At 37.0% G+C, this 103,800-nt stretch overlaps 18 protein-coding genes, 3 long non-coding RNA genes and 1 pseudogene across 35 annotated transcripts; 11 read left to right on the top strand and 11 right to left on the bottom strand.

Moving 5' to 3' along the window:
* Window positions 1-1,514: 1,514 nt before the first annotated feature.
* On the bottom strand, window positions 1,515-4,934 carry LOC106373873 (ankyrin repeat-containing protein BDA1). Its single transcript, XM_048765417.1, has 2 exons — window positions 3,573-4,934; window positions 1,515-3,035 (listed from the first exon to the last, which is right to left on the bottom strand). The coding sequence occupies exons 1-2, from the start codon at window positions 4,221-4,223 to the stop codon at window positions 2,280-2,282; spliced, it is 1,407 nt and encodes a 468-aa protein (XP_048621374.1). The 5' UTR covers window positions 4,224-4,934; the 3' UTR covers window positions 1,515-2,279.
* Window positions 4,935-7,784: 2,850 nt separating this feature from the next.
* Window positions 7,785-10,198, bottom strand: LOC106377004 (protein AGENET DOMAIN (AGD)-CONTAINING P1). 2 transcript variants are annotated; one of them, XM_013817147.3, is made up of 4 exons: window positions 9,553-10,198; window positions 8,633-9,112; window positions 8,113-8,568; window positions 7,785-7,956 (listed from the first exon to the last, which is right to left on the bottom strand). In XM_013817147.3, exons 1-4 carry the CDS (start codon window positions 10,093-10,095, stop codon window positions 7,951-7,953), a joined length of 1,485 nt encoding a protein of 494 aa, XP_013672601.2. In that variant the 5' UTR covers window positions 10,096-10,198; the 3' UTR covers window positions 7,785-7,950. The 2 variants fall into 2 exon arrangements, with proteins under 2 accessions (XP_013672601.2, XP_048621373.1); XM_048765416.1 differs by having other exon boundaries at window positions 8,633-9,114; window positions 9,576-10,197.
* A 704-nt stretch (window positions 10,199-10,902) lies between these two features.
* LOC106374914 (Golgi apparatus membrane protein-like protein ECHIDNA) lies at window positions 10,903-12,367 on the bottom strand. The gene is made up of 6 exons (XM_013814837.3): window positions 12,216-12,367; window positions 11,990-12,046; window positions 11,699-11,902; window positions 11,554-11,613; window positions 11,312-11,438; window positions 10,903-11,199 (listed from the first exon to the last, which is right to left on the bottom strand). Exons 1-6 carry the CDS (start codon window positions 12,228-12,230, stop codon window positions 11,111-11,113), a joined length of 552 nt encoding a protein of 183 aa, XP_013670291.2. The 5' UTR covers window positions 12,231-12,367; the 3' UTR covers window positions 10,903-11,110.
* A 157-nt stretch (window positions 12,368-12,524) lies between these two features.
* On the top strand, window positions 12,525-15,458 carry LOC106377003 (annotated as a pseudogene).
* A 6,459-nt stretch (window positions 15,459-21,917) lies between these two features.
* LOC106377002 (galactinol synthase 3) lies at window positions 21,918-23,673 on the top strand. Its single transcript, XM_013817146.3, has 4 exons — window positions 21,918-22,284; window positions 22,473-22,796; window positions 22,978-23,129; window positions 23,226-23,673. Exons 1-4 carry the CDS (start codon window positions 21,979-21,981, stop codon window positions 23,458-23,460), a joined length of 1,017 nt encoding a protein of 338 aa, XP_013672600.2. The 5' UTR covers window positions 21,918-21,978; the 3' UTR covers window positions 23,461-23,673.
* Window positions 23,674-23,987: 314 nt separating this feature from the next.
* BNAC08G50000D lies at window positions 23,988-24,506 on the top strand. The gene is made up of 2 exons (XM_013813988.2): window positions 23,988-24,275; window positions 24,342-24,506. Exons 1-2 carry the CDS (start codon window positions 23,988-23,990, stop codon window positions 24,504-24,506), a joined length of 453 nt encoding a protein of 150 aa, XP_013669442.2.
* Window positions 24,507-24,960: 454 nt separating this feature from the next.
* Window positions 24,961-29,004, bottom strand: LOC125591344 (WAT1-related protein At1g09380-like). 2 transcript variants are annotated; one of them, XM_048765414.1, is made up of 7 exons: window positions 28,690-29,004; window positions 26,598-26,660; window positions 26,373-26,489; window positions 26,044-26,296; window positions 25,602-25,760; window positions 25,384-25,535; window positions 24,961-25,302 (listed from the first exon to the last, which is right to left on the bottom strand). In XM_048765414.1, exons 1-7 carry the CDS (start codon window positions 28,869-28,871, stop codon window positions 25,134-25,136), a joined length of 1,095 nt encoding a protein of 364 aa, XP_048621371.1. In that variant the 5' UTR covers window positions 28,872-29,004; the 3' UTR covers window positions 24,961-25,133. The 2 variants fall into 2 exon arrangements, with proteins under 2 accessions (XP_048621371.1, XP_048621372.1); XM_048765415.1 differs by lacking the exon at window positions 26,598-26,660 and having other exon boundaries at window positions 28,690-29,003.
* Window positions 29,005-37,490: 8,486 nt separating this feature from the next.
* On the bottom strand, window positions 37,491-38,775 carry LOC125591342. Its single transcript, XR_007327298.1, has 5 exons — window positions 38,673-38,775; window positions 38,522-38,586; window positions 38,397-38,453; window positions 38,226-38,287; window positions 37,491-38,133 (listed from the first exon to the last, which is right to left on the bottom strand). It is a non-coding gene; the product is annotated as an uncharacterized LOC125591342 (long non-coding RNA).
* A 93-nt stretch (window positions 38,776-38,868) lies between these two features.
* Window positions 38,869-40,132, bottom strand: LOC125591343. The gene is made up of 3 exons (XR_007327299.1): window positions 39,911-40,132; window positions 39,080-39,743; window positions 38,869-38,942 (listed from the first exon to the last, which is right to left on the bottom strand). It is a non-coding gene; the product is annotated as an uncharacterized LOC125591343 (long non-coding RNA).
* A 2,248-nt stretch (window positions 40,133-42,380) lies between these two features.
* Window positions 42,381-44,062, bottom strand: LOC106450808. 2 transcript variants are annotated; one of them, XR_007327297.1, is made up of 6 exons: window positions 43,378-44,062; window positions 43,103-43,288; window positions 42,909-43,004; window positions 42,755-42,835; window positions 42,617-42,670; window positions 42,381-42,544 (listed from the first exon to the last, which is right to left on the bottom strand). It is a non-coding gene; the product is annotated as an uncharacterized LOC106450808 (long non-coding RNA). The 2 variants fall into 2 exon arrangements; XR_007327296.1 differs by lacking the exons at window positions 43,103-43,288; window positions 43,378-44,062 and having other exon boundaries at window positions 42,909-43,077.
* A 6,716-nt stretch (window positions 44,063-50,778) lies between these two features.
* On the top strand, window positions 50,779-53,335 carry LOC111209098 (phenylacetaldehyde reductase). The gene is made up of 5 exons (XM_048765413.1): window positions 50,779-50,960; window positions 52,034-52,203; window positions 52,305-52,496; window positions 52,589-52,938; window positions 53,020-53,335. The coding sequence occupies exons 1-5, from the start codon at window positions 50,843-50,845 to the stop codon at window positions 53,156-53,158; spliced, it is 969 nt and encodes a 322-aa protein (XP_048621370.1). The 5' UTR covers window positions 50,779-50,842; the 3' UTR covers window positions 53,159-53,335.
* A 264-nt stretch (window positions 53,336-53,599) lies between these two features.
* On the bottom strand, window positions 53,600-54,400 carry BNAANNG25860D. The gene has a single exon (XM_013860773.3). The coding sequence runs from the start codon at window positions 54,348-54,350 to the stop codon at window positions 53,676-53,678; it is 675 nt and encodes a 224-aa protein (XP_013716227.3). The 5' UTR covers window positions 54,351-54,400; the 3' UTR covers window positions 53,600-53,675.
* A 3,717-nt stretch (window positions 54,401-58,117) lies between these two features.
* Window positions 58,118-61,225, top strand: LOC106419805 (transcription factor PIF3). Its single transcript, XM_013860639.3, has 7 exons — window positions 58,118-58,419; window positions 58,699-58,808; window positions 58,876-59,653; window positions 59,736-59,843; window positions 60,311-60,376; window positions 60,483-60,548; window positions 60,613-61,225. Exons 2-7 carry the CDS (start codon window positions 58,750-58,752, stop codon window positions 61,009-61,011), a joined length of 1,476 nt encoding a protein of 491 aa, XP_013716093.3. The 5' UTR covers window positions 58,118-58,419; window positions 58,699-58,749; the 3' UTR covers window positions 61,012-61,225.
* Window positions 61,226-65,425: 4,200 nt separating this feature from the next.
* LOC106417934 (transcription factor MYB61-like) lies at window positions 65,426-67,068 on the top strand. Of its 4 annotated transcripts, XM_022707985.2 has the most exons (5): window positions 65,428-65,766; window positions 65,861-65,990; window positions 66,128-66,341; window positions 66,429-66,595; window positions 66,664-67,068. In XM_022707985.2, coding segments are annotated over exons 1-5 (645 nt in total). In that variant the 5' UTR covers window positions 65,428-65,633; the 3' UTR covers window positions 66,665-67,068. The 4 variants fall into 4 exon arrangements, with proteins under 4 accessions (XP_022563704.2, XP_022563706.2, XP_013714099.2 ...); XM_022707983.2 differs by having other exon boundaries at window positions 65,426-65,766; window positions 66,429-67,068; XM_022707984.2 differs by having other exon boundaries at window positions 65,430-65,766; window positions 66,128-66,595; window positions 66,664-66,805.
* A 2,196-nt stretch (window positions 67,069-69,264) lies between these two features.
* LOC106417704 (germin-like protein subfamily 2 member 1) lies at window positions 69,265-70,373 on the top strand. Its single transcript, XM_013858476.3, has 2 exons — window positions 69,265-69,502; window positions 69,565-70,373. Exons 1-2 carry the CDS (start codon window positions 69,397-69,399, stop codon window positions 70,107-70,109), a joined length of 651 nt encoding a protein of 216 aa, XP_013713930.1. The 5' UTR covers window positions 69,265-69,396; the 3' UTR covers window positions 70,110-70,373.
* Window positions 70,374-71,028: 655 nt separating this feature from the next.
* LOC106417700 (phytochrome A) lies at window positions 71,029-76,333 on the bottom strand. Of its 8 annotated transcripts, XM_048765410.1 has the most exons (7): window positions 75,999-76,331; window positions 75,787-75,875; window positions 75,638-75,697; window positions 75,427-75,527; window positions 73,172-75,237; window positions 71,554-72,667; window positions 71,029-71,475 (listed from the first exon to the last, which is right to left on the bottom strand). In XM_048765410.1, the coding sequence occupies exons 5-7, from the start codon at window positions 75,225-75,227 to the stop codon at window positions 71,274-71,276; spliced, it is 3,372 nt and encodes a 1,123-aa protein (XP_048621367.1). In that variant the 5' UTR covers window positions 75,228-75,237; window positions 75,427-75,527; window positions 75,638-75,697; window positions 75,787-75,875; window positions 75,999-76,331; the 3' UTR covers window positions 71,029-71,273. The 8 variants fall into 8 exon arrangements, with proteins under 8 accessions (XP_048621367.1, XP_013713926.1, XP_022563810.1 ...); XM_013858472.3 differs by having other exon boundaries at window positions 75,787-76,331; XM_022708089.2 differs by having other exon boundaries at window positions 75,427-75,697.
* Window positions 76,334-77,236: 903 nt separating this feature from the next.
* LOC106417705 (60S ribosomal protein L21-1-like) lies at window positions 77,237-78,127 on the top strand. The gene is made up of 2 exons (XM_013858478.2): window positions 77,237-77,524; window positions 77,759-78,127. The coding sequence occupies exons 1-2, from the start codon at window positions 77,288-77,290 to the stop codon at window positions 78,014-78,016; spliced, it is 495 nt and encodes a 164-aa protein (XP_013713932.1). The 5' UTR covers window positions 77,237-77,287; the 3' UTR covers window positions 78,017-78,127.
* A 233-nt stretch (window positions 78,128-78,360) lies between these two features.
* LOC106417703 (probable serine/threonine-protein kinase At1g09600) lies at window positions 78,361-82,046 on the top strand. The gene is made up of 7 exons (XM_013858475.3): window positions 78,361-79,155; window positions 79,297-79,581; window positions 80,059-80,604; window positions 80,689-80,789; window positions 80,884-80,971; window positions 81,238-81,621; window positions 81,721-82,046. The coding sequence occupies exons 1-7, from the start codon at window positions 78,661-78,663 to the stop codon at window positions 81,898-81,900; spliced, it is 2,079 nt and encodes a 692-aa protein (XP_013713929.1). The 5' UTR covers window positions 78,361-78,660; the 3' UTR covers window positions 81,901-82,046.
* A 674-nt stretch (window positions 82,047-82,720) lies between these two features.
* Window positions 82,721-86,659, bottom strand: LOC106417702 (leucine--tRNA ligase, cytoplasmic). Its single transcript, XM_013858474.3, has 3 exons — window positions 86,500-86,659; window positions 83,085-86,348; window positions 82,721-82,928 (listed from the first exon to the last, which is right to left on the bottom strand). Exons 2-3 carry the CDS (start codon window positions 86,333-86,335, stop codon window positions 82,925-82,927), a joined length of 3,255 nt encoding a protein of 1,084 aa, XP_013713928.1. The 5' UTR covers window positions 86,336-86,348; window positions 86,500-86,659; the 3' UTR covers window positions 82,721-82,924.
* A 141-nt stretch (window positions 86,660-86,800) lies between these two features.
* LOC106418372 (probable elongation factor 1-gamma 1) lies at window positions 86,801-89,452 on the top strand. Its single transcript, XM_013859063.3, has 8 exons — window positions 86,801-86,916; window positions 87,025-87,072; window positions 87,481-87,630; window positions 87,716-87,776; window positions 87,879-87,931; window positions 88,042-88,143; window positions 88,250-88,742; window positions 88,873-89,452. The coding sequence occupies exons 2-8, from the start codon at window positions 87,064-87,066 to the stop codon at window positions 89,250-89,252; spliced, it is 1,248 nt and encodes a 415-aa protein (XP_013714517.1). The 5' UTR covers window positions 86,801-86,916; window positions 87,025-87,063; the 3' UTR covers window positions 89,253-89,452.
* Window positions 89,453-89,477: 25 nt separating this feature from the next.
* Window positions 89,478-90,759, top strand: BNAC08G42620D. Of its 2 annotated transcripts, XM_013858430.3 has the most exons (3): window positions 89,478-89,599; window positions 89,836-89,940; window positions 90,355-90,759. In XM_013858430.3, exons 2-3 carry the CDS (start codon window positions 89,862-89,864, stop codon window positions 90,591-90,593), a joined length of 318 nt encoding a protein of 105 aa, XP_013713884.1. In that variant the 5' UTR covers window positions 89,478-89,599; window positions 89,836-89,861; the 3' UTR covers window positions 90,594-90,759. The 2 variants fall into 2 exon arrangements, with proteins under 2 accessions (XP_013713884.1, XP_048621369.1); XM_048765412.1 differs by lacking the exon at window positions 89,478-89,599 and having other exon boundaries at window positions 89,792-89,940.
* Window positions 90,760-94,929: 4,170 nt separating this feature from the next.
* On the bottom strand, window positions 94,930-98,457 carry LOC125591341 (60S ribosomal protein L21-1-like). The gene is made up of 2 exons (XM_048765407.1): window positions 95,607-98,457; window positions 94,930-95,403 (listed from the first exon to the last, which is right to left on the bottom strand). The coding sequence occupies exons 1-2, from the start codon at window positions 95,784-95,786 to the stop codon at window positions 95,146-95,148; spliced, it is 438 nt and encodes a 145-aa protein (XP_048621364.1). The 5' UTR covers window positions 95,787-98,457; the 3' UTR covers window positions 94,930-95,145.
* Window positions 98,458-103,800: the final 5,343 nt, after the last annotated feature.

The raw sequence follows: 103,800 nt of genomic DNA, 5'->3' as shown, positions 1-103,800 counted from the left end.
TATGATCTAGAAAAATTAACCTAGCATGCAGCAAGGCCACACAGCCACAATTCAGATTCGATTTCAAAATAATCTAGATTAGGTTATTAGGGTTTCAGTTTAAACAAGTCAAACAATCTCAATTCATTCAGATTTCAAGTTTAAGCAATCTTAATAATAGTTCTAGGTGATCAAATCAATCAATCAATGTTCAATTTCAAACAATAAAATCGATTTTCAAAATTAGGGTTTTAGGGTTTCGATTTGATTAACAAGCAATTATAATTTCATGGTGATCAAATTCAATCTCAATCTCAATCATTCAATCAGTTTAATCAATCAATAGTTTTCGAATTAGGGTTTTAGGATTTTCGAAAATTTGATCTTAGATCAAAGGGATTTGATTTGAGATTCAAAACCATTAAGGCTTTGATTTTAATTGATCAATAGATCAATCTCGTTTTAGGTTTGGGGATCGAACTTATAGAGTTTCGATTTACTTTTAGGGTTTGATCTATTGTCCTATGGCTTTATCTTAGAGATTAAGTTTTAGGGTTTTATTCTTTACAAATAATCCAAATTCGATTCTTCTGTTCTTAGAATTCGGATTACCTTTAGATTAGTTGATTGTAGAAACCGGACCACCAAGAGAATGAACCTCGAGCTTAGACACGATCGGGACGCGAGCTGTCTGATGCTGAGAACGCGCACCAACCGCTATCGGGAACGTTCATAGGCTTCTATCGGGAACGCGCGTCTACGAGCTGGAGCTGAGATCGTCGAACGCGAGCTGGCTGATCGTCGAACGCGAGCGGTTGCAGTCGGGATCGCGAGCGGCTCTGATGCAAATGGGGCACTTGCAGTCTGGAACGCGAGCTGTCCTTGATGCAGGATGGAGCTGAGTTCGTCTAGGATCAGGAACGCCTTAGGGCTGGAGCTTATCAGGTGGACGCGAGCTGGAACGGAGTCGCGAACGGATTAGGGTTAGAAGGATGTGTCGGCTAGGGTTAGGGTTTTTTAGGGTTTGTCGATTTTGGTTTTGGCTCAGGGTGTTTTTAATAGAGTTTCGTGCTGATAACGTGTTGTAAAACTTAGGATTTAGAATCTGCAAGTTCTGTATTCATTAATCATAAAGTGTTCCCTTTATATAGAGAATTACAAGATAGATAAAAGGAAAAACATAATATGGAAAGTGTACAAATACAAAGAAAATGAAATAAGGTTTACTTTTCTCCTAAAGCTATGTAAGCTGCCTCTCTCTCTCTCTTTCCATGTCGTGACCGCCTCTTTCTCTCTAGAGTTGGGCCGACTCTCTGTCTTGGTATTGGGCCGGTTATGGACATTCATCGATTCATAACATTGTACATCCTTTTTTGAAAATAAAACTATTAAATTAATTAAAAAAAAAGAACGTTTTTACAAAGAGGGTTGTTTTGGTGCCGAGTGTTTGATACTAACATAATAATTTATTTAAAAGAGTGATGATACTATCGTGCAGTTAACCATGCCTCCAGCCTTCATCATAAGTTTGCACACACATACCTCGGACTGATGATAGACGATTGCGAACCTGTCTGTCTACCATTTGGATGATTTTTGCTGGGCGATTCACCATGTTTCGGTTGATTGCTTTTTCACCATATGACATACATTGTTACATGAGATACCGTTACGTATCTCTTTTTTTTTTGAAAAAATACCGTTACGTATCTCATTATGAATAACTGAGTTCTGTCCCGAGCCTGTTCCAGAAGGAGTTGCATAATATGATTTCATTGACTCATATACTGTGTAGAGAGCAAATTCTGTGTTAGCCCCTTCCAGACTTCCTCTGAGTAATGGTCATTGTAATTTGTACATGTTTTCAATACTCAACCTTGAAAACTATATCCTCTAGTCTATCTGCCACTTTTGTGTACGTTCTCTAAATATTAATCAATTTTCTAGAAGCAAAACAAGACTCAGCAAGCAACAAATAATCAAGGAAAAAAAGATCAGCAAAATGAAATGAACGAAAGAGTATGAAATAAACAGCGTTTAATTTCAGCTGAGAAACTAGTTATTAGAACGAACTAGTTGACAATTTAAATTCATAACACTAGCTAGCTTGAAAAACACATAATAGTTTATTTCTGTTACAAGTGTCCCATTACAGTCTCCATACAATTAAAGGATCCATATAGCAAGAACTTTCAAACTCTTCTTTGGTTCTCTCTTTGGCTCCACACATCATAGTCCCACATTGAAAGATAACTAATATTCCTCGTGCATGGTATCATGTTTTCAACGTATTCTAATGATCATAGCGACAACTCATGAGATGAGCTGAAGCAGCTCGCCGGGAAGTCTACTAGTCTCCGGCCACGTTTGTCAACAATGAATGCCATGAAAACACTAAACAGCATGATTGTGACAATCGATGGGAATGCATAGACGAAGGCGATCAATGGGATATACCCTATATAGCTGTTAGGATACGGGAATATAGTGCCGTATGATGCTAACAAAGCGAGACCTAAACACGCCGTTGAACAATAGATTAACTTCCACATGGGAAGTCCAATTGTGAGGATCATGATCACGTATAGGGATGATAAGAAGGCAAACCCGTTGAAGCCATTAAAAATTAAGGCATTGGAGAAAGACATAGTCATTTGCCCAGCTTTGTGATAGAAGTAGTGATGATCCATGCCGTCCTCCTGCCAAAATCCGCCTGGAGGACTAAAACCAGCCTGGAATGAAGTTGTTATTATAAGTATAACCACCACATATATTGCATCACGGCGATGGCTACTGGTTAGAGGTCTGGCTCTAGATATGCTTAAATTGCTCAGCCCTAAGAAATTGTTCCGTTTCTCGAGAAACGTTAGATCTTTGCTCAAATATTCTGCAAGAGTTATTGTGGAACAACTAAATAGCCTTTCTTTGGCAGTATGGAGAATTGTTCTTGCTTCAGGGAAACAAGGAGGCTGGTGAGCTTCGAATATGTCCATCGCCGTTTTGCCATTCAAATTCTTGGCTGCTATTTTAACGCTTTTACGTAGCAACGCCATGACCTACAAAAATCCAGCAGGATGTTACGTAGAATCTCACACCTAAAATATATACTTGCTCCGTTTCAATATACATGATGTTTTATAGAAGTTTTGTTGTTTCATAATATATGAAGTTTGCACAAATCTATGTAACTTTAACTTTATCAAAAACTGTATAACCAATTAAATTTTTATTTATAATTAAATAAACTAATTTTATATTATAATTTAGTGAGATTTTTGATAAACAATAGTTTTTCTTAATACTTGTACATTGGAATAAAACATCAAGTAATAAGAAACAGAGGGAGTATAATTTTATGCAAAATCATAATACAAAAAAGTTGTAATATATATATATATATATATTTATTTATTTAAAAATATGTATTCAGAATTTTAAATTAATATTAATTTAAAGGGTTTAAAAAATATGGGACGTAAATAAAATATACAAGGTCACAGAAACCGATTAAGAAGCAGATCAAAAGCCAGCAATGGTTTAAACACAAATAATTAAGGGAAAAAATATTAAAATAAGAGAGACATTTTTTTTACCTCAGTCTGATTGATAGCTGCAGCAATATGGAAGACTGTGTTACCGTCTTCATCCTTCCAATCCAAGATTTCCACCCTATTCGCTCTCTTGATCCATCCAAACAGAACCTTGAACGCCATAAACTGGTGGTTCTTTACCGCAATATGCACAGCTGTCTCACGCTTTATTGTTAAATCTTCTATTGAAGAGGGACAAGCCATCAAGATCTCACTAAGCAATTCTGCATCACCTATTCTAGCCACATGGTGCAAAGGGGTAATCCTCCCTCTTCCCATGATTCTAACTAAGCTGCTGTCGATTGCTATAAACCCTCTAACCATTCTCACGTGGTTGTTTTGCAGGGCTAAATGGATTGGGCTGAAGCCTGACACGTTTAGCTTCAATGCAAGCGAGGGCTTAAGAGTCACTAGTTCCATCGCAAAATGGGTTTTCCCGTTTTCAGCTGCCACGTGTAGTGGCGTCTCACAGAAAGGCACTTCATCAAAGTGGTCTAGAATGTTTTGCTCTTCAGCTATCAGTTTATACAATTCTTCGATGTCTCCATCTCGAGCCGCCTTCTTCAATTTCTCAAAGACACTTTCATCTCGGGTTCTCCTACTTGAACTCTCACAGATATCTGATACTCTGTTGACATCCACAACAATCGACATCACTAACAGCCAAGCTTCTTCTTCTGCCTCCACAGTTTTTATTTGTTTGTTTGTTTGTTTGTTTTTGTTTTCGTGTTCCTGCCACACATGCTTAAGTGCAAGTCTTTAACCAACAACCTTGCCTATGGAAAATATTTAATCAACTACCCTTGCCTATGAAAGCCCACTCATGTTCCACATGGAGGACATTGATAATGTGGGCAAAAAAGTCCTTATGACCCATCTCTTTCTGCTTACTGGTAACTAGATCGATTCAATACGGCTTTTATAAATGAGTGATCGAGTTTTCGAAAATTGAAGTTTAGTTAGGTTCCACATCAGAATGGTAGAAGAATCCATTTCAAGTTCCTAACATATACAAATCTACCCCAACAGAGAGTGGGATATACAGCTTAAGTTTTCATACCTGGTACGTACTGCAATGATAAAAAAAATGAAAATGTAGACATTTAACACCAAGAGAGGTAACTAAGGATTCAACAGGGAAAGTGGCAATGATACAAATGTAGAACATATTACAGTTGAAAATTCTATTAACATGCCCTTTGGTAAAGTGCTTGACAAAAAAAGCATAACAACAAAAAAAAGCCCGAATTATTCTGAAGAACATGCGAATCTGTACTACTTAATTACTCGCTGATGGGAGAGATGAGATGAGCTGCTTAGTTAGAGGCTGTTCTAGCTTACTAGAGAGTACCTAACCTATGTCCATTCGACGTTTGTGTCTCTTCAAGCACTGATTATTACCGTGAGATGAAAGCATTAGTACATTTAAATTAGAAATCCAAAAATATGTTTGAAGATGTGTTTTTCCATCTTAAAAGTTGCAATGATTTTTAAGTGGTAGTTAAAATATCTAAGAGTATGTATTTTTTTATTAATGTGTCCTTTCATGCAAGAAATTACATATATTTTAAAGTTATTATTTTCATCTAAATATATGTCTTTTTGTTCTAAAAATTCATATATTTGTAAAAGGTTATCAAAAATGTCTAAAGATGTCACTATTCATTTTAAAAGTTTCATAGGTTTTCAATGAGTTTTTTTCATTTGTTTTCCTAGATATTTTATATACACATTTTTAAGAATCTTAAAAATATTAGGATAACTCTGTTTTTGGATATTTAATTATTTTTATAATATCATATATCAACAAAATTAATTATATGGGTTCTAAATTATATTTATGGTCTATAATATCATGTGTTGGTGCATTTTGTCCCATTCAGTTTTTGGATAAAATATTAAGGCCTATTTAGACAATCTTATTTATTAATAGATAGTTATTAACAAAATGTAAACTAAGAACAAATAACTTTTATATGCACTTTTTCATTTATTCATAAGTTTGATATATGTGTGTTTTTTATTAACTAAAACTCTATTACACTTAAATGAGGAAATATTGTTAGAGATTTGAGGTAAATTTTTAAACTATTTAAGTGAAATGTGTCTGAACGAACAATTGAAAGTCCTACTTAGTTTAGTAAATGGTTAGATTTAAATGTATATGTTTATTTTAATTAGTTTCAAAAAGTTAAATTGTAGTCCAAATATAATAATAACTTACCTAATCTAATAGAATTTTTTTTGTATTGACGTATTTGTATTTTATTTATTATCTGAAACTACAAAACAATTATACATTCTTAATATTATATAATATATGATTGTGACCCAGATTTTTTTTTGAATGTAATATAAAAATAGAAACTATAAAATATGAAATAATTATTTTTATAAAAAGACTTTTCACGGGATATCGCGCGGGTTTCTTACCTAGTTTGTGTAAAAATAAAATCAATTAATTAATAGTGTAATTTATATTATAAATATTTATATACTTAATTAAATATTATTTTGTGAATTTCGGTTAAATTATTTTAATTAATGTCATTCTATTTCATAAAATCAGTGCGGTTTTATAATTTGGGTTGCCTAAAAATATGATGTCAAACGGTCTAACTAAAATAAATAAATATTTGGTGACAGCGTGGCATACCTCTTCGTTACATGGAAGGATTCATCCAAGTATGTAATAACACAATGTGCTAATCTTGTTAATGGATAAAATCAGTGCTGTTTTATAAGATTTTTTCTTGGGTTCACCCCCTAGGGTGAACCAATAGAAAGTTGTCATTTTAGATCTAGTATCTTTTAATTAAGGAAACAAAATAACTTGCCAAATTATATTATGTTTTAAAATAAAAAATAAAAAATTAAATAAATAAAAATAACAATAGTTCTAAAAAAAGATTATTTAAAAAAAAATATTTATTTTTGAGATTTAGAATTTAGTGTTTAAGATTTATAACTTAGAATTTATCCAAATGTTTAGTGTTTTTCGAAGGGTTTAGGGTTTACGTAAGGGTTTAGGGTTTACCCAAGGGTTTAGGGTTTACCCAAGGGTTTAAGGTTTTCCCAAGGTTTTTGGGTTTAGGATTAGAGTTTAGGGTTTAGTGTTTTGTTGACAACATGTTTAGTGTTTTTCCAAGGGGTTTAGGGGTTTACCCAAGGATTTGGGGTTTAGGATTTGAGTTTAGGGTTTAGTATTAGAGTTTAGGGTTTAGTGTTTTGTAGATAACATTATTTTTTTTTAATTCGTTTTTATATATTATTTTTATTTATTTTTAAATTTTATTTTGAAAAAATAATATAATTTGTTAAGTTATTTGGTTTCCTTAATTAAAAGATACTAGATTTAAAATGACAATTTTCTATTGGTTGGTGAACCTAAAGGTTCACCCTAGGAGGTGAACCCAAGAATAACTCGTTTTATAATTTGAGTTGCCTAAAAATATGATGTCAAACGGTCTAACTAAACTAAATAAATATTTGGTGACAGCGTGGCATACCTCTTCCTTGCATGGAAGGATTCATCCAAGTATGTAATAACTCAATGTGCTGATCTTGTTAATGGATTGAATGTTACTACATCTCTTCCCGAGGAGACAGCTGTTTGATGCTGTTCATGTGCTGTTTTAAGCAGTTACAAGGTCTCGTAATGATGGTATAAGGTGTTTATTCTGATGATCCTCAAGCTCAGCTAGAAGCAATACTCGGTTTAGAAAGTTGTTATCTACAGACTATAGGTATGTATATACATTTTCCCTTTCAGACGGATATACTTGTGTAAGAGACATCTGATGGTGTTAATGATTTGTGAGCAGAGCGCAGTCCTCCAATAGATGAAGTGATCAAATCCGGTGTTATCCCTCGTTTTGTGGAGTTTCTTGGAAAGAAAGACCATCCACAACTGCAGGTATATGTCTTGTGCTTCCTAAATTTTAGATTGGTCCCTTATGAATGGATTGCACCTTGAAGACACAAGAATTGCTTGGTGGCTCACTTTAAAAGTTTGTTTGCAGTTTTGACTGTTTGAGCCTGCATTTTGCTGAGTCAGGAACGTCAGGTCATACTCGGGTTGTTATTGAACAGTGGGCGGAGCCTACCTTCGTTGAGCTTCTTTTCTCTGCTATTGAACAGTGGGCGGGTTGTTATTATCAACATGGTTCAAATATAAAATTTGTAGCATAATGAGCAGCAAAACTCATGGGAAAGTTAATAAAATATCAACTCTTTTTATCTTTTGGTCAATCATCATAAACGCAACTGTATACAGTAGAAGGGGAACATCAAGGCTAAGCTACCAGATTCAAATGCCTCCAAATTAACAGAACTTGAGATCCCCAGAATCCTGACATGTTCTCCAGCTCAATTACACCGTTTAAGTCTGAAAATCAAAAGTTAATGGGACCAAACCTCATCAGTAAAAGCGTGATAATAAATGAGAATTACAGGTCAACAACCAGTAACCAATGCTGAAAAACTAGTATCGAAGTTATATATGAGATCAAACGAGTTGATAAATCTAGAGCTAGAAGCACACCTTTGAAGATGCTATCCACTTGCCATCAATCCATTCCTGATGTGGCCTTAGCCGAGAAACATGAAACTTGAGCACCTCGTCTGTTTTCGGGAAATGAACCAAGTAGTTCGACTTTGCAAGAACCTTTTTAACCACCCCGAACCACCATCCATCATTATACAATGCATCAACTTCGTCAAGCTTCTCGAACGGATTAACCATGACCGTCTCTTGTGGCCGAGGCCTTATCTGAAAAACATTAACCTCTTCTCTCAATGGCTCTTTCCCATCTTCCGCTTTCAACTTCTCGTATTCCACTAGCCATTTGTCCGTTCCTCTGTATTCAATAACCTTTGCGAGGAACCAAGAATCTTCAAATCCTTCTTCAACGCTGCTCACCTCGACTGGATCTCCAACGCTGAAATGTTCCTTGTCGATTGCTTTCTTAGGTCTCACGTTCCGATCATACGGAACTTTCTGCATATCCAAATGAGAATGGTAAGTTTTCTAGAGTTTTATCAATATGGGAATCTTACACAACCTTTGTTGCCCTCTTCATCTCTCCTCGTTTCAGTGGTAGCTGCCAGGTCCCGTTAATCCAGTCTCTATGCAGACGAAGGCCATGTCTTCCAAACCGCATCTTTTCTCCTGTGTACCTGAAGCAGACACCAACGATTCCATCCTTCATACTCTCTATGACATCACCTACCCACCAGGCGTCATTGTAAAACGCATCAATCTTGTCCCCAACGGCAAAATCTACATCCTCATCAGTCGGTGGGGGTGGCCTTATGTGCAGAAAGTCGGCTTCTTCTTTCAAAGGCTCGATGCCGTTTTCTTCTCTCAAGTCTCGGTACTCAACAAGGTACTTGTCTTCGTCAACGTGTTCAATGACTTTAGCTGCAAACCAAGACCCCTTGAACCCTTCCTCATCGCTGCTAACCTCAACAATTGTGCCAATGGAGAACATTTGTTTCGCGATTCCTCTTGCAGTTTCCGGATCCACTCGGGATAAAAGATCCTGCAAATTTTATATCAGTCAACGATTAGTGTGGATTCAAATTTAGCCGTAAAGACAATGCTCTCTACTACTTCCACACAAGCTAGCGTCATTGCAATGCAAACAAGTCAGAACACAAAGCAAAGACAGCTAAAATTGTCGGTCTTACCACAATAGCCAGTGTCATTGCAATCAACACAAAAGAAAAGACAGCAAAAATTGTCGGTTTTACCATAAAAGCTAGTGTCAAACGCAATACACACAAGTCAAAACACAAAACGAAGACAGTTAAAATTGTCTGCCTCACCACAATAGATAGTGTCACTGCAATGCAATGCAATGCACACAAAGTCAGAACACAAAACAAAGACAGCTAAAATTTTCTGTCTTTACCACAGTAGCTACTTGCACATAAGTCAGAACACAAAACCAAAAGACAGCTTAAAACTTGTCTTTCATACCTCTTCCTCTTCCCCTTCTTCTTCTTCTTCCTCCTCCTCCTCTTCCCTTTCCTCAATCGGCGGCTTCCACGCGCCGTTAACCCACTCCCGATGAAACCGTAACTCATCTCTCCGAAACCGAATCTGCTCCTTTGAAGCCCTGAAGTAAACACTAAACCTCCCATCACCCAAAACCTCCGTCACCGTCCCTTCCCACCAACCATCACTGTAAAACGCGTCCACGTCTTCCCCCACCGCGACATCCCTCTCGGACATCGCCGGCACCGGAGGACGCAGCTGAGCCGCGTCGACGACCTCCTTGAGCCGCTTCCTCCCTTCTTTGTCCAAGAACAGCGTCGTGTACTCCACCTCGCATTTGGTGGTGGAGTCTGAGGATGGCACGGCGACGACCTCTCCCAGGTACCACGATCCGCGGAAACCGGCCTCGTCGGAGCTTATCTCGACGGCGGCGCCGGGTTTTAGAAAGGGAGGGAGGCGAATCGGAGTTACGGAGCTCTCCGGAGCTTTCTTCCTCTGTGTAGATTGGCGACGCCGCGAAGACATGGCGGGAAGATTGGATCAAAGGAGTTAGGGTTTTGTTCGATTTTGGGAATCAAATCGAAGTTAAAAAAATGTTTAAAAGCTTTTTTTACAGTGACGAGGAGTGATCAAAACCAAGGGAGGGAGAAGAATAAGATGCATCCGTCGTAAGATAAAGATTTGTGAACATGGGCTTATTATAAGAAGCTATAGCCCAAGCCCACTTTTAAGTTGGGTAATCTCACTTTTCCTTGTCATCTATATCTTTTTTGGAAAACAAATCATTTCATAAAAATAGATTTTTTTTTATATATTTTTATTATTTAACAACAATAAATCATAAAAATTATTGAATTATTATTACCTTTTTTCATCCAAAGTTGTAATTCTTTAGAGTAATGCATTAATGATAAAATTTAGGAAAAATCACATAAATAGCACCTTCCAGTTTTCTGCCACAAAATTAATATTTAAAGATAATTTCTTAAAAATACTAAATTGTCGTGTATGGCCATGCAGTATCAACATGCACAATAACAATGGCCAACTTTTGGACAACCAGATTACTTTTCAACGTCCTCTAATGATCATAGCGATAACTCATGAAATGCAATAACTCATTTTTTAATAAAAAAAATTGAATACCACAATTTTTTGCATTAATTTATAGAAATGCAATAAATAAAAGTTTAGAAAAAAACTTATAAGAAAATATTTATTTTATATTTAGTCTAGGATCATTAAATTTGTTAAGACCCTACTGGATGAAGGTCACATACCATGAGTACCCTAAGATGAAGGTCGCATACCATCGAGGCCAACAGAGAGATGTAAAGTTTTGAAACTTCTTTTTGGACTAAACATAACGCATAAGCTCATACGACATACGAAAAAATGTTTTTAAGTATGGTATGTCTGAAAAATGTAAAGGTACATGTAACAGACGGTGTCAAAAAAAAAGAAAGAACTTTTTTCTTTTTCAGGCAATCTTTCTTTGTACACTGTCTTTGCGCGCTCACTAAACCTTTCTTTCGTTTTTTCAGACAAGGGTGAAGGCAGATTGAACCGTGGATTGGAACCGTGATGCGATTGTCTGTGAGGCAAACTGCTGAAGTTGTTTCTTTGCATCTGCCAACACATATGGTGTATAGTTTTCCGGTTAGAGTATGTATGTTCTGTAACTGATCTGATTCTTATCAATATCAGAAAATAGTGGAAAAAAATAAAACAAGGATGTTACCTTTCTTGCACTTTGTGAAGCCGATGATATTAGCCACGTTGAGGGACAAGCAAACGCCAACAACAAGCATATAGTCTGCCTGAAACCTTATCAGTGAAAACACCCCAAGGATGAACCATGCAGCTGCCTGAAGAAAAGAGAACCAAAAAAGACAAGATTCAGCTGCCAATACAATAAAAGGACAGCAAACTCATTGCAAAGCATAAGCTGCAACAGTAGTAATAGAGATAGGAACTACTCACTGCAAGGTAAAGCGTCCACCAGAAAAGCCATGAGTCTTTCTTGTTCATTCGAGCCAAGGACTGATACATACAACCGAAACATCATTTCCAAACCTTATCGCCGATTGAACAAAGTAGAACCAACAAAGAGAGAGAGAGGACAAACCTCCTGGTCAAGAGACTCAAACTTCCAAACACTTTCTCCCAAGTCATTGATCTCATTCCACCACCTGAGACCAACGAGTATACGCCCACTCACATTCTTAACCACCCAGAAGTCAAGTGCAGCAAGAAGAACAGTCACTACAAAGATTATGACAAAGCTGTTGAAGAAGAGAGCAGAGAGTATGTAAAACGCCAACGCAGCACCCTGTCCACAAAACAAACAAACAAACTTGTTACTATTGAACACACCTATACAAACGTCTAAACATTTTTAATACTCTGGCTCTCACACCTTGAAGAGAACATGGAAGAGACATGTCTTTGGGTTTGCATAGTTCTCAACCGGTGCCTGCATTGTAAAAAAAATAAAACATTACCATAAGCCTGAATCAATAGAACAATCACAGCTATATAAATTTTCAAGTATGATTTTAGAAACGAAGAACACAGATCTAACACAATAACGTTCAAGATCGAACCACTAATCTGAGGTTATAAATCAAGAATCTGAAATTCACCTGGTTCGGATCCATCTTCGAAGTATCGATCCGAAGCTGATCAGCAGAAAGACAAAACACTTTTTTCCGATTTGGACAATACCGATCTTCTTTCCGACAGATCTTCAAACTCTAGCGCGTGTTTGCTAGAACGTGATGTTTCTCTGTTCTGTAATAATTTTTCTAAAATCCAATAGGCCCAAGTGTATATACATGAGGCCCATTAGGCCCAATACCAAAATTTTAATGACGATTTGACCGCAAAAACTTACGTTGCGGTTATAATCATCCACATGGAGGCAAAAGAAAGATGAGTGTCTTTGTAAACGAAAATGGCGATAATGGGTGTAAATATGTGACCAGCGAGAGGCTGAGATCATTGTCTTATCAAAAAAAAAAATGACTTGATGATCAAAAGGAACAAGATGATACCATTCACAGACACTCAATTAAAGACTTTTTCTCTTCAGTTTGGTCAGAGAGTGAACTAACAATTATGGGGAAGATGATGATGTTGCAACAGAGCCAGCCTTCTTTCTCTCTCTTTACTTCTTCTCTATCTGACTTTAATGGCGCTAAGCTCCATTTACAAGTCCAGGTCTTTCTTTTTCTTTATTCTGAGGATATAATTTAGACGATCATTAGTTAATTTCCTAATCACTTCATTAAGTTTCAACATTTATACGTTTTCTTAACGGGTTTAAGTCATTGTGTAGATAAATGAATGTCATGTCCGAAAGTCGGGCAGGGCGTTCTTGAGATTTTGAGAACTATAAATATAATTTAGTAAACAAAATTTATAAAAGTTTTTTGATTAACCTGGGGGTATCCCAGGCCCATGGAGAGGCCCAGACTAATCCCCAAGGGGAGGTGCAACCCACGGATAGATCATCTCTCCGGGTATTCAAATGGGCCCTAAAGCATAGGCTCATATCCGTGTTAGGTGATCAGGATAATTGTGACTTAGTTTCGCGCAGCAGGTGGATCGAACCTGAAACGTGTTGGCGTCTCAGTCTCGTCTCTTTACCACTCGACCACAATCACCCGGTCAAAAATTTATAAAAGTTGTTTGTTACAAACTTGGGAATCTATTTCTTTGTAAATTAAATTCCAAATTTTAAAGGCTATAAGCCATGTTTCACTTGTCTATGATCAGGACCACCTTTAGTGTGGTGTGGGTTATGGTCTCAGCTCTGAGTTCATATTTGAATATAGCTTTGTGAAAATTTGGAGCTAAAATTTTGCTTTCGTAGATATAGTTTTGTTGTTGAAACGACAGTGCAAGAGGAAGAAGGTTAATCAGCCAAAAAGAGCACTCTATGTTTCAGCATCGAGTGAAAAGAAGATTCTGATAATGGGCGGCACTCGATTCATCCAGGCTCCTTGAAAGAGGGACATCAGGTTCATTTCATGACCTAGCAAACTGTCTTCTCAGCTACAAAAACTTTGTTTCCTTCTCTCATTGTCCAATGGTTGATTTTTTCAGGTTACATTGTTCACAAGAGGTAAATATCCTATTGCCAAACAATTGCCTGGTGATTCTGACCAAGACTTTGCTGATTTTTCTTCCAAGGTATTAGGCCATTCCTTGTGAAAGAAAAAAACTAGTATGTACATTCAAAAAAAATATTATATGGTTTTGAATAATTCAAGGAAAAACATAGCATTTGAGCCAGAGGAGCTTGATGAATGTTTTTTCTAGATTCTTCACTTGAAAGGAGACAGAAAGGATTATGACTTTGTGAAGTCAAGTCTTTAAGTAGAAGGCTATGATGTTGTTTATGATATCAACGGTAACAATTAGTCTATTTTGCTGTTACTGTAAATTCAAGAAGATACACTCTTTTGCCTTTAACAACTTGAGATTTTTACATTTGGTAACTTTTTTTCTCAGGAAGAGAGGCAGAGGAAGTTGAGCCCATAATAGATGCACTTCCTGAACTAGAACAGTAAGTCATATATATACCACATTTACTTAGCTAGTATGTGCAATGGTTAGCTCATTAAAAACTGTAATATGTGTGTTGATTTTATAGGTATATCTACTGTTCATCAGCTGGTGTTTATCTGAAGTCAGGTACCTTGCCACACTATGAGGTATGTAAACTAATCTTACATTTAGTCAATACTTGAGCTTGTAATCAGTTGATTATTATTGTTGGTCAATTTATAATTAATTAATTTATTTATTTGGAACATAACTGATGCACGTGGATGCAGTTGACCCGAAGAGCAGGCACAAGGGGAAGCTGGAGACTGAGAGTTTTCTGCAGTCAAAAGGTGTAAACTGGACTTCTATAAGTCCTGTCTACACCTACGGTCCATTGAACTACAACCCCGTTGAAGAATGGTTCTTTCACCGTCTCAAAGCTGGTCGCCCAATCCCAGTTCCAAACTCCGGCCGGGATCCAGATCTCACAACTCGGTCACGTTAAGGTCACACACCTTACTTTCTCTTGATATTCTTGAGCTAGCTTTCCATGTTTAGAGAACTCATTATGTTGCATGGAACCGTTAACTCAAACTCAGCATCTTTCTTTCCTCATTCTTCAATAGTAATGATATGTAACATCAAATGGTTCTGTGAGTTCTGGACTTGGCAACAGCCTTTCTCGCCGTGCTTGGTAACGAGAAAGCCAGCAAAGAGATATTAAACATCTCAGGAGAGAAGTATGTCACCTTTGATGGGTTAGCAAGAGCTTGCGCAAAGGTACATCTCATTGTGGTCTTCTTGAGATGAGATATGCATACACTGAGCTTTTTTGGATCATTGCTTGATGTAAACTTGTGATGTTATCAACTCATTCAGGCTGGTGGGTTTCCAGAGCCAGAGATTGTTCACTACAACCCGAAAGAGTTTGACTTTGGGAAGAAGAAGGCGTTCCCTTTCCGTGACCAGGTAAAACTCCAAACGTTTAAATGATTCAGACAACACTACATCAAAGAAACCAAGTTGTTTAAAGTTTACGAGTTTTAATTTATGTAATGATCTTGCAGCATTTCTTTGCATCGGTGGAGAAAGCAAAGCACGTCCTGGGATGGAAACCAGAGTTCGACCTAGTGGAGGGTCTCACTGACTCATACAAACTTGATTTTGGTCGTGGAACTTTCCGGAAAGAAGCGGATTTCACTACTGATGACATGATTCTAAGCAAGAAACATGTAACTCAGTCCTAACAACTACTCACATATATAGAAACATTCTTGGCTTGTATGATTTCTCAAGTTTAATGTTGTCTCAAGTGTGTTTTGGTTCGGATTTTATTCAAATTTTCTAAAAAGAGGCGGTAACGGAACAAGTCTGAACTAAAATAACCAATTTTACTGACTAAACCAAAACCAATTTCGTATCACCTTTCTAAACCTGAATCTAACCGAAATTTCAAAAATCATAGCAACACAAACTCGCAAAGCGAGATAAGTTTTAAGTTCACCCATTTGTCATTAGAGCATAATTATCGCGGAATCTTAGTGGGGTTCTAAAAAAAATTATTGCGTGAGCCCCACAAAAACTATAAGAATCGGTCATAGAAGTTATGAAATAAAGATCAATTTTGGAGTGTTTCTTGCACTGTTCACGGGCCCCACTGACACGTGGCGATCCACGATTGATTCGTCTTTGAATTTTTTTTTTATTTCAGACAAAAATCAAAAAGTAAAAAAATCAAAAAAAGTTTCCTAAGAAATCGTGCCACCGGTTTCAATGATAATTATGCTGTTATCATGGTGAAATTTCAAAAAACTTGTGGAGGTGTAGACATGGCGAAACAAGACAAGAATGGTAAACATATTCAACAAGAAAACTCAAACTTTAACACTGAACACATGCAAGAAAATATTGGCTAACGTCTGAAACTAGGCTAGAGAGTTAAGTCGTGCATGATAAAGACACATTGTGGAAGTTAGACTCAAGACATGTAACATTTTCCAGAGAAAACTATATCTTATCCATATGTGGATGAGAATTGATCTAAAGACTAATGGTACTTACTCGTCAATATTAAGTTTTCCAGAGAACTTCAGAAGTCGCTAATATCTTTTACAAAATTACTTTTTCATCAAATTGATCAAGAAGCCGTACCTATGCAAACTTAAGATAATACACATGCATGATCAGTTTTCTTGTGAGCATTCTTTGTGTTACTGCAGTGCAAGTCCAATAAATAATGATCAAAAATGTCACTATAAACATTTCATGTGATAACAGTGACCAGAAAACTCTCAATTCAACGTAAATTTATTGTTGGCACATAGCTACCAATAGTAAGGGGTCATGGTGTTTTTGGCAAGGTGAGGTTTTGTCCACTGCAAGTCTTAATCTTGTGGAACCATCTTACGAATTCTTGTGGGATTTTGATTCCAAATAATATTCTACCAGAGTGGGTTAGTCTTTTTGTAATTACAGGAAGGATTGTTTAGATACTCGTAGCTCCATATTACATATATTATGTCGGTACGTTTTTAATTTTGTCTTTACGAGCAGTGGAGAAGCCAGCTTGAAAGGTATGGGACCTGTGCATCCACAATTAAATTAAAAGTTAAAAAACTAAGGGTAATGCCCCCATGCAAGCGCGGAGTTGTGAACAGAGTTCTTGTTTCATCTCAATATTTTTTAGGGTTATTATAGCTGTGAATTTTGCGTTGTGGATTGATCATTGTTTTTCAAGCTTTTTTATTGTTATAGGATTATAGTTGTGATGATGAACTGTGTATGCACTGTTCTCCACTCATGAAGTACTAAACTGTGTTAGTAATGTGACTGATATAGTTCGTGGTGTTGATGGTTGTGTCACTGAGACTTATTGTTTGTTTGTCTTTTTAATTTGTTACTTGTATTGTTGAGATTACATAAATTATATTAAGGTTGTTGAAAGTACCTTTTGTTTCAGGATATTTTTTTCTCCAGTTTAGTTGTGTAAGTTGTGTGTATTAAGTAATAATTTTTTTTATTCTTATTATGTTGGTTATATGTTTTTTTATTTTTAAACTTGTTGCTTTTACTGGACCTTTAAAACAAATAAATGAAGACTTGTGGAAATAACAATAAAATGAGTGACAATTAATATTTGGGCCTTAACCGGTTTTAAACGAATATATGTATTTTTCATAAGAAGACAATAGCATTTGTCTGTTGACATTGAGCATGTAAGTTATTTTCATAAGACAAGAGGAGTGAGCAGGTGGAGATGTTGTTATCGCCTTTGTGTCTGTTGGGATTGTCTCTTGTATCTCCTGGTGTGGCTGTGTTTTTTTTTTTTTATTTGATGGGTAATATGTAAACAAAAATCATTGTTAGTTGTATTTATCAGAGTTTGTAACTTACTCTGTTTTTTTGTTTAGGTAACTTCACTGATCTTGGTTATCGTCTTCGTCTTCTTCGTAAGCATCTGCGAAATTAAGTTTGTAAATTGTTAAATAGCTGGTCGTGTAGTTTGTATTTGTTTAGCTGGCCAATGTATGTGTCGTTGAATTTTAGTTGAGTTGATTGGTTTGGTATATTTGTTTTGAAGTTTATTTGTAAGATTAGACAAAAAGAGAGGTGATCATTAATGATTCGTCTTTTTGGGATTCTAGTTTTTGGTGTTTTGATTGTTTGGGTTATTGTAGTTTCTTTTAAGTTGTAAAATAAGGATTTGTGTATAATTAGATTGATAATTAAGGGAGATAAACAGACGACCACAAATCTTGGATAGGAAATAGTTTTTATAATTGATGTTAGCACAATATAAATAGTAATATAAAGGGATGTGTTGATTATTTCTTACAGATCAATGAGGAGACAAATAACGACACGAGTTGTTTCTTTGGTGAGGTCAGAGCCCTGGACATTAACGGATTTGCCCAACCACACCTGCGAGTTTAAATATCAGTTATGATATCGAAACATAATGTAAACCCAAATACAATATGATAATATACCTGGGAGTTCTAGGTTTGTGTTCGCAATCACTTGGAGATTGTCGAACAGTATAATCTTGACTGGAGATTGATCTCAGGAGTACCCGTGATGACTTCATCAATAATGGTTAGTGAGATGAAACGAATGAGGAATGAATGATCAGTTATCTTGTACATGCTTGAGCACCTAACAACCTCAAAACAATCAACTTTCACAATAGAATCTGCTTTCAAAGATGGCATGTAATGATTAGTCCATCCGACGGGAGTAAACCTATGAATCACGGAATCTGCAAATAATATTATTCAATAAAGAATAAGAAAATCAATTAAAACAATTATGTTAAATAAGTGTGATAGATCGAAGATTAACTTACATTTTCATCAAGGAAGAGAACCGTGATTCCCACAAACTCCCTGTCTTTCTTGAAGTTCAGGGAATCCTATAAGCGGAGGAAGCAATAGGCTATGCTCTGACTACTACGACCAAGACGGAGAGACTCGAAGGTTGAGTGACGGATGCCGGGACTCCAGTTTAAGGAACTGGAGAGGCATAGAGAAACATTTTCTAGAAGATGGTTAAAGCTAAGAGAAATCAATGAGTTTTGTGGAGATGCAGATTGGGTTCATCAAAGATTAGAATCATATATATAGGGTTTACAGAGGGACTACAAATCAGGATCATTTATGATCAAGCGATTTAAGATGGGGAAATGAAGAGTTCACCGGTGAAAAAATAGATTACGAACAGACACACAGCGCAATTCTGTAACTCAGACTTGTTTGAGACAATGATGAAAAGAACTCAAACTCATGTTACACGACAACAATTTACAATACGGGAAAACTATAATTGTTGCAAACTTGAGCTTTTTTCATATAACGTGATGAATCTCATTTAAAAATGAAACTCATAATACACTTGTAGGCCCGACCCTCAGAGGAAGCCGAAGAAGCAAGGGCTTTCGACCTTCATAAATATATATTAGGTTCGACCATCAATGTACAAAGTATCATTTAGCTTAGTGGTATAAATGATGGTGTTTATATCTCAATAACTCGGGTTCGAACCATGGTGTTGATATTTTTTCACACTTTTTAAAAGTGGAACCCATGAAACACTAACGTGGTGCGCTGAGAAGTGAGCAAAAACTCAACTAGACCCTCAGAGGAAGCCGAAGAAGCAAGGGCTTTCGACCTTCATAAATATATATTAGGTTCGACCATCAATGTACAAAGTATCATTTAGCTTAGTGGTATAAATGATGGTGTTTATATCTCAATAACTCGGGTTCGAACCATGGTGTTGATATTTTTTCACACTTTTTAAAAGTAGAACCCATGAAACACTGACGTGGTGCGATGAGAAGTGAGCAAAAATTCAACTATTATAATATAGATTGTACGTAGAACTCAAATATTTGCTACCTCATAAGGTAAACAACAGTTTGTGCACCCCTAATTTTCCAAGTTCGATCCTTTTCCTATGCATATTTATTTTTCATTATCAAAGGTGCACCCATTCATTAAATTGTCTAGTACAGCTATTATATATCCAAATGTTTGGATGACAGAAAATCACTTAACTGCAATCGTACGCAAAAACAAATTTAATCATGCAAAAACATCACTTACTAAAATTTATATACGTATAATGCAATGATAAAATATATTATAAACTAGGGGTGTCCGCACTTCGCGCGGAATATTATTTTTATTATTGCTAAGAACATGATTTTTTTGGATAATATAATTATGTTGTCGTTTTTATTTGTTAAGATCATTATTTGGTGTTTTTAGTGTGTTACGTAGTAATAGATGATATGTTAATATATTTTGTGTTTGTTTTTCGAATAATGTGTTGTTGTATGTATAGTACTTGTTAGTAGTGAAATGAGCATCTAATGTAAAAGAATATTGAATTTCAATAACTTTGTTGATTCTAAAATTAACGAGTTCATCGTCAAAATTGTATTATATTTTTTTCATATTTTTGAAAATTATAACTTTTAAGATTTTTTTTTCCCTCTCCCTATATTTTGACCTTGAGCCATCCTCGTCTATGTATTTCGTTACCTTTCTGGTGTGCGGTGCTTCTCACCATCACTGGAAAAAGACTTACATCTTTCTCTTGTTCTTCTTTGTCTTCTTCACCTGTGAGATTATATGGTGTGTGTTGTAGATCGGGTTTATGAGTTTTTAGTTTTTCGGTTGATTCTCACGGCATTGTAGGTTGTTCCAGTCAATATTGACTGCTCCTCTTCTTCCTTAGATTTCAGCTGATGTTAGGAACTGCATCTTCTTGGTTGGGTCAGAGTTTAGTCGTTTTTGATGTTGTATTCCTCAACATTGGCTTACCGTCAATAGTATCTGCTCGTCTTTGTTTTCAAAATCTAATTTTTGGTGTTCTAACTTCTATGCTCTCTTTCATAGCTCGAGGACGGCTTCATAGTTTGCTGATTTCGTTTCGTCTCCCTTTCATTCTCTATTCTCGCATCTCTTTGCAGCTTTCATCGCATGTTTGGTGGCTCTCCCTTTCACCATGTTTGCCACTCAAGGTTTGGATAATGTCTTCGTTCGTGCATGTTATATGGGCTTGGAGTTATTTCTGGTCTCAAGTTTATTCTCGGTGGTTGTCTTCCATTCTCCCTCCCTCAAGTTGTTTATTTTCTTTCCATGTTTTTTTTGTATAGGTGTGCGGAGTTAGTCTCTTGGAGCTTTGGTCCATTCTATCCAGAGCTTTGTGGTTTTTCACTTGCATGGCCGTGTTGTATATTCTTGTTTAGTTTGTGAGGCGTTTCTTATCTTTTAGCTACTGATTGTGATTCCGGTGCTTTAGGCATATATGTCCTGCTTCTTGGTGGCTTTGGCCTTTCGATTATTATTCTCCTTCTGACCCGCTTCCTTGGTTATTTGCGTTGGTGCTCTAGTTTATTATTCTTAGTTTGATTATCTTATGATATTAATAGTGAAATAAATATATAATTTGTAAATAAAATAATAAAAATTAGTAAAAATAATAAAATGGTGAAAATTTATGCAATTTTTAATTGTAAATAAATTAAATATTTAAAATATATTTTTATTATTTTATTTATTTCTTGAATTTTAGGGACTAATAAGTGTGAGAATGATTAGATAGTACATAATTAGAAATTGATGAAACAAATTGCAATAATCTAAAAGAAAAAGGATTTAAAATACAAAAAAAAATATGAAGACACATGTCAACAAACCTCCATTACACATGTCATAAGAAGGGAAAAAACCAACTTTATATATATTGATTTGAGAGTAAGAAAATCACCAAACTTTGGGTTAGACTTTATAAAATAGAAGCTGGCAAATAGAGTTTTAAAAACAACGCAATGTAACATTTTTGCATTTTTATTTGGCAAAAAAAAGATTGCATTTTGACTTTTTTAAGATTTCATAAGCAAATACGTAACAGTAGGTCGGTCATCGGTCTGACAAAAATGACTACAACGAGTAATATTCAGCACCTTGAATTACAGCAACCAAACATGGCTTCTTCATGGGTTCCACTTAAATCCACGTGGCATTACCACAGCCTTGTATTAATTAGACGGAGACGCTTCAACCAATCACCTTTCGATTCTGCTATTGCGGTAAGTGGTCCCCATGTTTTCGCTAACACACGGTCCAGTGAATTGCCATGTCATCATCTTATGGTCCCACTCTTACAAATTAATACGAAGCTCAGCCGTTGGATATAGCATCCATTGGTTCCTACATTTCTGGATAATTAACAACACTCAGCCATAATCACCCCTAACGCCTATAAAAGCCAAGCTTTGCTTCTCACTTATATCAACTCAAGTTATCACAAATAAAAAGCTTTCTCTCTTTTAACTACTCAGACAAGATGGCAACTGTGATCAACACCAAGTTAAGTAACGGAGGGAAGAAGAGAGCGTACGTGACGTTCCTCGCCGGGAACGGTGACTACGTGAAAGGAGTGGTTGGTCTCGCCAAAGGACTAAGGAAAGCTAAGAGCAAGTATCCATTAGTTGTTGCTGTATTACCGGACGTGCCGGTGGATCATCGGAGACAACTATTAGATCAAGGATGTCTCGTGAAGGAGATCCAGCCGGTTTGTCCTCCGGAGAACCAAACTCAGTTCGCTATGGCTTACTACGTCCTCAACTACTCCAAGCTCCGTATTTGGAAGGTATATATATATACAAACAAGTTCATGATAGTTTGTTTTTAAAATAATTATATATATATATATATATATATATATTAATTCAACCTTAAGAAACGGGGATTTCATGATAGTTTCTAGGGTTTGTAGACTAAATTTGTTTTCCTAAGTTCTACTTTGCATTTTTATATTTTATGAATATGTGGATACAGTTTGTAGAGTATAGCACGATGATATATTTAGACGGAGACATACAAGTATTTGAGAACATAGATCACTTGTTCGATCTTCCTGACGGCAACTTCTACGCTGTTAAAGACTGTTTCTGTGAGAAGACATGGAGCCATACGCCTCAGTATAAGATTGGCTACTGCCAACAGTGCCCCGAAAAGGTGACGTGGCCTGAGTCCGAGCTTGGTCCTAAGCCACCGTTGTACTTCAACGCCGGTATGTTTGTCTACGAGCCAAGCCTTCCAACTTATTACAACCTCTTGGAGACTCTAAACGTTGTCCCTCCCACACCTTTTGCTGAACAGGTAGAACAAAATCTATACTATTTTATAATAAAATAAATAAATGTACGTACTCAAGCAATGTTTATGGGCTATTAATCTATTATAAAAAATGTTTTGGATAAACGTACGTAATTACCCCAAAGCTATACATATGTCACCATTATAATTAAGATTAAACTGCTTGTGTGTGTGTGTTTTATAGGACTTCTTGAACATGTACTTCAAAGATATATACAAGCCGATTCCACCAGTATATAATCTTGTTTTGGCCATGCTCTGGAGGCATCCAGAGAACGTAGAGCTTGACAAAGCCAAAGTTGTTCATTACTGCGCAGCTGGTTCTAAGCCTTGGAGGTATAATATCTAAATTCTAATTATCTTCTTGTTTATTGCTAAAACGTAAAAACAAAAAGGATAAAAGATTTTAAATTGCTACTCTGTTTTTATAAGGTTCACAGGCAAAGAAGAAAATATGGAAAGACAAGACATCAAGATGCTTGTAAAGAAGTGGTGGGACATTTACAACGACGAATCTCTTGATTACAAGAACATTAATGTGCGTTCGAAACAAGAAAAAGAAGAAGAAGATGTCCATAGGAAGCAGCAAACCACCATGCCACAGTTCTTTACAGATTCTTCTGAAGCTGGTGTGTTTCACTACGCCAAAGCTCCGTCCGCCGCCTAGACCACTATGTGAGGGCTAAGCTAGGTTATTGTTAATATAGTTGCTGAAAGTCAGAAACTAATTATGTTCAGTTTGGAAATTTTATTATATAATATTGTGTTTCTGTATTTTATACTGAATCTGGAGGAGTTTTTAATCACCAACCCCTCTGTTTGTTGTATATGTTTGCTAAAGACTTTTATCTCTACATACATGGTACTATAGTTTGGTTTACAGCTTCAGCTTTGAGAATATTACAGATTATTTTTTGTCAAAAAAAAAGAATATTACAGATTACTATCCAGTAACTATTTTCAATTATTTTACCATAATATATATTGTCAAAAAATTAAATAGGGTCCAAGTTTCACATCATCTTCTAATTTTCTTAGTCTTTCTATACATGATATAAAAGTATATGCATATACATAAATTTATAATAGAGTATCTTAGTAGATGAAATAAATTCATTGATATGCCTAACTTTCAAAGATAAAAGATCTCATTCTCAAACCACCACAGACTCACAACTAAAAAAACTAACGAAAATGTATCGCATTGTATTGATATTGTCGGCGATTACACTCGTTTGCTCCATCGCAGAATCTCTTCTCGATGACAACACTCAACTTGCAGTCAACGGAATATGTAAACAGACAACAGATACCAAATTCTGCGGTGAAGTCTTTGCCAATAAACTGATTAATTCTTCCCCAAGCAAGAAAGATCTCGTGAACGTGACAGTGACAGAAGCTGAAAGATTCTCGGCAAACACGTATTTCCTCATCAGCACACTCCTTAGAAACGATGGAGACGAGAGGCCTAAATCTGCAAATGTGTGCTGAAGCCTATGCTATTGTGAACACAATGTTCAGAAATGCTGTGTCTTTTTTTTGATCAAGGACTCTGGTAAGATCCTCGATCTCAATGATAACTTTTCTGCGAGTGTTGGTATCTGTAAGACAGATTTTATTGCGCCTGGTTATGAGACTAATCCGATGATTGAGAAAGAGACGATGGTCTTAATGGCCATGCAAAAGATCGTTGTTCATATGGTTTCTTCATAATCCGATAGTTGTAAGGTAATATTATAAGCAAATATTTTCAGAAATGTTCTAATTAATAATGGGTTCATAAGCTTTTTGATTGTATTGGTTTATATATGTTTATGTGAATCATGTTGGTGCAGCTTAGGTTGGACTGAATTTGATAGAATGATATATAAACTTTTTCCATAAGTTCTTTTTTTAATTTTATTTTGCACTTTTGTTGCAAGATTTTATTCTCTCTTAGTTTTTTTTGTTGGACAACTATTTTCTTATCTTTTTGTTATGGATCTTATCTGTAAATCAACTGGTCAAGCTGTGGATTAAATATGCTACCAAAGTTCTCTTTTGAGATTCATGTGGTCAGAGACCTATGTAGAGCCAACGAAAGAACTCATACACATTAATCCAACGATGAAACAGAACATTTTTTTTTTGCTTTTATTTGGTTTTGACTTCTAAGAGTAAAATAATTAATGGGAATGCTTAAAGATTAAAAATAATTAAAATATATATAGACATCATAAGTAATATGAACACTTTGAATAATACACAACTTAACACTCCATCATTGGCCTCAAAATGGTATACACATTAAACACTTTGAAAATGGATATCCACTTTATATAATGAAGAAGCATCAACGTTTTAAGACGATAATCTCGACTCAATATCTTCATTAACTTCCCTTTTGACTGTTGGTTGTTGTTTCACCTTCTTTTGGTTTTCTACTTCGTCTTCCTTCTCATTCATTTCTCTATCTTTCCCCCACAAAACACCATATAGCCCAATAACCACAAGTGCTGATCCCATAAACCTAATACAAATATATCATCTAAATCATCATGGTCGTCTGGTTTTATATTAATGTTTATATAGAGAGAGCATAGAAACGTACGTGCCGGTGTAGAGTTTCTCTTCAAGAAGAGTCCAGCTGAAAACGGCGACGATTACAAGCACTAAAGGGTTGAAAACAGAGACGTAGAGAGGACCTTTTATATTTATCGCCCATGACATTAAGCAGAACGCTAACGCAGACGCCACCACTCCCTGCGTTCGCGTTTATATTAAACACTAGCATAAAATTGTTGTCTAATCATATGTACGTAGACATACGGCGTAAAGGGCGGAGATGAGGCGGAGAGGAGAGCTGAGAGACCAATCAGCGAGTTTGTGATCAGAGATTAAAGCGACAACTCCACATTGGATACTTCCCATCAAACACATTAGAAGTGTGCTCGTGTATGGTGCTGCAAATGTTTCACTCATTTTCGTCTGTAACCAAAATATTTTTTTAAACAACTATTATAATTTGTATGCATTATACACAGTCTAGTGATTTATACCAACAAAAAAATATGCAATAACCAAATTAAAAATTAGTTTGATTTTAGAGTAAATCTCTTAGCTAATTAATGTTTCTTATAACATTTTAATGTTATTTGAACAAAATTATGTGTTTAGTGCTATATGAGACTACTTCTCTTGATTTTAGGTATATGCTATTTTGGGTTGTGTTCAAATTAGGTTCTCTAGATAGGAACTGATAATAAGTTACCTGAATAATGAACCAACCGGCACAAGAAACGGCAGCAGCCATGATTAGGAAAGGTCCTAAGAAGAAGTTAGAACCGGCAGAATCGGAACCATGGGTCGTGATGTTTTGAGCATAGGTCCAATGGATCTTGGACTCTCCAATTCCAATGGTGTGGCCATGGTAGAAGGAGAGAAGCATTGCTCCGGCGACACATACTACTGTCCCTATCACTTTGGCTTGTCCTGATACCTTTCTAATCCCTACAGCTTCTTGTCTGAAAATGTTGTTTAGTGTTAAGATATTATTATAAACGAGTTCAGGCTAATGAAAACTTTATTAATGTATAGAACCTGAAGATTGCAGCGAGGAGGAAAGTGACCGCCGGTAAGAGATTAGTTAAGGCGCAAGCGATGGTCGGAGATGAATTCTGAAGTCCTATGAAGTAGAGCACTTGATTTCCTGTCACGCTGCAAATAAAATGAAGTGAAACCGCTTTCTAACAACTCTTTTCAGAAATAATTGTTTATAAATTAGAATATAATTACTAGGTAAGTATATAGTATATGTGTAAATACCCAGTGATAGAGCAGAAGAAGGCTTGGACAAGAACCCTTATTGTGATTTTCGGTATTGTCTTACTGCACAAGAAACCATGTTTGAAATTTACATTTTGTCAGTCACTAATCATTAATCAATTAATCTTTTAGCGTGAAAATAAAAACAGAGTTTTTACCCACTAGGATGAACCAATATCCAGGAAAATAGGATTTTAAAAGAGAAAAATTCAACACTCAATAAAAGGTAGATTTCGTTTTTTTCCATCTGAGTGGAGTGAGCCAGTTAAACGTCATCGTATTTTTACGTGCCCTGGTAATTATCAGCTGACGACACCTAACTCTCCTGGAATCATGTGTTTGTTTGTCTGTTTGTGCTTTCCGTTTTAAGAAAGAAACGTGACGCATGGATTGTGTGAGACTGCGTCACATTTCTCTCGAAAATTGGAATTAATGATGATGTAGTTACGTATAATTCGACAAACGACTATGATTGACGATAACTAGATTAATCAGAGAGACTCTAATAACGTACTAGTTTTAATAACCAAAACAAAAACAAAAACTAAAGAAGGCTGGTGTCAACATTATTATTATTATTATTCCAATTCCAAAAGTGACTACTGGTCGGAAAATGGATTGCGCTTTACCAGTTTTTCTTCACGATTCCGTAATAGTTAGTCTTTAAGAAATCTACAGCTTACAATAATATGCGTAGTTATATGCTAGTCTCCGGATAGTTAAATGATGCCGTGTAGATATCTTATTCTCAGTTATATTATCTTACGGATTATAACCTTAATCCCCCGAATGGAAATTAATTATTAGTTGCCAAACATTTGAATGTTGAAAATCAATTACTGAAAATGCATTCAAAGTAACCGTAATATTAATTAAGTTATTTATATTATTAAAACTGAAATATTTTTTGGTATTATTTGGAAACATGGATAACTATTAAAACAAGAACCGTTTGGAAACATGGATAACAGATTAACTTTTTTTTTATTTACATATTTAGCCATTGTATTTACAATAATTAAGTACTTCATTTTTATATTTTTTTATTTACAGATTCTGCCACTACATTTAAAATTAATTTAAATTTATTAATTATAATAGTTGTTGTTTTTTTATGGTGAAAATAAAAACACAAACTGAAATATATAGTATATAGTATATAAAACAATTTTTAACTCTATTTAATTTAGTCAATATAAAAATTTCGAGAGTTCAATTTTCAAGAAAACAAAATATCATAAAATTAATAATAATTCTTAGAAAACTAATGCAAAAATTAAAAATTTTAGTATGTTGTTTCATTTTAAAATAAATTAACAAATAAATAACATGTTAATATATGAATAGTATAATTACATCAAACTGTATCAAACTATAAAAAAATTTAATATAATATTATGCACAAAAAAAAAATTATTACCAAACATCTATATATAAAATGATATATTTTACCTCATATGTAAATTACAAAACATAAAAAACATATATGAGATATTTTTATAAAACCAGCCGTTTATGAATTTACGTTGAACATAAGTTAAATCAACCAGCGCGGGTCAAGTTCTAGTTTTTTTTTGTCAAAACATATTGACCTTTTGTAAACCTTTTTTCCTACAACTTAAGTGTAACATATAGTTCAATTTTATTAATGAAAAACCATCTTTTGTAAAACTTTGGAAAGTAATTAATTTAGTTGATGTCAAAAAATGTGGAAGAGGTAAAAATCATTCTACAACACAGTTCCAAAAGCCATTAGTTTTTTTCCTTATAGTTAGTTATATACACACACTCCCATTTTACGTTTTAGTATATCATTGATGATTCAACGTCATCGTTTTGTACAATTTCTCAGTTAGACGTAATACGAACTTGAAAAATCACTTTCAGATGTTAACTTCAACCAATATTTTAGCTATTGTACACAACGAAGATCTATGTAAATAATATATAGAGTCATAAGCATATATGAAAAACCTTAATTATTTAGAGCTCAAAAAGATAATAGAAAAGCTAATCATATAAGCATGCATGTCCAAAAACGTTAGTTGATCAAATTTCATGCATAGATATATTAATGAGTAGGATTTTGTACCGTTCAAGGAAAAATGCAACCGGTAAAGTGGCGATAGAGGCAAATATTTGGCGATAAGCGACAAGGATGAGAGGCTTCATGCCCGCCTCCATAGCCATCTTCGACGTAATGTTCATGCCTGCGTAGCCAATTTGCACTAACACCATCGCCAAGGACGGCAACATATCTCTCGATTTAACCATATTTCTCTTCTAATTTCTTAGGAGTATTTATATTTCTCTATATATATGTTTCTCTCTCTATCACTAATCAAAAACAATAAATCGAGAATGAGAGATGGGTTCTTTATAACATTTATTAGTTTCCCCAAATCTATCTTTCTTTCCATAGTCGGCTCTATATTTATAGCCGAAAATACATACATATATACATATATATATAGAGAGAGGGAGATTAAATTTTAAACAGAAAGGTGAGAAACGGTTCGAGAATGAAGTTTGCTTGTAACACTTGTGCACTCTTTAGAGCATACGAACAAGAAAACAATAGATGATATGTATGTATCATATGATATATTTATGGCAATTATATTCCATATTGGCGTTTTCCAAAAAAAAAAATTAACTTATTATAATTTTATCTTTCTGAACTCTTTTTTGGTTTCCGTTTATTCATGGGACGTTAGGTGGAGAGCTTGTGAATGAATGGATGTAGCACGCATGCATGAATGTCGTTTTGAAGCTTCAAGCAATCATTTTGCTTTTGCGAAAACTCGTTTCTGTTGTATTGAATCAAGGCTTTGGTTTATCAATTTGTTAACTACCTCAATTTAAGTATTTTGAACTGATGTTTCATTATATCACGCCTCACATCTTACCAACAAAAAAAAGTATGCATTATAAAGTCTAATATAGATTCTTATCCCGGAAGTTGGAAAATAGGCACGGGTTGTTAAAACATTGGCATACGTCGCGTGTGTGCATATACGTATGTTTCTCAAATTCTATATAAATGATAATATTACAAATGAAGAGTATCATTTTATTTCTGGTATCAAATTGAGTTAAATCTAGTACATCAATAAATGTTATCAGTGTCATATTTTGTGCGCATTCCTTATTTTTAATGTAGAAAACTATATAATCTCATGTACGTTCTACACATGGACATACTTAATGTTGAAATAGCTCTATAAATAATTGCACCTTATATGTGAACAAAAAAAATAAAAATAATAATTGCACCTTATATCACTCAACATTAGTATCTAGTTTTTGTCAAAGAAACATTAGAATATAGTTGGAGCAAATAATTTGAAACCATAAATATAAAAAATGATTGAATTTTTAAGTCAAAATAGAAATTCTATTTTTTTAGGAAACGAAGTAAAATTCATAATATAAAATTCAAAACTTTTGCGAAATTAATCATAAAGATGAAGCAATCAGCCGACGGAGAGAGAAGAGAGATGGACAAGGCCGTAACCGTTTTCAAGCGAATCTGTTAGGACAAAAGTATACCTATAACATTTCACATGTTGACAAATACTTGTATTACACGGTGCCATGCTTGGCAAATACTTATCCTATACTGGGCTCGCTAGAATGCGAGCTCTAGGAGAGGTAACCAGCCTATTATGTAATACATTAGTAGCAATGTTAATAAGATTTACAATCTAAATCTAGGAAAAATGGTGAAACCATACATTTTCACCTGTCGGTTAAGCTCAAATACTGACCTTCATATGGATTGATGATTAACTGCATCCTGTTGTTGACTGATGCATAACCAGCTAAACCTTTGATCTCTTCTTCAGTTAAAAAGCAGAACATGAACTCGGAGCTGGACAATGAGAAGAATGTATGTGTGTGTGTGTGTGATGTTCTAAAGTACACTAACCTCTCTTGGTATGGGATGTTCTTCAGACTAAAGGACACGCACAACTTGGCTCATTTTTGGTCTCTTTTCAGAATCAGGATCAATGCATCTAAGTGCTGTAAGAAGAACACGTTTCAAGGCGCTGGTCGCTAGCTCAATAACTTCTTCCAGAATCTTAGATCCTACCATCATCCACTCAACCAGATTCACTTGCAAAAAGAATGTATATAAGTCTTAAAACTCATCAAAATTATCAGATTCATTCATCTCTCACAATAGTCTATCTTATTACGCCTTTGAATGTGCAGATGAGAACTTTGATTCTTGCCTCCCAAATTAAGTATCCATGTTGTCCCCTACAAAGTCAGCAACAAGCAAAGTTTTAGAGTAGTCGACATATCAAAATGTAGAACCTTAACTCACCAGTGGTTCATGATCTTTTTCACTGCGACATAAGTCCCATTGGTCAACTCTCCTCTGTATGCAACACCATATCCTGTTGGTTTTTTCCTCCATTAGCCCAAAACCCAAAATTATGATTCATAACCAAGAAGTTCAAGAAGAAGAAATATCTAAAGAAAAATGGAGAAAGATGAAGAAGTGTGTAGAAAAAGGAAGTGTGTAGAAGATGAAGTGTGTAGAACTAACTTGTAGTCTCCACTTACTAGTATAAATAGGGGTGCTTAGCACCATTTGTAATCATCCCACATCAAGCAAAGCAATAGAGAAAAAACATTTCATAAAGAGTTCTAAGAGTCTTTAAGAAATCTCCAAACACAAGCCTTAGTAAAAATCATTTTCCCAAAAATAAGAAGGTTATCTTAAACACTAACCGTCCACATTTCATCTCAACCTCTCAAAGAAATTATTATCCGATAATTTTCCCAATAGCTGGTATCAGAGCAAGGTTACCGTTATCTTTGAAGAAGTGAAAATGGAGGCAACCGTTACCGTTGAAGGTGACATGTTCAAGCTCACGACGGATAACTTCTCTTATTGGAAACCGATGATGGAAGATCACCTTTATTGTAAGGATTTTCATGAGCCCATCATCATGAAGGATAAGCCGGAAGGAAAGGATGATAAAGCATGGGAGATTCTTAATAGAAAGGCGGTTGCCGTAATACGTAAGTATGTCGACCGATCTCTCTTTGAACATGTCTCTACCTACACAAATGCTTTTGAATTATGGACAAAACTTGAATCCATGATTCAAAAGAAAACACCTCGAAACAAAGCTCTTTTTGTTCGACGGTTGGTAAAGTTGGAGTACAAGGATGGCCAGAGCATGATGGAGCACTTGAACAATTTCAAGGGTATTGTAAACCAGCTTAACAAAGTTGATATGAAGGTTGAAGACGAAATGCAAGCCCTTTTACTCCTTAGTTCACTACCGGAGAGTTGGGACACACTAGTTGTCACTCTAAGCAATTCAGCACCGGAGGGAAAGCTTACCATGGACACCGTCACTGACAGCCTTCTAAACGAAGAAGTTCACAGGAAGGAGCGAGGTTCGAGTTCTTATTCAGAAGCTAACATTGTTGATAGACGAGGTAGAGAAGAGACTCGTGGCCAAAACAGAAGCAGAGGATGAGACCAATCTCGAGGAAGATCTAAGTCACGTCCGAGAGTTACTTGCTATTACTGTGGCAAACCGGGTCACATGAAGTCGGAATGTCAGTTTTTCAAGAAAGACAAACAAGCAGGTAATATCAAACCAGACCGGCTCAATCCTACAAAGAAGCATGAAGACAAGACTACCACCATTGTGGAAGACCATAGCGAAGAATTATATCTCGTTGGAGAATGTAATCTTAGCTCAGATGATAGCTCATGGATCGTTGATTCTGGTGCTTCTTTTCACGTCACCCCCCATGGAAGCTTTTTCACAACCTACCAAAGTGGTGACTTTGGTAATGTTCAAATGGGAAATCAAGGAAGAAGCAAGATTGTTGGAAAGGGGGATGTTATTCTTACATCAAACACAGGGTGTAAGATAGTTTTCAAGGATGTGAGACATGTTCCCGACATGCGACTCAATCTCATATCAACTGGGAAGCTTGATGATGACGGTTTGGATAGCCACTTTGGCAGTGGAAAATGGAAGCTAACCAAGGGGAGTTTGATCATGGCTCGAGGAAGAAAAGAAGGCTCTTTATATGTAACACAAGCCAAGCTTTTCAAGGAAGAAGTAAATGTCGCAAGTGATGACATCGATATATGGCACCGAAGACTCGGGCATATGAGTGAGAAAGGTTTAAATATACTTTCTCGCAAGAAACTTCTTCCTGATATGAAAAGTATTTCTCTCTCACCATGTCATGATTGCTTAGCCGGAAAACAACATAGGGCCGCTTTTCGAAGATCATCTACGTCTATGAGAAGAAAACATATTCTTGATCTTGTGCATACTGACGTATGCTCCATGTCTGAGAAATCCAATGGAGGGGCATCATATTTCATCACCTTTATTGATGACCATTCAAGGAAGGTATGGGTATACCTTTTGAAGTCAAAAGATCAAGTTCTTGATGCTTTCAAGGAATTTGTAGCCCAAGCAGAACGAAGTACGGGTCAAAAACTCAAGTGTGTTCGATCTGACAATGGTGGAGAGTACCGAGGTCCCTATGAAGCGTTTTGCAAAGCTCATGGAATCAGAATGGAGAAGACACCACCAAAGACGCCACAATTGAACGGGCTAGCAGAAAGAATGAATCGAACGATCACAGAAAGAGTTCGGTGCGTGCTCTCTCACGCTAAACTACCCAAGCCATTTTGGGGAGAAACCATAAAGACTGCAGTGGACGTCATAAATCTTACACCATCAGTTCCTTTGGAAGGCGATGTCTCGGAGGAAGTTTGGTCGGGTAAGAAGGTCTCTTACAACCATTTGAAGGTGTTCGGTTGTAGAGCGTTTGTCCATATACCTAAGGATGAACGAGCCAAGCTAGACTCCAAGACTAAAGAGTGCATCTATCTTGGGTCACCAAGAGATGATTTCGGCTATCGGTTTTGGGATCCGGTTAACAGAAAAATTATTCGGAGCAGAGATGTTGTTTTCTTCGAGGATCAAACAAATCGAAGACATCAACAAATCAAAGAAACTAAAGCTAAGGGTTCTAAGGAATGAAGATTCTCATAAGCCTCAAGATCATGAACAAATGATTGGAGATGATGGCGAAGGGGATCCTATCATGGATCCGAATGGTGATGAAGGTGAAGAAGAAGTTCAAGTGGAGCCAGAGGAAGAACATGAGCCAAGAAGGTCTGGAAGAGAGACAAGACCATCTGTAAGATATTATCGAGATGAGTACGTTAATCTTACAGATGAGGGGGAGCCTCAAAGCTATGAGGAGGCCATAGGAGACACTCATAGAGATGAGTGGGTTGAAGCTATGCAAGATGAAATGCAATCCTTGCATGATAATCACACTTATGAGCTGATGAAGCTACCAAAAGGAAAGAGAGCCTTGAAGAACAAGTGGGTGTACAGGTTGAAGTATGAAGAGATAAGCTCAAATCCAAGATACAAGGCTCGATTGGTTGTGAAAGGATTCAACCAGAAGAAAGGCATAGATTTTGAAGAAATATTCTCTCCAGTGGTGAAGATGTCCTCTATCCGAATGGTTCTTGGTCTAGCAGCAGTTCTAGACTTGGATATTGAACAACTCGATGTCAAGACGGCCTTTCTAAATGGTGAACTCGAGGAGGAGATCTATATGGAGCAACCTGAAGGATTCAAGGTTCCAGGAAAAGAAGAATTGGTGTGCCGATTAAAGAAGAGTGTTTATGGCCTCAAGCAAGCCCCAAGACAATGGTACAAGAAGTTTGACTCTTTCATGGTGGATCATAACTTCAAGAAAACCAAGAATGATCATTGTGTTTTCATAAAGAGGTACGAAAGCGGCGACTTTCTCATATTATTGCTCTATGTTGACGATATGTTAATTGTGGGCCAAGATCGCAACAAGATAGCTGCATTGAAGAAAGATTTGGGAAGGTGTTTTGCGATGAAAGATCTGGGGCAAGCAAGACAGATTCTTGGAATGAAGATCACTCGGGACAGACCAAAGAAGCTTTTATGGTTGTCCCAAGAACGATATGTTGAAAGGGTGTTGGAGAGATTCAACATGCACAAAGCAAAGCCGGTGAGCACTCCACTTGGTGGACATTTCAAGCTAAGCTCGAAGCAAAGTCCAACAAGTGAGAAGGATAAAGAGGAAATGAAGACTACCCCATACGCATCAGCAGTGGGCAGTCTCATGTATGCTATGGTGTGCACCAGACCCGACATTGCCTATGCCGTAGGAGTTGTGAGTCGCTTTCTCGCCATCCAGGAAAAGAACATTGGAAAGGAGTTAAGTGGATCCTATGCTATCTACGAGGCACAACGAAGAAGTGTCTATGTTTTGGAAATGGAAAATTGGAGTTAAACGGTTACACCGATGCAGATTGGGCTGGTGATAAAGATTCAAGGAAATCGACATCAGGATTCGTGACTACCTTTGCAGGGGGAGCTGTTTCTTGGCAATCAAAGCTACAAAAGTGTGTTGCCTTATCCACCACTGAAGCGGAGTACATCGCAGCAACGTAAGCGTGCAAGGAGATGCTATGGATGAAGAACTTCTTGCTTGAGTTGGGAGTAAAGCAAGAAAAGTACAACATGCTATGTGACAACCAAAGTGCTATTCACTTAGCAAAGAATCCAACGTTTCACTCTCGCTCAAAGCACATTGATATTCGATATCATTGGATCCGAGAAGTTCTTGAAGAAAAGCTCATACATCTCAACAAGGTACACACCGACGAAAACTGGTCAGGCTTTATGACCAAGGTATTACCTAGGCCTGGGCATTTCGGGTATCGGTTCGGTTCGGTTCGGATATTTCGGGTTTCGGGTAGTTCGGATAGGGGCTAGAGGATCCATTTAGTATTTGACCTATTTTCGGTTCGGTTCGGTTCCGATAGTTTCGGGTTCGGTTCGGTTCGGATAGTAAATGTAGGAACCGAAAAATATCCAGAAAAAGTTCGGTTCTCATTTGGATCCGGTTCGGGTTCGGATAGTTCGGGTAGTTCGGATAATTTGGATAAAATATTGGTTATTTAAGGTAAAATATCAAATAATTAGGATGATTTAGATAAAAAAAAATTTGGATATTTCGGATTATTTTGGATATTTCGGATAAAACTATCCGGATAGTTTCGGATACTTTCGGGTAGTTTGGATAGTTTATAATAATTTAGTTATCCTCAACTATTTTCAAATACTTTTAATAGAATTTTAAATTAAAAATATATATTTAGTGATGTTATATGTATATATAATTAATGTTTTTATATATTCGGGTACCCGTTAGGTTCTCGGTTCGGTTCCGGTTCGGTTCGGTTATTTCGGATATAAAAATATAGGAACCGTTCGGGTATTTTAGGGTATTGGTTCGGTTCCGGTTTCGGATATTTCGGTTAGGTTTCAGTTCGGTTCTTCGGTTCCGGTTATTTTGCCCAGGCCTAGTATTACCGATCAAGAAGTTTGAAGATTGCTGCAAAGGCACCGGCATGACAACGGTTTCGGGCTAAGTCGGAAAGGGGGAGATTTGTTGGTTTTTTCCTCCATTAGCCCAAAACCCAAAATTATGATCCATAACCAAGAAACCCAAGAAGAAGAAATATCTAAAGAAAAATGGAGAAAGATGAAGAAGTGTGTAGAAAAAGGAAGTGTGTAGAAGATGAAGTGTGTAGAACTAACTTGTAGTCTCCACTTACTAGTATAAATAGGGGTGCTTAGCACCATTTGTAATCATCCCACATCAAGCAAAGCAATAGAGAAAAAACATTTCATAAAGAGTTCTAAGAGTCTTTAAGAAATCTCCAAACACAAGCCTTAGTAAAAATCTCTTTCCCAAAAATAAGAAGGTTATCTTAAGCACTAACCGTCTACATTCCATCTCAACCTCTCAAAGAAATTATTATCCGATAATTTTCCAAACATATCCTCCTTCACCAATCACATTTTCCTTTGAGAATCTGTTTGTTGCTATCTCAAGATCTCTCAGAGTAAACCAATGACCCCCTCCAAGGTGTGACTGACCAGGTAAACCGGAGGTGGGTTTTAGTACTCTTCTGAAATAGCCTTTGACTATAGTGTATATACCAAAAATTAACTGAAACTGGACTATAGTATATAGATGGGCTTATTATGGCTTAGATGGATCATTGAAGACCACACAAAAATTCCTGAAAAATCCATTATATTAGTAGCAAACCTGCTACGTAACAGTTGCATATACAAAACCCAACAAGGCCACATAAACTTTTGTACTTCACTAATTAACTTCCCTTTTATATATACCAGGAGCATAGTTCCGCGCAAGCGCAGAGTCAGGGCCGTGCCTGACATTTGATGGCCTACAAGCAAAAAAATAATTTGACCCATTATTTCAAGAAGTGTAAATACTGAAAATGCCACAGCTTAGATTTGAACCCAACATCTATATACTACCTAAAACCAGCCGTAACCAATAGATCAAAAGACTATTGTTTGTTATTATTGGCCCCTAAAGTCAATTTATTTAGTTTGGCCCTGAAGCAGATGCTTTATTAGCATCTATTCAGGCACGGCTCTGCGCGGGGTCGGAAACATGAGTCTTGCTTTATATACATATGTGCATGTGATGTCGTTCTTTGCTGTGGTGTATGGTTTTCCAAGTTTTGTATTGTAATAATTTAGAGTTTGGGAGAGGAAGGGAGTTTATTTGTTTATTGTTTTGGTGTTGTTAATGATTTTCATCGAAGCATAGTATTATTTTTGGTGTTTTTTATTTGATGTTGTTTGTTTTAAATAATGTTCGTCTATCTATTTTCTGTAATTTTATGTTGTTTGGATAATTTCTAATTTGCCTAAGAAGGAACTAATATAATTTAATATTTTACATTTGGAAAAAAGAATTGTATTTGGTAAAGCTGGTGAAATGTGCATACAGGAGTTGAGTTTGTTTAGGGCCTTTGGCTTAAACTGAAGTTATATTATTCCCACAAACACAATTTTTTTTGGTTTTATCGACGTAAGGCCTGAAAGCCGAAATCCATATGAAAACATAGGATATTAAATTTAAAAAACCAGGAAATGAAAGTGGGGTTGATAAGAGCATCATTCACCCTAGCATCCCAAATGGAGCTTAATTTTTTTTTTTTTTGGTTTTTTGTTAAAAAAAAATAAACCGATCGCGGACCGCCATATGTCAGTGGGATCCGCAAAACAGTGCAAGACTCGATGCTTAATCTGGCATTTTTGGCATCGCTTTTTCCTCTCTTATGGTGGGACCCACCCCTAAGCATTCTCTTAAGCACACCCATTAATGGTGCTCTAAGTCTGCTGGAATTTATAGTATCTTATCACTCACGGCAAGGCTTGCAATTGTTTTCGCTGTTTACATTTTCCGGATGTGCTATCTAGCTCACCACCCAATCCTACGTTTGCGGCATCAACCATTTCGGTAGAAGATACTGTTGATAATCCACTTTCCCCTTCATTGAGTAGAAGCAGATTTTTGGTTGCCATCTGAGATACAAGTGCAGAGTTTGTTTTAAATGTCTGACGCGAACACTGGTTTGCTCCACAGAGCACTCCTGTGACCAAAGTTTTGTCATATGTTAACTCTCACTCTCACTCTCAAATTTTAAAGATGTTGAAAATAAAGAGAAAATGAAATAACACTCACTTTTACTGCTCAACGGCATTCTTCTTCAACCAGCTTTTTACCTTCTCTGCTTCCCTTGACACCTTAATAAGAAACAGAAAAATAAACGCAGTTTCAGCAGTGCTCGCCAACATGTTTCTAAAGAGAGCTACGTGTGTGTGTGTTCCTTTACTTAAGGATGAGGTAAACAACCTCGTCGATTTTTACTTTCGGGAGCCAAGTTTTGTTCGTCTCCCACTCTTTTATGATCTGCAATGTGGTTGAAACTCAGCCGGATTGTTTCCTATTTATCATGAGAGAACTGTAAAATGTACTACCCCTTTCACTTCGGTTAGGTATTTTTGAGTGTAGTCAACTCCTACTGGTCATGATGTAAGCTCCTCTGACATGTACATATATTTTAAAAATGGTTTGTGAGAACATTTTCAGGAAGTTCAGGTTCGATCTAATAATGGGCAGAAAACAAACAGCAATGATATGGGACTGCCAATGGCTTTTAGTGAGTCAAGTCGCTCCTGAAACTCAGTGGCAATAGCTTCTTCTCCGTCCATGTAAAGCCAATCTTGCACCTGAAAGCACACAAGACACTAATCACTGTCAAAACGCTTGAACTCATCGTTGGAACCCATTGGTATACATAGAGTTCAAAACAAAATTGATACATGCCTCATCAAGCTTCTCAACAAACGTCTTGCGCTCTTCTTGGGTGGAAACCTTTTCAAATTCGGGTATTTCTAGCTGTACAATGACCAAAATAAAACCAAAGCTCTGAGTCTTGAGAAGAATGCTAACTAAAAACATCATAAAAGGTAAAGTGAAAGCGAGGATGTTTAGCAATAAAAGAACAATGAAGTAGCCGAGATAGTGATATGTACCTTCTCTTTGGTAGCATAAACATAAGATTCAAGGTTGTTTTTCAACTCAGGCGTTCTTCTTCTTTCCCTATCTTTCTTGTCCGAGCCTTCTAATTTTCTCTTAGCTTCAGCAAGAGACTCTTTCGTAAAAGGTGCTCCAGGACCAACAGTTTTCTTGTTACATGCAGGTTTATAAACACATTCGGTTAGTTTAGTTTAATGTTTGCTGGGCCGATAATAGTAACTTGTCTTGAGATGTTGTCGGCCTTACCAGCTGCATGATCTAGAGGAAAAATAAAAGAAAAGAAATACAATACAATACTGGTAAGAAAGCAGATGTATTTTGAAGATGCAATGATAAAGTCAACAAAATGCTAATTATAATTCCTAAACCTTGTTAATATCAGGTCTGGAGTATGAATCTAGGTGGACAGGAAGACATTCAACCGAATCTTAACTATATGATACCACCGGAAACCACTTCCAACAATAAAGGATTCATCGCCGGCTTTATTAAGTTATTAAAGAAACTATTAAGAGCGAGAAAGGAACAAAATTTGTAACCATGGAAATTTCAAATACAAAATTTTAGAAGAACATATAGTGATATTTTTTTCCTCGCCTGCAGTATATAGGAAGCGTGATTCAAGTCTACAACATTCTTCTCTTCACGATAGATACTGGCCTGAGCAATATTCAAACATGTTATAACGGGGGAAAAAAGAAAGCGAAAAACTTATTATGTTTAATCTTCTCAGAACTCTGAAAATCCCAGAAGAATCATACATGTTTCTCTGTACGATCTTTCAAAGAGCATGAACGTGAAATCGGATCAAGAAATTCAGAATATACCTGATGGAGAAGATTATCAGTGATATGATGGTAATTACGGAGAGGCATACAATTATCAATTAGAGTAACCATAACAATTAAAACCGATTGAGAACAAAGATCTAGATTGAAATCATTTATTAACTGAGTTGGTAGATGTAAGGACGATGGTTGAGCTTCCTGAAGCAATAAGTTTGAGTTGATCGATCTTAAACGGTGCTAAGGACTAAAGGAGTAGTGGGCTTTTACGATAAGTTCTCAAATGAATATTGTGAGTTTCGTAAATTATGTGCTATATAAATAAGCCCACTACAAAAAAAAACATAAAATATGACACGTGGACACTCTTAAAGAGAGAGAAACTCTCCTATTATTATATAGAAGACTAGATCCTTTCTCCGCGCTACGCGCAGATAATATATTTAAATTTTTTACATTTATCATTTTTATTTGTATGTAAATTTTTGTGTATTAAATTATATATAACTAATCTTTAAATTTGATTATTTTTTATATATTTCTAGTTTGAAGTAAGTATTTCTATTATATGTAACACAATTAACTAATAAAATATGAAGAATCAAGTCTGAGATTTTAGACTAATATCAAGATCGGAATCTCATCTCGAATAAATACACGAAAATAAAAAGTACTCCAATGACCTACTTAAAATATAAAACCCACTTTTCAAAAAACGTACTTAATAATATTTTTACGGTTAATAGTTGAAAATGACAATTAAATATCGATCTAGAATATTATTTTAATATATCTAATGGTAAAATATTAATTGTAATAATATATTTTTAAAATCTATTTTATTAATATAATATATTTTTATTCATTTATTATTTTGACATTACAGAATATTGCTTTAGTTTTATTTGTATATTAATTGTTTAATAATTTAGTTTCCTTTTAAGTAATTTTAAAATTATCAAGAATATAATATATTTATGTGTGTTTGTGTTGAGCATATTCAATTTTTAGTTTGTATATTTAATAACACCTTGTTGTGTGATGTTCTATGGTTTTAATAAATGGGTTGTCATATCATTTTTATTACTACTAACATGATTTTTTAGTGATCAATGATAATGTATTTTTAACGTTATGTATTATATTTTATCGTATATTTTCTAACTTTTCATGCTAGCACTTTTTTTAGAATCATTTTAATTAGATAATAGGTTTAAAGATGTAAATAAAACTGTGTATGTTGTTCATGTAGATTTTTTTAGTGTAACTGAGTATTATCAATTATGGAAGTTATATTATGATTTTATTTTACTAAATCTTTCTTTCTGTGTATATTTTTTTGTTTTATTTTGTATTTTTACAATTTTATTATTTTGTATTTTTACAATTTTACTGTCTTATTTTTTAATTGCAGAGAATTGCTATTTTTAATTTTTGTTTCATATAACTTAAAAGTCTTCGGTTGATTTTTGTTTGTTTTCAGTCTCCAATTACAATGTACAGTTCGACCATTTCTTTTTTTTTGGATCAAACTACTAATATCATTAGATAGAAAAACTTAAACTCCAAGAATGGAGTGAGTATTTATGCTAGAGAAAACTGATTTAGCCACTAATGTAGTGAGATGTTATAATATTAGAAGGTATGAAAATTCTTCTCTGTTGTTCTGCACTGTACATAATTAAGTTATTGTAAAAATTGATTATATATTTGTGATAACTGGAAATAAATCTTTATGTCTTCATCACATCATCCTTAATTGGTTTACGGTTCGACCATTTCTAATCTACTGAGAATAATATAATATTAGATGCTAATTATCTATTTTCAATTAGGAATGCACAAAATGAGAGAAATTCAAGATGACACAACTTTACAATTTCGTCTTCATATCTATATAGAGTTAGTTTATTGATTTTTTATATTTGTTTCAAAGTAGAATCAGTTTTAATTAAATTCTGTAATATTTTAAAATTATTACTTTAAAAAATTGTCATTCAATATATAAATTTAATCAATTACACAGTAATTTACATAATTTAATTGGCCACACAATATCAAATAAATATAAAATTATATTGAAATATAAAAAGAATTTATATAGTAAAACAAAAAAATACTTTTAAACCATTATATTATTAAACAAAGAGAATATTCAAATTATGATGAAACATTAGAGTAGTAAGAATCAAAAAAGTTGAAATCTCTCGTTTACGTCGGCCATACTTTAGACTATCTCCAATGAACAAATAATATTTTTTATTTGTAAAAGTTGAAAACTAACCCAATTGATTTTAGTATTTTATAAAATTACGATATTACTTACACTAAATATTTTTTTACAAACTATTATGTAAATAAAAATATATAATTATATTTATATAAATAATATATTTCACTATCTCCAACAGTGCTTGTCCTTATCTGCAGGGTGTTCATCTCCAACCTGCTTGTTTTCACCACCACCACATCCTGCTCTCAGAAATCTCGCCTCTAAAAGGTTTTTTTTTATTCGGATCATCATCACGGTACGACGTTTACCTCAATCATTATATGTTGAAGCATTTCTGTGATTTCCTCAAACTCTGGTCTGTCTTTTGGGTCTTGGTTCCAGCATCTCTGTAGAAGTCCCTTCACTTTTGGATGTGTCTTCTTTGGAATCTTTGGTCTAAGCCCCTGTAGAAAAAAGAAGAATTCAATTTAGCCAAAAAAATCTTGAATGCGACGTTCTTAAAATAAATACAGTACCTTCTGAACAACGCCAACAGCCGCTTATAGTGGAGTCAAGTAAGCATATGGGATCTGTTTCCATTTACAATTTAGTGAGAGTATCTTTAATTAGCATGTAGAACAATTCAGAGAAAGAATTGTAAGCAGAACTCTTACATGACCAGTCAAAAGTTCCCATATCACTATCCCATAACTGAACACGTCTGCTTTGTGACTGTAAGGTTTGTGTTCAATCACCTGGATATCAGAAGTATATTGTCAAAGTGAGTGAGTGAGTGAGAGATCAAACAGAGAGTTATGGACTTCATACCTCCGGAGCCATCCATCGATATGTCCCTGTTTCAGCTGTCATCACCCCTGATTCAATCTGTACTCTGACAACTCCAAAATCAGCAACCTTGACAATCTGCTCAGAAAATAAACCCAAATTTTAGAACCCAGAGAGAGAGAGAGAGTCTCTATTGCTTCTACATGAAGCATAACCAGAGAGAGAACAAATCTTACTCTGTATCGTACAAATCTTACTCCGTAAACAAATCTTACTATGCATTCCACATCATGATTCAAATTAATTGCATTAACCTCATAATATAAACTTCCTGAGAAAATTCTCTAAGCATCTCCGCGTTTACACGCTCAGGTTTGAGAAATTTGATAGCAACCTCCTGACTGCAATAAGTGCCTCTGTGCCTGCATAGGAATCAAAAACATATTAATGTCACTTCTGGATAAAAAGTTAAACACTTTTTAAAACAAATCTTACAAAAAATAAAACTCACAGATCCCCTCATACGAACCAAGATGCCACTTTCTTTTCAATTTGGAGCTGTTTCACGTCAATTTCCCACTCCTCAGTTCCATCTGTGGGTATCTCAATGTAGGCGGGTATCGGATAGTTGCTTGAATTGTCACGCTCAAAGAAAGAAATAGCCTTCTGTCTTGAACCAAGTTGATCCTGTCGAACACACAGCCAAAGGAAAATATAGGTACAGTCTCCAAAATCAATTTGAGAATCAGGATAGAGAAAATACCTTAAGCTACAGTATCTCATTGCCTAATGCATCCTTTAGACCATCTGTTTCCTATAATTCCAAAGTTTATCAACCAGTTTAGTCACAACAAATACATAAAGTTATAATAAATTACCAAGGCATTCACTAAGTAATGAACATTACGGCCAGAGAAAATATAATTATGATTCTAAGCTCAACTAATCTGACCAAAAAAATTTACTATTCCTCACAAGGTCTAAGAGGAGAATAGATATGCAACAAAAATAAGAGCCTCACCCCCACATCGTTAAACCAAACCGAGCAAAGACTTACATTACCTCAACCCTTACCAGGAAGCTAGGCTGCAAGAAAAGTGCTCCCAAAATCAACCCCTGGTGTGGAAAAAAAAAAGAGAAAATCAAATCAGAATTGATGAAGCATAAAATCAGTGGAAGCCATTGCAAGAGCAATGGCATACAATGGCTTCTACAATCAACAGGGCAGTTTAATTGAAACTGGCACTATTTTGGTTAATTGAATAACAAACAAAAGCAAGATAGTGGGACATAGTGAACCTGCCGTTTGGTTTCTTTGCTATAGTTTCAGCAGAAGAGGTTTTCGGGATTGAATCGGATCAACTTAAGACAAAGTGGTTTATATAGAAGGAGATAAAGAGGGAGGTGAAACGAAGTGTACTGAAGAACACCATCGATTGATGGTAGATGAGGCTCAGTAACGGAGATTGGATGAAGAGGAAGGGAGAAGACGAAGTCGAAGGAAAGAGTCGATAGGATTTCTTTACCTGTGTTACTGGGCCGCAGAATGACGAAGTCCAATGAAACAATAATTTTTATTCTCAGACAGAAATCAATATGACATGGCACTTTGTAAGATTTTTATTGGATGATTTTTAAATCTGACGTGGCAGCCTTACCATTGAGTATATGCTGCTTTTAGTATTGTGATTCTACAATGTTTCCCTTTAATTGTGGGATTTCCTCCGAGAGATTGAAGAGCCGTACTTCAGACAAAAGTCACGGATCAGCTGGTTAAAAGAAGGGGACTTGAACACCATCTACTTCCACCGTATCTGCCAGACCAGAGCGTGCTACAATGCAATCAGAGCCTTCATGGTCCAAGAAGATATCTGGATTACGGACCCGCAGGAAATGAGTGATCATGCTGTGGGACACTTCAAATCAGTACTAAGGCCGCAGAACTATCAACCGCCTCCCATCTACACGCTCTGTCATGTCCCCGATCCCGGATAGGATCGTCCGGACGGACTGCGGTGCGAGGAAACGCACCAGTCAGGTCATATGACCTAAAGACAAGTATATCATGGCCTGAAGGTAAGGTCAAGGGCATCAGGAAGCTAAGGCATAGCTAATCCAAGAAGGAGACAAGCTCAAAGGAGCTGGACAAGCAAGCTGGTAGCTGGACAAGATCCAGGTGAAGCTCGATGAAGTGAATGATCAAAATGGATCATGGGAAAACTAAGTCTAGGTCTGGAAATAGACCAAGGGACTTAGAAGGATTGAAGAATATAAAAGAAGCAAGCTGGACACAGTGTATAACAGCTGGGCGATGCAGTAAGCAAGCTCGACCAGCTAGGTGAAGTGTAGTGCAGCTCGGTGTAGCTCACTGAAGTATAGGTCAGCTCCCTGAGCTGGATGGTCTAGCTCACTCAGCTGGGTCAGCTGGGGATCAGCTCAACTCAGCTGGACTGAGTGTTCAGGTCTCGGGCAGTTGGGCCGGGTCTGGACAGTGGCCGGGCCATATGGGTGACCCGTGTGTGCCGATGGGCTGGTGGGCTCTTGGGATTGAGCCAGGAGCATGGGCAATCCGTGTGGGCTTGCTTTGGACATGTCCAGGAGTGTTTTGTCAGTTCCAGGGCGTGTGGTAACTGCCAGAGGCGAAAGGGTGTGATCTGGACCATTGATTAAATCAATGGCCAGGATTGAAACCGAAGGGATGCAATGGTTAAAAAGTAACCACCCCTTCTCCTATATAAGGCAGGCAAGTCCGTGCCTTTGCAGGCACGCTAGGGCTTCCTCCTACACCCTGAAACACAAAGAAACACAGAGAAAAGACAGAGAGTTGGTCGGATTTCCAATCCAAGACCCATGGTGGTGTGAAGGCCATAAAGAGGCAGTTTTGGGAGAGATCAAGGGGGGGAAGTTATGAACGACTTTCTGGTGGCTTTGATCCGTGATGTTATCACCCAAAGCATCCTCCAGGGCCTGAGAACACACGCAAATGGTGAAGAAAGAAGGTAGATGACCGGAACTCATTCCCAAAGGCCAAGACAACCTTAAGGGCAGATGTGTGTAGAAAGGCAGTTTCATGGGCACTGAAGGGGGAAGTGATGGACGACCATGTGATGATGTTTGATCATGGATGATCACATCCTGGGCTTCCTCTGTGTTTGGGGAACACACGCAGATAACCGGGAGAGAAGGGAGAAGGCCAGACTCCACTCTTACCGGCTAAGACAGCCTTGAAGGTAGATGCAGTGTAGAAAGTGGTTTCATGGGAGTTCCATGGAAGGGAGGATGGGTGCGACCCATGAATGGAACTTATCAATACTGGGAGTATATGATAAGGATTGATAGAGGCGTGCACTGGAGGAGCATGACCGAACATAATAAGGAATGGCACATGATCTAATCAGATCATGTATAAGGTAATCAGTTTTATGATTACCTTTTGAATTACAATTCTGTTGACTGTGGAATTGATCATGGCCAAGTATGACACGTCCTTGAGGAATATATATATTATGAATGATTATGGTGTAGTTTGTTGGATCAGACTTGATGACACTGAACCATGGCTTGGCTGGTTCAGAAGAACCCTCCATGGCCTTGGTTTGGCAGCTAAGTCAGGATCTCCTACTTCCTGATGGATTTATGGCGATCTGACTTTGGAATCCTCTTAGTGGTGAATTATCATGAATTATCATGGTATTTGGGGATTTTTATCTGATTGATTTCGAGATGGTCAAGGTGGTCGGTGGGGCTGTTCTAGGTCAAGATCCATAGGATCGAGATCGGTTCTTGGAATTCTGACTTGACCATTCTCTTAGTTAAAATTTATCATGAATTATCATGAATCCTAATGAGTTTTTAGGGATTGATTTAGAGATGGTCTCTTGGGCCGGTTGGGCTGATCTTGGCCGAGATCTATGGGATAGAGGCCGGTTCTGGGAAATCTGATTGGACCATTCTCTTAGTTATGATTTATCATGAATTTTCATGAATTTTAATTGATTTTTGGAGTAAGTTTGCTTGGGGTCGAAATTGCACCTGATGGCATATTGGGGTCAGATCCTTGTGTTAGGATATCTGATCATATGTTTGTGTGCTGGAACATATTGTCACTTATGATATTGATCATAAGGAATTGCTGGTTATCAACCTTGGTGTTGGTAAGGCAGGCCGTGTGTGATCTGATCATGGGCAAGGATGGATGACCTGATCCTTGGATGATGGATCAAGGTGTCTGATCTGATTGATCAAAGGATGCACCGGTGGTAAGAGCGACACTAATCAGGTTCAGTGGGACATGGTTCCATGACTGATTAGGAAGTATGAAGACTCATCAGTTCTGAGTCATGTGGGGTGGTTGGTTGATTGACTCAGGATCTGATGGGCATTGTTAGTCCATGAGCTGGACTTGGTATCATAAGTTGATAAAGCAAAAAGGATGTGGGACAGTGCATGAGCCGGTAAGGGCCACATGCATGTCCTTAGCTGTTTGAAGACTTCTCAAGGGTTACTTATGTCTGTGGGGATGGTTGGCTGAATGACTAAGTACCCAAGGGAAGAGTTTATGCAGGTGTAAAGGAGCTGGACGCAGTATATGGCAGCTGGCCATAGCTCGGTCCTAGCTCAGTTCGAGTGTGACAGCTCGATCAGCTGATTTATGAGTTCATTCAGCTAGAGTAGCTGGGCCGATGAGCTAACAAGCTCCGTGGATGTGGAAAGGTATGATCTAGCAATGTTGCATAGATCTAGATAGAATAGTTAGGGGAATGGAACCTCTGATTGTATGACTTGGTCTAGGTTCAGGATCGACCTTGGAGCTAGCTGGCAGTTGTGTTTACTGACCAGTAGCTGAGGTGATCTGACCAGACAAGTGTTAGATTGGATTTAGTCCAATGGATGATAGATGTTATTCCGCTGTGCATAAGTTGAAATGATCTAAGCTAGAGAATGGCTAAGGTAGTCTTGAGCTAAGATCTGAGTTGGCCCTCGCCAATGGGCGATATTTTAAATAAAGGGCAAAATTTTTAGAGGTTCGGTCCGGGTATGGACTGAGCGACGTGAGGCATCGACTGCGGCCTAGTCGGCCGGGATCGGGTCTTACACGCCCCCTGCTTGGTTTGCTGATCTCACTGGCTTCTCATTTACTCCCCATTTGCTCCAGTTGATGTTATCCATCCCCACGGCAGAGGAGATCAAAACTATTATCTTCAAGCTGAACCCTAATAAGGCTCCTGGCCCGGATGGACTAACATCAGCATTCTTTAGAGCAACCTGGGACTTTATTGGCTCCGAAGTAACGACTTCAATCAGGAACTTCCTTGCAACAAACTTCGTCCCTGCAACAACAAATTCCACTATCTTAACGCTAGTACCGAAGTTCCCGGGAGAAACAAAGATAAGTGACTTCAGACCTATTTCTTATCTTAATACTGTCTATAAAGTCATATCTAGGCTCCTGGTGAAGCGTTTGAAGCCAATACTGTCAGATCTAATTCTCCCCTGCCAAACAGCCTTTGTAAAAGGCAGACTACTAGTGGAAACACTACTCTAGCAGAAGAACTAATTAATGGCTACCACAAGAACAAGGGACCGGAGAGGATTACCATAAAGGTGGACATTGCGAAGGCGTTTGACACCCTCTCGTGGAAGTTTCTGTTCTCGTGCTTGAAAGGTCTTCAATTCCCTGAAAGATTTATGGGACAGTTAAAAGCTTGTATATGCACCACATGCTTCATGGTTGGCTACAACGGTTCAGTGTATGGCTACTTTAAAGGCAAGAGAGGCTTAAGGCAAGAGGATCCACTATCACCCTATCTATTTGTGATTGATATGAACTGCTTATCCTATATGCTTAACTGAGCGGCGTCACTAAATATATTCTGGTACCAAACAACTTGTACTTCCACCAAGCTCACCCACCTATCGTTTGCGGATGACCTCCTGATCTTTATTGACGGCTCCATTGACTTCGTTCAGCAAGTGCTCCAAGTGCTAAAATAATTTGAGACAAGATCGGGTTTGGTTGTTAATATGAGAAAGACCAGTTTCTATGCTTCAGGACTAACACAAAGTGAAACTGACCTCATTCAAGTCTCAACGGGCATGTCACTAGGGTCTCTCCCCTTCCGGTACCTACGAGTTCCTGTGAACTCTAAGAAGCCATCACTCGCGAACTGTGAGCCCTTGATCCATCAAATAAAGGCAAAATTCTCTTCATGGTCAGTCAAGTCTCTATCATTCTCCGGTAGGCTGCTCCTCATCAAAACCGTGATTGCGGGAATCACCACTTTCTGGTCCTCTGCTTTTATACTGCCTCAAGCGTGCATTACGAGAATCAACTCTCTCTGTAGCCAATTCCTGTGGAAAGGGAGCCTAGAGGGTCATCATACAGCTCGTGTCTCATGGGAAACAGTAGTGTTAACAAAAAGAGAAGGAGGGCTAGGGGTAAAGGATCTGCGCACCTGGAATAAAGCTTGCATCTTTCAACTGCTTTGGCTCTTATTTTTTAGACCTGATTTTGTCTGGGTCCAATGGTTCAAAGAGGTGATGTTTAAAGGCTCAGTGCACAATTACTGGACAACTTCCCCGAAGCAGTCCTACTCCTGGCTAGTCAACAAGCTGCTCAAAATGAAGAATGAGGTGTTTACACTCATAAAGCTCAGGCTTTAAAACGGTGAAACGACATGGTTCTGGTCTGATAACTGGTCTCCTTTTGGAGCCCTTTCCACTCATCTCTCAGGTAGCAACTCAAGATTGGAGATACCTCTTCACGCTACTGTATCCTCATTGTGTCCTAATGGCTCCTGGGAACTTCCACCGGGTAGGAATGAAGCGCAACTACAGCTCTATGTCTACCTCACAACTGTCCAATTCACTGATAATCAAGACTACTATGAGTGGGAGATAAATGGCAAAACATACACTAGCTTCAAAACATGTATCATCTATGATTACCTTATAGAACAACTCCCTGATGTCTCTTGGTATGCTCCTGTCTGGTTTTCAAGGGCAATACCGCGGCATAGCTTCCATATGTGGCTAGTGATACAGAACATACTCCCCACCCGTGATAGACTCATCCACTGGGGACTACAAGTTGATCCTCAATGTCTGCTCTGTAATAGGAGCCCAGAGACGAGAGATCATCTCTTTTTTTTCTGCCAGTTCAGCTACGATCTATGGACGCTTGTGGCACGACGACTTGACCTCGCACCTATCAGGGACTGGGCCGGTACACTTCAACAGATGACCTCTCTCTCGCTATCTCTACCGCAGAAACTACTTGTCCTTCTTGCTTGGCAAGCGACGGCCTATTGGCTCTGGAATGAGCGAAATACAAGACTCCACGCCAATACCTTTCGCTCGACTGATCAGTTCTTCAACCAGATCGATCGCCAACTTAGGAATAAACTACAGAGTTTCAGGGATTCAAACCCAAACCGATCATCCTTGATGATGCAGAGTTGGTTTCTCTTTGGATGACAATGATCGTGATAAGCATCGACTCCTCCGCGCTCTTTGATCAGAAAAGACCTTTTCCCTTCAACAATGGGCTTACTCTTTGGACTTGTCTCAGTATGGGCTCTAAACTATTTAAGTTGACTATGTGATTCTAAATATGACTTGTTAGCAACATTATAGCCTATTGGACTTTTGTAAACATTTTGGATCTTTTATTTAAATTAAGTAAGAAGTTTTAACAAAAAAAAATGTTTCCCTTTAATATAAGAGATATAGTGATAAGGTGCCAAAAAAATTTGTGGTGATAAATATGTTTTCGTAATGGAAACCAATGAAACCACATATACATCCGAAGGTAGAGACGAGATTATGTTGTTGTAGTGTTGTACACGTGGAATTCAAAGAGATGAGTTTGCGTGTAAAACCAAAACATACATGCAACTATATATAATGGAAAGTTGTTTACTGTTTCTCATTTAGCATCCACACCAATAATACTAGTCGTCAGAAAGTGAGTGGAGATGAACGGAGGAGGAAAAGTGGTTTGTGTCACCGGAGCTTCCGGTTACATAGCGTCTTGGATTGTGAAGCTTTTGCTTCTCCGTGGCTACACCGTCAAGGCTACTGTTCGAGACCCAAGTTTGTTCCTCCTCTCTTTTGGCTTTGTCCTGTTTATTTTCTCCTTTGGTATAGATGAAGGGAACAAGATGAACTAAATAATCTAAGCTAAACCCATGAGAAAATAAATTTGTAGGCATAGCTAAGAACTGATAAAAAAACAAAACTGAGTCGAAGTAAACCATTCATGCAAAAAAAAAAAACAACAAATCGAGAGGAAATCAAATCCAGATTCTAGAAAGTAATTTTTGGTTTTGTTCCATCCTATGAAGGGTTGAGTGTCGGTTCGTTTTTTTTTTTTGCACCATTGTGAAAATCTCTGCTAAAAGCCAAATCACACGGTCCATTTCTATCCTACCCCGCACGTCTCATCATTTGGACCTAAAGCAATTAAGGTGGTGGGGTTGTTTGTTTGGTTTGGTACAGTTTAGTCATTGTAATATAAGTTTTTGTGGTCCGGGATAGCTTAGAGCATGCGCAACGGTGAGACTCATTGGAGTCTTTAGCGACAAAGGCATTTCAGATTAATCCTGGATATTTTGGATTTAAAAAAAAAAAGATGACCATTCACGGGCCGCCACGTAGTCGTGGGGACCCGTAAATAGTGCAAGGATTCAGTACTTATTTAGGAATTTTAAGGATTGAATCCTTACCTTTTGGTGGGATCCACTGATTATTTAATTATTTTTTTCCTAAGGACTCCTATCTAAGAATTACCTAAGCCTTTTAGAAAAGAAAAAAAAAAAGGTGGTCCGGGATAACTATATAATACACCCTTTTCTTTTTCTTTTGTTGCCAACTAGTATATTTTAGGTGGGTGTATTGGATTTAGAAATTTGACAGAATTTGAAGGAATTATGGTTTCCATTAAATTAGTATATTGATAATATGGAGCCTAAAACATTAACCATATGTTTTTGTATATAAACATCATCATCACATATATATAACGATCTAACCAAACTATAGCATAATATTTTGTGTTAGTGTCCATATCAGCATCTTATTTAAACATCATCATTGAAAACTATAAAGAAATATATGAGAATCTTCTCTTGAAGTGGACTTTGACACATGTATGTGTGTTTCTCCAGAGGATCAAAAGAAAACAGATCATCTTCTTGCACTTGACGGCGCAAGAGAAAGACTTCAACTATTCAAAGCAAGTCTTTTAGAAGAAGGTTCTTTCGAGCATGCAATTGATGGATGTGACGCTGTCTTCCACACCGCTTCACCAGTCAAAATCATTGCCACTGATCCACAGGTGCGTCAACAAATAGTACTTTGTTCAAACCAACACAATCCTTACTAGTTTACTTGCTTGAATTGTTGTTAGAAACTTGATAGTTACTATTGATTATACAGGCTGAGCTGATAGAACCAGCCGTCAAGGGAACTATTAACGTACTAGCAACATGCACTAAAGTGTCTTCTGTCAAGAGGGTCATTTTAACGTCGTCCATGGCCACACTTCTTTCTCCTAACTTCCCCTTGGGACCAAACGTCTTACTAGACGAAACAACCTTCTCTGATCCAAGTGTCTGTGAGGAGGAAAAGGTTTTCTTACATTGTTCTTTCACAAATCAATGAGTTATTAGAACTCTCATTATTTCTTAATTACCTTTTTTATTTTATTTTCTCGTATCCAGCAATGGTATATACTCTCCAAGACTTTGGCCGAAAATGCGGCATGGACGTTTGCCAAGGACAACAACTTGGACTTGGTCGTAATGAATCCAGGACTCGTTATTGGACCAGTCCTACAACCAACTATTAATTTCTCAGTAGATGTGGTTATAGATTTTATAAAAGGTAAGAACACTTTTAATAGGAAGCATCATAGACTTGTGGACGTGAGGGATGTTGCTCTAGCTCATATCAAGGCGCTCGAGACTCCTTCAGCCAAAGGCAGATACATCATTGATGCTCCGATTGTCACAACGGAGGAGATTGAGAAAATCTTACGTGAATTCTTTCCTGATTTGTGTATTGCTCATGAGTAAGTTTTATTTTATTTTTTGAGTAATAATCATGTTTATATTCTACAAGCCTAACAAACTTTTTATAAACTTTTTTTTAGGAATGAAGAGATTGATTTGAATTCGATGACTTGCAAAGTAAATGTAGAAAAGGTGAAAAGTTTGGGGATTGAGTTTACTCCTACAGAAACAAGCCTTAGAGACACTGTTCTTAGTCTCAAGGAGAAACATCTTGTGTGACCATCCCCTTTTGTTAACAAAAGGCACTATGAATATATGCTTTTGTGTTAGTTTTTATTTATAATCATAGCATATATACTCTAAATGTTTAAATACTCCCTTTGTTTTATACTGTAAACAGTTTTACCTAAAAAAAGCATGTTAATTAAGAAAGTTGTTATACTTTCAAAAATATCATTTCATATATATTAGATATAATTTAACTAATAGCAAACAAATAGCATCATCCATTGAAATGTAAAAATAAATTATATTTTGAAACAAAAAAAATATTCTAAAACCTTATATGATAAAATAGAGGAAATAGATCTTAAAATATTCATATGAATAACTTGAAGCATTTGTTTAGTTCCAAAAACTACTTCTACACAAAGTCACCTAAAATAAAGGAGATCACTTGCATAATCTAACACCAAACTCGAATCCTAGCTTGAAGCTTCTTTCATGGAGAACACGAAGTCACGAACTGCTTCAAGTTATCATACTTGTCTGTTGTCCAGACAAAACATTAATGTTCTTACTTAACTGAAGGGTGATCTGCCTTCGGTTTCTTGAGTTGATATGAATTGGTGGATGCAGGACTCAGACTTGGTTTCTGATCTCGATTCGCGGAGAACTCAACGTCCGACTTCGCCTTCTCGTCGAGCTTGATGACGTCATCCAGAGCCTCGCGTGCTCTCTTCCTCGCTACGGCAGCGTCTTTTCCTTTCCGCTCAGCTTCGCATTTAGCGAAGCTGACGGCCTTGTTCATGGAAGAGGCAGAGATCTTGGCCGCGCATAAGAACGCTCCCGAGAGGGATTTATCGACGCAGCGGACGCCGTTGGCGTCGATGATAGGGCGGAAGAAGGAGAAGGAGTCAGGGTCACGGCAAGGGGGACAGCGGTAAGGAGTGGAGTTTGCTTCGTCGGCGCAGTGGATGTGCGTGTAGGAGCCGCAGTCGGAGCAGGAGACGCGGCGAGAGTGGTGCGGCGGGGAGGAATCGTAGAAGGCGTAGCAGGAGGGGCAAAACGACGTCGGGTGTTTGCGTAGGAGGCAGTGCGTGCAGTAGAAGCGGATGATGCAACGGAAACGAGCCGAGTGTGTGACCCAGGAGTCTCGGATGCCGCAGCCTTCGCATGTCTCCGGGGAATTTTCCGGTGAAGTGTCCGGATCCGAAGCTGACGTCACCGAAGTCGACGACGGAAGATTCATTGTGTGTGTCTGTCTCCGGTTTTGAGAAAATTAGGGCTTATTCAAAAAATATTAATCTATTTACTAAAGGTGTTGTTAATGGGCTCTATTTAATGAGCCGGTGAATATGGCCCAATGAGCAATGCTACATTTTGAAATCTTTTTTTTTATATAGAGATTGTTTTCCTCTTTGTTACACAAGAGTTGACTTTACATTATATGAATTATGATGTCTGATTATAACAATTGTCAAAATTGACAACAAATCTCTATAACTCATGTATATAAGTTAACTGCTACGTTTAGTTTGGTCTATTTTTAGTTTTAGATTATTGTAAATTTCACTTTGTATACGGTAATATTTTACTTTGCACACGCTACCATTTTCCTCACAACCAAGATATCACATTTAGCTTCGCACGTTCGTAGTGCCAACAACAGTAAGATTGAAGAATTACACTATCAATTTTACACGGTAGAAGGTAAAGAATACTAATGTCAGTTTGATTTTGCTTCTGATCCAACCTCATATATTAAATTCACAAACAAAAGTTAACTGGATATGGTTTATAGTTGGGATTGATTTGTTTTTTGGACAGTCCAAGGAAGTAGGGACATCAAAACTCGCGTGTCAAAGTGTAGTAGTTCATTGCATTTTGAAAAAGATATTTAAACATTATACACATTTGTGTCAAACATTGTTTCTGGTCAGCATTTCGCAAAATATATTTAAACAATAGTGTCATAACATAGCATGTTATATGCCATATCACACGTGTCATATCTTGATTATCTTCTGTCCCTACTAACCACGTGTCTCGAGTCATCTATCATCACCCATAGTCACTCACCATAGTCGATCGTGATTATGATCATCACCTAAAGGCTAAAGCTCCTCCAACAAATTTGCTTCTATGATGACGTAAAGCGACGTTTTTGACGTAATATAATAAAACTTAATAACCTGACTGCTGGCCATATACTTGTCCTCTCGGTAATTCAGTCGGCTTCTGCCTCCGGCAACGCACCATATCTTCCGGTGTTGTCGGCTGGTTTTTTGTCTCCGACGTCCTTGCCTTCTTCTCCGGCAAAGGACGGTCGGCTTATCTCCGCGTTTCACTCTCCTTTGGTGAAGATGGCGGCTATGTGTATCTAGTTTTTAGGAAGCAATCGATTTTCTAAAAGTTTTCCGTTTGGTGGAAAGCTTCGGTTTTTCTGGAGTTAAGGTGGCGGATGAGATCTCGACAACGGTCGATGTAAGCTCTCCGCCAGTGGTGATTCCGTTGCATGTGATGGGTCTTCGGTGTTTGGCTTGGACGAGATCTCAACATAGGTTGATGGAAGCTCTCCGAAGTTTGGTGATATGGCTAAGATGGTGCACACCGTGAAGATCGTGAGGTTTGGTCCCGGTTGAGCCGGTGGTTCCCTGTGTCGGCGACGATCTGCATGTCGGTGAAGACGAGGGGTTTGGTCTTCAAACACGTGGATCTCGTTTACCGTAATTTGAACACGTGGAAGAAGTGATGCGTTCCGCTTTAGTGTGGGTGGTTTGGTTTATGGGCCGTTGTTGGGCCTTATAATGTTGTTGCCGTGTTAGGTTTTTAGTCTGGGCTTGAATGGCTCTTGTAATAGGTTTGTAAGGTTTAATTATATAATAAATAAAATCTTAGATGGAAAAAAAAAAAAAACATTGTAGAAGGGCCAACTCCAGAGTCCTGAGGTTATATTTTCTAAGCGATTATGATAGTGAGGTAAAAGATTTTTGCGTATCTTTATTTTGCTTATCGTAAGCATATCAAAACTTGTTGGCATATTCCATGGTCATGGTGGATTGAGAATTTTGCGGGGACAGGGTGTTGCCATTATTTTGAGTATTGGCCTAACATATATATCTCCTTGAATGGGTTTTATTTGGTTTTATATGGTTTTTATTTATTTATTCGAATTATTTCGTTGAATTCAATGTCTTTAAGATTATTTCGTTGAATTCGTTGTCTTTACGTTAGATGGGGATAAACTACAGTGGTGACACTAATGGTCCATGCAAATACAAATAAGGAGCTAAAACTATTCATATTGGCAGTTTCTCAAATTCGCTGAGCATCGTGAGTATGGCCAGATTTATACAAAAACCTTAAGAAATTGGATTAACGAAATTAGATAAACTCTTTCTACACCTATGATTATATTGTGAAATATTAAATTTTCAAAATATACACTTCATTTACCGGCTACAGCCGAGAAGTGTTAAGCTTCGTAGTTATATTATTGTAGATCTCCCATATTTGGTGGATATCTATCTTTTTTTTTTTTTTTTTTTTTTGATAATCCAGGTATCCGGACTTTATTCCGATCTCACCGTGTCCAACCGGAACTGGCGAGGAAGGTCCTGGAGGCCAAACGAAAACCATGTTAAATCTGCTGTGGTCGGAGCTCGAACTCGTGATGGCAAACACTTCAGCCGAGGTTCCTTTACCACCAGACTACGAGGCCCGGTCAGAATATCTATCTTTTCATTTTCGTAAGTTTTAGATATTTAAATTCATGATATATGGTTAATGATTCAGTTATAATATTGGAAGGTAATTCCCAAAAAAAAAAGATATAGGAAGGAAGGAAGTAGATTCTAAGATTAAAGGTCTAGAAGAATAGTCTGGAAAAATAAATGTATAAAACATTCCATGATTAAACAAAATCTGAGTTATTAATAAGCAAATGATTGGTTTCATTAGTTTAGATACCAAACATACTTGACAAAAGAAGTACATGTTATTGTATATAAATATAACTAGCCAAGTGAGTCCCCAAACTTAAGGATGATTAGTATAGTAAGAAGATTTGAGAAAAAAAATTAATGATTAGAGAGTCAAATCTTTTATTATTACCAAGATAGATAAAGAGAGACAAGGTTGTTCAAATCCCACTAGGTGTGTGATCTTTTTGGCAGTGTTCCTTTATGATAACACATCATCACAAGACTTTAGTGAGAATCACAGGCCCATGTCACTTTTAAGATAAGATAATATATTCTACTATAGTATTATTTTCATGCTTATAGCGGTGCCATGTAACAGAGACAACAGGTGTGTGCAGAGAGGTCGGTGAGAAGCAATTTGGTTCAGTCAGTAATAACCCATCATTACCCATGTTTCCAACTCTCTTTTCTAGGTCCCTTTCTCTTTAGTTTTCTTATTATAAACATCTATGATCTCTTATCTTTTTCGCCAAAACACCACCTCATGTTAAAGCTGTGACTGGTAACTTAATTTAGAGAGTAAGAAGGAGAAATATTAAAATGAAAATGACAAAAATATAAAGTGGAAGGAAAGATAAAAATGTTACTCCTATCAAATCTAGAGTAACAATGAAAATTTTAAATAGTAATTATAGCAATTTCCCAAAAATATAACTCTATTTTATTGACAAGTTTATAAAATAAAAAATAATAATTATTTCACTTCTTTTGTTTATTCTAACAATACTAACGAGGTAAACTCTAAAATACTTGAAAATAAATTAGTCTAGTAAAAAAAAAATATCATGCACCAGAGTACTCATATAAATATAATTTTCATATTTTTTCAATATATATTTATATATATAATTTTCATATATTCAAAGTAGCCAACACAAAGTTTAACTAGATTTCTCATTTTGCAATAACATCCTATAAAATAAATATATTCGTTAATAAAAAGGAGAAAAAATAGTGGAAAAGAAAGAAAAAAGAAAAATATGGAGAAGAGTAAAAGGTAGTGCGAAGCTTAAAAGTTGAATGTTCGAGAGAGAAGCGTCTCAGAGACTGTGAAAATCAAATCAAAATCCTCTGTTACAGTGCGTGCGACGATTTGGTCCCCCCTCTCCTCTCCTCTCCTCCCCTCTCTATCTCTCTCTCTCCGTCTTGTGCGTCAATTTGTCTTCTCTCTCTCTCTCTCTCCGCGTACTCTACTTTCTTCAGATTACTACTACTCCCCCTCTCTGCCGCCTTCTTCTCCTCCTCTGTTCTCGTCCATTCACACTTTCCATTTAGTGCTTCAAGGATCTCACTTTCTCTTTCGTTTTCTTCGATTGCTACTACCCTTTTTATCAGGTCAGCGTCTACAATAGATTTCAAATTATAGACTGTTCTGTTTCTGGGTTTTTACGGGTCTCTGTTTCGATTCAGGGAACAGAGCGAAAGATTTGATTTTTATTTGTTTCAGAGCTTATTAATGAATCGTTCTTCACTCTGATTATTAAACAATTGGTTTAATAGACTAATTAATCATTGGCATTAATTTTAATAATATGAATCAATCTCTCTGTTATTTTTACATTTGATTATTGACAGAGACATCGTTTTCTTTTTCTATTTCTTTTTTTTTTTCAGACATTACAAAGTGAAAAAGAGACTCTGTTTCTGTCTGTAAGCAGCAGCACCATGCCTCTGTTTGAGCTTTTCAGGCTCTCCAAAGCTGCTCAAGACAATAACACTTCTCCGTGAGTTCATTTCTCTCTTTGTAACTGCTCTGTTTCAAAGTTCATCACTTTGAATGTTTGATAACAGACCTGTAGATGAAGTTGTTGAGCTTGTTTGGGAGAACGGTCAGGTTTCAACTCAAAGCAGATCAAAGAACATTCCTCCACCACATCAAGGAACCTCTTCTAGGCCTAGAGAGATCGGAAACGCCTCAAAGACGACGGTGATGGACGAGATCCCTATGCCAGTACCTTCTCTGATGACGGGTTTGAGTCAAGACGATGACTTTGTCCCATGGCTGAATCATCATCATCAATCCTTAGATGGATACTGCTCTGACTTCTTACAAGAGGAGGACATGGCGTTGTTTCAGAGAAGAAACAATGGCAATGAATCAGCTCCTCCTCCTCCTGCTGCTGCTTCTTCCTCTCAGTATAACGGCTTTCAATCACATTCTCTCTATGGAACTGATAGAGCTAGAGAACCGTTAGTAACCACAAGCAACAAGCCTGGTTTGATCAACTTTTCGCACTTCTTGCGACCTGCCACTTTGGGGAAGAGTACTAATAACAACGCTGATAGATCTAAAGAGAAGAGTCCTCAAAGCCCACCTAAAGTGTTTCAGACCAAAGTTCTTGGAGCTAAAGAGGTTCTCAACGATTCTGTTGCCTCTGCTATGGCTAAGGATAGCCAAAAGGCTTGCCTAGTTTCAGAAGATTCCGGTAGAAAAGAGCAGGAGAGTGAGAAGGCTGTTGTGTGTTCTTCTGTTGGGTCTGGTAATAGTCTTGATGGTCCATCTGAAAGTCCTTCGCTTTCTGTTAAAAGAAAGCATTCGGATGTTCAAGATATTGACTGTCATAGTGAAGTAAGTTTAAACTCGTTATCATTTGAAAATCTTGCTTATTCTCTTTGTGGCTTGATTGTTGTTCTTGGATGTTGTTGAGCAGGATGTTGAAGGAGAATCAGGAGATGGAAGAAAAGAAGCAGCTCCATCAAGAACAGGCACTGGTTCAAAGAGAAGCAGGTCGGCGGAAGTACATAATCTGTCTGAAAGGGTGAGTGAGTGAATTCTCTCCAAAGTAGGCATGAGGTTTCGGTTTATTCGGTATTTTCGGTTTATTCAGTTCATCCACAGTCCCACCGAAATGAACCGAAAATTTGGTTCGATTTTCGGTTAATCTTGGTTTTAAATTTTATTTCCGAAATGATTTTTTGGTTTTTGGTTTGAAATTGATATAATTTTTCTTACAAAAATCGGATATTTTTGGTTAAATTTGGTTATTTCGGTTAGTTTGGTTTGGTTAATTTAGGATATTTTGGTTATTTTTTGGTTTTTTGGAAAATTGAAAACCAAACCAAACCGAAAACCGCATCATTCTTCAAAACCTTACCGAACTAAACCGAATTCAAACATAACTGAACCAAAAAACCAAAAAATTTGGTTCGGTTTAGACAAAATCCGCAGGCCTACTCAAAGGGTTTATTGTTCTATTTCTCAACTCACACTGTTCTTGATTTTCAGAGACGGCGTGATAGGATTAACGAGAAGATGCGTGCTCTTCAAGAACTCATACCAAACTGCAACAAGGTCTCCTTTTATATATACTTTGTCACTCGATTATGTATTTATGAAATGATGAGCAATGCTCTTCAAGATATTCACCAACTCGAAAGCTTTGTATGGTAATAAAAAGGTGGACAAAGCTTCAATGCTAGATGAAGCAATCGAATATCTCAAGTCACTTCAACTTCAAGTACAGGTAACACTTGCTACACTAAAATTAATAAAATAAATATCATACTAACTAATAATCTCAACTTCAGATCATGTCAATGGCTTCTGGTTACTACATGCCACCGGTTATGTTCCCACCGGGTATGGGCCATTACCCGGCTGCTGCAGCAGCAATGGCAATGGGTATGGGAATGCCTTATGCAATGGGCTTACCTGATATGAGCCGTGCCGGTCCCTCGGTTAACCACGGACCACAGTTCCAGGTGCAGGGGATGCAACAACCAGTGGGGATGGCGATTCCACGTGTTTCTGGTGGTGGTTTCTTCACGGGTTCTTCTTCAACGATGGAGATGAATAAGAGTGACAATGGTTCGACTAGAGACTTATCAGGTGGTACAAAAGATGAAACGACGACAGAGAACAACAATGGCTTGAGACCTATAAAGAGAAAACAGACGTCTTCTGATCAGTTTTGTGGATCGTCGTGACATAAAACACAAACCTAAGGACTGATACATTTATATATTATCAATAGCATTCAAACAAATCGACTCTAAAACCCATAAATAAATAAGACTAAATCATGTTCTTCAATAATCAAGGAGCTTTTTGTTGCTTCGGTTCTCTATAATTTTCTTTTTGTAAATAGAAAGACCTCGGATTGAAAATTATCTTATAATGCAGAATCTTCTGTTGGTAGTATATGTTGTAAATTTCTAGTGATTAAATAATACTATTTAATTTGAATATGCTTACACCAATATATTTTATTTCGAATAAGGAAAATGAAATAAACTACGATGTAGCTTGAGTTTTTTTTGGTAAAATGTAGCATGAGTTTCACTACAGCTTATGGTTTAACGAGTGTCATGAGCTTTTCAGCACATTGCTTTGAAGACCAATGCGTTCACAAAGAAGTTGTCAACTTCTTCTCTCTTAGATGTTTCTGTCTTATCCTTCTATTTATAGCAAATACATAGAGATGTCTATATAACACAGTCAGCATATCAGACTCTTACTAGTATTAAAAATGAATATAAATAACTTTCCCACCTATGACTCTGTCAGACTTGGTCAGACTATCTGTCACCTATCTTTATCTTTTTCAAGCTTAGCGTAAACTAGAGTACAGTGCAATAAATCGAGTATCTAGCTGTGCACCTTCACGGAAGGTGTTTGCACCAAATAAATATTTATGATACGATAATAATATATATATACAAGGAATGTTTTTTTTGTATGAGAACAGCTCATATGTTCTCTCATATGTGTATTTTTGGTTTCAATGGAGTAATAAATAATACAGTAGTTATAATACATAGTTACAACGTAGAAGTTATTGTTCAAAAAAAAACGTAGAACTTCTATTCTAGTGCATGAAGGTCAACCATGCAAACTATTCGATCCTTCCCCACCAAAACAAGGGTTCGTTAAATAAGAAAAAAAAGGTTCTTCTCTATATAATATTACATTTTAAATTTATTTATTTACATCGCTGCTTATTATATATTAATATTAATATGCACCAGAATAAATATTCAATATATTATACTAAAATTACCTCTATGATAAAATAATGGGCTAAATTTAATTATCTTGTCGAAATGTTGATTTCAAAATTATTGAAATGTTATTGTTCTAAGATTATTTGCATATAGGTGATCATAATTGAAACACGTATAAACCTTTAAAAAACACTCAAATACTGAAAACGAATCAAACATTTAGTGTACTGAAATTAAATCTACAATTATTGGTTTAAGACAGCTTCCTGTTGAGTATAAGATATATGCATCGTCAACGTTACTATTTCAAAAGGAATAGATTAGTCTGAAAACCTGAAACAACGAATAAAGATGCATGCTCCTAATCAAATGTAAAAAAATCAACATACGCCTAAAAATCTGAAATCATATGTGCTTTGCGCATAATGCAAGGGCTGCGGCGGATATATGCATGATTGTTTCTTTTTTTTTTTTTTGAACACCGCATGCTTGTCTCTTATAATCATGATGATGATCAAATGATGGTTATTAATCATGCATGATCCTAATCGAATATGTTCCTTTTTTAAGGGATACTAATATAATACATAGTGAAGCTAACATAATGTTTTATTGTCGATGATATACTGCAAGAATGTGTTGATTGGTATTAGTCTTTTTTCGTTGTCCGGTTAATTATGCTATTACAAATTATGAGAAACATTGCATAGACGATATTACAGCCGACAATTTTACCTACCTTAGTCCTATGAGATCCATTCCTGACGGTACTCCTTGCGCCATACTGAAGATCTCTTGTAAGCATTTTTTCTATTTTTTGCGTAATTCGCTTTATCTGGGAATTGAGACTCATACCTCTTCCTGTAGAAATTGCGCTGTCTGGGATTCGAACTTCAAACTTGATATAGAAGCTTTTAAACCTTGACCACTAGGTCACAGTGCACACTTGGATTTAGTCAATTAGACTATTAATTTATTGAGTATGATTTAAAAGAAACTCTCTGCAATTGCAAGTCTTTCCATATATTATTGGCGTCTCTTGTAATCACTTATTTGGTGAATTATTTAATTTGAAGTATCTTTTGACAGCTTTGGTTTGAGATATTCTACAATAAATCCACTAGTCCATTTATTTAATCGTGTTTGATTATGAGAATTTCGCGTCGGTTTTGCTTATTTTTAGTGCACCCTGCATGAACAATGGCATCAAACAATATATTCCCCCGTTAAAGGCTTCATAATATAGTAGATGAAAAAAAATTTACATTAGTTGAAATTAGAAATATTAAAGTTAGATAAGACTATAGAGTGAAATATAGAGTAAAGTTTTGTGTACCATTGGAGATGCTCTAATGATTCATACTACTGATTAGCAAACCTTTATAGTTTATCAAACAAGATTTAAATTAAGTTACATAAACTAGTTAAGAATTGGCTTTTAGTATTGAGTATTTACACTTAGTTTCAATCGTCTCTGTTATTTATAAAATCTACACATGAACCCAAAAGCGGGTTGTCTGTAAGCGAGACCGGTAGCTAGGAGGCCTTACATATATTGTATAATACAGCTCTGTAAATACACCATATGAAAATATCAAGAATCAAGAAGATAAATAACTTTAACATCACGACGTTGAAAATTAAAAATAAGAAATCATGTTTACGTATAGTCTTTTATTGTTGTACACGATATTTTTAGGATTGGGTCCCGATAAACAAATGGATAAACGGCAAGAGTCTAACGAGTGGCCGTCTCTAGATAACGTAAGAAAGCTACAAAAATTCAACATGTGAGTATCTGCGGGAAAGTTTGGGTACGTGGGCAAAGAATATACCCCCTCTAGGCCTCTGTTATGACTGATTTTAAGGCAAAAGAGGGAGTAAAATGCCAAAGAGAAGTGAGTCAATTAAAAATGCATAAAGCAAACAAAAGAGACACTTAATTATTCTTATTCATCTGCAAAAGAAACCGTGTTTTTAAAGCTAAATTTCTAAATTTCGTTATATAGCTATTTAATTCCATTTAATCATTTCTGGAAACATTAACCAATTATGTCAATTTCTTGCTGGTTATAAACCTTTCCCATTATTTCCGTTAATTGATGCATTCATTTTCACAAAGATTTAGTCCTAATTTAGCATTTGCTTTTAAATAATTTTAATTCATTGCAGAAGTCTTTCACGAAGACAACAAACAACTCTTATTTGTCTTCATTCTTATCTACACACCATCTAATGGGTTACTTTAATTATTCCATTCTCATTGTAAATAATTTTTCTGTAACCTTCTACTGCTGTAGTAAATTGTAGTTTTGGTCTATGCATGTGGTTTACCTTTGTTGAGAGAGCAGCTGATTACTCTGGGTTCACAAAAAAGGTTAATAAATTGATTTTTTCGCATGAAGATATTGAGAATCACTTTCAAAAACTCACATATCTTAAACACAGCCTATGAGTGTAGCTAACATAATTTTTTAGGCATATATGATATATCATCACCAACGAGTGCCATACCGATCCTTCTCACATACTGAAAACGTTTTTGGAGCACACATCGCTCCAAAGTCACTGCGACTTTGATAAAAGTTTGTAATATCCATGCCATCTTCATATGGAATTCACATTCGCATCAATTATAATCCATTAATTAAAAAATTTGTTGACTTGCCATGAATATTACCACGAATTGTTTTTAGATTTTTGTTCACACTCTAACAAATACTATTATTTTATAAGAAATAAATCACGGATATTGAAAGTTACTCTCGTCAACTAATTGATGGAATATTTAAAAGTTCTATTTTAAATACTCATTCCGTCATTTACATTACTGTAGATATAGATTTCTACCAGAAAAGGTTTTTGTAAACCAAAAACTTATATGGATATTAAAAGAAAGAAACTCTTAAAAGATCATGAAAAATCTCCAGTACTACTTTCATGAATTTTTATTTTTTAAACTCTAAAATAGTTGCTTAGGTCACGCTGTTTTTAGCTGCGTAGAGTGGAGTAGTTCCTAAAATCTTCGGGGACAGGTTGAACATGAATGATCATGTCTCCACTACTTAACTCACACTTTACCATCAATTTTAACTCTAAAAGAAAATACTTTTCTTGGGATTGATTGAAATTAATGTCGATCATACTTTAATTACTGCATTTGATATGACGAGTGTATGATGATGATCAGAGTGATGTAAATGTCAAAAAAAACTATTTGAACTTTCTTTGCCATTAGTGTAAGTCAATCTGACGTGGACCAATCAAAATTGTTCAACAATGCACATAACTTTAACAAAACTTCTAGAGAGAGAGATAGAGGCAAATTAAAAAGAACAAAAAAAAATCAGCAAACCATTTAATAAACCATTTTGTTTATAAAACTTTCTTAGTCCTATTAATACTCTCTTTATATTGAGATCTGTTACTTCATTTTCTCCATCTTTCTCTTCTCTTTCCCCTCAGATTCCATTTACCTTCAAAAGTTTCATTTACATTCTCTCAGCTCAAAAACATTTTTGCTTCCAATACTTAAAAGAAAAAAACAGAGCTTTCTTCTCTTTTATTGTTACTTTTAGCTCAGCATTACAGCTTTAATAAACAAAATGGGGAGACATTCTGGCTGTTACAAACAAAAGCTGAGAAAAGGGCTTTGGTCTCCCGATGAAGACGAGAAGCTTCTCAACCACATCACCCATCACGGTCATGGCTGCTGGAGCTCTGTTCCTAAACATGCCGGTAACATTTCCAAGAGAAAAAAAAAAAAAACATAATCTAAAAAGAAGCTACTTTTTTTTTGTAATAACAAATCTGATTCTTCTACTATATACAGGTTTGCAGAGATGTGGTAAAAGTTGCAGATTGAGATGGATCAATTACTTGAGACCTGATTTAAAGAGAGGAGCTTTCTCCCAAGACGAAGAGAATCTCATCGTCGAGCTACATGCAGTCCTTGGAAACAGGTAATAACTCATAATAAATAATAATTCTGTAAAAGAAAGATCATAGAAAACAGAGGATAAAGTTTATCTCTTTAGGGTTCCTTTGTTTCTATCTCTGCTCTGTTTTTTTACTCTGTTCTGTCTTTTTTTATTATCAGATGGTCACAGATTGCTGCTAAACTTCCGGGAAGAACCGACAACGAGATCAAGAATCTATGGAACTCGAATATAAAGAAGAAGCTGAAACAAAGAGGCATTGATCCAAACACACACAAACCCATCTCCGTACTTGACAGAGACAAGCCAACAACAAGCAGCAACGACCACATGTCTCTTAGTTCCTCCTCTGCGACTAACCAAGACTTCTTCCACGTAAGGCCATCTGATTTCTCCGACTACTTCAACTCCAACCTCGGACTCTCCGTTGATTCTTCCCTCTGCTCCATGTTTCCGGTGCAGTTTAGCACCGGAAACGTGGTTGGTTCTGTGTTTCAGACACACTCGTGTGTTAAGCCTTCGATTAGTCTTCCTCCGGACAACAGTTCGAGTACTGATCAGGCAGCACCTAACTGGGAGTTTCAGACAAACAACACTTCGAGTTTCACCGACAACGGCGGTTTCACATGGTCAGTCTCAAATCTTTATCCTTCTCTAGTCAGACCTAATCATAACTTCGAGGATTTGAAATGGTCAGAGTATGTGAACACACCGATCTCTCTACCGGTCTTCGTCAAATCAGAGGCAGATTACTTAGCCAATGTATCGAGCTTGGCAGATCCTTGGAGCCAAAGCCAGAACGAGAGTTTGAACACACCTGAAGCTAGTGACGTGTTCTGCAAGGACCTTCAGCCAATGGCCGTCTCTTTTGGTCAGTCCCTTTAGGTTTTATTTTTCTTAACTCTTTAACAGATGTAATAAAGCGAAAACATATACAATACATACGTACATATAGTGGATTTAAGTGTCTTTATTTCTATTTTAAATGTGTTTCATACGTCAAATATTATTCTTTCTTTTGCAAATCTTTCACTTTCATACTATGTACTTTTTATTTGGCTATAAAGATTATGATGTATATAGTATTATCGATGGTTCCAAAGGTCAGTCTTTGCAATTAATCTGTTGAACAATAACGATGAACGTAATAAATCAGTTTCTTTCTGTTTCCGTGAACGAGTTGTGATCCAGAGATGCACCCTTCACCATTTTTTCAGACCTGTAAATAATTACAAGACAAAAGGAAAACATAAAATTAAAGCAAATCTGATAAATACATTACAAGCCTTAACAAGAAGTGACACTTTTTTCAAAAAAAATTGATCTAGGTTTCTGAATTCAATATTTTTGTTGTTAAAAGAACATAGCTTCGAGGATTTGACTTTGATAAACATGAAGGAAGAGATGGGATGATTTCATATTATTATTATCCTAATGTCAATTGATTTACTTTATATCAAAACTATTGTTTAATTAAGATTTCAATCCGAAACAGCCACTTTTAAATATTATAAATAACCTAACGCAATAACTTGACCGGTAAAATAAAAAATGTTCAATGTTTGTTTTGACATTAAAATTCAAAGACGATATTAGTATATTTTTAAAATAATAAGAAATTGGTTTGTCAAACACATTATTCTAATTTCGACATTATACAAATGAAAGGAAAAGATATTTAGAACTTGTTTGGCATATGAAAAAGTCAATCATCTCAGTTCAAAGTCAATCTTATTTACCGACCAACAGATTATCGTAATATGCATTTGCATTATAATAAAGTTTAGTGGAACGCAAGAGACAAAGGTGCATGTGAACCGAATAATTGGTTCTACATTGAACCAATCATTGTGTTAGTTCTGATTGGAGTATCTTATGTTGAGGATGATTAACTAACATAAACATTTGTCGCGGTTTGCTAACAATTAATAAACATATCTATTGTGCCCAAAAGAAATGGAGAAACAATGTCATGAAATCTTTGCATTCTTTTCTTCTATCCTATGATTTATTTACATGTACCTATACAATATTTTAGTTTTCTTACAACATATTAAAATCAATAATACTTTAAAAGATGTAAATGAATTCCACTAAATCTTATTGCTATCACAGATTTATTTTCTGTTTTTTTTTTCTTGCTTACTTATTTTAATATGCTAGGGTTACAACTGAAAGCTGCATGCAGAACGTAGAAATGTTGATCCATGCATGAAACTTCATTGGTTGAGAAAATGATGCAAGTTTGGGATGTTGAGTTACTGCACAAATATAAGTCTTGGACTCGATCAGAATGAGGATAAAGAATGTTGGTAGTAGTCACATATACGTAAGCTAGATGAAATTCCTCAGATTTTCATATTAACTGTTAATTACTGCATAATCAAGGTGAAAATCATCTTTAATTCCATTCATATCTGTTTCAGAAACTAAACAGATGAGAATCTAAATCCTAATTAATTTTTTTAACAAATAAATAAATTAGGATAAAGAGATAATAACCTGTAGGAACGTGATGGAGAGCGATTCCAGAGAAATAGATGACTCGCAGGACGTCAAGAGGGACGTCTGTTAGTATGCCAATGGCAATGATGGTGAGAGGACCCATGTAGCCTAAATTAATCACAGCACTTTTTATACACGGACCGATAAAACGAACATCGACGCCAGCGGGAACCGGACACCTGTTGATGTCCCCGAAGACCAATGTTGGAGCTTTAGCCTGAGCATCCGTAGGCGCCTTTGAGTTCATCATCATCGCAGTTAGGCCTTTAGTAAAAAAAAATCATATTCTGAATAGATTTTCTTATTGAACATGGTCACCATTATTACAACGTTTATACACACAACTAATTTGATCCATGAATAAAATTTATAACTTAAATGGAAACTATCCTATAATAAGAAAAAAATGCTATTGATTTATCCTTTTCACAGTAGGATCTGTTAATCTAGAAAGTTACCGACCGATCACCACCTATACAACCTTTCAGAGGTTGACAAATTTTTGTATTACAACGTAGCCTATTAGCTGTTATCTTTACAAACGGGCCGGAAATGGGCTTGAAAATAAAACTTTGTTCCGAGACAGCAAACGGTGCCGTTTACGTTCTAAACAATCTAAACAATCTGATGTTTGTGCAAAATCAAGGTTTTAAACTTTTAATAATAACAAAAACGGTTAAAAGTAAGACAAAAACATTTAACATGATTAGGTGAAGTCATTAAATATACATACCGTGTAATACCAAAACAGGTGTAGAGTCATTATTTTCAACAGCACAGACCTGATATATGCGTCTAGTATACGTTGACCTTTGACTTTTATTTTTTATTTTGACAAGGTCATTCATGTTTCCTTGCTTTTAAAGCATCATCTCTCTCCGTCTTCAATCTCTCTCATCACCATCAATCAAGAATCAAAAAATTCATGGCTTCACCAACTCCATTCCTCTCCATCTTCCTCTTCTTCCTCATTACAGTCTCCGCAGATCCCGACATGCTCCAAGACCTCTGCGTCGCTGATCTCTCCTCCGGTAATAAAAACTTTATTCATCTCTCATTTTCCATTTTATTTATCTTTCTTTAAAACTTTCAGGAATCAAAGTCAACGGCTTCCCTTGCAAAGACGCAGCTAACGTCACGTCCCTCGACTTCTTCTCACAAGCACTAGCGAATCCAGGTCTCACCAACAACACATTCGGTGCCTTAGTCACAGGAGCCAACGTAATGAACCTGCCAGGACTCAACACACTCGGTGTCTCCCTCTCTCGCATCGACTACGCGCCAGGTGGTTCAAACCCGCCTCACACTCACCCACGTGCCACCGAAGTCGTCTACGTCCTCCAAGGAACACTCGACGTTGGGTTTCTCACGACCGCGAACAAGCTCATCTCTCAGTCTCTCAAGAAAGGTGACGTATTTGCTTTCCCCAAAGGACTTGTTCACTTCCAGAAGAACAACGGTGACGTTCCTGCCTCTGTCATTGCTGCTTTTAATAGTCAGCTTCCTGGAACTCAGTCTCTTGGTGCTACTTTGTTCGGCTCTACGCCTCCTGTTCCTGATGAGATCTTGGCTCAAGCCTTTCAGACGTCTTCAGGAACTGTTAAACACATTAAAACTAGGTTCCAACCCAAGAAATGATGATCTTCTTCTCCAAATTCATTACATGTTTTTTTTTTTCCCCGGTTCTGTTTTAATTTATGTTGTGCAGTGAAACCAATAACTGATCTTTGTTTGTGCATTTTTGAGTTCCATTGTCACATTTACGATCTACTGTTGTGAACAAACGCGAAATCAGCTTTGAAGAAAGCTAATCAACATAATAGTAAAACACTCAGGCAAATACCTGTTTAGAGTTTGTATGTTGATTATATGAATGAATAATTAACAATCTACATTCGTATTTATACTGGCCTCAAAATTTAATATTCATTTTCTCTTTAGGAAAACATCTGTATCCCACTAAAACTATTTTTTTTCTAATCGTAAAAGGCATGCCGGCCAAGTCCAAATGTGGTATTTTACTCATGCACAAATATTTAAGTTACTTCAAAAATCAACATCTTCTGTGCATGGTCCGAATTTATTTTTTTGATTTCTAGTTGACTAGAAACAGCCAAACAGGTAAAGCTGATGTTAGTTGATCTTATTAAAAAACTTCCAACTATAATATGAAAGCAGGTAAGCTACTTATCTGGCCCTTTATATCAACCTGAGAGTCTCTCACATATGGACCTAATAAAACTGATTTGATTAATTGATAAGATCAAAAGTTTTATACTTCCTCCCATGTGGTGCTTTCAAATCTAAGTGCATTTCCATATGGCCAGCTAGTTAGATTCGTGTAGAATGCCAGCTAGCTAGATTCCTGTAGAATGTACAATTCTGTCTGCATCTTTATGGAGTTAAGCTAAAGCCAACTGTTTAAAACAAATGATTCTTGCAACATACTGAAGGAAATGGTCATACATTACCTCTAAACTCTAGCCTGTTGCATTAACTTGAGGCATAGACTCAGAGATGATATCAGTAGAGACATTCCTTGAATGGTTTCTGTAACTTTTGATCACCACTGACTATAAATTACCTCAATAATCATACATCATTTTTTGAATAATACATCATGAAACCAAAACACTTCACAGGAGATTAGATATACATCCATATTTACAGCTTAAGATAACAGAAGATGTAAATGGATGGATATTTCATCGTTATTGAAAACAAAAGCAATAAGGAAAGTTACAAACAAAGAGAATGACCATCATATCAATCCACAACACACCCTTTTTCTCTTTTGGGTGACTATTTGCTTGCTGCAGCGAGTTCTGCAGTGATAATGAAACTAGACTTCCCAGCTTCTCTCAAGTACTGAACATCTCCATTCATCAGCTTCACCAGTTTCCTGCTAACCATCAAGCTTAACCCTTCCTCCGACACATCTTCCTCACTCCCAAACATTTGGTGTAGCAAAAACTCTGGTAACCCAGCTCCGGTATGCGTTATCCTGTTTTCATCAACACAACAATCTCCTCAATGCACACATTCTAATAACATCATATTATGTAATTCATTAATATTTTACCTGATCTCTAAATAAGCAAGATGCACTGATCTCCCAAGCTGATCTTTCCTCAAGGAAGCTGTGACAGTTAGCTGACGTCCGGATGGTGTAAAGTTAACAGCCATCAACATGATATCTGCAAGAACTTGTTGAAGCCTAATACTATCTCCATACAGAGTTTCAGACATTACTTCTTCCTTTGTTTCATTAGTTACGCAAACGTTCTTTCCGTTGCTATTCATCATTACTTGACTTGTGGAAGCAGTCAGCACTTCGTTTAAGGTGAACTCTTTCATTTCAAGATCCAAGCATCCTTCAATGATGCTTTCAAGATCAGAATCATTAAGAATCTTGCTGAGTTGCTTCTCACACAAACCGCTAGTTTGCAAGATCCTTCTCTGCTCAGGACCTAACTCAGTCCCCTCCATCATCTTCCTTGCAAACATGATCCCAGACAACGGATTCCGAATCTCTCTTTTTATATAAGCCAAAGCCTTTAGTCTCTTCAGCGCAGTACGCTCAGCTAGACGCTGCACGTGAAGCGCTTGCTGCAGCTCATAACTAGCAAGTTGCAAGAAACAGAACACCCCAGTCACCGGACCTTCCCTGTCAAGCTTCTTACTCACACACAGCAAACACTCCACATACTTCCCACCACTCGTAAAAAAACCAAACGGCACTTTCTCAGCTTCCTGACTTGTCACCACAGCATTGTTCAGCACAATCCCAAGGTTCACAAACGCTTCTTGATTCTTGAGACGACAGCACGACTTCTTTTGAGTTCCAAAGACTTCTCCCAACAGCATCTTCTCCACCACCTCCTCACGCTTCAAGCCGGTTAGCTTTGACATTGCTGGATTCCACTCCGTGCACCACCCGGACTCGTCGGTTCCGAATATGGGCGGGATCAGAGGGTTTGGGTTTTGGATGATGGCCTTGTAGTCACCTTCGATACGAGTGAACTTGTCCATCACGGTCTTCTGTGCGGTGAGATCATGGGCTACGAAACATACACCAACCACGTTTTCGTGGAGGTCTTTGCTTGCGCATGCGTTTACAACTAAACTTATTGGTCCAGCATCCGTTCTTGACAGATGTGTCTTGATCTCAAACTGAACATTCTGCTCCTCAGTTCCTACATATATATACAACCGAAGTTTATCAGCATTTTGAGGGAGAAAAAGGAAAATAAAACACCAAACAGTGTCAAATAGTTGAAACTAGACATGCCGGTTCTGTTAGTTCGGTTCAACATAAATATTACAAATTAATCCAAAATAAAGTTTGTTTCGGTATTTTGTTAGTTCGGTTTTCGAAAATCCTATATACGTTTTTGATTTCGGTTAGATTTTGGTTTAGTTTTGTTAAAATTTCAGATAATTCGGTTTGAAATTTATTTAGTTCGGTTAGTTTGGTTCGGTTTTTGTAGTATGGTCTGGGTATATATTTTAAAAAAGAAGAAAACCGAAGTAACCGGTTGGCGAACAAAACTATTTTTTATGGAAAACCTACTGAATAGAATCAAACTTCTAACCAAACTAACCAAAATTAGGTTCGGTTCGGCAGCTTTGGTTCAAAATACCAGGCGAGTTGAAATATTCTTAGCAAAACTCAGTGCAAGTAAAGGAAGAGAAGTTACCTTCTAATGCATTCTCTAACATCCTCTGAACGATATCCACCGAAGAATCTTCAACAAGTGTGAGGAGATGCTTCCCAATCGCTTCATCAACAGGAAGACCAGTCAGCTCAGCAATCTTCGTGTTCCAACCATTAACCAACCCATCAGAATCAACCGCCAATATAGGCACAGTAGCAGTCTCAATCAAACGAACCATCTCACTAGTCACAGCTTCTAGTTCTTGTATACCGTCAATCTTCAGATCATTAAGCTTCGAGTGAATAATATTCGTATTCACATCGGTAGCTTCACCATCCTTGAAAGCATTCCTCAGAATAAGCTGCAATGAATGTATAGCATCCATCTCATAGTCCTTCCAAGGCAAACTCCTCGTCTTAACCACTTCAAGAAAGGCCTTGAACGATGACCTCGGGTGCATTCTCCTCGCGTCATCTCTATCATCTGGATCATGCTTCGCACCTCCCCATCTCACTTCACCAGCTGTATGAGAACGGAACCAGAAAATCATGTCTTTGGAAGATATCCTCACCGCCGCCATTCCGCATACTGAATCCCCAAGAGCCAAAGCTCCTGGGAACCCAGCGTCATGCAAGCTATCAGTGCTTAGACCGGTTGAATCAGCGTGGTGTTCACACAACCAAAAAGCTATCTCTTGTAGATGAAACTCGCTTGGAGTTTTTCCAAGCTTCCATACTTTTTCTTTATACAAAAGAGCTGCTCCGTCGCATTTCACAAGGTCCATTATATTGGGACTCTGAGAGACAATCCCCAGAGGAGCATCGCGCATCAGCATATCGCATAAGAGCGTCTGCGTGCGGAGAATGTTCTTCTCCACGATCTGGTTCTCCAGCTCCACCTCTTTGTTAACGTGTATCGCAAACACTTGAGCTAGAAACTCGCAGGCGTACCTGAGAGGAAACGGGACAAACCTCGGAGTTGTGTTGTGACAAACCACCAAACCCCATAGCCTCTTTCTCTTTTGAGGCGTAGTAGTAGCTTCTCCATCTTCTTCCTCGTTAACTACAACCGCCATAACAAGAGATGCAATAGAATCCATATTGGCCATGTACTGCAAATGGCAGGTGTGCGGCGCTCTAAGGGTAGAGCCGCACAAGGTGAGATCAAAGGATAGCTTCTCGTCTTGAAGCACCTTCACATGTTTTGCGTTGCAGTCAACGATCATCCGAACTTTGTTCTTCATAAAAAGAAACCGAGCCGCTTGAGGGATATCAGTGGCTGGATAATGCAGACCAAGATAAGGCTCAAGACCGGGTTTCGTCACCTCGGAGACAACTTCGCCGTGATCATCCTCATGAAACTTATAAGCCATCACTCTGTCGTATCCAGTGAGCTCAAAAACCTCTTGAACCATCGTATCGCAAAGCCTCTCCATGCTGCCGCTAGGCAAAGACTGCAGCCTAGTGATCGCTTTCGCAGCTAGTTTGTAAGATTGCAACGCACCAGCAGCCGTCATGGGAACTTCGTAAGGCTTCACCGGTTCAAAGTCGACTATAATGCTCCCTGTGACCCTATGCACAATCGCGTAAAACGGCTTCGCGGAAGTCCTGCAGTGGACTAGAATGGGATTCAGAAGAGAGACGTCTCCGAATCCAAGAGCCTTCTGCAGCGCAGAGGCGCTAGGAGCAGTGAAGAGGCTCCTTATATCCGTCCCAACGCCTAGAACAGAGTTCTCGCCGACGCTGGGGACCGCGTGACTAGCCATAGTCAAGAGCTCAGGGGCGTTTTCGCTGTACGCGATGACTTTGAAGGTCTTGTCATCCAAGGCGAGCAAACAGCCGAAGGGCTGGATCAGCTTTCCCTTTTGTATGTGATGGAGATATGTCGTGGTCACCTTGTCGGACCTCGGCGGCTGGTTGTTCTCCACAGCTGGGGTGGTTACACGCACTGAGGTTGAGTAATCAAAGGAACTGCCTCCTGACTCCTCGAAGTCAGCATGGAGCTTTGCGTCAACGGTGGTCTGTGCAATGATCCTAGCGCTGTGTCTTGATCGCCTTGAGGAGCCCTCAGAGGACTGAGTTGGCCTAGAGCCTGACATGTTTTTTTGCCTGACACCAGAGACAAGACAACAAAAACTAAATTGCAAGTAAAAGTTAAAAACAAAACATTCATACCTCTCTAAGTATATGATACTAACAATGACGAGGATCTTAATTAATTTGCCTATCAATATTCAAATACAGCTACATATATAATAGAATAGATAGGTTAATTCTTATGAGAATTTATAGCTATACCTTTAGGAAAGGAGCGATAAAGTCCCACCAGCGAAAGCAACTTCGAGAGTGAAGAACGCTAATAGATAGAGACTGTTGGGATGCTTCTTGTTATAAATGGTCTTATAAAAACAAACACACACATCAAAAGCCAGATCAAAAGAGACCTCTCTGTTTTCAGAAAACAGATTCTTTTTTTTTTTTTTAGATAATTAACTTAAAAGGTACTGACAAGTTTAAGAAACTAAGACGGGGAAAAAAGCTAGGGTGAGAGTCCAGCTTCTGACAAGCACTAAGAATAAAAACAATAGAAGAAAGATTCGATATTTATATGTAAAATCAAGAAAAGTAAGAGACCATGATGAGAACTTGTCTACTCACACTCTTTAGAGGTCTTTCTTCTAAAGCTTGACCTCGATGACCGCCTCTCAACTTGTGCTGCTGTCTCTCTTCTCTATTATTTGTGCTCCCTAGCACAGACGACGACGATGAATGGGACCACTTATATACGTACGCACATGTATTGGATGAGTATGGGGCACTCTGTTTTATATTTTTAAATGGGAAATCATTTTAAAAAAAAAGAAGCTCACTTTGGAGAAAGGACGAATCTCACACATAAATCAAGAACAAGGTCGGCTTCGTCGGTAACATTTTTCTCGCCAAAACAGAACGGTGGCCCAAGAAATATGAAAATAGGAAGGAAAAAAAAAACTCTTTTTCTCTCTAATTTTCTGGAGTTAAATCCATTTAAACTGATTTATTTGTATACAGAGGTAACTATCACTGTGGAAGTGGGAAGAACAAATTGAAGATGATCTCAATCTGGTCAAAGAGAATCATCCAAAGGATAAGATGAAAATTAGAAAAAAAATATCAATAAGAAGACAAAAGTAGTTTTAATGAAGGCAATGACCAGAAGTGGAAAGTGGAGTTAGGTTGGAAGACGTTAGACGACAACGCTAGTGTTATGGTCTTCACGATTTTTTGTACTTTGGAGTTGCCTCTCTGGCTGGGATGATCCACATTAAAATAATGGACCATTCCAAATTTGTATTCATTGTTTTGTTTTAGAGTTTCACAGTGATACATGAGTAACATGATGGTTAGTAGTGTTAACTCCAATTTTTATTTTGTTTTCCTTTAATAGAATGATAAAATACTTTTGGAAGTGATATAGTTTGAAATGTTAGTTTTTTTAGTCGACTTTGCTATTACTTCTGTAAATGTGATAGGTTATTAAAACAATACCAGTACTGACATGATTAGCTGTATCCGAGTAGATATGCTTATTACTAAACATGATTAAAGTAAGATTTTGCTTAGATTTAACAATATAAATAATCACTAAACATGATTTAGTGTCATATAACAGTTTATGTCTGCCAACTTGTTTATATTTAAAACAAAAGGAGCTTAACAAATCTATAAAAGTCTCAAAAGAATTGCCAAATAATAAAAGTGTAAATGACAACTATATACAGAATTGGTTAATGTCATCAAAGCCCCATGGGACCCTTCTCTATGCCTTCCACAAGAAAGAAAGAGAAAAAAAAATCTTTTAGTGCAAATTTGCTAACAAATTTTCCTTGCAGCTTACATTGTTTAGGTTTATAGTTTTGTATGGTTACTTGGTTTAATTTGAACCTTATGTTAGTTTGGGGCTAAAATACATAAATTCTACAGAAAAAAGTTAGTTAATTAACGGTTTAAACAGTTAAGCCCAAATCTATGACTAGGAGAACAAACAAATAGGCCCAAGTCTTCAGACAAGGCCCGTTAAAGAAACCCTAAAGACAAAAAGACATATAAATAAGCTGTCTTTCTCATTTCGTAAGTTCGGCGGCTTCTAGCTTTTCTTCATTTGTTCGCTCGGGAAAAAATGCCGGCGGGACATGGAGTTCGTGCTCGAACGAGGGATCTGTTCGCGAGGGGGTTCAGGAAGAAGGGTACAATTCCATTGTCCACGTACCTCAGGACCTTCAAGGTCGGCGAATACGTCGATGTTAAAGTGAATGGCGCCATCCACAAGGGTATGCCTCACAAGTTCTACCACGGTCGTACTGGTCGTGTCTGGAACGTTACCAAACGTGCTGTTGGTGTCGAAGTCAACAAACAGGTCTGATGGATGATGTCTCGTCTCTTATGTTTACATTATTATATGTAAATGTTACTACGCTGCGTCAATCTTATTGTTAGATTAAGATTTGAGCTTAATTAGATTAGTGACAGTTAACCATAAAACTCGTCTTTGTTTTTCTATTGGTCTATGTTTGGTCTTATGTAGTAGTGAATCTCTTGGTGGATAACGTGGATGACTAAATTAAATGTTTGGTGGTTGTGTGTGTTTTAGATTGGAAACAGGATCATAAAGAAGAGGCTTCATGTGCGTGTGGAGCATGTGCAGCAGTCTAGATGTGCGGAAGAGTTCAAACTGAGGATAAAGAAGAACGATGAGCTCAAAGCTGCAGCCAAAGCTAGAGGCGAGACAATAAGCACCAAGAGGCAGCCTAAAGGACCCAAACCAGGATTCATGGTCGAAGGTATGACCTTGGAGACTGTCACTCCTATCCCCTACGACGTCGTCAACGACCTCAAGGGAGGCTATTAGTTCTTTTCTACTTTCTTTCCTGTTCTTGCTGTGTGTGTTTGGAACTCTGCATTTGTAGCCACTTGAACCAAGAATATGATTTATATGAGAATTTTGGAGTCCAGATTTTCATTTTGTGTGGAATTGTTTTAATTATAATTCAATTTTGTTTATCCAACCAAGTAGCCTAAACTTGTGTTTATGAGAATAATAGTTGACCAGTATGAATATCATCTGAGGAGAGATACAGTTGTAGACCGGCTGCTTGTTTGTATTGTAGCTTTTGGTTATTCTGTTTGCTCAATGAGTTTCCTAAAATAGATACAGAGAAAGAAACCTCTTTACCTAAATCCTCTTATAGGCTATTTCTGGAACCACTCATATTCCAACCTCTCTCTCTCCACATTATTGTTTCTACGTTTTTGCAGTTCTGTTAGATCTTCAAAACCTTCTCTTCCTCATTCTTCTAGGGTTTTCCTTACATTTGTTCTTAGGATTTACGCACTTGGTAGCAATTCCAAAGGCACATCTGATCCATAAAGCTTCAAGCCTTGCTCCCTTGGTTATGGAAGAAATTGATATTCAATAATAGAAAAAAAAGAAGCATAGGGAGGCTAATCAAACCATACAGTTTCCTGGTTCCGATCAGGAAACTGTGGAGAATTATGGGCTGCAAATTCTCCAAGGGAATACGAGCAAATGATAGCATCAGCAACCAGAACATTGACAACAACAACATTGTGAAGGAGAGAAGAAGCAAGCCTAAAAAAACCTCAAAGAAGAAGAAAAAGCCTGCTTCATCCAGCATAGTCAATGTAGGATCCGAGGAAACTCAAGGCTTTATCAATGCCAGCAACAGCAAGGAAGAAGCCACCTTGAAGCTCCTAATACCCATTGATGCCAAGAATCCAACCCCCATATCATCTAATGAAGAGGGTGAGAATAAGATGGTGAATATTGAAAGAAAATCTTCCAGGTCTGTCTTCCAGAGACGTGAGGCATTGCAACAACCTAGGATGACTAGAATAAGCAGTGTTAGTAATGGAGAAAGAGGTGCTCAGGTTATGGCTGGTTGGCCTTCTTGGTTAGCATCTGTTGCTGGAGAAGCTATCAATGGATGGATTCCACGCAAGCCAGATTCTTTCGAAAAGTTGGAGAAGGTTAGTTATTTTGTTTATTTATATATTTGAGATCAATGTTCAAGAAGTCGCTAGGTTTAGGCGCCCTATAGAGAATTATTGTTTATGCTGTTGCCTAGCCCATTTTTTGAACCTTGATTGACATTGTTGGTTTACTGGTAGATTGGACAAGGGACATATAGCAGTGTGTACAAAGCCAGGGACCTAGAGACAAACCAAATAGTTGCACTGAAGAAAGTGCGGTTTGCTAATATGGATCCTGACAGTGTTCGGTTCATGGCAAGAGAAATCATCATCCTTAGAAGGCTTGACCATCCCAACGTTATGAAGCTTGAGGGTTTGATCACTTCCAGGGTATCAGGGAGTATGTATCTTATATTTGAATATATGGAACATGATCTCTCAGGCCTTGCTTCAACACCTGGTGTTAAGTTCTCTGAGCCACAGGTATTGTTCTATTATATGTGGTTTAGTGCAGGTCGGTTCGGGTTATTCGAGTTGAGGTGTTTAGGAATCTGACATTTTAGGATTCGGGTCGGTTTCTATTTCTTTTAGTAAAATCCGAAGGGAATCAAATTAGAAATAGCTCAGATTTGGTTTAAAGCCAAAAACGAAAAAACCCCAAAAACTCGAGTTAAATCCAAAAAATAAAAAATAAAAAATATTCGGGCAATTTGGATTTTTGAATATTTTTATTTATAAATTATGTATATACAAAAAAAATTAAAAAAAAAATATTTTTTATATTTTGAATATTCGGTTATTTGTTCGGTTTTCGGTTCAGTTTTTTGGTTTCTCGTGTTTAGAAGAATAGGAACTGTCGGATTTTTGTAAATTTCGGTCCAGTTTCTGTTTTTGGGTTACAGATAATATGCCCAAGACTAACGTGGTGGGTTTTTATCTAAAACATTGTGTGTTTGGCAGATTAAATGCTATATGAAACAGTTGCTACATGGTCTTGAACACTGTCACAGCCGAAGTGTATTGCACCGTGACATCAAAGGCTCGAATCTTCTCCTCGACCAAAACAACAATCTCAAAATTGGAGATTTCGGTCTTGCCAACTTTTACGGCCCCCATCAGAAGCAGCCTCTCACTAGCCGTGTTGTAACTTTGTGGTACCGTCCACCTGAACTCTTGCTAGGGTCAACAGACTACGGCATTACTGTGGACATGTGGAGCACAGGATGCATTCTAGCAGAACTATTTAATGGGAAGCCTATCATGCCTGGAAGAACTGAGGTAGAACAACTACACAAGATCTTCAAACTCTGTGGCTCACCTTCTGAAGACTATTGGAAAAGATCTAAACTTCCAGATGCGACCATTTTTAAACCTCAGCATCCTTACAAGAGGTGTGTAGCCGAGACGTTTAAGAGTCTTCCTTCTTCAGCTTTGGCACTAGTTGAGGTTCTTCTAGCTGTTGAGCCAGATGTCCGTGGAACCACGGCTATTGCCCTTCAAAGCGAGGTACAAGCTATGATTAGGATTATATTATTGCAAGTCTTTTTCCTTCTTGTCTCACACTATGTTCTTGTTTCGTTCTTTTATCAGTTCTTTACCACAGAGCCTTTTGCAAGCGAGCCATCAAGTTTACCAAAGTACCAACCGAGAAAGGAAAGTGATGTGAAGCTTCGAGAGGAGGAAGCAAGACGGTAAGATTCAGATTCTACTAGTATCATAGTGTTAACATAAAAAGGTTCTTCTATAACCAACACTGACACACCTCAATTTTCTCTTATTAATCAGAAAGAAAGGCACAAGCAGTAAACAGAATGAGTCAAAACAAGTATCAAGAGAATCTAAAGCCAATGGCGAGTTACTACCATCAATACAAGTATGTATGGTTCTCTCATAATAGACATACTGTTGTTTATTGTCAGTGTTCTAAAATCGCTCTAGGCGTTGCCTAGGCACTCCTCGGATCTAAATGAAACAATTTTTAGACCGGTTTTGAAATAAAAAAAAATTGGTTGTAGGCGTTCAAAAATCGGTTTAAACTCGTCTAAACAATAATCGTCTATAAGGCCGCCTAGCGAATTTTTACAATATAGTTTATAGTCATGTAATCTTATCTTTTGGTTTATTTTCTTGTTTAAAAAGAAACCTCAAGGGCAGAGTAGCCAGACAGGATTGAGTGAAAAGCTCAATACTAATGAAGATGCAGCACTGAAGAGTGGAACCACAGAAAACGGATACACGAGGTATGGTCTGTCCTCTGTTAATAGAAGTGGAGAGAATGTCATGATGGGTTCGAGTCGGTCACCAAGAAAAGAACTGAGGACACAACGTTCTTTTGTTCAACGTGGAGCACCACAATTATCAAAGTTCTCAAACTCAGTAGCTGCTAGAGATGCATCACATTTCTCTGTAGCAAATCCACGGTGGCTTGAAGATAGTTATAATAATAACAAAGGGGATGGTGACTGGTCTCAACGTCTGCTGGTTAAACCAAAATATTCTACAAAAGACAAAGAATCCATACGAGTAAGCAGAACATCTTGATTCTTGACCATTATTGTGTGTTTTGCTTTGCTTGGGAAGAAAGAAACTCTGTGGGCTAATCATAGTATTTGTTATCTTTAGGGTCACGGTGAGAAGATTGAGAGAATGAACTACTCAGGGCCATTGGTTTCTAATGGAGGAAACTTGGATGATATGTTGAAAGAGCATGAAAGACTGATTCAGTTAGCTGTTCGAAAAGCTCGGGATAAGAAGACGAACAGGGACGATAACGGACTGACTCAAGCATGTCTTGCAGTATAGAAAAGACGGTCGATCTTCGGTGAGGTCTTGTGTAAAGTCGAAAGATTAAATCCTGTAATTTATTTATTTTTTTAACCTATTCTAACGGTACTACCGACTTGTACTCAAACCCATCATTTGCCAAGTAGTATCTATCCTTCCCTTCATGTCTAAGCATAAACCCAACTTGACCATTTATTTCAGTAGCATACTTCTACAACAATATAGAAAAAGGTCGAAACTTTTAAAGAACCCAAGTTCTTGAATTCGAATCAGATAATGAGTAGATCAGCTCAAGATTCTCCTAATTTATTTTCTTGCGGCTTTCATTCTCTCCATCACGAAACGCTTACATCTTCACAGGAACACCAGACTCCAGAAGAGACAAGATCAGGGGGTTGCGCTGGTGCCTTTAATAAGCTACCACGCTCCTTCGCTCAAGCCCTGATTCATTACTCTACTTCAGTTATCACAACAAACGCTCAAGGAGAAACCCATGTCTGATGTGAATAGGGAAGTAGAAGACAAGTTCTCAAAGAAGGGAAACTAAAGCATTTTGTTTATCCTTAGCTATAGAGATGGATCATAATCAGAATCATATAGACCATAATCAGAATCATATAGACCCTTTTATCGATAGTTGACAAGTGGTACCTAACTCTTATTCTACTCTGCCTCTTCGAATCTGAACTCTATCTTCCTACTTTGTTTGTTCAAAGCCAGTACTTAAAGCGCCTAAACAATAAAGCTATAGCAAGAACATACATTTGTCTCGGCTCTGCAAAGCTCGAGCGGTATAAGAACTTTAGGAAGCTGACCATATCAGGAAACCAGCAGGATGAATACGCAAAATGAAACAAGTGTCATTGATAAGAAATAACAAAAAGTCTTGCACAATACCAAAAAGGTCCAAACACACAGTAAAGAAGTCAACACAGTTGCATATAAAATCTGACTCGTAAAAAATACCAAAACACCTGCAAACGCCAAGTCTTCCAACCTCTTCACTTGTAGCTCAAACATAACCCCACGCTTTTCTTTTGAACTACCTGTAATGCAGGAAGAAAATTTTAGACAGGAAGGTAGAAATCGTGTTAGGACAGTAAGAAGTTCAGTTTAATTAACGAGAAGTAAAACGAGTATCCACGCTAGTTCTATTAGGATAGAGATATAATGGAGATTTGTCATATATAACTAGGTTTTACCTGTTCAAAAAGATAGCGGTTGGACTGCCAGGAGATGGAGGATTCTGCTTCAGGAGCGAAGCATGTGGACCAGCTTTAGCAACATCATTAGGGTCACTTGCAGAATAGATCTCAACCTCTTCAAGACCAAGCTGCCGCTTGATCAAGTCCATGTTACTCTGAAGAACTTCCATCTCTCCAAAAGGCAGCTTCAAATTCAGAGCCTGACCGCCAATAGCTATTGCCTCGTCCTTCTTGAATTTAAGGAAAGGCATGCAAAGCTTTTGAATCTGTTTGAAGTTTTCAGCTTGTCCCTCCTTCTGCAATACCTCCCTCAGCTCTGCAAGTATCTCTGCATCAGGGGCGAAACTACGGGTTTGTTGGTCAAATTTGCTTTGCAGAATGTTGAGGCAGTGAGCTCTCCACCCATCGAACTGCTCATTCACATATACAAGTCCCTTCAGCTTCTCCTCTGCCACTGCTGTCACTTGAGCTTTCTTCGCAGCCTTCTTGGATCCTAAGAGCTGTTTTTGCAGAAGCTTTCTCATCAAGACGATAGAATCCTGCAAATATTTGTTAGCACCCTTGAGAACCAAATCTGGCTCGTTTGATGCTGGCCAGCCTGCTGTTACCACACAGCCTTCCTTCTTCAGAAGCTTCCTCCAAACATATTCTGCATAATGAGGACAGATTGGCTCAATGAGGCGTGTTTGCACATTCATAAAGGTCAGTACCAAGTCATGGTTCATGCCGCCAATGCCGCAAGAGAGCCTGTACTCATCTCGAGCAGCTTGCAAGTCGTAAAACCCGTTCTTAAGTGCCTCCCTAAACAAACAATCTTTGTAGGCTTTTTCAGTCAACCTGATAGCAATGTTCATGTCATTCTCAAACACTTTATCAGCATATGTAGATGGAGGGCCCGTTCTCAAGGAGGATTCTTCAGCCAGAATCTCTTCCATCCATGTTAGCTCTTTTGTCAGGCGTAAAATCGCAGCATTTGCAGTTTCAAATACAAAGTTTGCATCGTCAACGCCATCACCAGCATCAGCCAAAGAGAACCTTGTAGCAGTAGCGGAGAACTCTTCAATAGCCTGTTTCAGCGTTCTGAAATTGCCAGTTGACTTCGACATTTTCTCAGAGTTCAGCATGATGTGACCATTGCATCTGATACCACGAGGCCAGTTACGAGACGCCATCAGTGCAGTGTGGTTGTAGATGAAAAACGTCAGATGATTCTGGATTAGATCCTTTCCTGAAACTCGAAGATCCAGCGGATACCAGTAGTCAAACTCCTGCTTCATCTTGCTCAAAAGATCTGATGGAATGTCAGATGATTTTGGGTACTGGCCATCGCAGAAGAGATACTCCCAAACTTCATCATTCATCTGCTGAGGGCTAACCAATGACTTGCTGCCTTTATACATGTCTCCCTCGTGAAAGATATGGGCAACAGTATAATAGGCCATGTAGAGAGTGGAATCAGATAAAGATTCGACAAGAAACTGTTCATCCCATGGAATGCGAGTTCCAAGACCAAAAGACCGTGAGCAAGCCCACTGATTGAGCCAGCTCAAAGTGTGCTCAAAGCCATGTCTTGTTTCTTCAGAGTAAAGATTCATCTTTGACAAGCACTCCTCAGCCATGCTACGCCATTCTGATTCTCCGTAGGTTAAGTACCACTGATCGGTAAGAGCCACAACACATTCATCACCAGATCTTGACATCACCGGCTTCTCGGGTTCACTGTATAGAATTGCCTCGCCAGACTCTATGAGCTGTGTCTTGATAATGGGCTTCACTTCTTGAACTTTTCTACCAGCGAACTCTCCAATAATCATGGTTCCTTCGGTGAACCCTTTCAGGTACACCAACTTTTTACCCTCTGCAAGCTTCTCCTTATCATTTTGACTTTTAATTTTCAGATCGAAGCAGACCTTTTCGGCAGTCCTATCCCCAAACTCCGGAATGTTGATAATCGGTATAATATCAGTGGGCATCCACTCATCTTGCACACCATATTTTGCTCGAAGAGCAGGCTTTGCTTTCAAATCATGTAAAGCCATGTAATCATCCGGGGAATCACTAGGGACGCAGGTGACAATGCCAGTACCTTTGTTGGTCAGAATGGTCAACATGGGCAGAGTATAGATGATCTCGATCACCCCAAGAGGAGACCTCAAAGGGAGTCCAATTAGATCATGCCCGGTCAACTCAAGCAAGCAGGAAGGCTTCTGAGGGATCTTCGAGAAGTTCTGGTAGGCAAGGTTGCGTGCAGCTCTCTCAGTAAGGACGAAGACATCAGTTTCATTGATTTCATAAGCTCCATACTTCCCATCAGGCAACACCCATGCGTTTGTTTGTCCGTACAAAGTCTCAGGCCTCAAAGTAGCTGCAGCCAAAAACACGTTCTTTCCTTCCAAAGGACCCAGCTTCACAGGAAACGGCTTCACTACCTCCATCTTAACAAGCGTATACTCCTGAGGCTGAACACCTTCACCAGACGCACGGTCGTGATCAGCACAAGGCTGGCCATCAAAAGGTGAGTATACCGTGTACCTATTGTCTTTCACAATCTTCCCCATAGCTTTCAGCTTCCTCATCTGCCACCTCACAAACGCATCGAAAAACGGATTCACATCAGTCGTCACGAACGACCTCCTCCAGTCACAACCCAATCCATACGCTCTGAGATCTTCAACAGCCAACGGGGGAAAGTAGTACAGCCACTCATACGGATCTTGAAACCTCGCTATCTCACTGTCAGTTAAACCAAAGCTACGCATAATCTCCCACTGGTAAACCTGTCCACCAGCTTTCGCAGCAACCTTTGACTTCTTCCCCTTGAACTGTCCCGGTAAAGCCGGATTATCACTCTCCTCCTCAACTTCTTTAACAACCTCTTTGTTACTTTCCTCTGCAGTAAACACAGGAGGGTTCCCAAACTGCTGAATCTCCCGAGAGAGCTTATCAGCAGAAGCCTTAATCGGCATACCGGTACAATGAAACCCAAACGGAAGCAGCACGTTAGCTCCTCTCAGTCTGTGATAAGCAGAGGCGAAATCAACCTTGGAGAGCGAAAAGGCGTGCCCGATGTGGAGGTAACCGTTCATATACGGGAAAGGGAACGTCGCGAAGAACTTCTCTCCGTGTTTCGGAAGATCCTTACGAGATTCGGATTTGTACACTTCCTCGTCTTCCCACCACTTGCGTACGGCGACCTCGATCTCGAGCAGACGGTCTCTCCTCACGGAGCTTTTCTTCTCAGATGCCATTTCGTGACAGTGCCTGCTCAAACAGAATCATTCGAAATCAAACGATCGAAATCGAATCAAAAGACGATCGAAACAACGGTAAGCTGATTGTAAAAGAACTAGTGAGAGCTGCTTAAGGAGTAACAAAGGAGACATTTCGAACGCAATACAGATGAGAGAATGACCTAAGGGATGAGCTTCGAGCAGTAGTGAATCGAGTCCACCGCGAAAGCAATCCGAGATTTGGTAGAGACGGAGCCACAATGTGAGAAGATAATGAAGAAGATGGTGGCGTCTAGGGTTTTTAAGCAAACCCAACTCTCAACCCCTGGATTTAACGGCCGGTTAATGGAATCTGATTCTACTGAACCAGTGGAAGATAACCGGTTCCGAGCCAAACCCAATTAGCTTCCTTTGGGCCCAAGATAACAGACGGCCCAATCATTTGCCGCCAAATAGAACCAGTCCAAACCAAACCAAACTAAACCAGGAGAGGGGAATATACTACGAATATAAAAACCCTAGATCCTCTACATTACCTTGATAGCTTTCTCTCCGCCTCACTAGACTTCTCTCTCGATTTGCTCGCCTAAACCTCTCAGGTAAGATCCATCGATCCATTGATCGAACTATCATATTAGCTTGCTATATTCGACGTTATGATCGTGTCAATCGAGAGCTCACTGATTGATGTTTTCCCTTGAAACCAGATCCAGTATCAGAAGCCGAAGCTCGTAACCGCCTGAGCAATGGCTTTGGTGAGTTCTCCATGAGTTTTCTTTTCGATTTTCTACGATCGCGTCCTGTATTTGATATATGATCGTGAAGAAGCAAGTGTAAACTGTAGTGATTGTTCGATTTTAGTAGTTCTCTGGTTCAGATTATCTTTGTTGAAGGATCTAGGTTCTTGCATGTTATTGTATACACCAATTTGAATGGAATCACGTTTAGTAATCATATTATTGAAGAATCTATGATCTTGAATGGTTGTTTATACTCCAAATTGATTTGAAATTATGTTAGTTTCGAGATCTGGCTGCTATTTACGAGTGTTAAGTTTTGATGTTGGGATTACATATCAAGTCCGAGATTGTATTTGGGTGAGAAATTTTGGGATGAGTACCGCTGATCAGTTTCTCTTAACTTGGAATCCTATGTGATTGCAGGTGTTGCACACATACAAGGGAAACAAAAATGCTGACAAGGCACTCATCGCCGCCGAGTACGTTGGTGTGAAGATCGATGTGCCTTCTGACTTTGCGATGGGTGTCACCAACAAGACCCCCGAGTTCCTCAAGATGAACCCTATGGGAAAGGTATGAGAACTCTGCTGATACCTCAATGTGATTCGTTCTAAACTTGAGTCTTGTTTAGCTAAGCAAAAGCTATTGGTTTTGCTAGGTTCCGGTGCTTGAGACTCCTGAGGGTCCTGTATTTGAGAGCAACGCCATCGCCCGTTATGGTAATAAAAAAATCCTTTATTTCTGCTCATGTGTCTCAACATGTCTGGTTTAATTGCTCGTTGCCATTTGGGTATAATGGATGTCTTAATATCTCATTGCAGTAAGCCGGTTGAACGGTGAGAACTCCTTGAACGGTTCCTCTCTGATCGAATATGTAAGTTTCTGTTTCACCGGTGCTACTGTTATTTAATCTGTTTGCACTGTCTGTTTGTTAATCTATTGGTTCGTGTTCTCGATGTTTATCTGCATGTTTTTACTTTGCAGGCACATGTTGAGCAATGGAGCGACTTCTCCACATTGGAGATTTATGGAAACATCTTGAAGTGGTTCGGCCCAAGGATGGGCTTTATGCCATACAGTGCACCTGTAAGCTTACTAACTTCCATTGGTTGATTCATCTACGCTCTTTCATTCACTATATCAATTAGGACACCTGTTTCCGTTCTTACCCTTGATTGTTTTTTGTGTGAAGGGTGAGGAAGCTGCCATATCTGCGTTGAAAAGAGGACTCGATGCACTGAACACTCATCTGACTTCCAACACTTACCTTGTTGGACACTCTATCACCCTTGCTGATATCATCACTGTCTGCAACTTGAACCTGGGCTTCGCTACTGTCATGACCAAGAGCTTTACCTCTGCATTCCCTCATGTCGAGAGATACTTCTGGACCGTGATCAACCAACCCAACTTCAAGAAGGTGGTGGGTGATGTCAAACAGACCGAAGCTGTCCCTCCTATTGCCTCCAAGAAAGCTGCCCAGCCTGCAAAGCCCAAGGAGGAGCCAAAGAAAAAGGCTGCCCCTGCAGCAGAGGCACCTAAGCCTGTTGAAGAGGCGGAAGAGGCACCAAAGCCCAAAGCAAAGAACCCTCTTGACTTGCTGCCACCAAGCCCAATGGTTCTCGATGAGTGGAAGAGGCTTTACTCCAACACCAAATCTAACTTCCGTGAGGTTGCAATTAAAGGTATGTGATGATATCTTCTCTTTACCTAGTTTTACAGTTTCTCTTATGGAGAGGCATGAATTGTTTAGTTTATGGAGTCAATTATCATGATTAAGCTCATCACCATGTTTAATATCGTTGTTCAATGCAGGATTCTGGGATATGTATGACCCCGAGGGATACTCGCTATGGTTCTGTGACTACAAGTACAACGACGAGAACATGGTGTCGTTTGTCACGCTCAACAAGGTTGGCGGGTTCCTTCAGAGAATGGACTTGGCTCGTAAGTACGCCTTTGGAAAGATGCTGATTTGCGGGTCAGAAGCTCCGTTTAAGGTGAAGGGTCTGTGGTTGTTCAGAGGACCAGAGATCCCAAAGTTCATAATGGACGAGGTGTACGACATGGAGCTGTACGAGTGGACCAAGGTTGACATCTCTGACGAAGCACAGAAGGAGCGTGTTAGCCAGATGATCGAAGACGCAGAGCCATTTGAAGGTGAAGCTCTCTTGGACGCCAAGTGCTTCAAGTGAAAAGTGAATTGGTTTGGTTTGACAATTAGTTTTGTTATGATATGTTATGAGTCGGTTAGACTGTATGTCTGGTCTGATACAGTGTTAAAGACAAGAGTTTGTGGTCTAAGTAATACTTGCTAGTTCTGGAATTGCGTTGAGACTTTTCATATTGTGCAAACTTTAAAACTTTCAGATATATGTCTTCTATTTTATTGTTATGCTTATTTTATGTTTATCGATGTATAAAGATGATCCTAAAAAGGAATATGTCGGAGAATGAGTCTTCGTCGGCGTCTGTAGGCAATGGGTCTTAGCCTTTTTTTCATGACATTTGGTAAGATTGAGAACAAGTCTGTCTCCACTTGGTAAGTTTTCATTATTTTTATTTCATGATGTTTAAAATATGAATAGCTGAATATATAGTTGTTAGTAAAAAATCTAAATTATACAATCAATTAATAACTAGTTTAACAAAAAGTAAAACAAAAAAATGTAATGTATCAATTATATAATTTAATTTGTTTGGTCAGAAACCGAATAAAATGTTCTTTACTACAAGACATGAAATATATGTCTAATTTGTTTCTATTTTCTCAAATAGATCCATCCCTCCTTGTATAGAGAGGAATGAGAGAGACCTCGGCGAGTGGTCTTTCATGGCAGCGTCTGGTACTCTTGGCTTCGTTTGTTCTGCACTTCGTCCTAGGTCCGTCTTCTCCAACTCTTGTCTGATTTCATTTTCGAAGGCCTTGATTGCCAATTCTCTATGTCAACTTTGTAGAATCCATCGGATTTAATGTTTGGGTTTCGAATTTGGCTCTTTCTAGATATTAGCTGAACTCGGCTCTTTCTAGATTCCGTATGTTTTAATCTGTATTCATGTGGTTACGTCTTGGTCTTTCTCTATCAGGATTGAAACATTTAAGACAAGGAGACTTTAGTATTCCTCTGTTAGTAGATCTTGAATAACTCATTCACACATATAGTAGTACATTTGTTTTTTACATCTTAGTGAAGACAGCATGTTACCCGGAGAAGCTGTTTGAGGATAACAAGACCTCTTGAAGGCATAACATGCTAAGATGGCATCTATTGAGTCTTTTGATGTGAAATTTTCCAGGTCTATCAGGTGATTCCAAGAATACAAATACAGGAGTTAAGACAGAGTCTCACACTTCTTCCAGCAGAAGAGGCGCGAAAGTAAGCCTCATACTAGTCGGATTTGTGGCTGTAGCCATGTTCTCCTTCTTCCTATACAAGCTATGGCAGAAGAAGAAAAGAGACGAGCAGTATGCCCGGCTGTTGAAGCTCTTTGAGGAAGATGATGAACTCGAGGTTGAATTAGGCCTTCGAGATTAAAAAAAAAACAAATTTAGAAATTTGTCACTCAAATTGCCTGAGCCATGTTTATTTTGTGTTGCCTTTGTTTTTTTGTTATGTAAGATATATAGAAGAATCAGAGCATGTATGTGGTTGAAGCTTTTAATTTCCCAGAGATCTTAATGTATATACACTGTTTGTTAAACGATGTAGCTCTGAGATGATGATAAAGAATAAACTTATTGACAAAATAAATTAATTGAAGCGTCTCCAAAGTTAGAACATTATCACGCTTGAGCCCTTGTCTGAGTCCAAGCAAGAGGGAGCAGTCTTAGCACGCTTGCTGTTGAAAGGGGACATGCTTGGACTCAGACAAGGGCTCAAGCTCGGACTCTGACTCTCTTCCCTTGGTGTGCCATTCCTTGTATGTATCTTGTTATATCTGCTTTAAACAGAACATACTGACGTATTTGTGTAACCATTATAGACTTTCCCGAGCTTGTAATTAGATAGTTTTTATTTGACATTTTCTGATTGCCTTATTGTGCTTCCAGTGGTTAATTTTATGCATTGGATTAATATGTTCCTATGCATATCATTACGTTTTACATGATTTCCGTTTTACATTGCTGTTCTATTCTATTTAATATTTTCCATGTATATTTATTTTCCCTCCGGTGTCTCAGGTTTGTAATTGAAGATTTAAGGCTATCAAATCGATTGTTCAAAATTAGATTTGAACCAGTTGGCCGAAAACAGGTAAATATAGTTTAACCTCGATTGGATTCAGCTGATCATGACTGCCTTAGAAGACGGCTATTTGAAGATGTTGAATGCATCACAATTCGGAAAAGTATTGCAGATGGGTGCCATACATATGTTATAATATTTGTTCATTACATTCTGCCTAATTGTAAATTTTCGTCAAAATATTATTTGCTAATTTGAGACGTTTGTAGTATAGTATTTCTACATCATTTTATAATTTCAGTAATTTGGATTATAATATTTTACATGTCTCATTGTATACATATTTTCATTCATATACAATGTTTCTAATTATTAATTTATATAATATTTGTTTGTCAATTCATTATCATGTTCAATGTACTTATAGTTTCATTTGTAAACAAATTCTCAAATTATAATGTTCAAGAAAATATATAATAGGAAGGTAAGACAACATTTATTATGTTTATTGTTATTCCATCTTTAATAACAACACCATCACAATCACCGGTTGTTTTATCATTGCCACTTTTTTTTTCCTCCGTAGCTTTGATTATTTGAAAAAATCATTATTATCAATTTTTTTAATTCCGAAATCTATTCTATAATTCATATTTATATAGTATAGTTGAATCTTACAAATATTATGTATTATTTTAAGATTTTGATATTTGGATTTATAATTTATATTTTGGGAGTAAGATCTAGGATTTAGTAGTTGAAGGCGGAAGTGAGGTTGGGGGGTTAGGTTTATGATATAAGGTAAATTAATTACTTTACATAATTGTTTAATAATTTCATTAACTTGCATTATATAATATATTATATTTTAATTCATTTTTATTTTCTTTTGTATACAATGTTCTAATTTATTAATTTTATATACTATATGTTTATCAACACTAACATAAGTTTCATACTATTTTACACTAACATAAGTTGTATACTATATGAATAAATACGTGGTACATGGACTTCATTACATCAGGATGTAGTTACCATTTTTTTCCCTTTTTTTCCACAACGACTATTTGTGATGGAAGCTAGAATACCTTTATGCGATAATATGATTTCACAGAATGTGAACAAGAAGATAGAAAGGAGGAACCTGAATATAATTCAACATAAAAATTATGGAAAAGGATCCTCGATGAATCACAAATCTTTATGTAAGTTTCTTCGCCTCTATGTATGCCTTCAAGCAGACTACTTGATAAACAGAGACCATAATGCAAATAATCACCGCCATTACACTGTACGAAGCTAATAGCGTGTTCGTGTTCGCACTCACTGTCATCACATCGGCGCCTCTGTATGCAAAGTGTCATTTTGTTCGAGAAAACTTTAATATTAATTAGACTAAGCAAAGAAGACAAGACAAGTCAAAGCCATCCATGAAAATCTACTCAAACTAATAAACGGGTAAAAGAATCTTCAACTAAATGTCTCAAAGAAACAAATCTTCAAAAAAAAATTGAAGTAAACCAAAGGAGACATTTTTTGTAAATACCTATTTGAAAGCTCACCTCGATCTTTTCTTTCTGAGTAGTTTTACTGCGGTCAACGTTGATGCTAATATTTTTGTTGTATGGGGAGGTCATCTGCCACATAAAGAACTCAGAGGCAAGTATAACAATGAACAGAAACACCATCCATGACCACTTTATTTCCGCATTTTACATTATTCCATATCTGTCCAAAATTTGACCTTAATCAGGACTTTCTAAAAAAACTATCAAATTAGCTATGAGTAACTAGCAAAAACCCATGATCACAAATACCAAATGGTACTTGGTCAATATTTAAGATTCAAAAACCTGTGATTACTATCAATTATTTTGAGCAAACTTTATGGATCAGTTGGAATTAACAGATCAAATAATAAAATGTTGATCCAAATAACATGGTGGATCGGAACAGAAACCCAACAATCACCTTAACTGAGATAGCGGAATGATCCTCGGAGATTATGTCGACATTACTATTGATTTCTTGACACACGCATCTTGTATCAGTGGGACGCATGTCTTGCAATATAGCCTCACCGACCTGAATCATCACCGGAACCAGAAAGAAGAGAAGAAGTCCCGTCAGGAGTCCACTCCTCATCTTAGCAGCCATCTTCGTCTTTCAAACTTTCGCTGCATACAAACCAAAAATAAAACGGATGAATATAGAAGAGAAATGAAAATATGCATGAGACTTGAGTCTGTTACCTTTTGCTTTTCTTCCCAAATTTCTTTTTTTTCCTAGGGTTTCAGTTTGCTTCAAGTGCCACTTATCATATATAATTTTTGAATTAGGGTTTTATTACTTTATTTTAAGTAAACTTTAAATAAGAAAATTTTAATTATGCCTCCAAACTGGTCGGTAGATATTTATCTCTTTACAATATTTACTATTTATAAAAAAAACAAAAAAGTATTGTGGACTTGAAAAATGATTGGCACAGTTTTACACTGTGTTCAAAACTACGCTAGGCGTTAGTCGGGCGCTCGGACATGGCCTAACGCCTAAAAGAAAAATCGGAGAGTAAGCGGGGATTAATCGCCGATTTGTTTTTACCTTATCTTTTATATCATGTATGTAAAATACAAAAAGTATGTGTGGTCTGGTGGTTATGTTAAGTTCGAGAGCTTTCCCCCTCCGGTTTCGACTTCCATTGGATTCAATTTTGCTTATTTTTCGATTTATTTTAAATGAGTGGCATTTATGTAATTAACTCATCGTCTTCTTCAACCTTCTTTTAGGGTTTCACGGTTTCTGAAACAGATTTTTGCGGCCGCCATCGTTTCTTTTTTGCATAATCTTTCAATTCTTTGGGTTTTAAATGTAGTTTTCACTTTAAACTTGTGAATCTATCACATAGAAACCGATTTTTGAGTTCAGATTAACAAAAAAAAACTAAAAATTTGTACCACTCCGCCTAATCTTCCGCCTACCACCAAATCGCTACGTTCATAAACCGCCGACCGTTTAATCGCTGGAAAGCCGCCGCCGGCGGCCACGTTTTAGAACACGGGTTTTACAGTTCTAGTTTTCTAGACACAAGTATTGCTGAGAAGAGAGCATATGCCAATAGTGACTTTTTTGCTTGCTCATTAATTTTTTTTTATATAAAAATATCAATTGGGCTTTCATGACATTAATCCATGGCCTTGAGAATTGAGATAAGTTTGTTGCATTTATATTTGAGCTCTAAACAACAAATTCATGTTGTTGGGCTCTTAATTTATCTGATTCTTGTTTCCTTAGAGCATGATTAACCCCGTTTCTTAGCCAGGGTTCTCAACTCATGATTTGACACTTTTTGTACACTTTTCGGCTAAGAGATGGTTCTTAGAGCATGATTATTGGGGGTTCTTAAGGTGGGATTCTTAGCAGAATATAAGAATCCGTCTCTTAACTTTTAACTAAAAAAGCTAAGAACCGGTTCTTAAATAAAAGTTTTAAGAGCCGGCTCTTAACTTTTTTAGTTAAAAGTTAAGAGACGGGTTCTTATATTCCGCTAAGAACTCCACTCTAAGAACCTCCCAATAATCATGCTCTTATATCTCTTATTTAAGAGACGGTTCTTAGCTTTTCTTAGTTAAAATCTAATAAAAGCTAAGAACTGTCTATTAGTCGAAGTTAAGAACTCTAGTTAAGAGATTGGGGTTAATCATGGTTTTAGTAGATATCTGATTTTGTCGTCGTATATGACTTTAGTAAGTTAAAATGTTAAAAATTTAAAACAGTAAACTTAATAGTTATAGACGAGAAAAACCTTTCTTAAATTTGAGTCTGTATTGTAAGATTGCACATGCAGAATAATCAAATACTCAAGAAACTGGCAAAAGAAAACAAACACTGATAAGTAGAACTAATAGCCACCCTTGAGGTCGTTGACGACGTCGTAGGGGATAAGAGTGACGGTCTCCAAGGTCATACCTTCAATTATGAATCCTGGTTTGGGTCCTTTAGCCTGCCTTTTGGTGCTTATCGTCTCGCCTCTAGCTTTAGCTGCAGCCTTGAGCTCATCGTTCTTCTTCTTCCTCAATTTGAATTCCTCCGCACATCTAGACTGCTGCACATGCTCCACACGCACATGAATCCTCTTCTTTATGATCCTGTTTCCAATCTGAAAACACACACCACCAACAAGCATCTATGTCAATCAATCATGCCACCCACCAAGATATGCACAACATAAGACCAAGCTAGAACATTGCATTGAGCCAAACTACACTGACTAAGTTCCAATCTTAATCGAACAGTAAGAGTGACGCGTTGAAGAAACGCTAGATTATAATAAGACACGAGAGATAGTGAGTTCTTCAAGACATGTTTGTTGACTTCGACACCAACGGCACGTTTGGTAACGTTCCAGACGCGACCAGTACGACCATGGTAGAATCTAAATCTGATATACAATTTAAATCTAGTTCTTCCACTGTCAGTTGGTCTGAGCACATGTGGTCTAATCACATGTTTTGCTTTTGTTATGTTCCTAGTTTGGAACATTGTGAAAAAAATGTTTTATGTCACAAATTGTATTAGTAAGATTGATTGGAGGGTAGGAGATATATTAGAGCCCAAAATCCAAATTCTTCCTAGATAATAGAAGAAAAATAGAATATGCCACTGCATATTCCTCTGTATTTTCCAACTCCAGATTTGGTGCAATCCATATCATATTCTTTTCTAGTTATCAATGGTTGATTTCGTCATAATTAACGAAATCGCAAACTTCCTATTATTCTCAAATTACTAAAGTTTGAAATTCTTTGTGAACTCAAATAATGTATAAGCGCTCATAATAAATCATATAAGTATGTGTGTATGGGGTTAGGAGAAAACAACCATCCAAAAAGAAATAATAATTGTCTTAGTATGTTTGGGATGAAGTTTTTCATTTTAGCCGTTTTTGCGTTGACAAGTTGTGTTGCAAAGCCTACAACTAGAGAATTATATGAAGAAGATTTGAAATTAGAGAGACAACTTAAGCTTATAAATAAACCATCTGTTAATACAGTCAAGGTTCGTGCTTTACTTTATTTTTATTCATATATTTTTGTACATATATAACTTTTCAGTTATTATTTTTCTTCTATAAAACCTCACTGTTTTGTTTTGATAGACCATTGTATTTATGTTTTTCAGACTGAATATGGTGATATCTATGATTGTATAGATTTTTACAAACAACCTGCGTTTGATCATGCCCTCTTGAAGAGCCATGAGTTTCATCCTGAAGTAATAATCTTTTATACTTATGAATAAATATTATGTCAGGAATAATTTTAAATTATATCATTATTTTAAAATTGTATATTTTCAAGCCCTTTGTCAAAAAAAAAAAATTGTATATTTTCCCCCATTAGATGAGACCAAGCAACATGAATGGACTAGAGGAAGTTGGAAAAGAAGAAGAGAAAGAAGAAGGTGACAATGAAATAGAAGTTGAATGCCCACATGGCACAGTCCCAATAAGAAGAACTACCAAAGAAGACCTTATCAGACAAAAGACATTCAACCAAATGTTTGACTCAAATATTCATCCTCTAACCGATTCCGAACCGGGTTTACATGTGCATAAATTCTCCTCTCTCTTTCTCAATTTATTTTTATATATAAACAAATGTATTAGTATTCTCTTTGATAAGTTACATTAAAAATAGTGAAATTTAATAGTATGCAGGAAACAGAGTCATAAGTAAGTACGTAGATATGGATTTTGGAGGAGGATTTGCTCATTTCAGTTTATACCAAACTCCAAATGTTCATCAGCTTCAATTCTCCTCTGGTTTAATAAAAGTTTCCAACGGTACAGATTTCATCAAGGCTGGTTGGACGGTATAACATAACATTCATAGCTTTCACGTAACTTATCAAACAAAAATAAATATAAGTAAATATATAATAGTTATTATTTTGATTAAATTGCCTTTTTACAGGTTAACCCGACGCTTTATGGAGACAATCGTTGCCGAAAATTTGCATATTTCCATGTAAGCTCTACATACATCAAGTAAAATGGTTATACTTTCCAAAAAAAAATGGTTATACTTCCAAATAAATCAAGCGTTATAAGGATTTTCTTCTTTATTTTATTAATATCAGATAAATATTTTCTTCATGTATAGACACGTGACCAACACTGTTTCAATACGAACTGCCCCGGTTTTGTGATAGTGAACAACAATAGTCCTCTTGATTATGCATTTCCCAAAGTCTCAGAGATCGCTGTGCGAATAATGGAATGTAGATTTTACATTTACCGAGTAAGTTAATTTATAAAAGTTTGTAATTTATCCAAAAAAAAAATTACTTTGTGTTTTCATGTTTAAACTATGTCATGAACCTTATAATATAATAAAACTTATCTTTAAACTTGTGTTTTTTTTAAGGATCCACAAAATGGAAACTGGTGGTTAGTCACTGGAAAAGGAAAGAAGCAAAAGGCTCTTGGTTTTTGGCCGGCTAAACTATTTACTGATTTAGCATACAATGCAGACGAAGTTTATTGGGGTGGCGAATTGTTCACAATTCCAAACTCAAAGACTAGTCCGATGGGAAATGGACTACTAATTAAGCACGTAGATGATCCGCGACTTTATGCATATGCTCGTGATTGCTCGGTAGTAGATGCTAAAACACAGAAAGCCATTGGTGTGGCAGAAGTGAATAGTGAGGAAGTAACTGATTTTGATGGGTGGTATGGGAGAAGAAAGGCACACATTGAAAAATATTGGGGGCATACTATAATGTTTGGTGGCCCTGCAAAACTAATTAAAGGTAATTAATAAGGAAAAAGTTTGTTTGACTTTAGTTTATCAGTTTATTATGAAAATAAATTTTATAAATTTTATTTTAGTTATTGGATTTATCATTTGTCAAACATCTTTTTGTGTTAACATACTTTTTATTGAAAAGTTCCCAAAGGACTTAAAATTGGTACAAACTTTTAGTTTAGCAAACCGAATATTACACATGAAAATAAAGATTAGAAAAGGTAATGGAAGCCATGTGTTAGCAAAGATGTGGCCAGCCTGAAAAAATATAGAAGTCTCCACCGCCATTGTCTTTGTCCTCTCCGATCAAGTCTCCACCGTGAAATCCTTCTTTTGCGACGGACCTTGCAACCTCTTATAATGCTCTTTGCCTTGAGAACTCCAAGCTTATCCTTTGTCCAAAGTTGTACCGACATAAACCATTTGGATTTGTATCTATTTACATTATAATATACTCAACCAATTACATTATAATATACTCAACCAATTCCATTGATAGCCGTGCACGATCACACTGCTATCAATGAAAAATGACTTTCTATTACAGCCACCTCTCAGGTTTAAGTGTTTAACCCACCTTAGTTATTAAAAAATTACAGATACTCCCAACATTTATATCTTCATTTGGCTTCGTCGCTCAAGTTAGAGTTCATCGCAAATTAAGAGCGACATCTGTTGACAAAGCTACACCAAGGGAGAGTTATTGGAACATGAATTTCTATGGAATTTGATGATTTTAATAGTTGAGAAGATTTTACAAGTTAACTAAATTTAACAAATTTTATCAAATACTTTTACATAGATTTTCATTACTTGTTTATAGAATTCTATTGATTATTATTAACTTTTAAAGTAAAAAATTAATGGTGGTAGAAAAAAAAAACGAAAAAAAATTATTTCAATTAAGGCAATTTTTAAACAAATTTAAAAAAAATTTTGTCACAAAAAAAATCTCAAGAAATGAAATGACCAAAAAATTTAATTTCTACTTCGTACTTTATAGATATATAAATAATAAAAAATAAAAAATATTTTTATATATAATTTCGAAATATATGTTTTAAATTTGAATTTTTGCTAAGAAAATTTGAATTATTATATTTGAAACGTTTTTTTTTTAATTCGAAAGGGCTTTTTAAAACTATTTTTTTAAGGCAAGAAGGCTGCTGCTTTTTTTTTTCTTCTGTTTTTAAGTATAATTTTGATGCATATAAAATAAACATAAATAAATTAATCAACACAGTAAATTCATAAATTTTTTCAGTCACAAATTGAAATAACAATATTCAATAATATAAATATAAAAAAATTAATTTTTAATGTAAATAAACCCAAGTTAAGAATTATATGTATAAGGTTATATAAAAAAGCCTCTTTTATGTTTTGTTCTTTATTCACTGTCATAAATTTTTCTAAATATTTTTGAATGGCAAAATTTTGCATTTGTAGGGGGTTAGAGTGATGTTGCTAAAAAAAAATTAGGGGTTAGAGTGTAGAATCTTCAACCTTTTTAGTTCTTGTCTCTGTTCATCACCTGTCACTTTCCACCATCAAATCCATGTTTTCGGGATGATTCTTATTCCTCAGTTATCCTTGTAGACTTTTTTTGATTCATGGATCTTCTTCGGATTGGTATCCTTGTCTCTCTTCTGCGCATCGCAGATCCAGAGTTGTTACAATCAGACAAACTCAGAAATCCATTACACTTTCTCCTATCATCACAGCTAGGTACAGTGGTGATAAATGTTGGTAACCACTGTGGTAGAGCAAGCAACTTTGCCTCCAGACTTGATTCCTATAACTAGGGAGACAGATTCATATATATATTATGGAGATAGAGTGGAGTGGTGAGAAAGATACGATAACAAAAGACATGAAGAAGAACCAAACTCTGAGTAGAAATCAAAACCAGACTGAAGCGTTTTCATATCCCAAGAACTCAAGGAATGTGTCACACTATATTTGAACCTTTTTGTTCTCATATATCTCGAAATGACATATGCTTTTGTGTCTTGCTGGATTTCTGGATAGTGGAAATGGACAATTAAGTTCTTGAAGCATGAACCGTATAGAGATGAAGAATAACTAGAAAGAGTGGAGTTCATGAAATGGCTTTGATTCAGTTCCTGGAGAATATATATAGCGCTTTGGTTCAGTATGATAGCTTAAGGAGTGAGAAAACAACTCCACCTTCACGCAATGGATAAATCAGACATGAAAGAATATCAATGGTAGATGGGAAACCATTGTGTTCAAGCTTCACCTACACATCATCTTAACCATTTTGTCGCAACACACGTTACTTGGATTGTGAAACACCGTGCTCGAGAGTCGTCAGCTACAGGACAAGGCTGTGAAGAAACCTTAATATGAAATATTACATGAAGCACAAGTGGAAGTCTAAGCAACTACAATCAGGTTCAGACTTTAGAACGAAACATCCTTCTGACTTTCAGGAGGAACTGGCGTTGACGAGGACAGATTCTGATGAAAATGGATTCTGTCACTATGTCTATGGAGAAATGTTCTGGCTGTGGAAGCCTCGGTAGAAACAAGAGGAAGAAAATGAGCAAAAAGAGGTATAACAAAATTTATTCTGTCTTGGAGTAGTGACTGAACATGATAAGTGGAAAAAGTTTGTGGAAAGTTACGAATACTGTAGATTGATGAGCTTAGTGCAACGGCAATGTAGTATGAGTGTTAGCAAGGAATAAAATATCTAGAGAACTTGATTGGTTAGAACAAAGTCTAAAAACTTGATTATCAAATTCACACGTCATGGCCCAATTATCTTGGTTTAGAAAGGCAACTGCTATCTTATTCGCTAGTCATGTTCTTTGGATTGGGAAGACAGTGACGCAATGGATCATCTTTGTGTTCATTACGTGGTGTTGGAAGAAGAGCATGTTTTTTCTTGAGTTTGGACAGAGGAGACACAAGGTCATATGGGTGAGTAACGTGTTGTGTGTTGCTATGATTTACGTTCTGAGCTTAAGGTTCCTTTTCCATCACTTACCCAAGACATTAAGAAGCTCTATTTCTCCGACAATGACTTCAGTTGGCAGATTTCTGCAAGATTGAAACAGGAAGGAGCATCAACGCAAAGCAAAAGTTATGAGAGAGATAACAAGAATGAGGATGAAAACACAGAAGAAATTTTAATGATAGGATGTTATTACCCAAGGTAACGGGAATGAGGAAAACAAACATGTTTTAATGTTTATGTTCTCACTATAAACTTGATCGCTTAGCTTGAAAAGCAGTGGCTGTGGGCATGAGCATATATATATATATATATATAGTAGACTCATGTAAAATTGTGTTTGCCCCTTTGTGACTCTTATAGTCAACGGACATGTAAGTGAATGTTTAAAGAACGGACCTCTTATTTATAGACTAATAATAATAATGTATTTAGTAGATCCTCAAACATACAAATAGAGATTCGCATGTCGATGCCCTTTTCTCACGTTCTTTTGATCTAAGTTTCTGCCCTTCACTTGCCATCCAAATGAAACTCCTTTTGAATGAATTCCAGAAACCTTGTCTTATAGCCCTCTGGATCAATCACTGTTGGTTCTATACAACATCCTATTGTAGTTTTCACAGCAGACTCCAGTGCTTTCTTCCAGTCGTAGGGTCCTAGGTAATCAATTATACCACAGATCAACTCATGGTTTAACTGATCAACTCCAATGAAGAGTGAATAGTCCATGACTTGTACGCTCTACAATTATCTAAACTATTAAAACAAGAGTACAAATAAGTTTATTTGACCCTTAGTTTTCCTAAATAATTACAATGTAATGCCACTGATATTAACTCTAAAGCTTTATTAATTATTCATACTACTCCATAGCATATTACACTAAGCAATAAAAAACTCATTAACTTCTTACCCCACTAACAATCAAATCATAATTTAGTTAGACATAACATTTAACTGTTAAGAGATCAAATAAATATTCCTAAAATCATTGAACATTTTGCTAACTTAACATAACTAACCCCTAAATTTAAGCTATGATATTAATAGCAATAATAAAGATACTTGCCGTTGTAATTTTTTTATTATATTCCTACAATGTATATTATCCATTTGTAAGATATATATCTTTTTTTGTCAACACAAGATATATATCTAACAAGAATAACTTATGTTAATTTATAACTTTGTTCTTTATTACCATAGAATACATTATTAAGTGATGAAAAAAATACACTATTAAGTATTAATTAACAATAGGATGGACAAAAAATCCGAACCGAACCAAACCAAACCGATCCATCCGAACCCAAACCGATCCAAACCAAACTAAAGTATATGTCTAAATCATTTCGTTGAATATTTTATCAATCCAAATGGTCCAGTCTTAAATTGAACCAAAAAACTGAAGTATTTTTAAATTAGATTAATTAAATATACTAATAATATTAACCTAAACAATTAAATATAATTTATATTTTACTTCAAAATTAACAGAAAAATACAACTAAAAATAAAATAAAAGAATATGAATCTATTACATTAATATCACAACTGAAAAATTACCCATGCTATTTATCTTAGGTTTAAAGATAACAACATAAAACTATTAGATTACATCTTCTACATGCTTATTGCGATGTTTGGCTTTATGTTTAAAAATGAAAAAAAAATAATGATTTTGTGTCAAATGATAATTTGTTTATATTTTTGTAATTGGACTAGAAAAAACTAAAAAATCAACAGAAATGAACTAAACAAGCACAAACTAAACCAAACTAAACCATATACGCACCAAACCGAACACAAACCAAACTAAACTAATTTGAGTTGACTTTGGTTAAAGTTTTCCTAAACCCAAATAAACCAAGCCGAATTCAGAATTAAACCGAAAAACCCATCCCTAATTAACATGGTTACATATATACAACTATATCAAGAAAATTGCTAAAAAAATTGACATTGCAAATTAAAATAACACTCGCGCGGACGCACGGATCAAAGTCTAGTTTGTTTTATTATTAAAGACACTTGCTTTAGTTAGAAAGTGAATAGTCTGAAAATGAACGAAAACTTACACTGAGAAACTGGGTGTCATTCCGAAGAGCTACTTCAAAGCTCATTTTAGAGTTAGGGCTGATTACATACGGCCAAATCTTCATGATGTTGCTGAAGTTTCCATCGAGTAATACCTCCGTTGTGGTTGGAACTAAGCGACAGTTTGTGCTTCCTTTAAGATCGTAAACTGCGCTACAATGCTCCTGTTGAAATTTAAATTCTCCATAACCATCACAAACTTTCTAGTCGTCACCTGCAAAATATATGTTAAAGAACCAGCCTTGTACAGAGAAGCATTATTAAAAAAAAAAACAGAACAAATGAAGGAAAAAGCACCTGATAAATGCCAAATATCTTGGCTAACCAGGTCTTCTCATTTGACCGGAAGGTCTTCGAAATATTTCTTTCCCACTGTTGTTGAAAAATAGTCAAACTCATCCTTTTTGATATCCTTGATTATCAGCATTTGATCGATGCTTCTGGCAAAGTAAGCTCCACTCTTACCTCCCTTTGCTTCCCATTTATCACAATGACTTAGTGATGCTATATAATCTGTTTCAGGGTAGTTGCTCTTTGTCCTCAACTCAAGGAAACATTCTTCATGAAGAGAGAATCCAGGACTACCGGATTTAGTTCGAAGAACAAAGGCAATGTAGTTTGAGATTCCATCTGAAGCACTCAACGCACACATTTTCATCCG

The sequence above is a fragment of the Brassica napus genome, chromosome C8 (assembly GCF_020379485.1).
Source record: "Brassica napus cultivar Da-Ae chromosome C8, Da-Ae, whole genome shotgun sequence".
NCBI lineage: Eukaryota > Viridiplantae > Streptophyta > Magnoliopsida > Brassicales > Brassicaceae > Brassica > Brassica napus.
The sequence above is the reverse complement of the archived record's forward strand: the minus strand, read 5'-3'. Positions and strand labels throughout refer to the sequence as shown.

Coding starts and splice junctions, on each gene's coding strand:
- LOC106373873 (XM_048765417.1), bottom strand. CDS start 4,223: ATGTCGATTGTTGTGGATGTCAACAGAGTATCAGATATCTGTGAGAGT. Junction 3,036..3,572: donor CAGCTATCAATCAGACTGAG/GTAAAAAAAATG, acceptor GGATTTTTGTAG/GTCATGGCGTTGCTACGTAA.
- LOC106377004 (XM_013817147.3), bottom strand. CDS start 10,095: ATGTCTTCGCGGCGTCGCCAATCTACACAGAGGAAGAAAGCTCCGGAG. Junction 9,113..9,552: donor AAGAAGGGGAAGAGGAAGAG/GTATGAAAGACA, acceptor TAAAATTTGCAG/GATCTTTTATCCCGAGTGGA. Junction 8,569..8,632: donor AGATGAAGAGGGCAACAAAG/GTTGTGTAAGAT, acceptor TTGGATATGCAG/AAAGTTCCGTATGATCGGAA.
- LOC106374914 (XM_013814837.3), bottom strand. Junction 11,903..11,989: donor TCTTCCATGTTCTCTTCAAG/GTGTGAGAGCCA, acceptor TTTTGTGGACAG/GGTGCTGCGTTGGCGTTTTA. Junction 11,614..11,698: donor TTGAGTCTCTTGACCAGGAG/GTTTGTCCTCTC, acceptor TGTATGTATCAG/TCCTTGGCTCGAATGAACAA.
- LOC106377002 (XM_013817146.3), top strand. CDS start 21,979: ATGGCAACTGTGATCAACACCAAGTTAAGTAACGGAGGGAAGAAGAGA. Junction 22,285..22,472: donor CCAAGCTCCGTATTTGGAAG/GTATATATATAT, acceptor ATGTGGATACAG/TTTGTAGAGTATAGCACGAT. Junction 22,797..22,977: donor CCACACCTTTTGCTGAACAG/GTAGAACAAAAT, acceptor TGTGTTTTATAG/GACTTCTTGAACATGTACTT.
- BNAC08G50000D (XM_013813988.2), top strand. CDS start 23,988: ATGTATCGCATTGTATTGATATTGTCGGCGATTACACTCGTTTGCTCC. Junction 24,276..24,341: donor AGAGGCCTAAATCTGCAAAT/GTGTGCTGAAGC, acceptor TTTTTGATCAAG/GACTCTGGTAAGATCCTCGA.
- LOC125591344 (XM_048765414.1), bottom strand. CDS start 28,871: ATGGTTAAATCGAGAGATATGTTGCCGTCCTTGGCGATGGTGTTAGTG. Junction 26,661..28,689: donor GTTGCATTTTTCCTTGAACG/GTACAAAATCCT, acceptor TTTCTTGTGCAG/TAAGACAATACCGAAAATCA. Junction 25,761..26,043: donor CCGGTTGGTTCATTATTCAG/GTAACTTATTAT, acceptor TTTTGGTTACAG/ACGAAAATGAGTGAAACATT.
- LOC111209098 (XM_048765413.1), top strand. CDS start 50,843: ATGAACGGAGGAGGAAAAGTGGTTTGTGTCACCGGAGCTTCCGGTTAC. Junction 50,961..52,033: donor GGCTACTGTTCGAGACCCAA/GTTTGTTCCTCC, acceptor GTGTTTCTCCAG/AGGATCAAAAGAAAACAGAT. Junction 52,204..52,304: donor TCATTGCCACTGATCCACAG/GTGCGTCAACAA, acceptor TTGATTATACAG/GCTGAGCTGATAGAACCAGC.
- BNAANNG25860D (XM_013860773.3), bottom strand. CDS start 54,350: ATGAATCTTCCGTCGTCGACTTCGGTGACGTCAGCTTCGGATCCGGAC.
- LOC106419805 (XM_013860639.3), top strand. CDS start 58,750: ATGCCTCTGTTTGAGCTTTTCAGGCTCTCCAAAGCTGCTCAAGACAAT. Junction 59,654..59,735: donor ATATTGACTGTCATAGTGAA/GTAAGTTTAAAC, acceptor GTTGTTGAGCAG/GATGTTGAAGGAGAATCAGG. Junction 60,377..60,482: donor TCATACCAAACTGCAACAAG/GTCTCCTTTTAT, acceptor GGTAATAAAAAG/GTGGACAAAGCTTCAATGCT.
- LOC106417934 (XM_013858645.3), top strand. CDS start 65,634: ATGGGGAGACATTCTGGCTGTTACAAACAAAAGCTGAGAAAAGGGCTT. Junction 65,767..65,860: donor CTCTGTTCCTAAACATGCCG/GTAACATTTCCA, acceptor TACTATATACAG/GTTTGCAGAGATGTGGTAAA. Junction 65,991..66,127: donor CATGCAGTCCTTGGAAACAG/GTAATAACTCAT, acceptor TTTTATTATCAG/ATGGTCACAGATTGCTGCTA.
- LOC106417704 (XM_013858476.3), top strand. CDS start 69,397: ATGGCTTCACCAACTCCATTCCTCTCCATCTTCCTCTTCTTCCTCATT. Junction 69,503..69,564: donor CGTCGCTGATCTCTCCTCCG/GTAATAAAAACT, acceptor TAAAACTTTCAG/GAATCAAAGTCAACGGCTTC.
- LOC106417700 (XM_048765411.1), bottom strand. CDS start 75,227: ATGTCAGGCTCTAGGCCAACTCAGTCCTCTGAGGGCTCCTCAAGGCGA. Junction 72,668..73,171: donor GTTAGAGAATGCATTAGAAG/GTAACTTCTCTT, acceptor ATATATATGTAG/GAACTGAGGAGCAGAATGTT. Junction 71,476..71,553: donor CTTGCTTATTTAGAGATCAG/GTAAAATATTAA, acceptor TGATGAAAACAG/GATAACGCATACCGGAGCTG.
- LOC106417705 (XM_013858478.2), top strand. CDS start 77,288: ATGCCGGCGGGACATGGAGTTCGTGCTCGAACGAGGGATCTGTTCGCG. Junction 77,525..77,758: donor GTGTCGAAGTCAACAAACAG/GTCTGATGGATG, acceptor TGTGTGTTTTAG/ATTGGAAACAGGATCATAAA.
- LOC106417703 (XM_013858475.3), top strand. CDS start 78,661: ATGGGCTGCAAATTCTCCAAGGGAATACGAGCAAATGATAGCATCAGC. Junction 80,972..81,237: donor AGTTACTACCATCAATACAA/GTATGTATGGTT, acceptor TTGTTTAAAAAG/AAACCTCAAGGGCAGAGTAG. Junction 81,622..81,720: donor AAGACAAAGAATCCATACGA/GTAAGCAGAACA, acceptor TGTTATCTTTAG/GGTCACGGTGAGAAGATTGA.
- LOC106417702 (XM_013858474.3), bottom strand. CDS start 86,335: ATGGCATCTGAGAAGAAAAGCTCCGTGAGGAGAGACCGTCTGCTCGAG.
- LOC106418372 (XM_013859063.3), top strand. Junction 87,631..87,715: donor AGATGAACCCTATGGGAAAG/GTATGAGAACTC, acceptor TGGTTTTGCTAG/GTTCCGGTGCTTGAGACTCC. Junction 87,932..88,041: donor GTTCCTCTCTGATCGAATAT/GTAAGTTTCTGT, acceptor TTTACTTTGCAG/GCACATGTTGAGCAATGGAG.
- BNAC08G42620D (XM_013858430.3), top strand. CDS start 89,862: ATGAGAGAGACCTCGGCGAGTGGTCTTTCATGGCAGCGTCTGGTACTC. Junction 89,941..90,354: donor TGTTCTGCACTTCGTCCTAG/GTCCGTCTTCTC, acceptor GAAATTTTCCAG/GTCTATCAGGTGATTCCAAG.
- LOC125591341 (XM_048765407.1), bottom strand. CDS start 95,786: ATGTTCCAAACTAGGAACATAACAAAAGCAAAACATGTGATTAGACCA. Junction 95,404..95,606: donor GTGTCGAAGTCAACAAACAT/GTCTTGAAGAAC, acceptor GTGTGTTTTCAG/ATTGGAAACAGGATCATAAA.